At 35.0% G+C, this 121,824-nt stretch overlaps 11 protein-coding genes, 1 long non-coding RNA gene, 1 other non-coding gene and 2 pseudogenes across 13 annotated transcripts; 7 read left to right on the top strand and 8 right to left on the bottom strand.

Moving 5' to 3' along the window:
• The first annotated feature begins 17,380 nt into the window (after positions 1–17,380).
• Positions 17,381–18,503, top strand: LOC120188944. Its single transcript, XM_039192314.1, has 3 exons — positions 17,381–18,068; positions 18,157–18,242; positions 18,354–18,503. Exons 1-3 carry the CDS (start codon positions 17,381–17,383, stop codon positions 18,501–18,503), a joined length of 924 nt encoding a protein of 307 aa, XP_039048245.1.
• Positions 18,504–19,045: 542 nt separating this feature from the next.
• On the top strand, positions 19,046–22,968 carry LOC120188943 (annotated as a pseudogene).
• Positions 22,969–32,288: 9,320 nt separating this feature from the next.
• Positions 32,289–33,035, top strand: LOC120189159 (casein kinase 1-like protein 9). Its single transcript, XM_039192492.1, has 2 exons — positions 32,289–32,510; positions 32,670–33,035. The coding sequence occupies exons 1-2, from the start codon at positions 32,308–32,310 to the stop codon at positions 32,926–32,928; spliced, it is 462 nt and encodes a 153-aa protein (XP_039048423.1). The 5' UTR covers positions 32,289–32,307; the 3' UTR covers positions 32,929–33,035.
• A 72-nt stretch (positions 33,036–33,107) lies between these two features.
• On the bottom strand, positions 33,108–35,827 carry LOC120189158 (vacuolar protein sorting-associated protein 2 homolog 3-like). Its single transcript, XM_039192491.1, has 11 exons — positions 35,685–35,827; positions 35,366–35,410; positions 35,136–35,170; positions 34,998–35,048; positions 34,807–34,911; positions 34,660–34,731; positions 34,300–34,371; positions 34,111–34,191; positions 33,878–33,913; positions 33,725–33,780; positions 33,108–33,406 (listed from the first exon to the last, which is right to left on the bottom strand). The coding sequence occupies exons 1-11, from the start codon at positions 35,716–35,718 to the stop codon at positions 33,355–33,357; spliced, it is 639 nt and encodes a 212-aa protein (XP_039048422.1). The 5' UTR covers positions 35,719–35,827; the 3' UTR covers positions 33,108–33,354.
• A 3,105-nt stretch (positions 35,828–38,932) lies between these two features.
• On the bottom strand, positions 38,933–40,471 carry LOC120188826 (piriformospora indica-insensitive protein 2-like). The gene has a single exon (XM_039192217.1). It carries the CDS (start codon positions 40,398–40,400, stop codon positions 39,030–39,032), a length of 1,371 nt encoding a protein of 456 aa, XP_039048148.1. The 5' UTR covers positions 40,401–40,471; the 3' UTR covers positions 38,933–39,029.
• Positions 40,472–63,264: 22,793 nt separating this feature from the next.
• Positions 63,265–63,692, top strand: LOC120188828. Its single transcript, XR_005522444.1, has 3 exons — positions 63,265–63,327; positions 63,440–63,542; positions 63,636–63,692. It is a non-coding gene; the product is annotated as an uncharacterized LOC120188828 (long non-coding RNA).
• A 3,539-nt stretch (positions 63,693–67,231) lies between these two features.
• LOC120189061 (long-chain-alcohol oxidase FAO2-like) lies at positions 67,232–72,556 on the top strand. Its single transcript, XM_039192396.1, has 3 exons — positions 67,232–67,589; positions 67,663–67,938; positions 70,691–72,556. Exons 1-3 carry the CDS (start codon positions 67,368–67,370, stop codon positions 72,437–72,439), a joined length of 2,247 nt encoding a protein of 748 aa, XP_039048327.1. The 5' UTR covers positions 67,232–67,367; the 3' UTR covers positions 72,440–72,556.
• A 1,326-nt stretch (positions 72,557–73,882) lies between these two features.
• On the bottom strand, positions 73,883–76,055 carry LOC120189062 (protein NRT1/ PTR FAMILY 5.2-like). The gene is made up of 4 exons (XM_039192397.1): positions 75,886–76,055; positions 75,578–75,795; positions 74,886–75,454; positions 73,883–74,796 (listed from the first exon to the last, which is right to left on the bottom strand). Exons 1-4 carry the CDS (start codon positions 76,010–76,012, stop codon positions 73,908–73,910), a joined length of 1,803 nt encoding a protein of 600 aa, XP_039048328.1. The 5' UTR covers positions 76,013–76,055; the 3' UTR covers positions 73,883–73,907.
• A 3,316-nt stretch (positions 76,056–79,371) lies between these two features.
• Positions 79,372–80,720, bottom strand: LOC120189064 (acid phosphatase 1-like). Its single transcript, XM_039192399.1, has 3 exons — positions 80,111–80,720; positions 79,801–80,010; positions 79,372–79,707 (listed from the first exon to the last, which is right to left on the bottom strand). The coding sequence occupies exons 1-3, from the start codon at positions 80,491–80,493 to the stop codon at positions 79,635–79,637; spliced, it is 666 nt and encodes a 221-aa protein (XP_039048330.1). The 5' UTR covers positions 80,494–80,720; the 3' UTR covers positions 79,372–79,634.
• Positions 80,721–81,467: 747 nt separating this feature from the next.
• On the bottom strand, positions 81,468–87,789 carry LOC120189063. The gene is made up of 10 exons (XM_039192398.1): positions 87,331–87,789; positions 87,052–87,150; positions 86,519–86,958; positions 86,007–86,208; positions 85,099–85,257; positions 84,140–84,240; positions 83,728–83,796; positions 83,583–83,623; positions 82,982–83,099; positions 81,468–81,590 (listed from the first exon to the last, which is right to left on the bottom strand). Exons 1-9 carry the CDS (start codon positions 87,496–87,498, stop codon positions 83,008–83,010), a joined length of 1,371 nt encoding a protein of 456 aa, XP_039048329.1. The 5' UTR covers positions 87,499–87,789; the 3' UTR covers positions 81,468–81,590; positions 82,982–83,007.
• A 968-nt stretch (positions 87,790–88,757) lies between these two features.
• On the bottom strand, positions 88,758–90,191 carry LOC120189065 (annotated as a pseudogene).
• Positions 89,619–89,722, bottom strand: LOC120189186. Its single transcript, XR_005522485.1, has one exon. It is a non-coding gene; the product is annotated as a small nucleolar RNA snoR137 (small nucleolar RNA).
• A 170-nt stretch (positions 90,192–90,361) lies between the features above and the next one.
• Positions 90,362–92,413, top strand: LOC120189178 (glutathionyl-hydroquinone reductase YqjG-like). The gene is made up of 3 exons (XM_039192518.1): positions 90,362–91,202; positions 91,352–91,601; positions 92,149–92,413. The coding sequence occupies exons 1-3, from the start codon at positions 90,385–90,387 to the stop codon at positions 92,335–92,337; spliced, it is 1,257 nt and encodes a 418-aa protein (XP_039048449.1). The 5' UTR covers positions 90,362–90,384; the 3' UTR covers positions 92,338–92,413.
• A 1,232-nt stretch (positions 92,414–93,645) lies between these two features.
• Positions 93,646–95,257, top strand: LOC120188797 (plasmodesmata-located protein 1-like). Its single transcript, XM_039192192.1, has 3 exons — positions 93,646–94,611; positions 94,928–95,062; positions 95,162–95,257. The coding sequence occupies exons 1-3, from the start codon at positions 93,867–93,869 to the stop codon at positions 95,167–95,169; spliced, it is 888 nt and encodes a 295-aa protein (XP_039048123.1). The 5' UTR covers positions 93,646–93,866; the 3' UTR covers positions 95,170–95,257.
• A 3,695-nt stretch (positions 95,258–98,952) lies between these two features.
• On the bottom strand, positions 98,953–99,474 carry LOC120189163 (mitochondrial import receptor subunit TOM9-1-like). Its single transcript, XM_039192499.1, has one exon. It carries the CDS (start codon positions 99,386–99,388, stop codon positions 99,095–99,097), a length of 294 nt encoding a protein of 97 aa, XP_039048430.1. The 5' UTR covers positions 99,389–99,474; the 3' UTR covers positions 98,953–99,094.
• Between the last annotated feature and the right edge of the window lie 22,350 nt (positions 99,475–121,824).

The following is a 121,824-nucleotide window of genomic DNA, read 5'->3' as shown; positions in this document are numbered from 1 at the left end:
TTGAAAACCATAAACAGAAATACAGAAATCAAAAATCAAATCAGTAATGTATGGTAATTTAGATGTTGGGTAATCAGTATTCAAAAAACGGTATAAAATACCGTAACCAGAAATCATATCAGAAATATGCAGTAAATCAGAAATCAGATACACAGTATTCATATATTTATATACTTTAAAACAATAATATAGCACTATCAGGAAACACACCTGTAACAGTCTGAGAAATCAGATAGGGAAGCATACTATTGGGTTTGTCGATTAAGCTCTGCTGTAGCGCTAGAACCTACGAATTGAAAAAATCCATATTGGAATCCTAATATAAATAATCTTAATATTTATTTAAATAATATACGGAAACATACGGGTAATTCTCGTAGTACGCGGTTCGGGCTGATCTGACGAACGAACAATTTCGGACCTAACTGATCCTCTCTCAGTTGAAACACTAGTACATTCATAAAATATTTTATTGAATCAATTCTTTAACCAAAACTCAATTAAATAATCAAAATATTAAAATACTAAGCCTTTTTGGGTTCACATGCTCGATTCAGGAATTTCGGGTCAGAATTTGGCAAAACGGACTTCGGAATCAGATTCAGGATGTCGAAAAACATAAAGTATGACCTTCCGGATATTTAAATTCTTGGTCAAAATCAAAGTCAAAGGGTTTGACTGGCAATTTGGAGACTTTCGGGTTCAAATTTGGTGAAACGGACTTCGGATTCGGATTTGGAACGTCGAAAAATGTCAGGATAGGTATACTCGGTCAAAATCAAAGGTCGTTTAATGCCCGGTCAAAGCCGGTCAAAATTCTGGTCAAAAGAGGTCAACAGTCAACGGGTCGGGTCGGACCGGTTCGGATCGGATCGGTCAAACCGGTTTCAAGCTGCTGCCGAAGCTTCCCCACGCGCATTGGCGGCGCGTGGGGCGCGTGTGACGTCCTACGGTATCCTATAATTCACAGAAAAATTTCTAAAAATTATTTTGAGCGATTTCGAGATACTTACAAAGCTCGGTTCAAATTTTGGAACGGCGGAGAGCTTGATTTCAACAAATCGGAAACTTTGACCGCTTCACCTCCCCACGCGCCGCCGTCTACGGAGACCAAGGATGACACTGGCAGACTCGGAACGGCACAAGGAACACGATGGTGCGGGAGGCGTCGTAAACGGAGCAATGATCGGCGATGAATTTAAGATTTTCTCGGCGATTGTGCTAAAAACATCGAGACTTTGACTGGAAATTCTCGGCGTTTGGCAGCGTTCTGCTTCAATTAATTTAAGGGGTTTGTTCCTCGCTCGATGATGAAAACGATGGTGGTTTCAAAACGACGATCAGAGGTCGAATGGCGTCGAAATCGGGTTTGGAAGTTGTGTGAAAAAAAAATTTGCCAATTGCACGTCTAAATAACCAGAGCCTGCCGACATTTCAGGGGTAAATTTAGGGCTTGGTTCCTGAATTTTCTTTAACTCTAAAATAGACTACAAGTTTTAAAAACTTTCAACTTAGTCCCCAAAATTTACTAATTTATAAAATTAAAACCTCAAATTTCATTTAAATAATATTTTCAAATTTTCGGGTGGTTACAAAAATAGTATATAAATTGTAGATAATATATGTGTTGCCTTATCTAAATAAACATCTCATTTTGATTTTATTCTTTTTGCATATTCTTGAAATGTTAGTTTTTGCATGCTTTTATGACACGATTTTTTTATCGTTATGACAGTTTATCGTTTCACTTTGCATTCATCATAGTAAATATATTGATCAGGAAAGGTTGGCTATCTTTTATAGTTAAATTTCCTTTTGTGATGGTTTATCAATGCTTTCAAAACTATTCTCTCAATCTGTTATATTGATTCTCTCAATCTACAAACCTATATCAATATTGTGTTTAGGTTTAACTACAGACATGAAGATTATTGATAGTTGTTATTTTTTCTTTTAGAATATGAGATTAATTTAAAGAAAAAGTTATTTTATTTTTCTTCACATCCTTTGAGTTTCAATGTTAGGATTGTGGTGTCCTTGTTGTACTTACTTTTTTTTACTTATGGAAGCCTAGTTTTATTTGAAAAGAACAATATTTATATTAGTTTGTTAATTGAGAGAGAGAGAGAGATTATACAAGCCTATTACAATATTTTTTTAATATAATTTATTTCTTTTAAATTATGATGTTGCCTGAGGAATAACGTCAAATCTTGCAACACCAACCGATAATTAATAATTAATAATAAAATTTATCTTTTTCTTTAACAATTATTGTTTAATTATTATAAATATTTAATTTTTTATAATTAAATATAAAAATTAAATTTATAAATTTTTGGATTAATCACTGATATTCGATCTATTGATCAACTAACTCAGATCAGGTATTGCAGAGGCAAGAGCGACCCTCTCAATCAATTTGCTCAATTCGCAAATGCCAAGGTTTGAACTCTTGAACTTGCTTACGGAATCTAGTGTCTGATCTCACTAGACAACAACCCTATATATTTTTTGTATAACCAGTGATCTTCGATCTATTGATCAATTAATCTGGATCGGGTATTGCAGAGGCGATGATGACTCTCCCAACTCAGTTTACTCCATTTGTAAACATCATGATTTGAACCTTTAATATTACTTAAGGGATATTGTGGCTCATCTCACTTAACCAACTGAAAATTTATAATTTTTATATAACATAAAATAATTTGAAATAAAAAATCATTAAAAAGTAAATACAACATCCACCGACCAAATAGAATATTATCATCATAGTAACTAACAATAATTGAACATAGTCACTTATTAGATTCTTGGAGTTGTCTCATGAAAGGCGGGCTAATATACGGCGTTATCAGATACATTAAAAGATATTTAACAAATTCGATTTAGCACTACCGGAAATATTGAGTAATAATAATGTAGTAGGTGTAAATCATGAAGAAATATTAAAAAATTTGACAACCGACAAACTTAGCTTGTCGGTTTGTATCGATTCAAATAAAAAATGTATCGATCCATAACAATATAACTGGTAAAAATATGACAAAACCGGTAAAACGCTACCGGATCTGTTGAAAGTGTCGATAATTTAATATAAGTATCGACACTTTAGGAATTTAAATATGACAAAACCAGTCTCGAAATGACAAAACCGGTAAAGCGATACCGGATATATTGAAAGTTTCGATACTTTAATATAAGTATCGACACTTTAGGAATTTAAAAGAGAAACAGTTTTAGCGCCTATAAAGTGTAGATAATTTATAAAAAATGTATCGATCCATAACGATATAACAGGTAAAAATATGACAAAACCGGTCTCGAAATGACAAAACCAGTAAAGCGCTACTGGATATATTGAAAGTGTCGATACTTTAATAAGTACGCGTAATAAATTATCGATACTTTCAAAGAAATAGGTAATTATCCTATCGAAAGTATTGAAACCTGACATAAAAGTATCGATACTTTGGTAGTTGTATCGATTAAATATAAATAACATATCAGGTGAAAATATAAAGGGCATAGCTAAATATCCTCTGAAAAAATAGATAAAACACGGATGAGTTTTTGAAATCGAAGCGTAATTGTTGCTGCATTTCAGAAGGCGTTTCTAAAGCGAAGTTTGTTTGTTTGTTGCTGCAGTCGAATCGAAAAGTACGTTGTCGAAACCCTAGTTTTTTATTATTACAGTAATCAGAAATAGGGTTTTTATGTGTTATTTAGGGTTTTCTAAGTAAAGAAGCATTTAGGACCGATTACAGGTAGAAAGTGATACTCTAGGTAAAATATAAATATCGATACTTTTATTAAATATTATAGGTAGAAAATGATATTATATGTTGTATAAATGTGCCAATACTTGGAGTATTGAGTATTCTCATTCGTTTGAAGGAAATAGGGATTAGGGTTTTTGGGTTTAGTTTAGGGATTTCAAATCGAAGCCAATGAGGATCTGGGACCGATTATATAATATTATAGGTAGAAAATAAATATGGATATTTGTTTATAATATTATAGGTAGAAAATGATATTGTAGGATGTATAAATGTGTCGACACTTGTTGTAGTGGCCATTCAATTTTTTTTGAAGGAAACTGTTTTACTACAAGAGTAGTTATCGATATTTGTATATTGAATAAAGTGTATGTAACATGTATTTGATTTGATTTGATTTGCGTAAACTGATATATGAAGGAAAAATGAAGTCAAAGGATCTTGGAATTGTTGGTGGCGAAGATGACTTTGAAATTGAGGCCGAGATTCGAAAGCAACCAAAGTGTGGATATATGTACTTCTAGTAAGTATCAATGTCTTTTTGTTATTATTGTTGAAATGCTAATTGTATTAAAATATTTAAGAACTTTAAATTGATTACAAATTTTAAATGTTGACAGTATGACCAAATGCTAAAGGATGAAGGAAGCTGGCAAACACATCGGTTCGATATGTAAATTGAAATTGACATTGAGTATTATTTAGCGTTAATGTATTGATTAAGAAATATTTATGCTTAATATTAGGTGAGAAATGATGTGTTGGAGAAATGAAATTCGATGAGTGATGCTGAGAATGAACCTTACATCGCACAATCAAAGATGGATAGTGAATAATACAAAGAATAGAGGAAATCACATGAAAAGAATGTATTCATTAAACTTGTAAATACGTTGATACAAAATATATAAGAACAATAACATTATGTATTGTTAAAAAATGTAGGAAGTGTCGACAATGTGCAACATTAAAAGGGTGAATTTATTAATTGAACACATTAAGGAGAATGATCAGTTGAATGTGCTGGAAGAAATGGGGTTTAGATCGTTGGTAGAAGTAAGGGATCGACCTATTTGGAGGGAATTGTGTCAATCCTTGATGGAGCAATTTGATGTCATTGCTAAATATGGTGATTATTCATTTCCTCTTGGGGTCTCATGTGCTGCAGTCGTCTTGGGGGTAGGAAATGAAGGCAAAAGTATTGTAGAAGTCTCTAAGAGTAAGAACTAGAAAGCACTTACCTCCAAATATGGTTTGAAGTAGAATGTGACATATGCTAAACTTGAAGAGGAAATCAAAAGTGGATCTTACAGGGGGGATGACCTGAAGGCCCGAGTTCTATTGTACCTTATCGGGATCTTTCTTTGTCCAACGGGTGATACGTCAACGAACAAGGACTATATGAAGCTCATTTGCGATGAATTCTTGAAGGGTGAATTCAATTGTTCTGCATATATCCATTCGAGATTGATTGAATCAATAATCACCTTTAAAAAGGGAAGCCAGAGATACCTCAAAGGTTGCATAGTAATCTTAGAGGTAAATGAGTTGAAGAACGTTTTTGTTTTTTTATATAAAATGATAGTATAGTTATTATATAAAATGATAAATTTATTATAAATGCAAGTTGCACTGCTCGATTTTTGGTCGGACTGTGATTGTGTGTCGGCTTATGAAAGAACCAGAGTGGCACACATCCGTGTATGGGGGAAGGAATAGGTGGTTAGAGTGATGGAAAAGTTAAAGTTGGATAGACCGAGGAAGCAAGAAATGGTAATAAATGTAATTAAATAATATTAAGAATATAATCAATGTCTTAATATTGTAATTTAATTTTGAAGGTTATTGGAAATGAGGTATAGGAGGCAGTGGAGGTAGAGGAGAAGGAAGAAGAGATGGTTGTAGAGGGGAATGACAGTCGGGGGGATGACGGTGAGGGAAAACAGAGTAAATTCGACATTTTGATGTCTGAATTGGCTGATATAAAAAATTCCTTTTTGATATTTTGCAAAGACAATCAAGAGTCAAAGAGACACTTGAGAGGCATAAGGGGGAAGTGGAAGGAAAAATAGATGGAGTGGTGAAAGAAGTTGAGGTCTTGAAGGGTGAACTTAAGAGGGTGACGGGTGAAAAAATTGATGGAGTGGTCAAGGAGGTTGTGGAATTGACGAGTGAACTTACGGGGGTAAAAGGGGTGGTTGAGAAAAAGTTGGATGAAGGGGAAAAACGAATGGTGAAATAAAAGAGATGAAGAGCTATGTAGAGCAAAAATACGATGAACTGAAAAAATATGAAGAAGAAAATATGGAGGAAGAAGAAAATATGGAGGAAATGAGGAGGAAGGATATCAATGTGATCTATACACATGAGAGTATTGTAGATGCAGATTTGGATTCAGAATGTCCTACACCCCAGAAGAAAAAACAAAAGGTAAGTTGAATAAAAGAAAACTTAATTTTATTTTTATCATGTTGTTGTGACAAAAATTTGTATGCAAATTGTAGGTTGAAAAAGTGGATATTCCAAGCGGAATTGATGAGCTCGAAGCTGGAATGTGTGATTATTTATGGAATAGAGGGTTAGAATAGGAGTAAGTGAAATATATTGTTTTTTGAGTGATATTTAAATATTTCGTGACAAGATATTAATCCTAATGATTCATACTGATATTCTGTAATCTAAATGGGAAATCAATATGCTAGTGTATCTAACGTTACAACGTTGAAGCTTACGGAATGGGTTGGCGGTGTGGTAAGTAGAAAGTACAAAATGTTAAAACCTATTGAATATGCTCTGATTGTGTAATTAATTTTGTTAGGTTATTGATTTGCTCACCTGGATAGTATGCTACGATTCGAAAAAGTCACTCCGGAGGATTGGCTACCTTCCATAAGCGGTGAGTTAAATTAATAAATTTTGAAAAGTAGTGTTAAATACGGTAAATTAATAATGATTGTCGCGTAATTGCAACAACAGTCATTGGACACCAACAACAAAGTAACTATTAATGGTATTGCGAGCTTTTGGGGTCCCATATTGGATAACTATGTGAAATTCGCCGACTGTGAGAATGTAAGACTCCATACGAATTGTAAATGATGTTTTCATATATATAATGTTAAATTTTGTCAAATTGGGTGTGAAATTTGTTGCAGATCATGATCACAATAAACTACCATAATTCACATTGGTATCTATTGGTGTTGGAAATGGTAGATCATGTTGCAACGGTAGATGATAATCTGTTTACATCTGAAGCAGCTAAAGAGAAAGTGAATGATACTAAGACATTGGTATGTATGAAAGGAAATTATGTAAATTATAATGCATAATTTGTTTGGATCATAACTTCATATTTTTAATGCAGATGAAAATATTATATAGTTATAATAAGAAACGCAATTGGGTATAAGTATGTGACTCTCTAGGAAAGGTCCCCTTGAAAAATTTTAAATTTGTAGATCATAAAATGAATGAGAAATTGAATGGGTATGAGATGTTATCATAAATAGAAAAGTGTAAGATTTTTAAATTCAATGACCAAATTAAATAAATTAAAAAGTGAAGGAATTAATTGAAAGATGTTGGTATAAGATTAATTAGCAAATGAAGGAAGAGTAAAAGGATAAAATGGTCATTGAACAAGTGAATAAATAAAATATTGTTTTGGTTATCTTATAACCCACGTGGAGCACAATTATGGGAAACAGAAGTTTTCAGACAATTCATTCATCTCCATCTTCTTCTTTTCTCCCAAACGTGAAGTCTCAAGCTCAATGTGAATTTGATTTCTTTTGGTTAATCCTTCAAATTAAAATAGGAGTTTGATTCATGAAGCTTTAAAAAAGATGATGGAGATGAAAAAGATCATAAAAACTCAAATATTTGTAAGTTATGAAGGATTAAAGATAGGAAGTGGATAAGTGAAATTTTGAATAAAGATGTATAAATGGATTTAGAAGTTGAATTTGACTTGTCACGGGTATGAATAATAAGTTATAAGTGTTAGAAATAAGTTTGGATTACATGGAAATTTTGGTATGATTCTTAGTTTTAAGAATTTGAGGGAGATATGGGAAATTCTAAAGTGTTGGAATGATAAAAGTTAGTTAAAATGGTTGTAGTTGAGTTTAGTAGTACGAAAGGAGTTTTATATGAGGAAATGTAATGAAAAGTTATGGAATTTTCGAATACCAGTTTATTATTGACATGTGCATCGATGCACTATAAATGAGCACCGATGCACTAAGACCAAATTTGAAGGTACATCGATTCATTAAGGGGTGCATCGATGCATGAAAATTTCGAATCTAATGTGGGTATCGATGCAGTGCATCGATACACCCCTAAAGGAAAATTAAATTTTTGGTTCATTAAATTAGTTCAAGTTATTAGTATCAAATTATAAGGTTTAGGCTTCTTATAATGGTCTTGAAAATTATAATTCTGTAGATATCGAGCCTAAACAAGTTCCAGAACAAGTGACAAGTAAGATCGATCGAAGAAAATGAAAGAGATATAGGTGAGTGCATATGCATAGCATGAATATAGTATTATATTCAGTTCTAGACTTATGATAAGTCTAGATTTAATATTTTGATACATGATTACATTTCATATTATGATACATGACATGAATTCATATTATATGCATTATGTAACATGAATATGCAGGAAAAGTGATATGAACTATGTGATAAAAGTATGGAAATGATATGTCTACGCGATATAAACTATGTGAATAGTGAAAGCCCATGTTATGTAGATGAAAACTATAGGTATAGTTGGCATGCCAAGAGTAGAGGGTCTACGCGGTCCTTCGGGACAAATTCTACGCGGTCCTTCGGGACAAATTCTATGTGGTCATTCGGGACATATATGTATTCTTTGGAACATGTATGAGGTCTTTTGAGACACTTACTTGATCCTTGGTATATGTATATGATTCTTAAGGAATTTATATGTGGTCCTTAGGGGCAAATCTTATATGGCACTACGGTGCATTTTTACGTGGCACTTCGGTGCAATTCTATGCGGTCTTTCGGGATAAATTCTACGTGGCACTTCGGTGCAAATTTATACGAGCTGTGGTGACAGCATAGTGCACAACCTCACAGTACTCATATACATCGGGTTCTCAGTATTGTATCATGGGCTATTGAATTTATTGAACTTATTGAACCTATTATATGAATTCATGATGGTTAATTTGATCAGATTATGGGTAAGATACATGATTCTGCAATTTGAATGAATGTAATATATGATTTCATGATATTTCATTTTATTATGACATTTTTATCATATTTTATTGTCATTATTATTATGCCTCACTAAGTTTATGACTTAGTGTGTAAGTGTTTTACACGTAGGTACCGAAAAGCAGAAAGATCCATTATAAGCTCAACATAACAACATATCTCCACTTGAAGGTCAGATCAGAAGTAGATTAGATAATATGTTTTATCATGTGATAAATATATTGACATGTAAACAAAGTAGGTAAATTAAGTATTTATGCTCTAATCGAGTTTTGTGATGTTTTAAACGTATTTATGTAAATTAAATACATAGTAATGAATGGTTAAATTTTTACGAGTTTTATGTACATTTTACGAAAGTCACTACTGTTCATAAATACGTTTTTATCTCAAAATTTTATACCAAACACAATTAAACAATATATGATCGTATTTTCTTAATATAAGTTCAAATGTTTTGAAATTTTATAAGAATATGGTTTTAAAAAGTTAATGTAACATCTCAGATTCGTATCCGGGTTGGGTACGGGTTGGGGTGTTACAAGAAACGCAATTGGGTAGAAGCATGTGACTCTCTAGGAAAGGTCCCCTTGAAAAATTTCAAATTTGTAGATCATAAGATGAATGAGCAATTGAATGGGTATGAGATGTTATCATAAATAGAAAGCTTAATTTATGCAGGTTTCATAATTGAAATTTTTCGTATTCAAATTTTGTAACAGATATGATTGCGGCATTTTTGTGATGATGCGGATGGAATTGATCGGTTCTACAGGGGCAACTGGTGATTTTGTAAGTGGAATTAAAAATTAGTTTGCGGTTAAATTGTTAAAAGTCATAGATTGAATGTTGTGGTTTACAATACTTAACGTACTGATAATTTGAATATAAGTTGATGGACATTGGGATCGTATGCGAATATTAAACGATCTCGTAAGCCACAATCAAAATAAACTAAGAGATGAGATGACAAAAGCTGCCATGAGACACAAGAATAACAAAAGGAAGCGATGATGTAAATGTAGGGTTAATTTTTTATGAGATTTATAATTTTGTATACGATTTATAATTATGTATGAGATGAGAAAAGTTAGCAATAGGTTGTTGTATATGTTTCTTATACACAATAGGAGTCATGTTATTACTTACGATATATGAAGATCGTTGTTTGCATTATTCCAAATGTCACTAACATAATTGTCATCATGTGCGAGACTGAATGGTCATTCCATATTTAGGTATGTACAATAACTACAAAATTTAAAAACTTTAAAGTAATAGGTAAATTTACAATGTAGGTGGTAAAAATAGACTTTTTTAATGACAAAATTAATAAACACAAAGATTTGTTTTCAATATTTTGTCCAGTATGGTTTCCAAACGCAAAATTTCCAAAAAAAAGTGTGTCGATACATTTATTGTAAGTATCGATCCTGAAAACATCGAAGCAAATTATTATAAGTAATAGGTAAAATATATCGTTTTAATAAGATAATAGTAATAGCCATTACTATTCATGGTACTGTTCATACCGTATTTTATTGTTCATAAATATGTTTTTATCTCAAAATTTTATACCAAACAAAATTGAATAATATATGATTGTATTTTCTTAATATAAGTTCAAATGTTTTGAAATTTTATAAGAATGTGGTTTTAAAAAGTTAATGTAACATCTCGGATTCATATTTGGGTCGGGTACGGGTTGGGGTGTTACATTTAATGGTATTAGAGCTACGGTTTAGTCGATTCTCGGTATAAACCGAAGTCTAGAGTGTCTTATAATATATACATGCCAACAAAATAGTGAAAACTTCTGATCTGGTATAGTAATGAATATGTTGTTTTGCTAATAGAATGATATGGTTATGTCTTAATAGATGTCTTGACATAATAGTTCTTGAAGTGAAGCGGAAGATGATCGGCCCACTGAAAGTAGTAATTCACCTGCCCTGGTCAGGCAAGGTGAAGAACAGACACCTTCTGGAGTGCCTGTAGCTGATCAAGATGTGTTCTTTAGAACGTTAGATGCAATATTGACGCGTTTCCAACCTCCTGCTCCATCAACTCCCAGAGTAAATGTAACAAAGGAGTTGAGAGGATTAGGAGCTCCCGAATTTAAGGGAGAAGTCGAGGAAGGTCCGGTTGCAGCAAATCTTTGGTTAAATGATTTGAAAATCATGTTAGATGGTCTCCACTATTCTGACGTGGAGAAGTTGGATGGAACTGTGTCTTTACTTAGAGGGTAAACTAGAATATGATGGACGAATGTCACCATGAGGATGTCAAGTGATCAAGTAACTTGGTCTCTGTTCTTGGAAGAGTTTAAGTTCAAATACATTGGAGATAAATTCATCAGGAAAATGAAGCAGGAGTTTATGAATTTGAAGCAGATGAATCGCTCCCTATACGAATATGAATGTGAATTTAATAAGTTGGGTCGGTTTGCTTCGGAGCTTGTGACGACAGAAAAATATGTTTGTGAATGGTTTGTTGAGGGCTTGCGCCCTAGATTGAAAGATATGATGATAGTGTTGAACTTGTCCTCATTTCAAGAGGCAGTTAATCGTGCTAAAGCTCTTGAAAGATCTCAGAATGAGAGATTTGGGGACTCAAGAATTCAGACATCTAAGAGGACTGGTGCTTCTTCAAGCACAACACCACCAGAAAGAGGAAGAGATTCAAGATTTCGACCTCAAGCTAGATCAGAATCAATTGCATCATTGGCTAGAGGAGCAAGGCATATGATAGCTTAACAGACGCAATCTGTGGGATCTGGTACTGGGAGAGCCACTCAAGGTCAAGTAAGACAATGTCAGCACTGTGGGAAGAATTATTTTGGAACTTGTCGAATGGCTTCTGGAGTCTGTTTTCGATGCGGAGATGCCAGACACTTTATTCGGGATTGCCCATTAATGATGGGTGAGTCTGCACCGTCTGAAAGAAATATTTATATCTCATAAAGAGGACAAGGAAGAGGTAAAGGGAGGAATCAATCTGAATCCTCTGTACAACTTGAAATTTGCTCTACTGCACGGGTATACAATTTAAATACAAGTGACGACCGTGATGATTCCGATATTATAGCAGGTACTTTTCAGCTGTATGATAAATTAGTATTGGTGTTGATTGATCCGGGTATCAATTATTCCTATATTACCAGTAAATTAATAAAAGAATTGAGAATTCTGTTAGAAGCTATGAGTAATGAGGTAATAGTAATTAACCCTTTAGGGCACAGTACTCGGGTGAATAAGGTTTATAAGAGATGTCCCATAAGGATTCAAGGAATTGAATTTCCTGTTAATTTAATGAAACTACCTTTTGATGAATTCGAAGTAATTCTGGGAAAGGATTGGTTGTTTCGTTATTATGAAAATGTTAATTGTAGATTGAAAATGGTAACTTTGAGAAGCCCAAAAGGAACATAAGTGAACTTGAGTAGTGAAAGAATTAATCCTTTAGCAAATGTGATATCGGCAATGGCAGCTAAGAAGTTGTTGCTACAAGGATGTCAAAGTTTTCTTGCGAATGTGATAGATACAAGAGCTAAAGAGAAAGAGTTAGATGAGATTCCAATATTTCGAGAGTTCCCTGATGTTTTCCCTGCGGAATTGATATGATTACCTCCAGATAGAGAAGTAGAATTTCAAATTGAAGTAATGTCGGGAACAACTCCTATTGTAATGGCACCTTATCGTATGGCTCCAAAAGAGTTGCAGGAATTAAAGAAGCAATTACAAGAGTTGCTAGAAAAGGGATTTATTCGACCAAGTGTGTCGCCTTGGGGAGCTCCAGTGTTATTTGTTAAGAAGAATGATGGTTCAATGCGTCTCTGCATTGACTATCGACAACTCAATAAAGTAACCATCAAGAGTAAGTATCTCATTCCCCGAATTGACGATCTGTTTGATCAGTTAAAGGGAGCTTCAATGTTCTCGAAAATTGATTTACGTTCTGGTTATCTTCAATTAAAGATTCAAGACAAAAATATTTCCAAGACGACATTTAGAACGAGATATGATCACTATGAGTTTATCGTGATGTCATTTGGAGTTACGAATGCACCGGCTGCTTTCATGGATCTCATGAACAGAATATTCCAACCTTATTTAGATCAGCTCGTGGTGGTGTTCATTGATGATATTTTAGTGTATTCAAAGTCCAAAGAAGAACATAGTTCACACTTAACGAATGTGTTACAGATTTTACGAGAAAAGAAACTTTATGCTAAACTCTCTAAATGTGAATTCTGGTTGAATGAAGTGACATTCCTTGGACATGTGATTTCTACATAAGGAGTTCAAGTGGATCCTCAAAAAATTAAAGCCATTTTGGAGTGGTAAGTTCAAAATAATGTGTCTGAAGTTTGGAGTTTCCTTGGACTTACCGGTTATTATCGGAGATTCGTTAAGAATTTTTCGATGATAGTGCTACCTTTAACAAAGTTGATGAGAAAGAACGTACCATTTATCTGGACTTCAAAGTGCCAATAAAGTTTTGAAGCTTTAAAGAAAATTTTGATAGAAGCTCATGTATTGGTTCAACCTGAATCAGGTAAGAATTTTGTGGTGTATAGTGATGCGTCCCATAATGGCTTGGGATGCGTGCTAATGCAAGAAGGCAAGGTGGTGGCCTATGCTTCGAGGTAATTAAAGCCACATGAAAAGAATTATCCGACACATGATCTGGAAATGACTGATGTAGTGTTTGCTCTCAAGATTTGGCGTCATTACTTATACGGAGAACGTTGTTACTTGTATACGGATCATAAGAGTTTGAAATATTTGATGACTTAAAAAGAGCTTAATTTGAGGCAAAGGAGATGGGTTGAGTTTTTAAAAGATTATGATGTAATAATTGACAACCATCCTGGAAAGGCTAACGTAGTAGCAGATGCTTTGAGCAGGAAAATGTTTGCAGCTTTACGAGCTATAGATGCAAGATTATCTTTAACTGGAGATGGTGGTCTATATGCAGAATTAAGGCTTAAACCAACGTGTTTATATCGAATTGGAGAATTACAAAGTAAAGATGAAATGTGTTTGAGAATAATAGAGCAAGTAAAGAATGGAGAAATTCAAGATTTTGAGGTTAAGTCGGATGGGAATTTGTATTATAAAGGAAGAATTGTGATACCCGACAATGAGGATTTAAAGAAAGATTTATTGACAGAGGCTCATTGCAGTCCATTGACGATGCATCCGGGTGGAACCAAGATGTATATGGATTTGAAAGATCGGTATTGGTGGCCAGGGATAAAACAAAGCATCACCGAATTTGTGTCTAAGTTCTTAGTATGTCAACAAGTCAAAGCTGAGCATCAAGTTCCATCAGGATTTTTACAACCGCTTTCTATTCCACAATGGAAGTGGGAAAATGTGATGATGGATTTTGTTTCGGGGTTACCCTTGACTCCGAACAAAAGAGATTCAATATGGGTGATTGTTGATTGATTGACTAAGTCAGCTCATTTCCTTCCGGTTAGAACATATTTCTCTATGGAAAAGTATTCAGAGTTGTACATTAAAGAAATTATTAGATTACATGGAGTGCCTGATTCTATAGTTTCTGATCGTGACCCTCGATTTAATTCGAGATTTTGGAAGTCCCTACATGAAGCATTGGGAACTCGCCTAAACTTTAGTACGACTTTTCATCCTCAAACTGACGGGCAATCAGAAATGACTATTCAAATCTTGGAGGATATGTTGAGAGCATGTGTAATTGAGTTCAAAGGGTCATGGGAGAAATATTTACCATTGGCAGAATTTGCTTATAACAATAGTTAACAGTCCAGTATCAAGATGGCACCCTATGAGGCATTATATGGAAGAAAATGTCATACGCCATTAAACTGGTATGAACTCAAAGATCGAAGTGTTCTTGGTTCGGATTTGATTCAAGATGTGGAAGAGAAAGTTTGAGAAATTCAGAATAATCTCAAAATGGCATTCGATCGACAAAAGTCCTATTATGATCTTAAAAGAAAAGAAATTGAATTTGAAGTTGTGAAAAAATTTTCTTGAAAGTATCTCCTTGGAAGAAAGTATTGCGGTTTGGACGTAGAGGAAAGTTGAGTCCTAGATTTATTGGACCTTATGATCTTAAACAAATAAGCTTTGTAATCGTTTTTGGTCCTTTCTTCACCTAAGTTTATTTATTTATCAATATTTGATATTTTCTTTTCCGCTCATCAAAATTTGTGACAGTCTAAAAATTAAGCAAACCTATAATAGGAATGCATTGCGATTAACTGATGAAACTCGGAAAGAAAGGGTACTTCTATGTATTAGCATAGATTAAAAAGAATGTTTAATTAACTTACTGATTAATAACTAAGTGAAGGATATAAATCTATGATTTAAAAGTTTTGTGAGTATGTATACTTAAATTATTCGAATTTTACTAAAATAATTAAATTTATTTATTTTGAAATCTAATTTAATTATTCTGAAATTTACATTATACTAATTTAAATAATAATATTTCACAGAACACAAATTTTAATATTAAATTTCAAAATAAACTTATCCTATCTCATCTTCATTTTAATTTTTTTAAAGAAAATATTTTATTATTATTTGAATTTGATTTGTCTTTTAAGGCTCTAACTACACGTAAAAGTCTCATTTTCTTATTTTTCATTCTCATTTCTTATTTAAAACCCTCAATCTACTGTCAATCGGCCTTCTAATACATACATACTAATCTATCGATCGTTCGCTTCCTCCTTTTCTTCGACTGGAGACTGCGACGTTGAACAAGAAAGTAGCAACAATTCGATTAATCGATTCACACATTCAATTCTTCCCGTAAGTGATTCTGTTCTTCGATTGATCTTTTGATTTATACTGTTAACCATCTGTGTTGAAAGAATTTTATTTTTCTGAATCAAATTCTCTTGATAATCACCACAATTCGTGTGTATGTGTTTGTTCTTGTTTTTTTTCTTTTCTTTTCTAAGTATACAGTTATTCGTAATTTCGTATGTGTCTGTTTTTGTTTTTTTTTCCTTTTTTAAGTATGCAGTTATTCGTTTGCGTATGTGTATGTTCTTAATAATCACAGTTTCTCTTATTTAATTTTATGTTTTCATTTTTCTGGCTTCTGGGACAATATTGCAGCTGTTAATCATCAATATTTTGCTTTTGAAAAATCTTATTTGACATTATGACTTCTGAAAATCAGTCATCAACTTCTTCAAAGCAAGATATAGCTTGGAAGTATTGCATTGACATGGGCAAAGGTAAAGTAAAATGTATGTTTTGTGACAAAATCACTTCCGGAGGTATTTATAGGGCTAAAAAACATATAGTGGGTGGATACCGGAATAGTACAAGATGTCTAAAATGTCCAGCTCATGTACGCAAGGAGATTAGAGAATACATGGAGAAAAAGTGTCAAAATAAAAAAGAAGCGGAAGTTTTATATGATTTTGATGATGTAGATAACTTTGGGGATGACGAGGATGATGAAGTTGGTACATGTGTTCGCAAAAGTGGTAATAGTACTAGTAAAGCATCAAAGAAGCAAAAGGGCATTAAAGGACCAATTGATATGTTTTTCACCCCACCACCCGAACAAGTTGTGAAAAACAGAAAAGATGGGAAAATGAAGCAACCAAGCATCAATGAAGCATGTAAAAAACAACTACGGGAGAAAGCATGTATGGAGTTGTCAAACTGGTTCTTTGATGCTGGATTGGCATTTAATGCAGCAAATTATGATAGTTTTAAAGTAGCAATGGAAGCGGTGGCGCAATGTGGGACGGGTTTCAAACCTCCTACGTACCATGAAATTCGATTTCCTTTTTTAACTAAAGCGGTTAAGGCAACCAATGAGATGGTGAAACAAGTACATCACGAGCATTGGGCTAAATATGGTTGCTCAATCATGTCAGATGGATGGAGAGACTCGGTTGCACACAAAGACATTATCAACTTTTTAGTCAATTCTCCAAAAGGGTCGGTTTTTATCAAATCAATTGATGCTTCGGACATTGTGAAGAATACCGAACAATTGTTTATTATGCTTGATGATATGGTTGAGGAGGTTGGTGAGAAGAATGTCGTTCAGGTGGTAACCGACAATGCTTCTGTATATGTAGCAGCAGATGATGAAACGTCCATATTAAATTATTATATTTGTATATATTTATATAATTATATAAGACTTGAAGTTTTATACTATTTTAATTTTTATATCTTTATAGGACGTTTATTGATGGCGAAACATCCACATTTATACTGGACTCCATGTGCTGCTCATTGTCTTGATTTGATGCTTGAAGACATATGAAAGATTTCGAAAGTTCGTGTCACGTTAAAGAGAGCAATGGCCTTAAACGGGTTTATATATAGCTGTACAAGTGTTGTAAACATGATGAGGAAGTTTACCGGGAAAACAGAGTTGGTGAGACCCGCGATAACCAGATTTGCCACCGCTTACATCACTCTTTGTTCAATACAAGTTCAGAAGGCAAACCTTAGAAAGATGTTTACTTCTGATGAATGGAGGAAGTGTAAATACTCAAAAGAGCATGGCGGTAAAAGAGTCGCATCCATTGTTTTGATGCCTACCTTTTGGAGTACAATTGTGTATATCCTTAAGATGAAGGGTCCTCTCGTAAAAGTGCTTAGGTTAGTTGATGGTGAAAAAAGGCCGGCCATGGGCTATGTATATGAGGCCATGGATAGGGCAAAAGAAGCAATTGCAAACTCCTTTAATAATGTGGAGGACAAGTACAAAGATGTGTTTGCAATTATTGACAAAATGTGGGAATGCCAACTCCATCAACCATTACACGCGGTCGGGTGTTATTTGAATCCTCAGTTATTCTACTCAAATCCCCAAATTCAAGAAGATAAGGAGGTGATGATCGGGTTGCTTAAATGCATTGAGAGATTAGTGCCGAGTGTTGTTGATCAAGGTAAAATAGAGGACCAATTGTCACTTTATAGGAACGCCGAAGGTATATTTGGGATGGCAACATGCATACGTCAAAGAGAAGCAAAGTCACCAGGTTACTTTCTTTATACATATATAAAATAATATAAATCAAATTTAATTTTTGCTTGTTCTAAAACTTATTCTAAAATATATATTTACAGCCGAGTGGTGGGCTTCTTTTGGCAATGATGCACCGGAATTAAAAAAGTTTGCCATCAAAGTCCTCAGCCTTACGTGTAGTGCAAGTGTTTGTGAGCGAAATTGGAGTATTTTTAGCCTCGTAAGTAACTCAGATATCATTTAAGAAACATCATAAGTAATGTTTTTGACTCTTGATTATTCTGTTATAATTTGGTAGCTTCATAACAAAAGAAGAAACCGACTTGCGCAAACTCAGCTCAATAATTTAGTCTATGTGAAATATAATCGAGCGTTAAAGCGACGTTATAATCATCGTGATGTCATTGATCCAATCTCTTTGGATGACATTGATGAAAGTAACGAATGATTGCTTGGTAGAATGGATGAGGATGAAGAAGAAAATGAAGATTATGTGTTTGATGATGACGATTTGACATGGAAGGATGTTGGTATAGCTTCCGGAGCTTATGAGCGTGACCATAATACTAGAAGAAAGAACGTTGCTAGTTCAAGCTCGAAAGGAAAGGAAAAAGCTAGACCACACCTTGTAGATGAAGATTATGAAGATGATGAAGTTGTTATGCTAGAGGAGAGTGACACTGAAGAAGAAGACATTGGGGATTGTGAGACGGATGAGGAGGAAGATGATGACATACCACTTGACGATGATGATGAGGATTAGTTTGATGTTTGATGATGATTATTAGTGACTTTATTTGATGTTTTGTTTTTGCATGTTGAATGTTTTTGTTAAACTTAGTACTTGATTATGCTTGTTGATAACTTTTATGACGTTAGGTTGGTATTTTGAATTTGAGAATAAACTCTATTGAAGCCTAATATTGGGTATCTATGATATTTGAGTTTGATTGCATTAATATATACATGTGTTACAATTTTTTGGATATCATGCGCCTGGCCTTCGTGAATCCCGTGCCTTTCATGCGCGTCGTGCCTCAAGGCTCCAGGACACTTTGCTCCTCGATGCGCCTTGAGCCTTTGATAACTTTGGGTGGTGCACTTTCACATAGATATGTATCATTTAGGTGCTATGTGAAGGGTGTGAAAAGTTCCTACATACAACATTTTTTTATCTAATGACAATTTATTCTTTCTAACCTCCAAAGTGATGAACATTACCCATTTTTTTATTCTTCTGTTCCTAATGTCAGGAATCTGCAAAGACTAAGCATCCGCAGCTTTATTATGAGTCAAAATTATATATGCTTCTTCAAGGAGGAAGTAAGTTCTGTGTCTCTGCAGTGCTTATAGCTTATCCCTATATGTTTGTATATAAAATGATTTGATAATTTGTATTACATCATAATTTGGCATTATATGAGAAAAAACAATACCAAAAAAAATGCAAGCTTTGATCTGATGGAAGCCAGCTTTTCTTTATAAAATATATAAAACAGTCTTCATTTTTGCTACTGTTATCGGTACTTGCTGATATAGAAAGGTAATAGCGGGTTTTCTTTCCTTTCCAAAATTTTTTGCAATATTAACTTAGTCCTAAATTGATTTGTTCGCTTCTTAATTATAAACAATTCTGTGGACATGCTGGAAGGTTGATGTTTTATCTTGAATGTTCCTTTTTTTTAATAGAATTATTTGGAAGCACATTGTTCTTATGTATAAAAGATGGTTCTCCTTGATATAGAGGGTATTCCCCACCTTAAGTAGTTTGGAGTTGAGACGGATTACAATGTCATGGTAATTGACCTTCTTGGACCTAGTTTGGAGGATTTATTCAATTACTGCAATAGGAAACTTTCCTTGAAAACAGTGTTGATGCTTGCTGATCAAATGGTAATTATACGACGCTTTTGTGATAAACAGTTAGTTTTCAGGTTTTTATATTTAATTCTCTTTTCAACCTCTGTTTTCTCCCCTAGATTAATAGAGTAGAATATATGCATTCAAGAGGCTTTCTTCATCGTGAAATAAAACCTGACAACTTCTTGATGTGCTTAGGACGCGCGGCACATCAGGTATTAGTTATTGTGTTTTCTTGTATATTATGTTGGCATAACATGCACGTACTCATTAAACTGCTGGCATAACCACCTTCAATTTTGTGTTTCTGGTTAGGATAACAATATTTTGTCGCTGCTGGGAATAAATTTGTCCGGTATCATTATTTTTCTTTTTGCTTCTGTTATTATAGGTATATTTCATTGACTATGGTCTTGCAAAGATGTATAGGGATCTTCAGGCTCATAAGCACATCCTATACAGGTCAACAACAACAACAATAAAACCCTATTTTCATATGCAATGGGGTAAGGGGGAGGTATGGTAGTAGGCTGCCCTCAACTCTAGGTTGAGAGCATCTTCCGTGGAAGACCTCCGACAGTCAGAAAATTAAAAATAAAAATAAAGTGCAATGCATGTATAAATAAATAAATACATAGTTGAACAGTCTTCATATGCAGTCTTCATATGTGCGTATATAATGGGAAGTAATCCCAGCAAATATATCACTGCGTAAAAATCTCTGTATATAGACAGAAACATAAGACCCGACTAAATTAAAAAGAGTAAACCTGGAGAGAATGATACACAGAAGTCAACGATAGCAAGCTACGAGAAGGAATAAAGTCAAATGGGTTAAAACCTAAATTAAGGCAACACTACTTCGCTACCCTAGTTTTAAGCCTTCATAAATTCCAATGACAGAAACATATAAAAATTAGAAGTCATGGAAATTACTATAAAGGCATTAAAAAAAGATAGAGATGTTACATCCTATGGCTGTGACCCGCACTACTCGGGTACCCTGGTCTTAAGTCTCCATACTTTCCTATCAGAGGTCATGTCCTTTGTAAGTGCTAAATCCTTCAAATCAGAACTCAAGCAGTATTCCCACTTCCGCCTTGGTCGTCTTCTACTTCTGGTACTGTCAACTGTAATCGACTCTACCCTCCTAACCGCATCAGACGATTGTCGCCTAAGTACATGCCCAAACCACCGTAGTCTTCCCTCTTTCAATTTTTTAGATACATGTACCATCCCCAAGGACATCCTAATAGCACAGTTTGGTGTCATGTTCCACATAGTCTTACCACATGCCCATCGAAGCATTCTCATTTCTGCGGCCTCCATACTCCTTACGTGATCCTTCTTGATTGTCCAACATTCTGATCCATACAGCAGCGTTGATCTTATTGTCATTCTATAAAATTTTCCCTTAAGTTTTAGAGACACCTTCTTGTCACACAAAACTCCAGTAGCAACCCTCCACTTTAGTCATCCCGCCTTTATACGGTGTGTAACGTCATCATCTACATCCCATCTTTATGTATCATAGACCCTAAGTACTGAAAACAATCCTTTGAGGGGAGAACGTGTCCTTCTATACATACTTCTACATCTTAATCATTTTGGTTCTCACTGAAGTTTGAACACCCTATACAGGTGATATCTTTATACTGAAATTCAAACTTGAAGATCTCAATATTATATAGTTCTCAATCTAAATCAGTACATGACTATCGGGTTTTAGCATACTTGATAAGAAAGTTACTTCATGGCCTATAATCAGCTGGGTGTTTGTTTTACTCATGGCCAAAGCATGCTGCCGTAGCATTTCCCTCTCTCTCTTGCTCAAGTTTCTTTCTTTCTTTATTTTCTCCTGTCTTTGTATCTATTTCTGTAGTTTTATCTAAGCGGTAAACATGTACCTAGTCTTTGGTTCTATCCAACCAAGGCCAAAGTGCATTTGTTTGTGAAACAACTCAGCAATTTCTTTGCTGCAGAGAAAATAAGAACCTAACTGGCACAGCTCGTTATGCAAGTGTGAACACTCACCTTGGAATTGGTAAGTAATGTTACTCTGTGACAACTAGCAACAGTAAATATCTCATAGGTGCAATCTTACTTGTTTCTTTTATTAACATAAATTCTTCTCTTTATTGACAGAGCAAAGTCGAAGAGATGATTTGGAATCCCTTGGTTATGTGCTTATGTATTTCCTGAGAGGAAGGTTGTGCATATCGTGGCCACATGCTCAGTTCATTTAGTGTTTTATGCATTCCAGATAATGTTTGATTGTTGTTATTGAATCTTCTTTCTTAGTTTTTCACGTTGTTTTGATTCAATTTGCACAATTTCATTGCATCAGCCTTCCCTGGCAGGGGCTAAAAGCTGGTACCAAAAAGCAAAAATATGATAAGATAAGCAAAAAGAAGGTATCCACCCCTGTAGAGGTATGATCGCTTATGCCTTCCTTGGACAGTTTGTTCCCTCTAAGAAATTTGGTTTGTCTTTGATCTGAAATATTCATGAATGTTTAACAGGTGCTTTGTAAGTCGTATCCATTTGAGTTTGTGTCTTATTTTCACTACTGCCGATCTTTGCGGTTTGAAGATAAACCAGATTATTCATATTTGAAGAGGATTTTCCGGGACTTATGAATAAGAGAAGGTTAGTTATCATCATTGTGGATGCCTTAATAATGATCTTTGTATAATATTCTGATGTCCATCACTCTCTCACACATACATGTTTTTGCACATACAAACACAGGATTTTCTCAAATTAATTTCTCCTTTGAATGCCAACTTAAATGTTGTTTTAATATTTTTTTTTGTATGGTTCTCAAATTTGCATTGCTGCAGGTTACCAGTTTGACCATGTCTTTGACTGGACCATGTTCGCGTACCCAAAGATCGGTGGCAGCTCCAGAGTACGAGTAAGTACTGCTTGTAACCTTCTAGCTCCCGGTTATCGTTATCTTGGGAATATTTTACTCAGCTTTTCAATCTGTATCTCAGCATTCCAGTGGAAGGGCAGGTTTAACTGCAGGCCCAACCATTGAAAAACCATAAAGAATCTCAGGTTTGCTTTCAAAATTAGATTTCTCATTAGAGACAGTTGTCAACCTGAATGTTGGAACTCAAGTATTTTCTTGGTTTAGAAGATGGTCATTTGAAATTAGAGAAAATAACCTCAGTGACCAAAAATGCATTATAATATACGATTTTAACCAACTTTTTTTAGATTTGTCAAAATGACCAACTAAATCGCAATGCGATCGATAATTCGCAACGCGATCTCCGGTATCGCAAATCAATTTCCAGATTCGCAATGCGATTCTGACTATCGCATTGCGATTTCCAAATTCGCGTTGCGATTTTCCGACTATCGCAATGCGAATATGTAAATCGCAATGCGAGTATGACTATCGCAACGCGAGTATGACTATCGCAACGCGAATATGTAAATCGCAATGCGATTATGACTATCGCAATGCGATTCTGACTGTCGCAATGCTGAATTTCAAATTCGCAACAGATTTTAGTTTCGCAACACAAATGTTTTGGGTATATAACTACGCAACAGAAGCAACTCATAACCTAAATCCCTAAATCGCAACTCATTCCATCTCCATCTATCACTCTCTCCAGCGACATTCGTTCTTATATCCAACGACATCCTTCCCCATCCGGCAATAGGTTTTAGTTTCGCAGCTCGTTTGTTTAGTAAATTAATTTACAATAATGAAACCATCTAATGTTGATCATGTTTGGATAGATTTGTGTTTTGGAGGGTCATGGGAGAATGTTCATGGTGTTTTACAATATATGCCTTTACCCATGAATCTTCAACTAAAACTGTCATTAAAAAAGTTAACTTATGAAACTCTAATGTTACGTGTTGCAAATAAATTGAATTTAGAGCCCTTAAGTAGATTTAGGCTATCTTATCAGAGAAAATGTAAAGTTTATTTGTTAACCGACAATGAAGATGTTGAACGATTCATTGCTTATATTAGTGTTTCGCAATATGATGTTACATTGTATGTTGTTGAACCAAGAAGTAGTGAAGTTGGGTCAGTAGCGGGTAGTAATCAACTAAGTTTTTCAACTCCAATTTATGGTGCTCAAAATTTAATGGTTCCACCACAATTTCATCACCAAGCAAATTTTGTTTCACCACATTTCCAATACCAAACACAATCTCAAAACCCACAACCTTTCCCTAATGCAAATCCCAATCAACTTTCAGCACCAAATTCCAGATTTCGTATTAACCAGTTAGACGATGATGAGCCAACAGAAAAAATTGTGAGTACTAGTCGGTATTCGAAATTTGATCTTGGTCAATACCCGGACTTTGATCTTGGTCAATACTCGGATTTTGATGATGTTTTAGAAGAAGAAACAGACCTTGCGTGTAATGATTTTGATATTGATCAATACCCGAATTTTGATGATGAAACAGCCACTGCCGAGGAAGATGTTTTTGATGATAATGAGGAGGAAGTTACGACTGTGAATGAACATGTTGAACATCAATTCTGTAATTCATATAACCCTGAAGAAGAAGAAAAAAGAAGAAATCCCCGAAGAAAATGCCACGGGAGTATAACTGGAATATGCCAGAATTACTTTAGATACCGGAAGAAGAGTTGGTAAATATAGCAGTTGATTGTTACACAAAAATTATTCGTATCAAGAAAGATGATTGTTTTGATACAAAGGAAAACTTGAAGATAGCTTTGTATACGAAATGTGTGGAAGATGGCTATCAACTAAAAGTTAACAAATCAAGCAAAGATCGTTTCGAAACAAGGTGTATGATTGACAAAAACTGTACGTGGCGTATGATTGCAAAGAGGATAAAAGATTGCGAAATGTTTCAAGTTAGGACTTTTATTGATAAACATACATGTTCAAGAACCCAAGTTTTTCCTCACCATAGACAGACAAACAAAAAGGTGTTGGGTGGTTTTCTGGCTGAGTTAATGTTTTTGAATGGCAGGGTATATCGGGGACATGAAATTATGACTGACATGAATGCTCGGTTCAAGATTAGTATCTCATATTCTCAAGCTTGGAGAGCCAAATGTTATGCCTTGGAATTGTTGAGGGGGTCGCCAGAAGCATCGTTTGCCCAACTGTCGGCTTATTGTCACAATTTAAAGCTGAAAAATCCTGGGTCGGTAACTCATATCAAAACAGATAGAGATGGACGCTTTGAGTTGCTGTTTATCGCCATTGGTGCTGCGGTTAGTAAATCAATATAATTTTGTTGACTCATTTTTATTAGTTACATGCATTTCACATTTAAATGATTATATTTCTTGTGTATATGATTTTGTAGATTCGTTCGTTTATTACTTGCATGCGCCCAGTTATTATAGTTGACGGAGCACATTTAAAAGGTCGATACATTAGAGTAAACTTATTAGCAGTAGCCATGGATGCTAACAATGGGATACTGCCAATAGCTTACGGGGTTGGCAAATTTGAAACCTCTGATTCATTGACATGGTTTATGGGGCATCTTAGGGATTGCATAGGTCCTATTAGCAATCTGACAATCATATCTGATAGGGCAAACTCAATTAACAACGCTGTTAGAAGGTGTTTCCCATATGCCTTTCATGGACTTTGTGGTGTTCATTTATATAGAAATCTAAAATCAAGGTCTGCTGGTATAAAAAATCACAAATGGACATACTGGAAGGCTGTAAAAGCTTATCGGGAAGTGGATTTTAATAAGCATATAAATTGTTTAAGACGTGTTTTGCCTCAGTGTGCTCAAACACTAGAAGATGTCGGGTTTGAAAGATGGTCAAGAGTACATCAACTTGGAGCAAGATATGGTTTCATGACGTCTAATAGTGCAAAATCAATCAACGCTCTAAGTCGTCATTCCCGGAAATTACCCATTACTATGTTAATGGAGTTTTTTCGAGCCTTTATTCAACAGTAGTACTACAAGAAAAGAAACCATGCAGGTATTATTTCTTTAAATTCGTAACTTATCATATATTTTACTAAGTATTATTTATTTAAATTTACAGGAACATTGGAACATCGTGTTACACCATGGACTGAAAAAAAGATAACGAAACGTGTTGTGAAGTCAACGTCATGGAGAGTTGAACCATTTTCAAACACTTTGTTTGAAGTACTGGATAATAACTTAAATGGGCTTGTCGATCTAAATGCAAAGACGTGTAGTTGTATGAAATGGCAAACATCTGGTTATCCGTGTGGCCATATTATAAAAGTGCCTCTTCATCTAAACCAAGATGATTCAAGCGCATATGATATGGATTGCTACACTACAGAAGTATATCGACAGACTTATGTCGAGATTATCTACCCTATTCCACATCCTTCTGAGTGGGACATACCAGATGACTTACAAATAGTTTTGCCACCAGCCATGGACAGAAGGCTACCTGACCGACCAAAAAGTCATGATCGTATACCGTCTAAGGGTGAAGAGAAGAAGAGATCGACATGTAGTCGGTGCAAGGAAAGTGGTCATACAAGGTTGACATGTGGATCACCAGTGCCATCACAATCATCTTTTCCTCTACCAAAATATGGATCATCATCAAAATCCAAAGCTCATATGGTGTCAAGCAAAAGGCAATCAAAATCGCAATCAAAATCAAAATCCCAATCACAACCGGCTTCACCTTTTGGGACTATTAACTTAGGTGATTTTTAAATGCAAACGTTGTATTATGTGTATTTTATGTGTAAACTTTTAACATTTTCAGTTAGGCCCATGTATATTAGTAACTTGAGTTTGAACATTGCTATGATTTGTTCAGTTGTTATCACTTATTGCACATTCATTTAACTATCGCAACGCGAATATGACTATCGCAACGCGAATATGACTATCGCAACGTGAATTTGAATATCGCAACGGGATAATCGCAATGCGAAAATGACTATCGCAACGCGAATTTGACTATTGCAACGGGATAATCGCAATGCGAAAATGACTATCGCAACGCGAATTTAACTATCGCAACGCGAATTTGACTATCGCAACGAGATAATCGCAACGCGAAATGACTATCGCAACGCGAATTTGATTATCGCAACGGGAATTTGACTATAGCAACGAGAAAATCGCAAAGTGTATTAGATTATTGCAACGCGAATATGATGCAGATTGAAATAAACAAATCAACTTTTACATTTCAATCAATTAAACAAGCACAAATAAGAATTATTTACACATCAATAATCAACTTTTAATCAATTAAACAAGCACAAATAAGAATTATTTACACATCAATTAAACAAATAAGAATTATTTACACATCAATTAAATAAATCAACTCTTATTATATTATTTTTCTCATCAATTAAACAAATTAGACTTTTAAGAATCAATTACAATAAAAAAAAGTGTACCCCAGACAGTTGTTTATGCACATCAATTTCACGCAGCTCACTTCAGGATTAACCTGCAGAAGCCAAACATTTGCTCAAATAACACTTTCTACACATCTAAAACCAACAAACAGCAAATTATTATTGAATTCTAGGTACTTAACAACACTTGCATTTGACTTACAAATTGTTTATGGACACTTTCATAACACTGATGCAGGTAGGCAGCATCTCGAATATATCGCTCTAGCCATAAAATGCCGAAACCACAAGCCTACTGCACCTCTATCTCTATCGATGGGAGGTAGAAATTGTGTACTTCCTGTCGTCAAACGCTCCAAGCACATGCATACGAGAGGACCACAATCCCCTCTGGTTTCCGGCGTTTGTTGTGCCGCGGTCTCATCTCTGATAATTGTAACATTGAACTTCTTTGGCTTCTTGTTTCCAGAATAAGTCCAATAATTAATCGCATCCAATAATTTATCCAAATGAGAGCTCTATCCCTTAATAATATCTCTCAAATCAGACAATGATATGTAATTTATCATGCTGTCATATACTATTGTCTTCAGGGATGGGAGCTGAAGCTCGACGAGAAGCCAATGAGTACGTTCCAAAACAGGGATAAACACCTGCAATCATAAGTAATAATTCAAATTGCGCACTTATTTATGAACACTTTTAAAATATTTAAAAAAAAATAAATACTAACCTTATCGACCTCCCACCATGCAGGATAAAGTTTAGCTTGTCCATTAGCCAACACATATGATTCTTGTCGTTGATTCTTTAAGTGAACTACGTGAAAAGACGTCGGCATAATTGTATATCAAGTATTTTTTTTCTTCAAAGCCTTTACTATTAGAAGACGTGACACCCATGCATCAATATGTTGTTTTACAAAAAAAGACATATATTAGTGAATTACATAAATTTAAAAAAAATTAATCAAATTGAAATATAAGAAGAAATATAAGACTTACCCCCCATCGAAATAGCCATTGTCTTCAACCCCTAACAACACACCCCACCAAGACCGTTCAATCAACAAATGCATATCATCGTTGAGTTTGTATATGTCAGCGTAATACCCTTGGCTCCGCTCATGTAGATAAAAATCAACTGCGGTCTTAGCCCAAAGGGTATTATCCAGAATTTTTTTTGGTAGTTGTTTCCTCTCCACTTCATCTGCCGGAATGGTACTGGTCTGAAACTTATACGAAAGCCAACAGTCATCCATCATGTCCGGCACGTGAGGGGGTTTCTCAATAATTCGATATATTATGCCGTGTGAATCGAGCTCTAGAATATTGGGAGGGACCTCTTCAACGATGACAGTGGCCTCTTGAATGGTGGAGGGGACTCTTGAGGGATGATAGGGGCCTCTTGAACGATAGGGGAGGCCTCTTGAACGATGACAGGTGAGTCGGGCTTTTTCTTACGGATTCTTCGCACTATTGGGGTGAACGGAGACTTAATGGCACGTGCACGCCATCTGATGCGTGAACTCCGTCTTGCAAGAAAAACCCGACGTAGAGCATCCACCTTAGTGGGCCGCTAAAAATAAATTAATACATAAATCAGTAAATAAACAGACATGATATTAAACAGTGAAAACAAAGACAAATATATTTCAAACTTGCACGGTATTCACCCAAGTCATTATTCTATCATTGTTCACAAAATGCATCAGATAACATTCCAGAAGTAATCACTTATATAAACATTTAAAAGGACAACATATAGGTTTAGTGCAGGTTCAATGACAACATAAAGAGTAGTAGTTTATTCTTGAAACTTAAATTTTCAACACTGTGAAGTTAGTATTTGTCTTTGTCTTTTGGTTGAAGTAATGCAATTCATTCAAGTTTCAATTTGCAGAAGAATAATAGAATCTAAAACTTAAAATAGCAACACGAATGACTATCGCAACGCGAAAATGACTATCGCAACGAGAGAATCGCAATGCGATTTTCATTTCGCATTGCGATTCTTTCGTTGCGATAGTCAAATTCGCATTGCGATAGTTATTTCCGCGTTGCGATAGTCATTTCTGCGTTGCGAAAGTAAACTATTCTTCTTCTGCGAATTGAAACTTGAATGGATTGCATTACTTCAACCAAAAGATAACCAAAAACAAATACTAACATCACAGGGTTAAAGAATAAACAGTTTAGCAGTATTGGCAGCAACCGAATGAATTTACTAAGCAATCTAAGTGAAATGGTTAATCTAAGTGAAATTACGAGTAAATTTATCATCAAGTTAAATATGAAAAATATTAAACTTACCTCGTTGCGTAGAGTATGAACCTCATTCTGCAACGATGCTACCATCTCACGTAGAGCGGCTACCTCACCACGTAAAGTAGACACCTCAACACGCCATGCACCATTGTCATCACGTAAAGTACCGACCTCCTCACGCAAGGCATTGACCTCATCACGTAACTCCCCTAACTCATCCCGTGGAGGTGGAGGTGGAGAACAGGGAGATAAACGTCGTGGCATCTTTGTCGGTCGCCTATCATGAGATGATGGTGGAGAAGAGGCTCGATGATGTGACAGAATAGGAGATGGCTCTCGTTGTGGAGGTGTATAGTCGGGTCGATCAGGTGATGGCTCTGGGTGAGGTGATGGCTCTCGAAGTGGAGGATGCTCATCATCCGTGCCATCAAAAAAACGCTTACTAGCTTTCCATCAATCAGTGGCAAGCTCAGCTTCCGTGGGTGTCAGCCTCTGTAATGGAGTGTTGGACTCCTAACAATATAAAAGCTCAAACAAAGTTAAACGTGTACTAGTAATAACTTGTTTATAAACATATGGTAGTATTTGTGTTAACTTACATTATTTATTGTCGTATACGATAGTAAATCTTCCCATTGCTGTAAGGTCTGTTTCCTCTTCCAGGAAATAGCCCTAGGAATATCATTAGCAGTTTTTAATGCATATGTTTGCATGGTGGGAAAGGCCTCAAATATCCAAATCTACAAACAATATAATAACAAACATTAGTAATTGTTAAATAATAATTAATTATAATTTTGGAAACATTATATAAAAATTCTTACCTTAAAGGCCTAAATAAAGCCTGACAAAGTGTATTTGGAACCATCGCCACGCAAACTTTTTCGATCATCAAAGGCAGACGACAACTTATTCCATGTAGCTTTCCATAGATACGAACCCCACGGAAACAGGTTCCATGCATTTAGGTCCTCTACCAATTTAATTAGATCATTAGGAATAGGTTGTCTGGCCTCTCTGCCTAAAAAGCCGGCATGCAAAAGTATTAGAAGGCATAATCGGACAACATCGACGTCATCCATCAGAGTAAAACCATCTTTCTTATTCAATAATCTCGTCAAGTCTTCCACGTGTAAATTCAGCTTCTCCATTGACAGCTCAGGAAAAACCCGGGATAACCATGATAGGCGGGTAATATGTCTAGTGTACCGACCTACATCATCGTGTCCGAAGCGTATACCGGTGATTAAGCAAAACTCCTCCCGCCCAAAACACGTATACGCCGGTAGAAAATAAACCATATCTCTTCATCACGACGTTGTATAGTCTCTGGTAGATCGCTAGTCATGGTTTGAAGAAACAGATGGGTCAACATAGCATCTCCACCCGGATGTTGTACTTTCAGCCATGGCCCGAAGCAAGTATCCTCAAATATTTTTCTTTGTGCAGGTGAAAGCTTCGACGCAATTGTTTTGGCCAGGCTTAATTTATTTCTTAAGGTCAATAGAGCCGAATAAAAGTTCTACAAAAACAATAAATATACCAAGTTAGATATACCAAAAACTACACTGTGAAGATATACCAAGAACAATAAACATAAAGAGTAATAGTTTATTCTTCAAACTTAAATTTGCAACACTGTGAATTTAGTATTTGTCTTTGTTTTTTTGTTGAAGTAATGCAATTCATTCAAGTTTCAATTTGCAGAAGAAGAATAGTTTCTGAAACTTAAAATCGCAACACGAAAATGAAAATCGCAATACGAAAATGACTATCGCAACGCGAAACTAAAATCGCATTGCGATTCTGTCGTTACGATTTTCATTTCGCGTTGCAATTCTCGGTTTCAAATACTAAAATTGAAACTTGAATGGATTGCATTACTTCAACCAAAATACAAAACAAAGACAAATACTAAATTCACAGGGTTTAAAGACTAAACAGTTTAGTAGTATTGGCAGCAATCGAATGAATTTAATAAGCAATCTAAATGAAATGGTTAATCTATTATTGAAATTACCAGTAAACTTATCATCAATTTCAATATGAAAAACCTAATAATAATGCAAAATTTTCAAAATAAAAATAATTAAAAAAACTAACCATCGGTGGTTGATTTGGTTGATTTTCCATTTCTGACCGTGAATGATTGCGAGGGTGGCTCTGAGAGATGGAGATAGATGGATTTCGCCGGAGATGGGGACTAATTTCGTCGGAGATGGGGACGGATGTCGCCTTAGAGAGTGAGAGATGGAGATGTGACTGAGTTGTGATTTAGGGTTTTAGGTTATGAGTTGCGATTACATGATATACTGTGGACGGTTCAGTGTTCCGATATATTAATATTCGTGTTTGGAATTTGAAAAATAATACGCGTTGCGATAGTCATAATCGCATTGCGATTTACATATTCGCGTTGCGATAGTCATACTCGCATTGCGATTTACATATTCGCATTGCGATAGTCTGAAAATCGCAACGCGAATTTGGAAAATCGCAATGCGATAGTCAGAATCGCGTTGCGAATCTGAAAACTGATTTGCGATACCGAAAATCGCGTTGCGAATTATCGATCGCATTGCGATTTAGTTGGTCATTTTGGCATATCCAAAAAAAGTTGGTTAAAATCGTATATTATAAGGCATTTTTGGTCACTGAGATTATTTTCTCTTGAAATTATTCCCCAAAAAAAAGAAGCCATTTATGCAATGGCAAAATTAATACGTGGATGAGGACTATATAATTTTTTTTTTCTAATTCTGATGGCATGCTTGCCTCTTTGCATTCGATCACTGGAATGCCTTACGGGTTTATTGTCCTTGATAACAACATACAGTGGGCCGAGAGATTCGAGATAGATTCTCCGATGCCGTTGAAGCATTTTCCAGAAGAAATATTTCAAGTACTAGTCCTCATCTTGATCATTCTAGACGCAAGACTGTTGATGATGTGGCTTTGTCGAAGCATGCGGTGAGCTTGAATTTACATCAAATAATTTTCTTTTATATACACTTTTCTGTATGAGAATCTCTCCAAAAGCGAAATCATACTAATCAAAAAGGTTTATTAGCTAGCTACCAATGCCATTTTTAGATTTTGAACAATCTTACCGTTGGTTTGCACTTTCAGCTCCCTGTGTTGGATAAAAGACAGTTCTTCTCGATATGGTAGCACTTCAAGAAGAGCTGTAGTAGCAAGCAGGCCCAGTTCGTCCGTTGAAGCCAATGACGTACTACAAAACCGGCTAGCATCGAGTAGCGGCCGCATGTCTACCACACAAAGAATCCAACATGCATTTGAATCCAAAACATATAGTCGTGCCACCCCTGTTCGAGGAAGCCGTGATCATCCTCTTCTAAGTTTTGAGCTCCATTCCATTAGAAAATAATGGGGTCGTATGTCAAATCTTCAGCCAATGTTTTCTAAAGAACTCTGTCACTGTAAACGGGATATTTCACCAGATTCACTGCCTCTACAGCTCATTTACTTCCCTTACCCCCTTTGCCAATCTTCTTTTACCCCATTCTCAATACAAAAGTCATTCAGGTTTGGGATTGGTTAATTACATTGAAACAATTGTAAGTGATATGATTTCCTAAAACACCTAATTTTCAATCTCAATTCGACCAAACATTTGCAGAATTTATTTGCACATGGCACCAAATGGATAGAATAGTATCCATAGCATTACACTGCATTAACCCAGAAAGCATGAATGATCAGTCATATCTACAAAAATAGTGCATAGGTATTAATACTAGAGATAACTTGGTATTCGTGAAGGAAAAGTTGAGGTTCTGTTTGTGTCTTTAGCTCATGGATTTCTAAGAGCTGCCAGCCGCTTCTCGAGCTCATCAACACCCGAACTGCAAGGAGGAATAAAATATTTAGCAAACAAAGAAATAATTCAATCTCATTCAGTTTTAGGTAACGAATTGAAACATTTCTCCTTAGTGTCTATTACTTGAGTGAAAAAAAGTTGGGTAATAACAAGTCAAGTATTGTTGTTATAAGGATGAAAACGATAGCCAGGGACATCTAATAGAGCCCATAATGAAGTACAGTACAGACTACAGTGCATTAAGTTCAAATCTAAGTTGAGGAGCTGCATAATATACACGGGTCTCTTACAACTGCAAAATTCAAACGAACTGAGAAGAACTTGGGAGACAATAGAAAAATACCTGCCAACGCCCTCAGAATTCTTTCCCGCAATCCTTCCTTTAGGAGCTGATGACAACTGCAAGAAATTTGTGTGGGAATCAGACGGTTGCACAAAATATGTATTGGCTCACTTGAAACCTTTACAAGAAGGGGGGAAACCAAAAAATACCAACCTGTGAGGCAACATCAATACCAATTTCGTCTAAAACCTGAAATTAAGAAAATTTTGAGGTTATTGTCATATCTTTGTTTAGGGAGGTAAACGAGTCAAACAATTTGACTTCACTCATTTTCACGCCCAAGAAAGCTTGTGCAAGCACACAGGATATCCCTTTCCTGACCGTCATGTTCCAATCCCTAAACCCAAGCAGCTTTGATTTTTGAAAAAAATGGGAAAGAACCACACCTGATTTGTTAGGTCCTCACTCTCATCTTCTGCCTCGTCATCGTCCAGAGCATCATCTATGGCATCTGACATCATTTCAGTCTGCAAGCACAAAACTAAACTGTTAAATCCATGAACATGAACTAAAGGAATGAATAATGAACTTTTCCCACATAGTATATTCTCAAAAAAAAAAAGGCATGATCTTACAGTCATATCCATCTGAGCAGACTGCTTCTGAAATTCCCGCATAACCTTTGCTTGCCTTTCCGGAGCCATTTGCTGCAAGGAAACTCAGTCATCAGTGGTTTAAAAATCAATGATTACTTTAAAAGGGGAGAATGATTGTAATATGTGAATTCATAAAGATGATTATAATATGCAAACATGTATGTATACACAAACAGGTAGCTGTGCATGAATAGATATCAACCAACAGTTTATGCTATAGGAAGCAAGTTCCCCTCTGAAGGAAAAGAACAATTTGGTAAACTAGTTACTGAGGATAAAGATGTATAAAATCCATCTCATCATACATGTAATACAACACATATATATGTTGTAACCGACCTTATTCATAGCCGACATTGCCTTGGTGGCACCTTTCATGCCAACAGCAACTGAAGATTGAGCATGCATTGCCTGAAAAAACAAACAAGCGTTGTTAGCGGCACCATGCAACAGAAGAAGGAAACAAAAGGCATGAGCGACATGAACCTGCGTATGAGTTGCAATGCCTCTCATTTGAGCTCGACTACTTTGTAACTTAGCTATCTGTTGCCTAAGTCTTACTAGCTGCCGGGCTAGAGTTTTAGTTGCTGCCTGCACATTATATATGGGGAGAAGAAGGGTATAAATCAAAAATGGGAAGACCCGTGAATGTGACCAAATTACGATACTAAAATTACCTCATTTCCGGTTTTAGCAGTCTTTTTTATTTCAGCAACAAGTTTCTTTTCCTGCCATTAGGATAAATCATATTAGAGCTAACCATAAAAATCCTCAAAGAAGATGATTAGTATTCACTAGTTGGTAATTCGACAAACCTCCAACTGTAGAGTTCCTATTTCCTTCTCTATACCTGAACCAAGGCAAGATATATATCGAGTTTTCAGATCAAAGTAATGCTCCAACTCCAAAATAAACTCTAAAACTAATGCAAGCATAATACCAACGAACTGCAACAGTCCACACTTGAACAAAAAAAATAAAATCTCTAAATCAACTGATACAGAATTATAATCATAATTGTTTTTTTTAAATAATAATAAATTACCTCTAGTAGCATGCGCCATTTCTCTCTTACTCTCGCGAAGAGCCTCTGCAAACACAGGAAAAAAAATATAATTAAAACAAATTAATTGTGAAAACATGATCATGAGGCTTTGACAAGTCAACGCGAATTATAACCGAAGAGGGAAGAATTTGCTTCAAAAATCGATTGCTGTGAAGTGAAAAAAAATTCAATTAAAGCAGATTTCCAGAAATAAAGAAAAAAAAAGTTCCATAAAAAAGTGGGAGATTAAAGGATCAGACAAAAGGGAATTGGTTGATTGAATGATTAGGGCTCCAAAAAAAAACAGAATTAAAATTACCTTTGGGATTGGGCTTTTTGCTGAAGATGTTCATTATCCTTTTGCTGTGTTGATGCTTTCAGATATCTTAACAGCAATGGGTTCCAAAGTTTGAAAGAAGAAGAAAAAACAGAGACTTTTGGGTGAAGAAGTCACCTCTAATCTTGCAGGGTAAATGAATTGTGAATTAAATATAGGGTACGTGTTTAGTTATAAATCATCAGTTTTATTCCGTTTAAATACTTTAACTTTCATTTTTTTCAAAATCATATTTAATATTTATTTTTATTTCATTTTAATACATTTCGATAAAAACTTAGCGGTACAACTGACACGAGAAATTTTAACTATATTTTAATTTTTAAATAATTATTTATATTATTATTTAATTAATTTTATTCAACTAATCAAACTAAACTAACCAAACTAAAATCATAACTAAACCAGACACAACCAACAACCGAAAGCAAAATAGAGAAGAGAGAAAGAAGACTTATCTTCATGACATTTGTGACAGTTAATAATAACTCGAAAACGAAAATGGTGAAGAGTTAAAGAACAAAAGGAAAAGAAAATAAAACAAAAGGGTGAAGAGTTTTACCTTTGGGTTCCCAACAGTGATAGCTCTGGTGGTCATATGGCCAATTCAAATGGTGAACCATGAGAAAATGACGAAATGACAAACATAGTCTAATGCCAGGCCCATCGGACGGTGGACAGCGGAAATCAGAGAATGAAGAAATCAAAGAGCCAATCATCAATTTGGGGGTCGAAAAAGGTGCGGGTTGAAAAGTTTAAGCTTCATCAGCCAATAGATGCAACAGTTGGCAATGGACGACACGACAACCAATAAAAAGTGGCGACTATAAACTCGACAATCGATGGAGCTTCTCATCGATTTATGGGTAAGATTAAGTAGAGAGAGGCGAAATTTTTTTTTTAATAATAGAGATGGGAGTTTCTAATAAGATGATGACACATGTCACCACCATATTAATTGAATAAAATTAATTAAATAATAATGTAAATAATGATTTAAAAAAATGTAAAAAATTAAAAAATAATTGAAAATTGCTACATTAGTTGTGTCGTTAAGTTTTTATTGACAGGGTAAACAAAAAGTAAACATTATGTATGATTTTTAAGAAAATAAAAGTTCTGATACTAAAACGAAACAAAATTGATAATTTAGGTACTAAACATGGGGTAAACTACACGTTTAGTACCCAAACTATTACTTTTATTCTGTTTTGATACCCAAATTTTATTTTTTTTCAAAATCATACTTAATGTTTAGTTTATGTTTCATTTTGGTACCCCATCGTTAAAAACTTAACGATAATGTTGTCGAGCCACCCTAAGATAATGTCGTATCATCATTGAAAAATTAAGAAAAATATCACGTCAGCATTTATGTTAATTTTTTAACGGCAATGTATCAAATTGAAACCTAAACTAAATGTTAGGTATGATTTAAAAAAAATAAAGTTTAGATACCAAAATGAAATAAAATTAATCATTTAAGCACTAAAAATGTAGTTTATCCTATATTTAATTAGTGGACCTATTTGCAGACAGGGGCTTCATTTCCATGAAAATACAATGAAATCTCTTGGAATTTTAAAGTTTTAGGACAAGTAGCTTTTAAAGTAATCAAATCTATCCAATTAATACTATAAGAATTTAAATTATTGATTTTATCTATAAAACTTAACGTTTACTCTTGTTAGATAAAATATATCGAGAATATAGTTCAATTTTAAAGTTTACAAGCGTATTACTCACATTATTTTTTAAAAAATAAATTAAAGCGCCTCTATATGCTTTATGAAATACAATTAATGTTTTAAATATTATATTTATATTAATATATATTAAACATCATACTCTTTTCTTTTACCCATTAAAGTTTAAGGTTTGAACAACTGCATGTACGTAGAGTATGTGTACATTATAAAAATTCTAAAAATTATTAATATACATTAAATATTATACTCTTTTCTTTTATCTATTAAAGTCTAATATTCGAGCAGCGACATGTACGTAAAGTATGTATAGATTATCGAAAGTATAAAAAAATTATAAATATATATTATATTATAATCATCTTATACAGATTCGGAAGCATCAGTTTTTGCTTACAAGCTGCGACAGTGAAAGAGTCAACCCAATCAGGAGTCCTCGTCATGAAATTAGGAGCAGAGACAGCGCTTAATTCTTGTGTAGAACCTTACCAATACGCAATTCTACCCTTTGAAATGATATCTTCCCATGACCACAAACTATGATGTAATAATTGAAACTTCAAAGATTATATTGTTGAGAACGTAATTATAAATTATGAAAAGATTAACTTTATATATATACCATCAAACAAACATAGAAAATACATTTGCCAAAAATGAGTCTTGCAAAAGTTGGTGATGAAGAAAGTTGAAAAAACAGAAAGCACGAAACGAAGCATTCAAAACTACCAATATTTTTGTATGGATTGGTGATTGTGTTTTGGAACTAATAATGACGGAATGTCCTTTTAACGTAGACGATGATGAAAAAAAGAGGGCAAAATGCAGATGGGTTTCCCAACAGATATAATTGCATGTGGATGTATCATCTGTAAATTCTTCACCCTCCTGGGTAAACTCAGCTACCCATACAATCACAAAAATAAAGCACCAAGTGGAAGAAAACATTTTGAAGTTTATTCTGGGTTTTATTTGTTTGCATATGAATGAGTTTAAAGCACCACCAGGATTTCCATTGTTATAGACTTGACTTAGGCCTGAATCTACATCAAACAATCATGGTAAAGAAAGAAAGACCATTGTTGGATAAGTGAATTGATTGTTTTGTCTCTGTTTTTGTTCTTGGTTTTATACGTAGATGATAATGAATGAATTGTTCACGTCCACATCAACTGCAATGCAACTCCAGCTGTTTTGGCCGTGTGCAACCGTAACGTTTTTATCCATTTTATTGTAACCTTCATGGAACCCTGATTCATGATTAATGCTCTAAAACTGCAGCTTTTTGCTCGAGAGTTGCATCAACTCATGAATCAAATGGCTCCTCTGCCTTATGTCTTTAATAGCATCAGCTAGAATCTAGTTAGCTTAACTAGCCAATCCTAGCCCAAAACATTGCAGGAAAAACGAGAAAATAGTTTTCTTTTCTTCTGCAAAAATTCAATAAGATGTCTACTTGTCATTGATTCATTCGTTAAAGCAGAAAAGGAAACAAAGGTAATTACATGATTGTACCCACTGAAATTCTAGTGAACTGCCAAAAATTTCCATTCATTCAAGCAACCTGTTTCTGTAATATCTATTAGTATTCTTTTTTCCCATGCATTTTGATGACAATCAATCAAACAAAAACTATGAAAAGAGCCCAAAATAGAAATAAAACAAGAAAAGAAGATGATAACATCCTAGAATGAGAAGTCCCAATGAAGATGACAGGCTTGGAAATGTCTGGATTGCAGCATTTCTTCAATTCCCCAAAGTTTTTCCCATGGCTCCATTTCTCATCAACACACAGTTCTGGATTGCCATTTAACCTTAACTTTTCACCAACTTTAGCAGTGAAATTAGCAGAAAAAGGAACTCTTCCGCTAAGATTGTTGTTTTCCAGATTGATTTCATTCACAAACTCCAGAAACCCGAACTCCTTGGGCACTTTCCCTTGAAGCTTGTTGTTGTCAAGGCTCAGATAACACATGTTTCTCAAGTGCACCCCCATGGAAGCTGGAATTTCACCTACCAATCCCACGTTGGAAAATCCTATTCCTACAATACCCCCTAGGTTCACCCATATTTCCGGTATCTCCCCTCCTAATAAATTCCCACTCAAATGCACCTCCTTCAATCCGGGCATTTCGGCAAGAAACGGAGGAACCCCAAAGTTACCAAAACGGTTATAACTCAAATCCAAAAACTCAAGAGCTTTTAAGTTACTCAAGCTCTCTGGGATTTTACCAGAAAACCCATTAGAACTCAAGTCCAGCTTCAAAAGCTCAGGGAGATTACCAACCGTACAAGGTACATTTCCATTGAATCCATTGCCGCTCAAGTCGAGAACTTTCAGCTTCTTTAACTTCGATAGACTAACAGAAACGTTGCCACTGAGCTTGTTTCTCGACAGTTTAATCTCTTCAGCGTTAACCAAATCACCAATTGCATCTGGGATGCTCCCATAAATTCCATTTCCAGTCAAAACCAACCTCTTCAAGCTTGTGAAATTTCGGATGATGCCACTGATAGGACCAACAAAAGCAGGGTTATTTATAAAGACAAGCTCTTCAAGAGAGGAACCAAAAGTAGTGGGGATCTCGGGGATAAAAACTTGAGTTTTGGTGAAGCACTGGTAGAAGAAAAGCTTGCGCAGATGTTTGAAGGAAGTGACAAGGAGAGGGCTGAAAGTGGAATCGGGATAGCAAGGAGGGTTTGGTGTAAAATCAGAAACGTACCCGAAACTCAGTTCCGTGATATGAACGGTAACGTTTTTCGTTGTGGGGTCGGTGAAATAATCACAAACAACGCCGTGAGGAGGGTAAGAGCAGAGGTCATCGGGAAAAAGAGTATGCCAAGGGATGGCTGAGTTGATGGAGGAGAGAACTCGATAAACCAAGTCCTGCTCAGCCGAGTTGAGGACAGGTTGCTCCTGCTGCAATGAAATGGTAACCAGAGTGGACACAAGACTGAAGAAAAGAAGGCGCTTGAGAAGAACAGCCATCATTCTTGAGGGTGAAAAGATGAAAGAGAGCAAAGCAAAAGAAGAAGAAGATTTCCTATTGATTTGCTGGCGCCTTGCCATTGCATATATTTGTGAAGTTCTTGGACTGTAGTGTGTAGACTGGCTCTGCCAATTACCCAGACAACCTAGCTCTGCCCCCTCTGAGCCTCTGACCAACCTAACTTCAAAAATTTTCTTTTACCTTTTGTAAACTTTATGCTCAAGTAAACAAAAAGCAAAAGAAAACAAATAACAAAGACAGATAAATCATTGATCGAAATGTATAAAAAAAGCTCCCCCCTTTTTTTCTCTTTGGACACAAAGGAGTTCGGTTATACATATGTTTTCAAGGGTACCATCCATGAACTATCAATGTTTTCCAGGCCATCAGCGTTGGTAACAGTGAAAATAAAAAAACGTTAGCCGACAGGATAACCTGCGGAACGAAGGTAAAAGCCAATTGGTGAAGCGCCGCAGCAGCCGACTTAGTGTCTCAGAAAATGCACTATGAAAGCGACATTTAACTGACGAGGCATGCCTGCTACTACGTGTCGAGATGGTAGTGGTTTGAGACATGGAATCGTGTCTTCTGTACGGAAGGGGATTCGTTTTCCGGAAATGATAGTCCATGTCGACTCCCCATTTTCCTTACTTCTCATTGTTACGGTTTAAAATGCGTTTAGTACACGTAATATAATATTATTAGTAAGAATAAAAGATTATTAGAGAATATAATTATTAAGAATATTGTATTTTGTATTTTGTTCACGGAATATAAGATTATCAGTAAGAATAAAAGATTATTAGAGAATAGAATTACTAAGAATATTGTATTTTATATTTTGTTAGTTTAGTAGGAATATAAGATTATTGTGTTTGATTAAAGGAATAAAAGATTATTGGAATATATATTTTACCTAATTATCCTTATTATAGATTTATTTTTTTAACAATTTGAATTCTACTATAATATTACTATAATTAATTTATATATTTTCTTTAAAAAATTTAAATTCATAAAATTTATATATATATATATTTACAAATTGAAAAGATAAACATGTTTAATGAAAGGGTAAAATTTTATTTTAATTCCTAAACTTCATATAAAATTATAATTATAGATTTTTTTTTTGTAAATCTAAAATAGTTTAAGGATAAATTTGTAATTTAACTTTGATAGAATTTTTATTATTCAACGACAGAAGAAGGATAATTTTGTAAAAAAAAATTAAGGGCATTTTAGTCCAAAACGCCGGTAATCTAACAATACCTAAGAAAATGGGTAATCACATTCTCGGTAATAAATCTCAAAAAATCCACTGTTGATAATAAAATATTACTGAGAATAAGTTACCGATCAACCAAACAAGGGAATGAAGATTTTATTCCTCTGATAATGTTGTATACCTTAAACCAAACGACCCTTAGGGTTTTTCTCATAGTTGTGGGAAAAAGTAGACTTTGCTATTTGCTCTTTTATTTTTCTTTTTCACTGGTTGACGAACCAAACCTACAGAGACCGGAAAGTGCAAATTAATTTTTACTGTTTCTCTTTTTCACCTCACTAGGTAAGTAAACTAGGTCCACAGTAATTTTGTAAAAGTTATTTCCCCCATTTTTATACGTGTTTTTCTAATTATAATCACAACACTTTCAAAATAAAACATAGATAATTAAAATTATAACACTTTCAAAATAAAACTACGTAAGTAAACTTAGAAGAATGCTCAAGTTTCATTTTCAGTCCTTAAAGTTTTTTCAATGAGATATTAATCATAGGATTTTTTTTAAATAAAAGCAGCTAGTATTATTAAAGAGTGAATATCCAAGATTACAATAAGAGTTTATAACTATTATCGTAAACTAAATACATAATTTGTATATTTTCCTAACATTAAAACTAGACACTTTAGATCATAGAATAACCTACATAGAAAAGGTTTAAAACCCAACCAAAATACTCGAACAAAAAATAGATACAAGCAAATTTAACTGAATAGGCAAACGAACCACAAGAGGGGATTAAACTATTGAAAGACCAATGAAAATCGCAAATTAGATCTGAGCGTCGTGAGAAACTATCCACGACCGCAAAATCACGTATCCAAATTCAACACGAGGGTCCATAGCAGGGAAGATCAACTAGATTCCAAATAAGCGTCATCTTGATCAGTCGTGACGTCGTCAAATCTAACCTTGAGAAAACATAAAATAAAAGAACGGCCAAACAACTGAAAAATGTGTCACAAAAACATAGATAAACATTCTACGAATGTATAATTATTCTTATAAAAAACTAAAAAAGAAACAAAAAGAGAAGAGAACCAGTAATCAACAACTAGCATCAAAACAAATGTCGTCACCGACTAAACAAAATCAAAGAAGAAAAGTTGATTTGATTTATAGAAAATGGTATAAACTCAAAAAAAAAAGGAAGGGAGAATTGCTAGGGTTTCCTCTTTAACCATATGTGTTAATGTCATTTCAAAATAAAACATAAATAACTTTTTATAAATATTTCTACTCATGCGTAAATAAATAAAACAATTTCATATATTTTGGAAATAATAAACAACTATTGAAAATATTTTGATGTTTCAATATAACAAATAAAATGTTAATGAATTTTAAGATTTTATATACAATTTAAATATAATATTCGATTCAATTAATCGAATATCACAAATATTACTCCAAGCTTTCAAATATCAATTTTTACTCCTTACTAGATGGAAAATTGAGATTTATACTTAAAGTATTTTTGAAATAAGTTTTAAAAGTATTTTGAACCATAATCGAGTCAAAATTGAGTTTTTAATAGGGAAATACTGATACCTCTTTAACGAGTATCGATACCCTTAAACATCGAATGCAAAAGAGGTATCGATACCCTGTAGGGTATCGATACCCCTTTATATAGTAGTACCGATACCTAGCCAAGAGGTACTGATACCCCTCATTTTGATTTTGACTCCGAGAAATAACAGAATGCAAAATGGGTATCAAAACCACGACCGGTATCGATACCTCTTTACATAGAAGTATCGATACACCCTTGAGAGATATCGATACCTCTGAGTTTGCAACGATCGAAATATTTGAATTTTATAAAGGTAGTATCGATACCCCTATGAAGGAGTACCGGTACCCATATGCTCCCAACAACTTTTTGAAGTGGAAAACATACAACAACGACTCTATTGACTTCATGATCATCCCCAACGTTCAGAATTCATTCAAAGGGTATTTAAACAAGTCTTGAAGCCATTGATGAATAACAAGAAACAAGTTTTGAGAAAGAATTCAAAGAGATAAAGCCTTAAACTTAAACTTATTGTTTGAGCAATTCAAGCCAAAATCCTTTCAATATTCATTTTGCTTTCAATAACACCATTTGTGCTCAATTGTATTCATTCTTGAGTGTTCTTTCTTTGTTCTAGAATTGTGCAAACATCTTACCTTGTGAGGTTTTCCTGTAAGTTTGCAAAGTTTGTAATTTTCACTTTGAGAAGAGAGTGTTTCAAGAATTTGGGGTATAATTCTTGAGGGAATTGTAAGGTTACTCTTTGTCCTCAAAAGAAAGACAAATTAGTGAATTTGTGGAAAATCCTTAGTGTGGATAGCTAAGGTAGTGGACGTAGAGTTTGGTTGAGAAAGTCGAACCACTCTAAATCGGTGTGCAAATCTTTTCTATTTTCTGACAAAGCTTCCACCAAAATTTTAATTATCAATTCACCCCCTCTTAGCTATTTCATCATATCGATTAACTCAACAACTATTCAAAGAGGGAAATAATAAACATGTATGTACTAATGTAATCATGTTTTCTTACATAAAAATCTTTATTTGCGATGATGATTCTTACAACCATCATTCTAATCTTATGGTAGGAAAATCCATAGAATAACACGCAAGAGTATGAAATTATCTTCAATTAATATGTGAATCTTTTCTTAGGATTTTGCACACATTAATAATCGCTTCCTTTTGACCATCAATAGAAGCTAGTAAAACGTAGAGAGTCAATGATAAAATTAATCTTAAATGTATAACTATTAAGACAACTATCATAACATTCTCTTAAATACTCGGATCAACCTCATATATGTAATCATTTCCTTTTATTTAAAGAATTCTATGATTGTCAACGATCTCTAGATTAGGTGGTTAAAAGCTTTCAGTCGACATCTTTCATCTCCTTTAAACCGTGAGTTTAATAATCATTAGAAGCATAATTCTCCTTCCGCCTCCCCTAAATAGAAATCGTTCGACAACTAAAAAACGAATTCTATGATTAACAGGCCTTAATAATGGTGTTTGACTTATGGGCCTTATTAGTAGTGTTTGATTAATGGGCCTTAGTAGTATCACTTGATTTATGGGCTTTAGTAGTAATACTTATTGATGGGCCTCAATTATAATGTGTATGTTAATGGAAATGTTTGCTTAACGTGTCTTTAGTGACAATGCTTGTTGATAGGTCTTAGTGACAATATGATAAAGACTACTCTAATAACAGTACTTATTAGGATTACATCGCCTTAGTGTAGCGGGTACTACCCCAAAATTATTCACCTTAATGGCGTTCGGATATTATTCGCCTTAGTGAAACAGCAACAAAGTGTACTACTAACCTTTTAAAACCAACCTAAAATGAATTACAAATTTAAAGCAATTATCTATATCTTTTATAATTAGTGAAAAATATATGGTTTAAACTTTAGATAAGAAAAATATGAATATCATTTAATTATTAGAAAAGCGAGACTGTTAGTGTGTATATATATTTTTAATAGAGAAAATCGCCTCAGTGACCAAAAAAAAGTTATAATATACGATTTTAACCAACTTTTTTTGGATTTGCCAAAATGACCAACAAAATCGCAACGCGAAATAAAAATCGCAACGCGATCCCCAGAATCGCAAATCAGTTTCCAAAATCGCAACGCGATTCTTGAAAATCGCAATGCGATAGTACAAATTCGCATTGCGATTTTCCAAAATCGCAACGCGAATATTAAAATCGCAACGCGAACACATAAATCGCAACGCGTATCCGTAAATCGCAACGTGTATCCGTAAATCGCAACGCGTATGGGTAAATCGCAATGCGTATCCGTATATCGCAACGCGTATCCGTAAATCGCAACGATAATCCGTAAATCGCAACGAGAATCTGTAAATCGCAACGATAATCCGTAAATCGCAACGAGAATCTGTAAATCACAACACTGAAATTTTGGGTATATAACACTGAAATCATAAACTAAATCCCTAAATCGCAACTCATTCCATCTCCATCTATCACTCTCTCCGGCGACATCCGTTCCTATATCCAACGACATCCTTCCCAATCCGGCAACAGGTTTTAGTTTCGCAGCTCGTCTGTTTAGTAAATTAATTTACAACCATGAAATCATCTAATGTTGATCATGTTTGGATAGATTTGTGTTTTGGAGGGTCATGGGATAATGTTCATGGTGTTTTACAATATATGCCTTTACCCATGAATCTTCAACTAAAATTGTCTTTACAAAAGTTAACTTATGAAACTCTAATGCTACGTGTTTCAAATAAATTGAATTTAGAGCCCCTAAGTGGATTTAGGCTATCTTATCAGAGAAATGGTAAAGTTTATTTGTTAACCGACAATGAAGATGTTGAACGATTCATTGCTTACATTAGTGTTTCACAAGATGATGTTACATTGTATGTTGTTGAACCTAGAAGTAGTATTGTTGGGTCAGTAGCGGGTAGTAATCAACTAAGTTTTTCTCAAAACCCACAACCTTTCTCTAATCCAAATCCCAATCAACTTTCAGCACCAAATTCCGGTTTTCGTATTGACCAGTTAGACGATGATGAGCCAACAGAAAAAATTGTGAGTACTAGTCAGTATTCGAAATTTGGTCTTGGTCAATATCCGGACTTTGATATTGGTCAATACACGGATTTTGATGATGTTTCAGAAGAAGAAACAGACCATGCGTGTAATGATATTGATATTGGTCAATACCCGAATTTTGATGATGAAACAGCCGTTGCCGAAGAATGTATTGTTGATGATAATGAGGAGGAAGTTACGACTGTGAATGAACATGTTGAACATCCATTCTGTAATTCATATAATCCTGAAGAAGAAAAATAAGAAGAAAAAGTCCCCGAAGAAAAGAAAATGCCACGGGCGTATAACTGGAATATGCCAGAATTACTTCAGATACCGGAAGAAGAGTTGATAAAGAAAGCAGTTGATTGTTACACAAAAGTTATTCGTATCAAGAAAGATGATTGTTTTGATACAAAGGAAGACTTGAAGATAGCTTTATATACGAAATGTGTGGAAGATGGCTATCAACTAAAAGTTAACAAATCAAGCAAAGATCGTTTCGAAACAAGGTGTATGATTGACAAAAACTGTATGTGGCGTATGATTGCAAAGAGAATAAAAGATTGCAAAATGTTTCAAGTTAGGACTTTTATTGATAAACATACATGTTCAAGAACCCAAGTTTTTCCTCACCATAGACAGGCAAACAAAAAGGTGTTGGGTGGTTTTCTGGCTGAGTTAATGTTTTTGAATGGCAGGGTATATCGGGGACATGAAATTATGACTGACATGAATGCTCGGTTCAAGATTAGTATATCATATTCTCAAGCTTGGAGAGCCAAATGTTATGCCTTGGAATTGTTGAGGGGGTCGCCAGAAGCATCGTTTGCCCAACTGCCGGCTTATTGTCACAATTTAAAGCTGAAAAATCCTGGGTCGGTAACTCATATCAAAACAGATAGAGATGGACGCTTTGAGTTGCTGTTTATCGCCATTGGTGCTACGGTTAGTAAATCAATATAATTTTGTTGACTCATTTTTGTTAGTTACATGCATTTCACATTTAAATGATTATATTTCTTGTGTATATTATTTTGTAGATTCGTTCGTTTATTACTTGCATGCGCCCAGTTATTATAGTTGACGGAGCACATTTGAAAGGTCGATACCTTGGAGTAAACTTATTAGCAGTAGCCATGGATGCTAACAATGGGATATTGCCAATAGCTTACGGGGTTGGCAAATCTAAAACCTCTGATTCATGGACATGGTTTATGGGGCATCTTAGGGATTGCATAGGTCCTATTAGCAATCTGACAATCATATCCGATAGGGCAAACTCAATTGACAACGCTGTTAGAAGGTGTTTCCCAGATGCTTTTCATGGACTTTGTGGTGTTCATTTGTATAGAAATCTAAAATCAAGGTCTGCTGGTATAAAAAAGCACAAATGGACATACTGGAAGGCTGTAAAAGCTTATCGGGAAGTGGATTTCAATAAGCATATAAATTGTTTAAGACGTGTTTTGCCTCAGTGTGCTCAAACACTAGAAGATGTCGGGTTTGAAAGATGGTCAAGAGTACATCAACTTGGAGCAAGATATGGTTTCATGACGTCTAATAGTGCAGAATCAATCAACGCTCTAAGTCGTCATTCCCGGAAATTACCCATTACTATGTTAATGGAGTTTTTTCGAGCCTCTATTCAACAGTGGTACTACAAGAAAAGAAACCATGCAGGTATTATTTCTTTGAATTCGTAACTTATCATATTTATATATTTTACTAAGTATTGTTTATTTAAATTTACAGGAACATTGGAACATCGTGTTACACCATGGACTGAAAAAAAGATAACGAAACGTGTTGTGAAGTCAACGTCATGGAGAGTTGAACCATGTTCAAACACTTTGTTTCAAGTACTGGATAATAACTTAAATGGGCTAGTCGATCTAAATGCAAAGACGTGTAGTTGTATGAAATGGCAAACATCTGGTTATCCGTGTGGCCATGTTATAAAAGTTGCTCTTCATTTAAACCAAGATGATTCAAGCGCATACGCTATGGATTGCTACACTACAGAAGTTTATCGACAGACTTATGCCGAGATTGTCTACCCTATTCCACATCCTTCTGAGTGGGACATACCAGATGACTTACAAACAGTTTTGCCACCAGCCATGGACAGAAGGCTACCTGGCCGACCAAAAAGTCACGATCGTATACCGTCTAAGGGTGAAGAGAAGAAGAGATCGACATGTAGTCGGTGCAAGGAAAGTGGTCATACAAGGTTGACATGTGGATCACCAGTGCCATCAAAATCATCTTTTCCTCTACCAAAATATGGATCCTCATCAAAATCCAAAGCTCATATGGTGTCAAGCAAAAGGCAATCATCTTTAAAATCCCAATCACAATTGGCTTCACCTTTTGGGACTGTTAACTTAGGTGATTTTTAAATGCAAACGTTGTATTATGTGGATTTTATGTGTGAACTTTTAACATTTTCAGTTGAATTAATGACTCAGGCCAACCATTTTGACTTAACCAACTCTTGTTATTCAGTTGTTATCACTATTAGGCATGCATTTGACTATCGCAACGCGGAAATTACAATCGCAACGAGAGAATCGCAATGCGAAATGAAAATCCCAACATGAAAATCGCAATGCGGAAATGAAAATCGCAACGAGAGAATCGCAATGCGAAATGAAAATCGCAATGCGAAATGAAAATCGCAACGAGAGAATCGCAATGCGAAATGAAAATCGCAATGCGAAATGAAAATCGCAACGAGAGAATCGCAATGCGAAATGAAAATCGCAATGCGAAATGAAAATCGCAACGAGAGAATCGCAATGCGAAATTATAAACGCATTGCGATTCTCTCGTTGCGATTTTCATTTCCGCATTGCGATTTTCATTTCGCATTGCGATTCTCGCGTTGCGATTTTCATTTCGCATTGCGATTTTCATTTCGCATTGCGATAGTCATTTTTGCCTTCAACATAATGCAGATTGAAATCAACAAAATCAACCATTACATTTCAATCAATTAAACAAGCACAAATAAGAATTATGTTCGCATCAATTACACAAATCAACTTTTACAAATCAATTAAACAATCAAAAAAATAAGCAATAATTCTTATTTCCGATCATCTACTATTGAATCAACTTTTACAAATCAATTAAACAATCAAAAAACAATCAATTAAACTATTGAATCAACTTTTGCAGCCATACATCATTTTCACGCAGTTCACTTCTGAGATTAACCTGCAGAAACCAAACATTTGCTCAAACAACACTTTCTACACATCTAAAACCTACAAACAGCAAATTATTGAATTCTAGGTACTTAACCAAACATTTTCAAACCAAAAGTATATAAACTTACCAATTGTTTATGGACATTTTTATAACGCGGATGCAGGTAGGCAGCGTCTCGTATATATCGATTTAGCCATATAATGCCGAAACCACAAGCCTACTGCAGCTCTATCTCTATCGGTGGGAGGTAGATACTTGATGCTTCCCGTCGTCAAACGCTCCAACGCCAAGCATACGAGAGGACCACAATCTCCTCTGGCTCCGCTTGTTTGTTGTGGCGCGGTCTCGTCTCTAATAACTGTAATATTGAGCTTCTTTGGCTTCTTGTTTCCAGAACGAGTCCAATAATTGATCGCATCCAAGAATTTAGCCAAATGAGAGCTCCATCCCTTAATAACATCTCTTAAATCAGCCAATGATATGTAATTTATCATGCTGTCATACACTATTGTCTTAAGGGATGGGAGCTGAAGCTCGACGAGAATCCAATGTTTACGTTCCAAAACAGGGATAAACACCTGCAATCATAAGTAATAATTCATTCATTTGCGCACTTATTTCATAAAACCTTTAAACTCAATCTAAAATAAATACTAACCTTATCGACCTCCCACCATGCAGGATAAAGTTTAGCTTGTCCATTGCCCAAATCAAATGATTCATCTCGTGCATTCTTCAAGTGAACGGCGTGAAAAGACGTCGGCATAATTGTATATCGTATATTTTTATTTTTCTTAAGTTTTCTTATTATTAGAAGACGTGTCACCCACGCATCGATATGCTGTTTTACAAAAAAAGACATATATTAGTGACTTACATAAATTTTAAAAAAAAATTAATCAAATTGAAATATAAGAAAAATATAAGACTTACCCCCCATCGAAATAGCCATTGTCTTCGACACCTAATAATACGCCCCACCAAGACCGATCAAGCAACAAATAGATATCATCGGTGAGCTTGCATATGTCAGTGAAACACCCCTGGCTCCGCTCATGTAGATAAAAATCAACAGCGGTCTTAGCCCAAAGGGTGTTATCCAGAATTGTGTCCGGTAGTTGTTCCCTCTCCTCTTCAGATACCGGTATGGTACTGGCCGGTAACTCATACGAGAGCCAACTTGAATCCATCATGTCCGGCACGTCAGAGGGTTTCTCAAGAAGCCTACATATGACGCCATGTGAATCGGGCTCTTGAATGGTGGGAGGGATCTCTTCAATGATGACAGTGGCCTCTTGAACGGTGGGAGGGGACTCTCGAGGAATGATAGGGGGGCCTCTTCAACGATAGGAGTGGACTCTTGAGGGATAACAGGCGAGTCAGGCTTCTTCTTGCGGTGTCTTCGCACTATTGGGGTGTACGGAGACTTAATAGCACGTGCACGCTGTCTGATGCGTGAACTCCGTCGTGCAAGCATAACCCGACGTAAAGCATCCACTCTATCGGGCCGCTAAATAATTAAATACAAAAATCAGTAAATAAACATACATGATATTTAAACAGTGAAAACAAAGACAAATATGTTTCAAACTTGCATTGTATTCACCCAAGTCATTATTCTATCATAGTTCACAAAATGCATCAGATAACAAAGAAAAATATGTTTCAAACTAATACCCTGAAGTTAGTATTTGTCTTTGTTTTGTCTATTGGTTGAAGTAATGCAATCCATTCAAGTTTCAATTTGCAGAAGAAGAAATAGTTTACTTTCGCAACACGAAACTTAAAATCGCAACGCGAAACCAAAATCGCAACGCGAAATGAAAATCGCAACGACAGAATCGCAACGCGAAATGAAAATCGCAACGAAAGAATCGCAACGCGAAATGAAAATCGCAATGCGATTTTGGTTTCGCGTTGCGATCTTGTCGTTGCGATTTTGGTTTCGCGTTGCGATTTTCATTTCGCGTTGCAATTTTGGTTTCGCGTTGCGATTTTAAGTTTCGTGTTGCGAAAGTAAACTATTTCTTCTTCTGCAAATTGAAACTTGAATGGATTGCATTACTTCAACCAAAAGACAAAACAAAGACAAATACTATTTCACAGTGTTAAAGAATACACAGTTTAGCAGAATTGGCAGCAACCGAACAAATTTACTTTCAACCAAAAGACAAAACAAAGACAAATACTATTTCACAGTGTTAAAGAATACACAGTTTAGCAGAATTGGCAGCAACCGAACAAATTTACTTTCAACCAAAAGACAAAACAAAGACAAATACTATTTCACAGTGTTAAAGAATACACAGTTTAGCAGAATTGGCAGCAACCGAACAAATTTACTTTCAACCAAAAGACAAAACAAAGACAAATACTATTTCACAGTGTTAAAGAATACACAGTTTAGCAGAATTGGCAGCAACCGAATAAATTTACTAAGCAATCTAAGTGAAATGGCTAATCTAAGTGAAATTACGAGTAAATTTATCATTAAGTTAAATATGGAAAATCTTAAACTTACCTCGTTGCGTAGAGTATGAACCTCATTCTGCAACGATACTATCATCTCACGTAGAGCGGCAACCTCACCACGTAAAGTTGACACCTCCACACGCCATGCACCATCGTTATCGCGTAGAGTACCGATCTCCTCACGCAAGGCATTGACCTCATCACGTAACTCCCTTGACTCATCCCGTGGAGGTGGAGGTGGAGAACAGGGAGATAGGAGTCGTGGCATCTTTGCCGGTCGCCTATCATGAGGTGATGGTGGAGAAGAGGCTCGATGATGTGACGGGATAGGTGATGGCTCTCGTTCTAGAGGTGTATAGTCGGGTCGATCGGGTGATGGCTCTAGGTGAGGTGATGGCTCTCGAATTGGAGGAAGTGGATGCTGCTCATCATCCGTGCCATCAAAAAAACTCTGACTAGCTTGCCACCAATCAGTGGCAAGCTCTTCCTCCGTGGGTGTCAGTCTTTGTAATGGAATGTTGGCCTCCTAAAATATAAAAACTCAAACAAAGTTAAACGTCTACTATTAATAACTTGTTTATATATTATATGAAAGTATTTGTGTTAACTTACATTATTTATTGTCGCATATGGTATTAAGTCTTCCCAATCCAACAGAGTTTTCCTCTTCCAGGAAATAGCCCTGGGAATATCATTTGACGTTTTTATTGCATATGTACGCATGCTGGGGAAAGCCTCGAATATCCAAATCTACAAACAATATAATAACAAAATTAGTAATTGTTAAATAATTAATTATAATTTTAGAAACATTATATAGAAATTCTTACCTTAAAGGCCCAAACAAAGCCTGACAAAGTGTATTTGGACCCATCGCCCCGCAAACTTTTGCGGTCATCAAAGGCAGACGACAACTTAGTCCAGGTAGTTTTCCATATATACGAACCCCACGGAAACAGATTCCATGCATTCAGGTCCTCTACCAATATTATTAGCTCCCGATGAATAGGTTGTCTGGCCTCTCTGCCTAAAAAGCCGGCATACACAAGTAGTAGAAGGCATACTCGGACAACATCGACGTCATCCATCCGAGTGAAACCAGCTTTCTTATTAAACAATTTCTTCAGGTCGTCGACATGTAGGTTCGGCTTCTCCATTGACTCATCCGGAAAAACCCGGGATAACCATGATGGGCGGGCGATATGACGAGTGTACCGGCCTACATCATCGTGTCCGAATCGTAGACCAGTGATTAAGCAGAACTCCTTCCGCCCAAAACAAGTATACGCTGGTGGAAAATGAAACCATATCTCTTCCTCACCACGTTGTATACTGTCGGGTAGATTTGATGTCATGGTCTGAAGCCACAAATGGGTCAAATTAGCATCTCCACCCGGATGCTGTACTCTCAGCCATGGCCCGAAGCAGGCTTCCTCAAACAATTGTCTTTGAGCAGGTGAAAGCTTCGAAGCAATTGTAGTGGCCAGGCTGACTTTATTTCTCAAGGTCAATTGAGCCGAAAAAAATTTCTACAAAAACAATAAACATACCAAGTTAGATATACCAAAAACTACACTGTGAAGATATACCAAAAACAATAAACATAAAAAGTAGTAGTTTATTCTTGAAACTAAAATTTGCAACATTGTTTTGTCTTTTGGTTGAAATGAAAATCGCAACGAGAGAATCGCAACGCGAAATGACAATCGCAACGAGAGAATCGCAACGCGAAATGAAAATCGCAACGAGAGAATCGCAACGCGAAATGAAAATCGCAATGCGATTTTGGTTTCGCGTTGCGATTCTCTCGTTGCGATTTTCATTTCGCGTTGCGATTCTCTCGTTGCGATTTTCATTTCTCTCGTTGCGACAGTCATTCTCTCGTTGCGATTTTCATTTATCTCGTTGCGACTCTTCTGCAAATTGAAACTTGAATGGATTGCATTACTTCAACCAAAAGACAGAACAAAGACAAAGACAAATACTAACTTGAAAATCGCAACGAGAGAATAGCAACGCGAAATGAAAATCGCAACGACAGAATCGTAACGCGAAATGAAATCTAAGTGAAATGGTTAATCTATTATTGAAATGACCAGTAAACTTATCATCAGTTTCAATATGAAAAACCTACAATAATGCAAACATTTCAAAATAAAAATAATTAAAAAAACTAACCCTCGGAGGTTGATTTTCCATTTCTGAATATTGTGAGGGATTTCTGACCATGAATGGTTGTGAGGGATTTCGCCGGAGATGGGGACAGAAATCTTCGGAGATGGGGACGGATTTCTTCGCCGTAGAGAGTGAGAGATGGAGATGGGACTGAGTTGTGATTTTAGGTTTTAGGTTATGAGTTGCGATTACGGGATTTTGTCTTAATATTCGTTTTTGTAATTTGAAAATAAAATACGCGTAGCGATTATAATGGCGCTTTAAATATCGCGTTGCGATTTACGGATACGCGTTGCGATTTTATGTATTATCGTTGCGATTTACGGATACGCGTTGCGATATACGGATACACATTGCGATTTACCCATACGCGTTGCGATTTACGGATACACGTTGCGATTTACGGATACGCGTTGCGATTTATGTGTTCGCGTTGCGATTTTCATATTCGCGTTGCGATTTTGGAAAATCGCAATGCGAATTTGTACTATCGCATTGCGATTTTCAAGAATCGCATTGCGATTTTGGAAACTGATTTGCGATTCTGGGGATCGCGTTGCGATTTTTATTTCGCGTTGCGATTTTGTTGGTCATTTTGGCAAATCCAAAAAAAGTTGGTTAAAATCGTATATTATAAAGCATTTTTGGTCACTGAGGCGATTTTCTCTTTTTAATATTATGAACTCATTTAATTTTTAAATGTTATATGTATTTTTCTCGTTATCCTAATTCATCGGGATTCAACCATAACCACATAAAGATATTGAAAATCATGGTTCGACGTATCTGTTTTTATAAATGCAATTTAAAATGAAAAACGACAATAACAAAAGGACTTTCCAAAGGGAATTCATATATATAAAATGTAAAACCTTTAAATTCACACACATATATGATAGTTGAATGAGTGGAAATAGAAAATTAAGATTAACAGTAAGAAATAAAAAAATTATTCACAAAGAAAAAAATAAAAAAATTAACCTCATACTTCTATTTCTATTCAATCGACGATCATAAATATATATAAAACTATAATAATTTTACATTATATATGAAATCCATTAACTCATAAAAATTTTGTTGGGATTAATATATTACATATACATCGTCGATGAATTATATGATAACATATTATCATAAAATTTTAGAATTATTATGAAGTTTTAATTTTTTAAAAAATAATTTTAATAATAAATCATCATTGATTATATATATAATTATACATGATCAATAAATTAAATATTTACTTATTTTATTATTGTTGATTTTTGTGGTTTTGACAACTACAAGTCAATATCATTATGTACGTATTTAATTGTAATTATTATAATTATAATAGGCTAAAATTATAGCCTTCTTTAGTTTCTTAATGTCAAAGTCATAAACTTTGTTATTTTCTTAATGTCAATATCCATAGCCTTTGTTAGAAGAAAAGAAAAGAAAAGATATATTATGGATTCTTCTATATTTTTTTAAGAAAAAAGTTATATGTTTGTTTCTTGATGAAATAGTACATAGAGACAATCTCAACCACAAATGTTAATCACGTGTCACTTACCCATATTGTATCTGTTGACGAAAACGGGTAAAGAAAACAAAAGAACACGAGAATTTTACGAGGTTCAGCAATGTGCTTACGACCTCGGTGCCTAGGCGGCGCTAGAAGTTTTATTCAATGATATTTTAGGTCTATGTTACATCTCTATTTATAATAGAAAACACTGGTACATAATTACAAAATCAACCCTGTATCATACCGTGGGGCCTGCGCCCCCGCACCCCCAACCCACATAATTCGTAACCCCACAACGAGACTTTCTTTGTAAGGACAGTTGATGTTCGCTTCACTCACTCACTCCGCTCCATCTCCTGTCCTCTTTACTAGTATATTTATGAGCCATACCTAACAAATCTCCACCTTGGCGAATATCCTGCCCCTTGGAAACTTCAATGTGGGTTGGGTTACCTTGCTTCTTTAACAACTCGAAACATTCAACAAGTCCAAGCAATGCTTGAACTTGTCTGTCGTAACTGGCTTGGTGAACATATCAGCGGCATTCTCATCAGTATGTACCTTCTGAAACAAAACCTCTCCAGATGCAACCAACTCTCTGATCTTATGGAACCTTACATCAATATGTTTAGTTCTAGCACGATACACCTGATTCTTAGCCAAGTGAATAGCACTTTGATTATCACAAAGCAACTGAACTCCACCTTGTTGAACACCCAACTCCTTCACTAAATCAGTAAGCCATAAAGCTTCTTTTGCAGCTTCAGCCGCTGCCATGTACTCAGCTTCAGTTGTAGATAGAGCCACAACAGATTGAACAATAGACTTCCAACAAATAGGCCCTCCACCAAGAGTAAAGACATACCCTGTCGTAGATCTTCTATTATCCAAGTCACCTGCATAGTCTGAATCCACATATCCTACAACCAAATGATTGTCCCGCTGACTCCCAAAAACAATTCCATGTCCCACAGTACCCTTTAAGTACCGAAAGATCCACTTGACTGCTTCCCAATGTTGCTTACCAGGTTTAGACATGTACTTACAAACTTGACTAACAGCATGAGCTAAATCAGGACGAGTAAATACCATCACATACATCAAGCAGCCAACAGTATTAGAATATGGAACCTTTGCCATATCTTCAGCTTCCTTATCTGTCTTAGGGTACTGTTCTGATGAGAGCTTAAAGTGATTCGCCAATGGAGTGCTAACTGGTTTCGCGCTACTCATCGCAAACCTTTCTAGCATTTTCTCAACATAACCCCGTTGAGATAGCCGCAGTTTCCTTGAGTCTCTGTCCCTGCAAATTTCCATTCCAAGAATTTTCTTTGCAGCACCTAAATCTTTCATATCAAATTCCTGACTCAATAAAGTTTTCAAACCGATAACATCATCCATGTTCTTCGCAGCAATCAACATATCATCAACATACAGTAATAGAAAAATAAAAGAACCATCATCAAGGCTCTTAACATAGACACACCAATCATACTCACATCGGTTGTAGCCAATCTTGATCATATAGGAGTCAAACCGTTTATACCACTGTCTCGGAGACTGTTTCAACCCGTACAAAGATTTCTTCAATCTGCAAACTAAATGCTCGTTTCCAGGTTGAGTGAAACCTTCAGGTTGCCGCATGTAGATCTGCTCCTCTAAATCACCATGCAAAAAAGCAGTTTTAACATCCATCTGCTCTAAATGCAAATCTTAACTAGCCACCAATGCAAGTACTGCTCGGATTGAAGTGTGCCTGACCACAGGAGAAAAGATTTCATCATAATCAACTCATTTCTGCTGTGAAAAACCCTTCGCTACCAAACGAGCCTTGAACTTCTCCCCCTCTTTTTCTGTTACTGCTGGTTTCTTCTTATACACCCATTTGCAACCAATCGGCTTCTTACCCTCAGGAAGGAAAACTAACTCCCATGTGCGATTGTGATTCAAAGACTCAATCTCCTCAACCATGGCTGTCATCCACTTGTCATTTTCTTGACTAGTAACGGCATCATGAAAAGTAACCGGATCAACACTGCTAACAATAAGTGCAAAAGATACCAAGTCTTCAAAACCCAATCTGTTCGGAGGCTTTATATTCGTCCGTCTCACCCTGTCTCTGGCGAGACTGTAATCCTGCAAATCATCCGTAGTGGAACCACCAGAAGTCGGTTGAGAAGTTTATGGTTTCTCAACTGGAAACTGCTCGAAATCCACCACTGTCGTGTCTTGCTTCTGCTGCAACATGGACTGTTCATCAAAAAAGACATCTATACTAATCACAACTTTCTTCGCAACTGGATCCATAACTTGAATCCTTTGACACCTTTCTTGTAACCCAGAAAAATAAAATCCTTCGATTTTGCATCAAGTTTGGATCTCTCATCAGCAGGTACATGCACATAAGCAGGACAACCAAAAATCCGTAAGTTATCAAAACTAACATCATGACCAGTCCATACCTCTTCTGTAACTTTCCCAGTCAACGATGCCCTTGGTGATCTGTTGTGGTGTCTTGCGCACTGTAAAATGCCTCTGAATCCCATGCTCCTTACAGAATTATAGGAACTGTGAATCTGTGTACTCCGTACCATTGTCAGACCGCAAACACTTGATTTTTCATCCTGTTTGGTTTTCTACCTCAGCTTTCCACAGCTTGAACTTCTCAAAAACTTCAGATTTATGTTTCAAAAAATACACCCAAACTTTCTGTGAAAAATCATCAATAAAAGTAACATAGTACCTAGATCCACCCAAAGACGATATCGTGGAAGGCCCCCATACATCAGAATGCACATAATCAAGAATCCCTTGAGTTGTGTGCTTCGCAGTCTTAAAACAGACTTTAGTCTGTTTACCAAGAACACAATACTTGTAAAAATCGAGCTTACAGCTTTTGACACCATGCAACAAGTTTCTCTTGTGTAATTCTGTCATACCACGTTCACTAAGATGAGCAAGGCGCATATGCCACAATTTTGTCGTATCATCACAGGACTCAACAGAGTGAACTCCACCTGCAACGGTACTCCCTAACAATATGTAGATATTCCCTGTAGTCATCTTGCCTTTCATCACAGGCAATGCTCCTTTAACAATCCGAATGGTTTCCCTATCCTCGTCAGCCTTAGGGATAAAACCATTCTTGTGCAAAAGTGCCCAAGGAAATCAAATTCTTCTTCAAGTCTGGGATATTTCGAACACCACTCAACGTCCGAACGGAGCCATCGTGCATCTTAATTCTGACATCACCAATACCAACAATATTGCAACATCGATCATCACCCAAATAAACCGAACCAGAATTAACCGGCCTGTATGTCAAAAACCATTCCTTATTTGGCGTGATGTGATAAGAACATCCAGAATCAAGAATCCAAGCATCCGTCAATTGTGTCGTTGAAATAGAAAGCATATCACCCTCACTACAATCAGAATTATCATCCTCGACCACGTTCACAGACTTAGATGAGCCATCACGCTTCTCATCAGTATGCTTTTTCAACTTCGGACAGTCTCGCTTCATATGTCCCGCCTCCTTGCACTTGTAACAGTGAATCGTCTTCTTATCCCTGGATTTGGATCTGGAATTTCGCTTCCCGGACCCTGCATTCTCTGGCTTCCGTCCACGATCTCGATTACCCTTGACATATAAGCTATCGGCTTGAGAGCTTTCCCCTGCATTCTGCTTCCGCTGGTTGTGAGCCAACAAGGCTGCAGTAATCTCCTTAACGTTGATAGTCTCTTTCCCATATGTAAGAGTAGTCACCATGTGTTCGTAAGAGGGAGGCAACGAACACAACAGAATCATCGTTCTGTCTTCATCCTCAATTTTCACATCAAGCCGAGCCAGATCAGAAACGATTTGATTGAAGACATTCACGTGTTGCGCCAAATCGTGATCGTCCTGCATCTTCAGCCCATACAGCTGCTGCTTCAGATACAGTTTTGTTTTTAAGGATTTGGACATAAACTGACTTTCCAACTTCCTCCAAATTTTGTCTGGAGACGATAGATGCATGACGTGATACATGACCTCGTCCGCTAAGCATAATCGTATGGTTCCTGCCGCTCGCTGCTGCAATTCTTCCCAATCTTCCTCATCCATCGACGCCGGCTTTGTAGGTCGCAAAGCCTTCAAGATCCTTTGCTGCGCCAATAGATCCTTCACCCTCGTTTGCCATAATCCGAAGTTACCCTGACCATCGAATTTCGTGACTTCGAATTTTGCTCCTGAGCTCTGATACCAATTGTTGACAAAAACGGGTAAAGAAAACAAAAGAACACGAGAATTTTACGAGGTTCGGTAATATGCTTACGTCCTCGGTGCCTAGGCGGCGCTAGAAGTTTTATTCAATGATATTTTAGGTCTAGGTTACATCTCTATTTATAATAGAAAACACTGGTACATAATTACAATATCAACCCTGTACCGTACCGCGGGGCCTACGCCCCCGCACCCCCAACCCACATATATTTATGAGCCATACCTAACAGTATCTTTCCCGTAATATCATTGGTCATTATCATGTGTTTTTTTCTGCCAAAACGAGAAAATAAACTAAAAATGAATCAAGACACTACATCAAAATTGTTCTACAACAGCGTTTTGAGAGTAAACGCCACTAACTTTAAATATATAACGGCGTTTATACTCCAAATGCCACAATTTGGTAACTTTAGCGGCGTTTTTATACAAAACGCCGCAACAGAGTAGTACTTTAGTGGCGTTTTTTATACAAACGCCGCAATATGTTCATCCATAGTGGCATTTTTTAAACAAACGCCATGACATAGTAGTACTTTAGCGGCGTTTTTATACAAACGCCGCAAAAGAGTAGTACTTTAGCGGCGTTTTTATACAAACGTCGCTATAGACACGTAAGTTAGTGGCGTTTTTATACAAATGCCGCTATAGACACGTAATTTAGTGGCGTTTTTATACAAACGCCGCTATAGACACGTAATTTAGCGGTGTTTTTATACAAACGCCGCTATAGACATGTACTTTAGTGGCGTTTTTATATAAACGCCGCTATAGACTCTTACTTTAGTGGCGTTTGTGTATAAAAACGCTACTATAGACTCGTACTTTAGCGGCGTTTGTAAACATAAATGCCGCTAAAGTTTAAAGTTTCCCTTTAACCTATTTTTTTCATTCTCACTCCCTCCCTTTCTGAAAAATAAACATGTTTCATCTTCTCTCTTCCCTCTCTACTTCACCACCACTTAATTCAAATTTCCTGCTTCACCACCACTGCCACTGCTCTCAACGCTTTGCCTCACATGCCACTGCAGTCTGAGTTGCTCCCAATACATTTAGACCGAAAGCAAAATGAGATATAAGTCCAGAGAGAACTGGACTGAACCCGAACACGACAAGTTCCTCGAGGCTCCCCATCTGTAAATTCTAAAACTGTTTTTTCTATCTAATTAGTTATACGAAATTTTTCTTGTCTTTCGAATTAGGGTTTTTTCCTCTCTCTTTTTCTTTTGGAAATTGATTGCGATAAATTGATTGTTGGTTTCGCTCTTGCTATTTCTGCTCTTGTTGATTGGTTTCGCTCTTGCTTGATTGTCATTTTTTCTTTTGGCAAAATGGTTCTTCGTCAAACCAATTTGAATCCTGAAAGGCCCGATTAGTAAATTTTACTACATTTTAGGGTTTTTATATGCCCATTTCTGGTTATGGAAGTGGTTAAAATTGTTTGCTTGATTTGTTTATTTTGTAGTGATTTTAGCCTGCGTTGGAAATAAAAATGCTTATAGTTGATCTATAATTCATCCTTAATTCTTATTAAGTTTTGCTATAAATTAGAAATGACTATAGCTTATAGTATGTTTAGTAACAAAGAGATCAGTACTGAGATAAGCTTTAAGTGGTTTATAAAATTATAATGTCAGATTTTGTTGTAGGATTGGGGTTTCCGTGTTAAAAAGTCAGGTTCTGAAGCTTGTAGAGAATTGTGTCTTCGCATTTAGACAATTCGAATCTTGAATTATGATTCTCATCATTGTTTAGATTTGAATTTCTCTCTTACCACTATCATCCAAAAGATTTTTTGTTATGTCCAGCTCTATTCTCTTTTCAACGTGAATCAACTCAGACTTTCTCCTTGGTGCCATGAGCATATATTGTGAATAATAGTAAGGCTATTTTGTTTTCTTTGTCTGGCTGCAGGCTGAAATGCAGAAATTGAGGGTTGAAATGGCTTCCATGAAGAGGGATGCTGAGCATTATTCACGCCAAGTAATGTTCAAATTTATTCCTCTGTTTTCCTTACTTCAAACACATTTATGCATGCACCTTGTTCTATATGCATGTTCTAATCAGAAATGAAGTATGGCTTTATCGATGGTTTGGTTTATGTTAAGTGTATATAAACTGAAAGTGTTTATAATGACTACTAAACTTAGTACTAGTAGAGCCTTAACTTTTATTGCTTGTTTTACAGCTAGTTGTATGCCAGTTGCCAAGTTAATGCGAGGTCTGATTTGGTGAGAAATGGTAAAGAAATTTTTGAAAATAGCTTTCACTTTTTTCTGGGATTTATTTAATTTTTCTTCGGGGTTGTTTTTATATATATATTTGAGCTATATAGTGGATTTTATTTTGTGGGTTTTCTTCGTTAAGGTGAAATATTCTGTCTTGGCTAGTTAATACGAGGTCTGATTTGGTGATGCTTTGAACAGTTCGCTTTTATATATATAAAGGTTTGCAAGTGAGATGAATGTTGAATGTTTAAACAATTGGTGTTAGTTGAGCAAGTCACTGGACTAAATACCCAGAGGCCTTGATTGTAGGGGGGGAAAAGTCAAATCTAGAGATGCACACAGTGAAAATAGTTGATAATTTGTTTTCTGATGAACTTGCAAACATCTGTTGCATATGTCAACTTGTAGGACCTGTAAAATGTGAATAAATTATTCATATTGTTGTCTACCAACTAAAAGTTCATACATATCGCAATATTTCCTGTATTTTTAACTTAGCATATGTGTAACACATCACAATTTTACATTTTACTTCTCTCTACACAACCATGCTCCTGCGATTAAGTTGGAATTGCACAATTTAGCAATAATAATGGGTTTTGAATTGTTAAGGACTAACTAAAATGTTTTGTACAAGTAGTTACTGATTGTATAAAGAACATCGATGTTTGTTGGAAATTTAATTATAAAAAAAGAATAATAAATGGAAGAGCTACATATTAGTATTTACATGGATTGCTCTGATAGAAAGAATATGGAAAGTGAACATTGTGGCTTACCCCACTAGAAAAGAATCTGTTATAAAATGTATGCATCTATATAATATCGCCTCATTCATACTAGATAGAAAGGAGTATGGCTGTCAGGGCTTCAAATGTTAGTCTTGCTTCTTCGAATATTATTTGTTCTTAAAAAAATTATGGCTGGATTTTGATGTTTAAGGCTGGTTGGTGTTGGAGAAGCTTATTTCATAAGTCTTGCAGGTCCATTTATTGACGACAATGTTCCCATTTCTCAGGTCTTGTTCCTAACTTTGAAAACCTATCCTCTCGCGTACACTACACTATCAATCATGTTAATTCTCTATCATACTCCATAGAACTTCATGGCTTGCAACATTTTATATGTGCATACCCACTGGAATTGATGTTGGATATGTTTATGGTGGACTGGTGAGTTTGTATATCCCTTTTGTTCTTTCTCACTTTATTTTCCGTCTTGTTCTTACTTTACAGATACGTCTGCTGGATGTTTGAGAATTAATCAAAAAATGTTTTTACTTAGGTTGGGGAACATCTTAACTGGCGCTATGCATTCTGGGGAGAGGCACTGTTAATGTTACCATTTGCTGTTTTTGGCTTTGTAGTGAAACCATTGCAGTTGAAAGGTAAACTTTCTGGCCTGTTTGCACTTCAGCGTTTGTTATTTTATTATCTCACAACATTTTAAATATTAAACATCTTTGAACTTTGAATCGTAGGTTTTTCTTGTGTTGAATCAAAAAAAGAATCAACACCCGTGGAGACAATTTCTGTTGTAACTGATGGTACGCACTATTTATTCTTCTTCTTCTTTGATTTGTTGTTGGTCCATTATTTACTGAGAAGTCACTTTCAGTTATCACATGGGTGGAGCCAGGAAATCTATAGTACGGTGTCATTTATTTTTAGAGTGGTGTCAATATTATTTTAAAGGGGTGTCAATTATATTTTTAATATTTTTATATTAAATTTACAAAATATTTTGCTTAAAAAAATAATTTGGGGTGTAAATTTCATCAAATGACAACGCCCTTGAGTTACCTGGAGCGATGCACCTGTTATGTATATATGCATGTCATAAGTAGAAGGTTTAAATAAGGCTAGACAGAATATAAAGGAAGTGTTAGATCTTTGGTATAGCACCTAATAAAACTAGATTTTAGCATAATCAGACAAAAATAAAATGTCAAGAGAGAGAAAGAGAGAAGTGTTCTGACCTAAGTTAGATGATTTGTTAATCTTCCCTCTATTTTCATTACCCAAATATTTTACCTAAAAAGTGGTTCAATGTGTCTCTAGGCGTGTAGCCAAAAAATGTAAGTAATGAAAAGTTCTTTTATGATGCCAATTCCTGTTCTATGCAGTGAAACAAAGATCACAATCCAAGTTCATCTTTATTCTATATTATTCTCTGAATGTTCTGTACAAGTTTTGTGAAGTTTTAATCCTTCATTTTCTTTTGTTCTGCATACAAAAGGTACTAATCCATTGACATCTAGTTTGTCCATACTGCTATTCCAGCATCTCTGGTTTGTTGTTCCAGTGGAATGACCCCCGTGTCCAAATAGTTTGACAAGATTAGTGAATAAAACATTAAGTGAGTGGGTCTTCAAACCATGCCTTTAATTAAATCTCATGTGACTTTATTTGTGTCATTGATCCTTATGATGAAGCAAACTGCTTCAAAACAATATTACTTATTCTTTGCAAATAGAAATTCTATTAAAGGGAACTGAGAGGAGACATCAGAAAAGAAAGATTTAAAAGGGTCATTGGATTCTATTTAAGAGTGTTGGTCACACTGGAATCACCACCCTTTTACATAATATACTTGTTTACAAAAAAGTTTGAAAACGGAAACAATTTTATCTTATTAAAGTCTAAACTAAGATTTTAATTTTCAGACGCATAATTTTCAGTTTCCATAATTTAGTTTATAAATTTCTTTTAGTACTCTTATTTTTCCTTCTTTTGCAGCCTGTATATGTCAAGGATGATTTTTCAAGGGTAAGCGACGAATATCGAAATGGAGTCGAAACTAAAGCAAGGGAAGCAAAGAGAGAAGCAACATATCAGAAAAAATGTGAAGACTTTCAAAATCAACTTCAAGCTATGATGCAGATGACACGACAAAATCAACCCCCGAGTCCACCATCTTAGGTGTTATTATTGTTTATTCTAGTTAACAATGTTGAACTACATTATATTTTACGTTAATGTAAACTTTGATTTATTATTATAGATTTTAAGTATCTTGTTATAGATTTCAAGTTTGTTGTTATGGATGTTAAGTTTATTGGATAATGGTTTACATGTTAAATTTGGGTAACAAAAGAGTAGAAAACAACATTTGAAAAATTAGTTTTAATTCGCGGAGTTTGTATAGAAAACGCCACTAAATACATAGTCAATAGCGGCATTTTACATTCACAAATGCCACTATATTACATAACATTTAGCGGCATTTTTGGGAACAAACGCCGCTATATGTCAAGTCATTTAGCGGCGTTTTTGGCACAAAACGCCACAAAAGAAAAGATAAATAGCGGCGTTTGGAAAATACGCCACTAAATATCATAACATTTAGCGGCGTTTGTAATAAAAAATGCCGTTAAATATAATTACCTTTAGCGGCGTTTGTAAAAAAAAGCCGCTAAAAAACATCACCTTCAGCGGCGTTTGTGAACGAAAAACGCCGCTACCTTTTGCGACGCTTGTTTCAACGACGCTTTTTGCGGCGTTTGTTTTTGCGCCACAAAGGTTTTTAGCGGCGTTTAAAAATGCCGTTGTATGACCAAAAAAACGCCGCTAAAAACCTGTTTTGTTGTAGTGAGAAAATAATGACTCATATAATATATAATTATTTAACTTTATAACTATGTAGGTATTATTTATCAATCTGAGAAATGTCGTAAGTTTAGATAAGGCGAGTGTAGTTAATATCATGTCCGAATTTATATGTATGTTTATTGTGATATTGACCTAAATTTAATTTTAACTTAGAATCATTCATATACATGTAAATTTCGATTCGATATCAATCACACACACTTAATCTGAACTTACGATATTCCTCATATTAACAAATTGCTCGAATAATTTCTCCCTTACTTTAAAGGTTTCCACTTCTTGCCCTTCAAAAAGTACATAAATACAAAATAATAACAAATCAATACACTATAATCAAAAATCAAAACTCTGAATTAACGTGTATACCATAAATTTAGTTTAGGATTTAGAGTTTAGGGTTTAACCTTACCATACCTTGAACTTAAAATGAATGACACCAAATGATGGGTAATCACTTATGAATCAAATAATTAGGCTTGGTTTAGTGAAAACTTAATGAAATTTAAGATTGACTTTTAGTTTATTAAACATACAAAGGTCCAACATTTACGTGTTTTAAAATTTTAATGTAACACACTCAATCTAGCCTGACCAGAAACCGAATCGATAATGTTATACTAATTGATCAGAAACGATATTGATAACATTTTTAATTTAATTCAATTATCCGATAATTAATTAACCAAGTTATGATTTTAGGGACTACATTGTAAATACAATCTCTATTAAACTCGTTTGTAACCATTTTATACAAATCAACTTGCTTAGGGGTCATACCATAATTATCATCAATATCATATACCAAATTGAATGATTTAAACATTCAAGACAGATGATATTGACATCATTCATGCGGTATTAGTATTATCTTAGAACAATATCGATACTAGACGAAATGATATGTTAAAGGATTTTAAATTTTAATATATACATCTTCAATTTTTTTTTAAAAAATGTCAAATTAGGTTATTCAATTTCATGTATTTCTATTACTATTTTTATCTATTATAATATTATGAATATGGTATAACTAAAAAATTATTATTATTATTATTATTATTATTATTACTAACAATTAGTATTATGAATGATTATAGAAGCTAAATTGATAGAATTTATAAGTAATAATGATTAAATATACAATTAAATTAATTTTATTAATTATCACATCAACAATTCTGTTAAATGTTAAAAATAGTGTCTTGATTGATATAATTTAAATAATTAAATGATTTAATTGATAAAATCAAAAGATCAATAGTCAAAATAAAAAGGACAAGAATTAAATGATCCTATATCAATGGTTAAAATGAAAACGTACAATAATTAAATGATTATAAGTGTAGTTTAGCCTAAAAAGAACACGGATAACACAAATGCCAAAGAAACTAAAAGTTGAGGACAGAAATAAAGATGAGCGAGGAGGCAGAAGATAACGGCATATGAGGCAAACGAGCCTTACATTGATGATGATCCAACAAGAAACTGAACATGGCCAACTTTTGGTCTATTCTATAAATTCCAATAACTTGCTTCCCCCATAACCCAGCAGATAACCAAACCCGAAAACAGTATTAGCTTAACCCAAAAAAAATCATACCATGGAAACTGGAAACGCTGAGATCGGTGGTCATCCTTTGCTGAGGGGAGGTAGGAGAAAAACTGGGTACACCCATGGTTTCTCTTCAGCTCAGATCCAATCACTTGCTGCCATCTGTGAAGCTTTGATCCCTCCCCTCCCACTCGATTCACCCGCTGATCAGGCTTCTTCCCTCCATGATTTCTACAAAGCTTCTGGGGCTGAGCCCCCAATTCCGGACGAGGTAATTTTAAAAAGCCCCCAATATATCTGTTCATCTCTGGTTGTAGTTTATAGAGTGTTTTTGAAATGAACAGGTGGCGGAGGTGTTGGTGAAGAGGGTGGAGCCGAGGGTGATCTCTTTTGTGAAAGTGGTGCTGACGGTTGTGTCGTTCAGATTGGGGACACTGTTGCTTTGTGGGCGGGATTGCTGTGACCGGAAATGGCCATTCATTCACAAGCTTTCTGAGCTGCCGGTGGAGAGGAGAGAAAAAATACTAATGAAATGGTCAGGGAATGGCCGTCATCCCTTGCCTTTAAGAGCTGTTTTCGCTTTGATCAAAACGTACTGCTTGTTCGTCTTCTTCTCCATGGTAAAATCTCTTTTGCCTCTCCTTTATCCATCTTTCCTTCTTTCTATCTTCTTGTACTTCATAATAATAAAGTTTTACACGTTTAATTAATTAATATTTTAATAATACGACCCTTAATTTATTATTATAATTCTAATATGAAAATAATTCATATACAAATTATTTGAGTGTGTAAATTGAGTTTAATTATATGTGTAGTAGTATAAGTGATTAGTAGAGTAAAAAAACGAGAGTACTTTAGCGTTGCCGTGTAAGGAATGGACGTTTGACAAGTAACATGAATAATTTCCTGATTACTATTGAAGTCAGTTTTTGAATCAAGATGATTTAGTCGTTTTTTTCGAAAAATCACGTGTGATCGATATATTTATCATTTTAATATCGGTCAAATTATATTTTTTGATCTAACATCCGTAGTAGTAAAACGTGTTCTTTATCCCGCGTTATATGTTGATTTGACGCTACGTGAGGTATAATACATCCCATGTATCGTGCTATACGCTGACATGTTTACACGTGGATATATCACGGCTCCTAACCCACGCTATAACTGTTTATCTGACACGTGGAGTATAGCACGGTACAGGAGGCGCTATACCTTTAATTACCCACAATCCTCCCCATAAATATCATCATTCTCCATTACTTTCATTACACCATATTCTCTCAAATTCTCTCTCTAATTATCTCAAATTTATAACAAAATTTATAACGAAAAATCGCACGAATTTTTAAATCAAATATGAGAAAATTACTATAATTATTTCTCGTTGATGGAATTATTGTATTAATTTATAGGTTGAGAGGAGAGATGTGAAGAGATATGAGAAACTTAACCGGGAATGAAGGGTATTTATAACCATATAAGGTGCGATATTTGCATCGCGCTATATATAATTATTCAGATAAAAGGTATAGCGCGGATTAATTTTGTCAGATACACAGGTATAGCGCTGAGCAGAGACGGCGCTATACTCCTATGTGGCATATAGCGCGGATCAGGGGACGCGCTATATCCACGTGTAAGCCATGTTAGCATATAGCGCGATATAGGGTGCGCGTTATACCCCACGTGGCGTCAAATCAGCATATAGTGCGGGGCAGGAAGCACGCTTTACTGCTACGAGTGTTAGATCAGAAAATATAATCTGACCTGTGTTAGATAGAAAAATATAATCTAATCGGTGTTAGATCGATAAATATACTAATCACCGATAATTTTTTTAAGAAAAACACCGATGATTTACACCTTGGCCCGAAACTGAAAAATACGCTTCCAAAAATATCCCTCTTTAAAAAAAGTCAGCTGTAAATGTTCCCATGCTTTGTATTTGACACGGTACCCAACCAACTTGGATATAATATCAAGTACGTATTTAATAGGGGTGTTCTTAACTGGATACCCGATGTCGGGTATCCGATTTTTCGAATAGTACATTTGTCGATCTGTGTCCCGGTTCGTGACTCGAATACCCACTAATTGAGGATCCGTAAAGTTTGGGTACCCATAAAATCAAATATCGGGTATTCAATTAATATTTTTTAAAATTTAATATTCTTTTTCTTTTTTAAAAAATTCACATAAGAAACACTTAAAATTTAAAAATTCATAATCCATAATCAAAAATTAAATATATATATATATATATAATAAATTTGAAAAAACATTAAAAATATTAAATCGATAGTATTTTTTTTACTGCGAATCTCATTTTGACAAATTAATAAAAATATTTTTGAAAATTTTAAATTTTAAAAGTACACAATACAAATCTAAAAAGAATTTAGGGATTTAAATCTAGTTTCAAGGTACAAATATTAAAGAATCTAAAATAAAAATATAACTTAAAATTAAAAAAATATTAAAACTACAGTGTTAGGTCTGGTAGCCGGTTATGAAAAAAAATTGACCTAGACCCGACGCAACTACCCTGGGAGAAATCACAAGTCGGGTACCCGGCCTATTCGGGTAATTATTTTTAGAAAATTTCCCGATTTTTAAAGGTCCAGGTCAACTGGTCCGGTAATTTTGAACACCCTTAATATTTAGTCATCTAATTATCACTTTGGTTCCGTTTTAATCATTAAACTATTCTTTTTAAATCATCATTGACATTAGTTATGGTTTCATTTTGATCACCCATCGTTTAATCATTCAACCATAAGATAGTGCCTTGTCATCATTAAAAACACCACGTTAGTATTTCTATTAATTTTTTAATGGCGGGTGACCAATATGAAACCAAAACGTAACATTAGTGATGATTTTGAAAAAAAGAAATAATTGGATGACCAAAACGAAATCAATGTAATAGTTGAATAACTAATTACGTATTTTATGCTAAAATATATAACTCGGCTTTGGGACATTCTGGGCATGCCAACATTTAACTTAGTTTTACAAATTATATAATGCTCACTATTTATTTGAATATATTGATGTGTTATCATCTTATTCGTTATTAACATATAAAATTATGTATCATTAAATATAAATAAAAATTATATTTGTTTCTTCTATATACTCAATTCAATTCAAAAATTATATATTGCTTTATAAATTTATAATTAATTAAAATTTTAAACTTTAAAACATTCTAATTGAATTCTTAAAATATAGTACTGTATCAATTTAATCTTTCTATCAATCGAACCCTGATTACAAGGAATCGTGAAGATAATGATTGATATTTGATGTGTGATCAATATGCATGAACAATGTTTGTTTTTTAAATGATCATCTGTGTCGCAGACTGATGAAAAATCAGAAAACCCAGCATGGAAAGCAATAGGATACAACGTCGACAAGCGGCAGAGAAGGGTATCATCTCCTGAACCCCAAGGGCGACCACTTCAAAAGAGTGTTATAGAAACAATGCACGAAGATGATTCCACCTTCGTTCAATCTCTCACTGATAAAGGCCTTCAAGTCACTGAAGATCCAGATAACGACGTCTACAAGATCAAATGTGATGTCGTGATAGTCGGTTCCGGTTGCGGTGGAGGCGTTGCTGCTGCAGTTCTTGCAAGCTCAGGCCAGAAAGTGGTGGTTATTGAGAAAGGGAACTATTTTGCATCTACAGACTATACTTCTCTAGAAGGTCCCTCTATGTTTGAGCTTTACGAATTCGGGGGATTTCTGACTTCCACGAACGGGAAGTTTATGATCATGGCTGGCTCAACAGTCGGAGGAGGCTCTGCTATTAATTGGTCCGCATCGATCAAAACACCGAAGAATGTTCTCAAGGAGTGGTCTGCGGATCATAAAATTCCGTTATTCAGCAGCTCTGATTATGAATTTGCGATGGACGCTGTGTGCCGAAGGCTCGGCGTCACAGAAAATTGTACCGAGGAAGGGTTCCAAAATCAAGTTCTTAGAAAAGGGTGTGAGAAACTTGGGTTGAAAGCGGAGGCAGTTCCGAGAAATTCACCGGAGGATCATTACTGTGGTTCTTGCAATCTTGGATGTAGAACAGGAGACAAAAGAGGAACTGATACTACATGGTTGGTTGATGCACAGAGCTGTGGTGCTGTGATCCTCACAGCGTGCAAAGCAGACAAGTTTATAGTGGTGAACAACAACAACAACGATGCAAGGAGAAGAAAGAAATGCTTGGGTGTGATCGCCACATCTTTGAACAAAAACTTGACCAAGAAGCTACACATTGAGGCTAAAGCAACAATTTCATCTTGTGGATCTCTATTTACACCTCCTTTGATGATCTCTAGTGGGTTAAAAAACCCACATATTGGCAGGAATCTTCATTTGCATCCAGTACTAGTAGCTTGGGGATACTTTCCAGAAGACGAATCAGGGATTCAAGGCAAAAGCTACGAGGGTGGAATCATAACTTCTTTCCATAGAATTGTTTCAGAAGAATCCAAATCAAATGTCCATGCAATCATCCAAGCTCCGGCACTGGGACCAGCCTCATTCGCAGCCTTATTTCCGTGGGTGTCGGGACGGGAGCTGAAGGAAAGAATGGTAAGGTATCCAAGATTGGCACATCTTTTCGCGCTGATCAGGGACCAGGGTTCGGGACAAGTAATGGAAGAAGGCAAGATAAAGTACCGGTTGAGTGAATTGGATAAAGAAAATCTAAAGTTAGGGTTGAGACAGGTTTTAAGGATTCTGATCGCAGCCGGGGCAGTGGAAGTGGGAACACATCGAAGCGATGGGCAGAGAGTTAAATGCAAAGGCCTGACGGAGGAAAGTTTGCAGGAGTTTCTGGATGACGTTACCGTGGTAGGTGGGCTTAGTTCGAAGGATGAATATTGGACCATGTACGTTACGGCTCATCAGATAGGAAGTTGTAGAATTGGTGCAACCGAGGAAGAAGGTGCAGTCGATGAGAATGGTCAGAGTTGGGAAGCTGAAGGTTTGTTCGTTTGCGATGCTAGTGTCCTGCCAACTGCAATAGGAGTCAACCCCATGATCACAATACAATCCACCTCCTACTGCATTTCCAAGAAGATTGCAGAATTGTTGAAGGCAGCATAAATAAAAACCTTTGATCACCACTCATAAACATGAAGATGTAATTCAAACGCGTGTAATAAAACTATATGTATGGATTGAACCTCAAGGAATCTCAATAAAACTTTTCTTTTTGCAATATTTAACATCAGTCACACAAGAATTTCCAAATTATAATTCTCAGATAAAAGAAAAAGGTTATAACAACTTTGAAAGATTCAGCAAGGGGCTTACTCTCAAAATATGTATGTTATGGTCGAAAGATTCATGAAATTGATGGATCAACTTCAAATTTCACCTTAGTTCTCGAGCTCTTATCGATAAGCTTATATGTTTACCGGGTTGGAGAATACTTTGAATATTTTGAATAATCAACTTCAGTGCTCCGACAAGTATAAACTGAAATGTGTTGTGGCCTTGATTTTTGACGAGACTCAAAACTGGTGGGAGACTACCATCCTGATGGTCTCTGTAGGGAAAATGACACGGGACTTCTTTGTGAAAGAATTCAAGAAGTATATCAATGATAATTACTTCTTTGGAAAGAAGGTAAAAGTTCTTGTACCTAAAGCAAGGGAACAAGATTGTGGATTAATATGTTGAAGAATTTTTTCGATTTTGTTGTTATGGTTCTGAATACATTAAGACTGATGAAGATAAGTATCAGATATTCGTTAACGTTTTTAGTGATAATCTTCATTCCTTGTTCATGGTTCTAGGGTTTCCTGATTTTCAAGAGGTGGTGAATAGGGTGATTGTTACTGAAATTGCTCAGGGAGCCAAAGATAAAAGGAATGGTGACTCTAGGAGATCCAATAAGAAAGCTCAAGAATTCTCCCGTCCGTCTTTACCACATAAAAAGATACGATAATTTCAAGGGCCATCACAATCATCTTTCAACCAAACAAGACAAAGCATACTAATAAATTTGACTCTATGTCTCTTTCAGTATCTAGAGCATTGGAGGTTCTAGAAAAGAATCACACATCATATAACAGTTGGCGGCTTGTTATGGCCAATTATTTTTGCAAATATCGTGTGGAAGCATTGGAGATGGAGAAGTGGGACTATCTTCAACCAAATGAATGTTATTTCAGATTGAAAGCTTCAAGTCTTTTAGTAAAATTATAAAAGAAGGTGAAGCAGCTGTATTGAATTAGCAGCAGCCTGGAGAAAGAAGAATTGAAGTTTTGTGTAGGTGGAAAAAGTCAGGAAACTTGAAACTCAACGCAGATGGTAGTTGGAACCAAAATAAAAAGATTGATTAGAGATTCAAATGGCAACTGGGTGACTGGTTTTGGTTGCAAACTACGTAATTACAGTATTGAATTGGCTGAAATCCAGTCATAGTAATAAGAAATTGCAGAAAAGTTAAAAGAAAACGAATATAGGTAACATATAGAAACAAGAGATACAAAGAGAGTTGACGGGACTTCACTGAAATTTTGCATTTTACATTATTGAATGTGAGAGAAAATTACAAGGGATTTCATCAGATTGGACCGGCTTCCAAGGCTGGATCTTTAGGTGAAGCTTTGTCGGGTGAAACTTCAATGGCTTCCTGCAAATCCTTTTGAGTCTCGTCTGTATTATAAACAAAAGAATTGGCCACAAACAGGAAGAAGATGAAGTTGAGGATACCCAGGGAAGCCAACAAGGCATAATAATAGTCTATGCGAGAAATGTTGAGGTTGTTCAAGATCCATCCTCTATGGCCGTATCTCTTTGTCAGATCAGAAACCGTGGTCAAAATGAAACTGCCAAGGAAATGTCCAACTCCTAAGCTGGTAGTGAAATAGGAGGTCCCAAGGCTTTTCATCCCATCTGGTGCTTGGTCATAGAAAAACTCAATCTTCGCAACTTCGGCGAATGAATCGGCAACCCCCATCAAAGCGAACTGTGGTAGGAGTATGAAAATACTGAGAGGAACTATGTCGTCTTTATTGAGTTTATGATTCTCTCGCGCGACACTGATCCTCTTCCTTTCAACGAAGCAAGCAGTTATCATAACGGTGATCTGCAGAACAAGGCCAATTCCCATTCTTTGAAGTAATGTGATCCCTCTGGGGTTCTTGGTGTAACGCCTCACTGTTGGGACGAACAAGCGGTCGTATATGGCAATGCTGATCAACATGAAGATGGTAACGAATGCAGTGAGACAAGCCGGAGGGATTTTGAAATGGGGTCCCATTGTAAGGTCAAGAGTGGTTCCTTGTTTGACAAACAATGTTGCCACCTGAGCTAACATGGTGCTTGGAATGAATGTTGCTGTCAAAATTGGGATCATTTTCGCCATCCGCTTGGTTTCTTCAACTTGGGTCACTGGACACAGCATCCATGGTGAGTTTGGCCCTCTCTTTACCGCAGCTTTGTCAAGGAATCTGTCATTCGAGCAGCGGTAGCTAGTCAGTCCAAGTAATTTATTCTGGTAAAACATGGGAAGTTAAGAAGTTGAAATAGAGAAATCAACCTTAATGAGGGGGTGTGATCAATTCTGAATTTCATAGATTTTGAGTAATTTTCCAAGCTAAGCTCATGAAGCTCTTTAGGGTCACTTGGAACAGGCACATTCCACTTGCTGACTGCAGCCACAAGCACTTGGAAAATCCTGGTAAAAGAACCCAAAGGCAATTTGTGTCTGTAATATGGAGTTCCCACTAAGAACACCAAGATAGAGACCATTAGACCAACTGTTGGTAGGCCATAACCAATGTTCCACCCCACATTGTCTTGTATGTAGATCAAGAAAGTGTTGGAGAAGAGGGTGCCGAAGAAAATGCTGAACATCCACCAGTTGAAAAAGGATAGCTTTTGAACCCTTTCCTTGGGCTCGAAGTCATCGAACTGGTCTGCACCCATGGTGGAAATGTTGGGCTTGGTTCCGCCGGTTCCTATTGCAATTATGTACAGTGCACAATAGAATAAGCCTTTCTGCAAAAGTGAGGCTCTTACGTTGCAGTCTTCTTCTTTGATCCCATTACCACATGATGGAGGCCTCAAGGCAGGCACGGAAACTGCCAAGGTTAGCAGCGACATTCCCTGTTTATTTTCATCGGTATCGAATACAATTATTATCATCCATCTAAAGTTCTTCAAGGGAATATATACATAAGTAGGAAAACGAAGAAACTGAGCATTTTATTCAAGGAAAGGTAGTATTACTGTGAGATAAATGGCTGATGCAATAACAAAAGTCCAGTAGCGACCCAGATGAGCATCCGCAATGTAAGCGCCTAAAATCGGGGTCATCCACACTGTTCCGACCCAGTTGTTGACGTTGTTTGCCGATGTTACAGTTCCTTCGTGGAGCTTATTCGTCAAATACAGCACCAGGTTCGATGCTATACCGTAATATGCCATCCTCTCAAACACTTCATATCCTGCAATATTCCGTTAAACCACCAATAACTGACGAGATTAATTTATTCCCAACAACAAACATGATTTCATAGTAGTATATAAACACCTACCAACAATGAAAGAACAAGCTTTCCATCTACCAGTGTTTGATCTCAACACGGGCCTGCCCTTGAGATCCACACTTCCATCTTCAGTATACTCTTCTGCTGACCCTCTTTCTTCTTCTACCTTTGACATTGTGAAAGCAAGGATAGGATTAAAGCCCTATCGAAGATCATGTGGCCATATATATATACAACTTTATATAGTAAATGGGTAAATTATATAATATTTACTTAATAAAAGGAATAATTTTCTATTGCCCAAAGAAAATGAACAATTCTCTCAAACTTATCGACCAGCATAGCAATTGGAATAGTTATAGATTGTCAGTGTGCACGATTTCACTGATGTAAGAATAACAACAAACTTGGACGAATATGAATGTCAACGGATATCACCATAAATACATATAAAATATTTTTTTTATTTATATCACCTGTTCTTGTTTTTTACATAAAAAAATATTTTGTTTTTTCTATAGAGATGAATGCAGAATTTTATGTTTAGGGATAAACTTATAAAATTTTAAGGAACAAACATAAATTATCAATATATTTTTTAAAAACTTATTTAAATTATATGAGAATTTAAGATTTTTAGAAAATAATATGTCACCTTCAATCTATCCCTCTGTATACATTTAGGGGGTGTTTGGTTCAAGGATTGAGAGATTCTCATGGGAATCTCACATTCCCATGTTTGGTTGGTCGAGAATCTCATTCCCGGTAATATTTTATTACCAATAGTAGATTTTTTGGGATATATTACCGGGAATGTCATCACCTCCCTTCCTTTAGGTATTGTAACATTACCGGCGTTTTGGACTAAAATGCCCTTAAATTTTTATTTTTTTTTTCAAAAATATCATTCTTCTGTCATTGAATAATAAAAATTCTATGAAGGGTAAATTACAAATTTATCCTTAAATTATTTTAGATTTACAAAAAAAGTCTATAATTAAAATTTTATATGAAGTTCAGGGATTAAAAAAAAATTACCCTTTCATTAAACCTTTTTTATATTTTTAATTTTGTAAAAAAATTATATAAATATTATGAATTTAATTTTTTAAAGAAAATATATAAATATTTTACAATTTGTAATATTATACAAATATATAATAAGGACAATTTGGTCAAATATACATTCCAATAATCTTTTATTCCTTTAACCAAGCACGGTAATCTTACATTCCTGCTAAACCAACCAAACACAAAATACAACATTCCCAGTAATCCTATTCCCTGGTAATCTTTTATTCCCACTGGTAATCTTACATTCCGGGAACCAATCGCACCTGTTGAACTTCTACTCCCAATAGTTGACATCTGCTATTTTCCTAGGGTTAATTCTTGATTTGGTCTTTAAAATATTTTTTTTCTAATTTAGTCCTTAAAGATTTTTTTAGTTCATATCTGAATTTTAGGTAGCACCCGTCAAGTGGTTTAGTCCTCTCCTGTTTAAGAAAACCAACTCTTAAAATTCGTCACTGGCTTCTTTTATAGTATTAGGTTAATGCTTGATTTGTTCCAATTAAGTATATTGTTTTTTCCAATTTAGTCTTTAAAATTTGTTATTATTAAAATTTAAAATAATTGTATTTTTTTAATTAAATAGAAAGATATTACATTTTAAGCTAAATATCAGAATTTGAACTCACACAAGATTTGACAATATGAACATCAAACTCTCAAAATAATTATATTTTAATATCTATTATATGACATTACTGAAGTATTTTGAGTATTGAGTTATGTTTTTGTATCGATCTATGTTATTTACTAAATAAAATTAATGAAACCAAGTTGTGTTTTGATACTATTATACTATCATGTTAGAATGGTAAGTAACATAAATAATGGTCACTAATTATGCGGAGTTGGTTATCTATATTTAGTGAGTAGTTAGAGTGAGTAATTGTTATTTTACGATTTTATTCCTCTACCACTTTTGTAAAGAGATAATTCATCTCCATAATGAGACACAAAATTTATAATTTCGGTATTTCTTTCTTGAAAAAAAAATTATATCAAAGAGAGCAATACAAGCGGGTTTCATTTTCTTATTTCAGGTGTACGAGGTTTGAAATATTGTGTTAATCTTGGAGAGGTAACAATCCATTTCGGGATTACACCAATCCATGTGAAATTACTACCATAACACGGTGATTATATCATTCTAAATTAATCTCCAAACTTTTTGAACATTTTGATTTCATCCCAAATTATATGTGTATACTAACCACATCCCTTGTTAATAAAATAGTTAGGCCAAGTTGTATTCTTATATACTTGGAAAAAAATTAGGTTAAATATAGTTGAAACTAATTACATATTTGGATGAATTTGAAGAAGAATTTGAAATGTTTAAAAGTTTGAGGATCAATTTAGAATAAGGGTCATAGTTTGGGATGAAATTGGAATGTTTAAAAGTTTAAGGACTAATTTATAATTAGAGTCATAGTCTGAGGATGAAATTAGAATATTCAAAAGTGTAATGACAATTTAAAATGAGAATATAGTTTGGGGATATATGATGCAATTAACTCTTCTTCTTCTTCTTTTTCTTATTATTATTATGTGAATACTAATATTTTTATTTTACAGTATTACTATTTTCTAACAAGAATAAGTTTTCATTAATTGGTAAAGTAGTCAGTGATGTTTATGTTATCCTGTTTTGTATAGATTTAAATCCCTACATATACCTTGAAAATTTAATATATTTCTATTTAATAAAAGAAATAAGCTTTCATTTTTGCTAGACAAAGGTTAAAGAACTGTCGACTCTCCAATTCCATTATAAACAATTCATTAAAACTATATCTTGGAGTTAATTGTAGAGATGGATCGAATTCTGCGTCCTCGGGTATTTGATTTTTTTTTTCTGGGTTTTTACATCATATTCTATACGGTTCCTTTCTAATCATATTCTGCATCTTGGTGTATTTGGTGTTTAGATTGTCAATGCTGAACTCATTGAGTAGCTTTAGTGATTAAAGTTAGTATCATTCTCCCTTAAGATTCCGTGTTTGAGTAGTTGCGTACGCGTTATAAATGGTTAAAAAGATTATGAATAAATCCTCGTACATTATTAAAAAATCATTGATAATTTTAATCAATGTCCTATACAGCCAATTCATTTTATGTGCCCTGAAATATGCTATATTAATGAATACTCTCTGAAATTGAGAGGAAGGTGTTTATCAATGGAGACAGAGGAATGATGAAGATGGTGGAAGAATGATGGAGGATAGAAATAGAAAAAAAGAGATACTAGATTAGAAGAATATTAAAATGTTGAGGGTTATTTTTTAGAATTAAATTAAACTAATACAATAGCTTGAGGACAAGTAATTTCTGCAAAAGTATCCAAGAATGAACAACATTGGATAGTACATAAAACACTGATTTCTGCCAGGCAGTGTCTGCTCCATAGATTTTAAAGGCAGAGTTATAGAGCTCTAATTTTCTGCCCTGCCATTGCTGTTTTTAGTTTCATTTCTATCATCCTGAGTTCCAGTGTTTGTTCAACTTTTATATATTTATTACATATATATTTTTTATTTTATTATGGATTTCTGGAAACAGCCACAAGTACAAAAGCCCATTTTCTGGGAAAATGGGCATAAAAATCGATTTCAGCTGAAGCTTTAAGACAGGTAGTAAATGGAATTTGGGAGCTTGAATGTTCTCTTTGCCTCTGGCAGCCCCTTTATACTGCTCCATTGATCTCCAACAATTCCTCATATGCGGTATCATTGGTCCACTAACTTTTTCCTTGCCAGGGACTTGTATTGCTCCACATGCATGTATTCATCATCAAGACCCCTTCAATTCATTCAAAAACATTGGATCAATAACTAGGAAACTGCAGTTTTCGAAATCGAAACTTGAGAATTTTGGTAAGTTGCATTTGCATACCTTAAGATGAGACTAGCCCATCCATGGTATCCGACCTTGATGAGGTTGTCGACTGTGGGAGATCGAAGGGTTTCTTTTCTTGAGGAGACTAGAAAGATTTTGATCCCTTTGTCTTTGATCTCATGGAAGAGCTTGAATGTGTGGTCTAGAGCTGGTGCCTTGCTCTCTTTCATCCATGACTCCAAAGAAGATGAGTTCAACTTCTCTCCCCTGGTTTAGTTCATCAGATTCATCATTATGTAATCAAGCATTGAACAATGACCATGTCATTAAGGACATAGTGGACTAGGGTGGAAATTTTAATTCTTACCCAAAACCATGTTTCTTGAAGTAAGGGATGGTGGAGATCAGTGTGTCGTCGACGTCGAGAATCCATGCATCTTTGCCATCACCTTTCAATGAGCAACAGCGGCTCAAGTATAGTTTCACTTCCTCGATTGCTCGGTCGGAGTCGGCCGTGTACTGAGACGAAGTCATGTACTTCTTGATGTGATCGACGCATTCTTGGGGTGCTGCTTCGAACTCCCTTATGTTGTTCAGCTCCACATTGATCCTCCAACTTTCACAATAGTTTTTCCAGGGATCTTGTGTTGCGTCAAATCTCCATTTCGGGTTCAAAATGTTCCAGTCGGCAGCTGCTAGGCCAGTGAAGAGGCATGTCAATGCCAGAAGGAGCACAGTTTCCCTTGCCATTTTGCTGAGAAAAGGTGAGGAATGAAGATTGAGATGAACTCGGATCGTTGAATGAGGAGCATAAAAAAAGGAAGTATCACGTGGGGTGAAGGCCTGGACCCTGGAATGGAGCCATAATCCAGCCTTGGATAATCACATTCAATGATTATTTATTAAACGGAAGATGGTATATTAGTTGAGGGATAATGGATATATGGACAAGCTAAATGTCGGTCAAAATTATGGTACCCAACTCATGTTTCCACGCCGTGCCATTTGGGTTCTCAGCTGGCATTTACCAGTTTAGAAATCACATAATCGATAAAAGACTGACGTAAAATTTTATATTAGAGATGAACTTATAAAGTTTTAAAAAGAACATACTTATAAAATTTTAGAGACAAAAACAGATTATCAATAAAAATATATATAAAGAAGTCGCCCCACCAGCCCCGTTCGATCCATACAATTTCATTTTAAGCCTTGAATGCCCTATATGATTGCTGGTTTCTCAACTATTTCAGAGCCAACAGGAATAAATATGTCCCGCAATTCTTGCCATAAACACGGAAAGAAAAAAATGTGATTGGATGCAATTAAATATTCTTTCATACCCGGAAACTAAAGTGATTGGTTCAGACAACATAATGAAAACAGCATTGCTGATCACATGTTGGGGGAAAATGTAATCATCTCAAACATTTAAACCCAGAAACTGCCTTTTGTTTTTGTTGCTGAAGTTTCATGTTACAACGGTTATATCATAGGAAATTCAATGGGGATGACAACAGAAAACAAAAGGGTTTATGTACTTTATTAGGAAAGATGAGAGCCAAAAGTTCATTGTGTTGAACTCAGTGTATCATATGTTCACGCGAAAACCCGTCGTCGAAGTTGAGAGAATAGCTGTGGAAGTCATAACTGAACTGCGTGCTGCTTCTTTGCAGTCTCAGAGCTTTCCTCCATTGTGACTTGAGCTTCAAAACAAACTGCTTCAACACATGTAACTTTGAGCAGCAACACAAAGTCGGCCGTCTTTCTACACCGATAAGCTTGACGGCATACTCATCACTTGCTACTTTCTTTTCCCACTTCAAGAACTGAATCCTCTTCATGATCTGCGTTTTCGTAATTTTCAGTTATAAAAACTCTCCCTTTATATCCACTCAAAGTGGAGAGCTTGCAAGTCTAAAAGCAACAAGAATAAGATATATAGTTTCAAGGACAGCATGAATTGAGCCTTTGGTGCATCTAACTCCCCTACCAAAAGACATCACTGTCTTAGATGTTAGATGGCAGTTAGCCATTTGTCTGAAATCAGAACCACCACCACTCAATGTTCTTTCCACTTTGCTTTTACCATCATTCCTAGGTCATCAATCGTCTCAACTTGGAGAGAGTAGTGATATGATGTATGAGATGAGCACCTTTTGGGTTGGCTTAACATTCCAAAAAGTTGCTTATGTTTATCATGTGTGCTTTCTCTTCTAGTTTACGCAATAAAAATTTTCTGGGAAAAATCTAAAAAATGATGAAAAGAGAGACTACGAGTAGGTTTGCTATGATTAAAAATTTATACCGTCCATGCCTAAGTCTGGCCCTTCTAGTGCCGAAAGGAGAGGCAAAGAGAAAGATGCAATAAATCAATGGCCCTTCTAGTGCCCAAGTCTAATCCTGTTTTCCCCCCACAAAAATACTCGCTTTATAGGAGGATTAGGAAGGCCCACAAATTGGGCCGTAAATGAACCGAGTTGAGCTCGAGTATTATTAAGCTCGACTCGGTTCAAAAAGTTTAAAATTGAACTCGACTCGAAAGCTTACGAATTTAAAATTGTCAAGCTCGACTCGAAATCAAAAATTGAAACTCGACTCGAGCTCAAAAAAACTTGAATTGAAGATTGAACTAGAGTTCGGTTCAAACTCAAAACTTGAACCTAGATACATGAAAACTTTATATTGCATTTGTAAAGAAAATAACATATAAATATTAATATTATTAATAATTTAATTTAAAAATTAAAATTTTAATATATTTTTTTCAAATTGCTCGCGAGCTTTTCGAATCGGATATCAAGTAGTTATCTTCGACTCGTTAAGAATTTGAGTCGAGTTCGAGTTGAATCCATTCGATTTGAGTGTTGGTCGAACTTTAACCAAGTCAAACTCGAGTAGCTTGTGAACTTAGCTCATCTTATTTATAGTTCTACCCACAAAGATGTGAGAATACCTTGTGAGGCAGATAATGCATGGTATGATCAATACTTGGTAATAATAAACAGTAACAAAAACTGGCACCGCCATCAACACTGTATGCAACAATAAGTTTGTTTATTTGAAGAAAGCAAAAAACAATAACTTCGTCATCATATGTATACGCTTGGTGTTTTATATCATTTTTTAATTCTGAACACGATGTTGAACAACAAAAATTTAGACCAAAACTAGCTCTCACTACAAGTATATTAAAATGAAATGACATTTTCAGCAATAGATACAAGAAAAAGGGAGCCTTATTGAAGATCAACACGATAAATTTCAGCAATCAAACACCACAGCGCCGCCACGTATTATTTGAGAGCCACAAACATGAAAGATGTAGAGACACCAGATTCTCTCAGCAAGTTCACCTGGAAATACAGCATACTATCTACTTAGATATTTTTATACAAATCTTCCTCCATTCTAAAAGTTGAAGTTTCTTCCAATATCCAAAAATGAAAAAGTCCATCGCTGTCCAATAAACAAAAAAGTAATTCTCTTTTGTCTTAATTTTCACATGCAGGGTACAACCAAAGAATTATAATCGGATGATCATATTTGACAGTGAGGGTTGACTGACAGCATTGAAAATTGTATGCAAACTATGTATAAGCAGGAATTAAATTCGAGTCTAAGTTTTAGGTTGGTTATTTAAAAAAGCTTTCTCAATCTACTTGAAATAATACCATAAGGCCACCAGCTAACAGCTAAGTTAATCTTGTGACATTTTTGGTATATAGCCATTTTAGGTTCCAGACTCAGCAAGGAATGTAAAATTTACATTGCAAGAAGTGGAGTCTATATAAAAGCATCCATGAGGAGTATATGTATCAAATTTTTGGTATACTCACAGTCCTTATGCTCATTGCTATCTTGAATACAATTGCAGCATCTGCAAGACAATATATATAGGAGATGTAAAGGCTTTCCCTTAACTTACAAATTTGAGGCATATTATAATGAACAATTAAAAAAATTGAGTTACAAATGCCAAACCTTATCATCGAAGGTTTTCCTTGAAATTGAATCTCAATATCACTCAAGTAAAATCTATATAGGGTTGGCCTGCAATTCCAGTTACAACCATCTTGAATCATGGAGCAGGCAAACTACAAGCATTCTCAGAAATGTCCAATGATCCAATGGAAATTGACTCTTTCCACCATCAATTTACTCAATACGGACAAGATTTCTACTTCCAATATGATTTCTGCCATTAAGTTCGTTGAGTAGATGTATACAGTAGGCATTATATTTAAACTAATGTAACTTTGTGCAATCTCTAAAAATTTAAACAAGCATAAACGAAGTGTTATTGTTCACAATGCGACATGTATAAGATGTCCTAATTATCTGTTACAACAAAGATGGTTCATATTATCCAAAGCCACACACAGATAAATAGTACCAGAATGGAAGTGAAACTGCTGCCAGAGCTGGAGATGATTTCCACAATAGATGAATTTGACCACCCAACAGTTCCATCAGATAATCGAGAATATCACCTTCCTAACTTGGACATCCAAAATAAACAATAAACAGTGATGCAAACTACAAGATTAGAAGCAATAAAAAGATGGATTTTTGGAGCTATAGTCCAGCAATAACAACATTCAAATAATACTTCTCATTTAGGCAAAATATACAATAACTTCAGAGCAAATTTACACTGCAACTGAATATATAAAATATAGTTTTTCTATTTCAGGGGCAAAACAAATTCATTTGACTCTTTTATGTTACAAATGCACTAATTGCATAGCACATCATATTCAATATGCTTACTAAAGATGTCCGATAGGTGAGAGAAAAAGAACTACAAAGATTTGATCCTTCCTAGAGAAATGGTTTTTTTTGCTATAGCTAACTACAACAATGAGGCTAATAGTAGCTTTCTGCTTTCAGTATGAAAATGAAAACTTTTCTAAATGTTAAGGAGGAAAGAAGGTCGTAAAACTGGTATGAAGAAATGCAGTTAAACTATACATAAAGCTTAGGAACCATTCTACCAAACAATTAAGGGTCAGGATCATTTTAATGATAATCAAGGGTTTGAAGAACTCAAAGGAAAGCAGCAGGCACAGAATTATTGACTTCTGCTTCTGCAGCACAAGGGATTAACATGGAACTGTGGCCTGTAAATCGTACATCTCCTAATTATGCAACGATAGAAGCATAAAAACCATCTTTAATATTTAACTAAAATCCCACAAAAAATAAAGAATGTTAAAGTAAGAACACCCAAATTAAGATCCTCCAGAATATGCATGCATAAATAATACATGACACAGCTCATAAACACAAGTAAATATGGTTGTGCTACTAGAAAAGAGGCATATGAAACAATCACTGATCTTAAAAAAATACCTTCGATTTTTTTATTTCCTCTGTTTGAGATATTTCGAAGACCGAGCTAGCAAGTACATGATATTGCTTTGAGATGGGAACAGAATCATAAGATACTGACATCAAGTGTTCAATTATGCAATTCCATCTGCTTGCAATACTTCCTAATAACAAGAGCTCCTGGTTTTCAAGAGATAAGGAGGGGGAAACGAGGATTTATAAGTAAAATTAGAGCTTAAGGAAACAAATACCTCCAAATAGAGACTCAATAAGATAACATTTATAATTTGAAACGACACAACATCTACTACCACCGCACCAATATATGTTCTAAACCAATCTTGCCCAGGAAAAGATAAAATGGTCATGCTAAGATGTGAAATTAATTAATCATGACCAGTCGACAAAATGAAAACTGAAACTATGCACTTGTAAGTAAGAAGGAATTTTCTGCTGCAATCAAGTTGCAGTTTATTTCAAACTAACTGAACTTTATAACAAGACCGTCTTTTTCCCAATAATTAAACAAACTTTCAAGTCCCATTACTTTCAATATAACTTCAACCATACAACAGTATCATGAACATCAAACAGTAAACGGAAGAAACAAAATATGCTTTTCTAATCCTGATAAATCATAAACAAATATACCTTGAAATGCATCATTCAAACTCCAAATAAACAGAAGGCAAATAATTCAAAGCATGGCATACCAAAACTTCATGCTTTCCCAACTTTAAAATCTACCAAAGCTATCATTTAGATGGACATGTGACATGACGGCCAAAAAAACATAGCACCATAAAAAAGCAAGAACTAGACAAGGAAAAGCCATGAAAAAACATGTGTCACTCGGTGCTAGGCTGCACATCAACTACAGTAAAGCAAGCTTACATCATTATCATTCATATCAAGTTGAGCGAACTTACAATTGTCTCATGCAAATCATCTTCACTACTTTTTTCGGAAATGTTCAGCTGCCCAAATACTTTTCGCCATTGTTTGTTGGCACCTGAAAATATTAAACTTGCACCAGACACCAACCTAATAGTTCGCTTATCAAGAAAGTATGACAAAGCCCTTGATTTCCATTGGTTCCAAGTGACAAAATCAACTAATTCTTCTGCAATTCTATTTGCAAAAAATCAAAGTACATCGGGTCAGACCTTTATGAAAAGTGATACAATAAGCACTTGATTATTGACGAATCTTGCAGACCTCAAGTACCACAAAGAAAATTGTTAGTTGAAATAGTAACAAGGGAGATCCAAGAGTTACAAAGAGAACAAAAGGATAGCCTGTTAGACTCTAAAAGGGTGATGGGAAGAACTTAAACAGTTTCCATCGCCCCTTATGCACTAAGCATTTGCTAATATATCCGTATTTCTGTTCTTACATGATTTTCAACATGGAATTCATAACAATAAATATCTGTACTTACGGCAACAAAGCTGGAACAGTTTCATGACTCATTTGCTCCCTAAATAGGCTGCAGTCAGAGTCTTTCCAGCTGCTATTTTTTACAACATTAGCAAGAACATCGACTCCTTCCTCAATAATCGATATGCATGACACAGAAGATTGTCTCCTGAAGAGTTCGTGAACAGTAAGTTCAGTAAAATTTTCTGTTTCCATAGACGGAGTTACATCTGAAAATGTACTGGTATCCATCATACAAATCCTGTTTTGCAATGTCAAATCATTCAAATATGCATTGAGACAGTCATGTTCTGTCATTGAAAGGTCACTAAGATCTATCTCAATGATTGCTGTAAGAACAGCTTGTAGATGTGAATCCCTCAATGGTAAATTATGGAGCAAGTGTTCCAACAAAAAACTTCTTGCCCTTCTAAGAGTAGCAGACGACAAATGTACAAGACCCTGACACCATAAGAAGAAAATGATATTAATAACGACAAATCTCATTGAATTTCAATTAGTATAGAAGAAAGTAGGATTTATGAAGACCAGAACCTGAGGAAACGCTGGATGAGAGGTCATTTCAATAAGAGCTGCATCAAGTTCCACTATAGACTCTTGATATACATCAAAGCATCTTAAACGCCGAAAAGCCTAAACAATATAGTGAAAGAAACTTCAGTTGACATAGTTAGCGTTGCCTATTTCAGATATGGGGGGAAATTCTAATGGAAAAATCATAAATTTCTTGAACAACCAATATCTTGCACAAAGTAGAATCAGTCAATGAATGAACTTGTAGAGAAAGAGAAAAAGAGGGTACAAAGCACAGACATTTTCAAAGAAGTGGGCCCATTGGAAGGCTCGCTTGATGTTATAGGAGTCCCAGTGGGCAAGAAGACCAGACGATTGGTACCCAGATGCTAAAATCAGGATATCAACAAACCCTTTTATCAGTTTTATCATTTCTTCCAACGATATGTCTGGGTGATTCCATCCCATTCTTCTTTTCTTCCGTGGACTCTGTTATCAATGACACCAGATCTAGCAATGAGACAGCAGGTTGCGAAGAGGTTAGAAGCCAAGCAGGGTTTGAGTTGCAATAGAACTGATGATGAGACTTCTCAGTTTTCCAGCCACAGCGTGAAGTCTCAAAAGGCTTAAGAAAGCCTAAAAAATGAGAAAGTGAAGGTAGTTTGACTTTGTGGAGCCAAATGATTGACAGTCTTCAAGTTTCTGCCTTGGTTCGTTGTTATGTTTAGGTCAGGGTCGCAACATAAATGGACTTGGCAATTGGCATACCCCAACAAGGAATAAGGAGGGAGAGTTATGTCGGTTATGGACAGTTCACCTTTCTAATGATATCGGTCAATAATTTAGAGATTATCGTTCATTGATATAAAGTTTATAGTCGAAGTCTCTTTCCTTGTACGTTAATGGGTTTATATATTGACTTTATTTTTGACTTTCTTTATATTCGTGTATCAAATCTAAAGTTATGATTGTTATATATAAATTAAGTGTATAAAAACAGTCATTAGTTAATAGATTCGATACGAAAAAATCAAACGACTTTAATGATAAAAGAATTATTGTTATTACTTCATATCTCAAATTCGAATACAATAAATGCATGTTGCCCCACGTTGGAGTATCTTAACAATCCATAAGGTATCTATTTCGAGTGCAGCTTTGTCTCTTCCGAGCCGCTTGACCTTAAGCAGGCCACAACTAACCCTAAATCACTTGTGGAACGTCGTTTTCCTCCTACAATGTTATGAATATCATGCCTAGCATCATTTTGATAGAGGACATTTGCTCGACAACATGCAATCAAGATGCGATTATTGTTTCTGTTTCAGAATTGGCAACATTAGAACAAATATCAGAAGAATCATTCTGACGTGATAAAAATGGTGCAAGTTCGAACATATGAACATGTGAAGTTCCAAACCCAAAGGATGTGCGGGAACTGCCAACACCAGGGATGGACTGATGGGGGTGCAACTAGAATTTTCAAATTCCTTAAATTTTTTGTTTTTTCTTTTATATTTTCTATTGATTATCTTATTTCTCACCCCTAAAATTTTATAACTTCACACCTCCTAAATTTTTAAATTAACTTCTTAAGTTCGCACCCTCTCACATAAATTTCTACATCCGACACACTACTTAAGCTGAAAATGATGAATCAAAGCATGCTAAAACATTTTTAATTCATGAAAAGAACTATAAAAAGGAATTCGGGTTTACTATTGTTCAATCAAAATATCTCTTGTCATAAGAAACGGAAAGATAACATTAAAACTACAATCTCAAGCAAAACCATCGAAATGTTTCAGACAATAGCATTGGAAGCACTTGCAATTCTAGGCCACAGATCAGCACACTCCTTTCCTATAGGACCAGTGATAGCAGATCCTGAGGGGGGGGAAACCAAATCAATGATCCAATAAATAATAATTTTCGACACTGAACTGAAGATTAATAGTAAAGACATTGATAGCCCGTGTTGCTATGGCTATTCGATTTTCAGTTCCTAACATGGAATGAGAATACAGTCTTCGAAGATCCTCCATATCAATGAAACAATTAAAGAAAAACAAGAACAAAACCATACAGGAAACTTAAACTGAAAAAAAAGAACAATATTCTGTATACTGATTCAACACCAAAACAGAGACAATGCAACATAAATGTCAACTTGGAAAGATAGAAAATAGAATCTTAAAAACATCAGTGAATGGTCACTGACGCATGTTTTCCTTTTCAAAATTGAGGTGCAACAGCAGCTAATTTTCAGGAATATTCACTTTATTTCACCTGACATTGCAAAAGCAAGTAACCAGAGAAAAACCATCCAAAATAGTTCATTTGAACAGGAACACATATCAACACAAACAGCTGAATTTAGCATCTAACCCCCACAATTCAACAAGAAGCATTGTTAATAACAGGTAATTGGATATACCAGATGGAATGAAGACAATGAATGGTTTACCTTTCATTTCTCCCTTGGGGTTGACAATGACACCAGCATTATCTGTAGATGGATAAATAAGTGAAAATTAAGTTTTGAAGCAGTGTCAAATGAATTGAAGTAACACGCAATAACTTAGTTCAAATATACCAGCAGACAGGCAACACAAAGCTAAAGAAAGATAACATCATGCCGTTCAAAACTGGCAAAATTCCCCTTAATCTATGCTTCTCATTAAGAAACCAACAATCAAAGTCAGCAACCCCATTAAAAAGGAGAATAGAAAAAGAAAATGTTTGGACTTAGGACCTTCGAAGTACATGTAGACGCCATCCTTTCTACGCCAAGGCTTCCGCTGTCTGACGATGACAGCTGGCAAAACCTTCTTCCTCAAATCGGGCTTTCCTTTCTTGACGGTAGCCATGACCATGTCGCCGACACAAGCCGATGGAAGCCTGTTGAGACGCCCTTTGATTCCTTTCACAGAAATGATGTACAAGTTCTTGGCTCCCGTGTTGTCCGCTCAGTTCACCGTCGCCGCAACCGGTAAACCCAGCGACATCCTGAATTTGTTCCCCGCACTGCCTCCCCTTCCTATTACAATTAAAAAAAAACAATTGACTAAGATCAGAAAGAGTCTTGTTCGGATAATCCGAAAGTACGAGAAAATAACGGACAGAAAAATACCTCGCTTCGACATTTTGGATCGACTCCGCTCCGCTCCGCCGTTTGTCTCGACCCCTCTGGAGATAGAGGACTGCTTGATTATATACGCTGCCCTAGGGTTGAACTGCTTTCTTACACTTTTCTTAACGCAAAACGCTTCGTTTTATTTAAACTAGGGGTATCCTCTCTTTCTTCCTCTAAAAGGATAATTAAAAATGAAATGAAAAAAACAGTTGAAGAAGATGATAAAGACCAAAGCAATGCACAGCATTTCACTGCCCAGCTCTCGCCTCCTGTTACACTCTACGTCCAAAACTACCTCAAAATTGGCATGCCACGTTAGCCCTAGAATGTTCTTCAACAACAGTAATAATAACAGCGGTAACAGAAATGGTAATTTGAATCCAATCAACAGCATCTCCAAGCTCCTCTGGGGCGCATCCCTCCCTCCTGGCCTCCTAATCTCCTCCGTCCGTGCAACATGGACCTCGACGTGGCAGATCATGATGTCCCAACTGGCTCCCTCCGATCCCTCCGGCGGTTACACCAGGCCTCCCTCGAAATTCCGCCTCAAATGCCAAAACCCAACCTCCGCAATCACCAAGCTGCATCTCTACGTGAGCCTCCCCTGCCCATGGGCCCACCGAACCCTGATCGTCCGTGCCCTCAAGGGCCTCGAAGAAGCCGTCCCCGTGTCCATCACAACTCATGGCTTTGACGGCTCTTGGGAATTCAAAGATATCCCCGACAAGGATAAGAGTATGGACAATGATATCCCTGTTCCAACCATGGATAAGGTCAACGGGTGCCGGAATTTGAAGGAAGTTTATAAGCTGAGAAAAGGCGGGTATGATGGGCGAGCCACGGTGCCAATGCTGTGGGATGTAGACAACAAAGAAGTAGTTTGCAATGAGAGCTATGATATTATTGAGTTATTCAATTCGGGTCTGAACAGGTTGGCCCTGAACCCTGGTTTGGATCTCTCGCCGGTGGAGTTGAAAGAGGAGATTGAAGAATGGAATCGGGAGATTTACCCCAATGTTAATAATGGAGTTTACAGGTAAAAAAAATGACGACTTTGCTTGAGAAAATTACTCTTTAATGTTTAAAACTTTAATGGTTACATTGTAAGAAAAAGAAAGCCTTGGAATTTTTTAAAACTACTTTAGTTTGTAGTAGTATAATGGGGGTGATCTTATTACATTGTAGATGTGGATTTGCTCAAAGTCAAGAGGCATATGATGTTGCAGTGACTGGTTTGTTTAGCACATTGGATAGGATTGATGATCACTTGGGCAGTTCCCGATACTTGTGTGGAGACAGATTGACTCTCGCGGATATTTGCTTGTTTACTACATTGATTAGATTTGATCTTGTCTACAATGTTTTGTTCAAATGCACTAAGAAGAAGCTGCTCGAGTACTCCAATCTTCATGGTTACATGTGCGATATTTATCAGGTAAATATCGAGTACTTGTGATGAAATGTTCAGATAATAGTTGTAAATTAACATAAGTTTATGTCCGAATTCCCAATTCAACAACGTTCACATTAAACAAATCATGTACCATTTGCATTTTGGCTGGTTAGATTTTGGAGAGACAATTAGAAGGAAACGGGATTTGGGTGCTAGACTGAGCATTAAGGCTCAATTCGAAGATGTCTACCCGAACTGGCTGCAGTTTAAGTCTGTAACCACTCGAACTAAGCCCGAGTGACGAGTTGATGTGAAAGAATAAGGTGACATGGATCACTTCATTTCTAGTGCTCCATTAGCTTAACTTCGCCCTGAGACCTTGTTCCCCATATTTGGGGAGTGAATTAGTTGATAATGCTTGTGAAGAGCATCTTGTATCACTTTTTGTATGAATTAGTTACATACTCCCCTAACTCAAGCTACTCTGTTTAGGCGCTAAAAATAGCATGGATTAGGATTCTGTTTACGTTGAAATTTTGTGAGTCCTAATGTGCAGTATGTAAAATTGTAACGTTTTATTTCTTATCAGATTCCGAAGGTTGCTGCCACTTGCAATTTTCCAGAAATCATGGATGGCTATTACCAGTTGCTTTTTCCGTTAAATCCTGGCGGCATTCGGCCGGTTATGCCCTCAGGGTGTGAGCATAATTTCCTCTCCAGGCCACCAGAGAGGGAATCGATGTCTTCAGTGGGTAAAAGTGTGCAGCATGTTTTGTAAGTTGGTTCCCAAGTCTAAACACGTGTACGGCTTTTGACATTGGTATATAATGTTGATTGTTAAAATATGGTATTCATCAGATAAATTATGTGGAATTCTGCTACTTTTCATTCCTTCTTCCGTCACCAACTTGCATTCCGAAAAGCAAATAAGAAGACAAACTAATTTTGGAAAACAGATGCTAATTGTATAAAAAATGAACTCATTCCTTGTATGCAAAACTTGTTTCCTGGAAGCAAATATATATTTATAAATTTTAAGCTTAAAATTAAAAAAAAAAATAGATGCCAAGTTAAATGAAGTATAATTTAAGAACAGACAATTAAGTGTTTTTTTCAACAAAAACAAGTCTTGCAAAAGTTGAGTTTCTTAGGGGGTGTTTGGTTCAAGGACATGTTTGGTTGGCCGGGAATCTCATTCCCGGTAATGTTTTATTACCAATAGTAGATTTTTTTTGGTATATTACCGTGAATGTCATTACCTCCCTTCCCTTAGGTATTGTAACACTACCGACGTTTTGGATTAAAATGTCCTTAAATTTTTATTTTTTTTCAAAAATATCCTTCTTATGTCATTGAATAATAAAAATTCTACGAAGGTTAAATTATAAATTTATCCTTAAATTATTTTAGATTTACAAAAAAAGTCTATAATTAAAATTTTATATGAAGTTCATGGGTTTAAAAAATTTTATCCTTTCCTTAAACCCTTTTTATATTTTTAATTTTGTAAAAAAATTATAAATATTATGAATTTAATTTTTTTTAAAAATATATAAATATTTTACAATTTGTAATATTATACAAATATATAATAAGGACAATTTGGTCAAATATACATTCCAATAATCTTTATTCCTTTAACTAAGCACTGTAATTTTATATTCATGCTAAATCAACCAAACACAAAATACAACATTCCCAGTAATCCTATTTTCTGGTAATATTTTATTCCCACTGGTAATCTTACATTCCGTGAACCAAATACACCCTTAGGAGCTGTTTCCAGTCCGACTACAAGAATTTTCTTTTCAATTTTAGCAATTTCTTTGTTAGCTAATCACGCATTTGACTTGGATGAAGAAAAACAAAGTATAGCTGTACATGAAACCAATTAAATATTAACTCGTGATAATATTGATCAGTACAGCAGGTTCAGGGCATCCAAGACAAGAACCTGAGGGATGTTGTATATAATAACAATACTGTGTTTATGAAAGTTCAGAGCAAAAAATCAATTTCAAATGTCCCTGTCAAAAAATTATTAATCAACATCTTTAAAGCTAAGCACTTGGATTTGAAGAAAGCAGAGGGAAAAAAAGAAAAAACCAACTTCCCAAAGAAATAAAGGTAAGCCTTAAAGACAGTTGGGATTAAAGCCATATATAGCCATTAGCAAGCAATACCACTCTTGTGAGTTTCTAGCTAAACCCCATATCTCAGCATCCTTAGGTTTAGAAACCCTCCTTTTTAAAATCATCTCTTCCATGTTGTGACAGAGAAGAAGGGCTAAAATTTTCCAGCTCTCAAATGGGTTTCCCCAGAAAATACCATATCTGTTTGGTTTCCATCACAATCCTTTTGGGGTACTTTTCTCATGTTTCAACAGCTGCAGATTACACCAACTTGGTGTTCAAGGGCTGTGCTGACCAAAAATTTCAAGACCCATCCGGGATTTACTCACAGAACCTTAAAACTCTCATGCAAACTCTGGTTTCGCAATCATCACATACAACTTTCTCCACTGCTACTTCTGGTGGGGGCGCGAATGAAATCAGTGGCCTTTACCAATGCAGAGGAGACGTAACGACGAGCCAGTGTTACGGCTGTGTCAGCAAGATCCCGGAACTGAGCGATAAACTTTGTGGCGGAGCAGTAGCTGCCAGGGTTCAGCTGAGCGGGTGTTATCTGAGGTACGAGGTTGCCGGGTTCAAACAGGTTCCTGAAACTCAGTTTTTGTACAAGGTTTGTGGGTCGTCATCTCAGGCGAGTAGGAGAACCGAGTTCGAGAGCAAAAGAGACACGGCTTTCAACATGACGGAAGATGGGGTAAAAAGTGGTAGCAGCTTGTTTTACACTGGGGATTATCAATCTGTGTATGTTTTGGGTCAGTGCGAGGGCGATTTGGCAACAAATGACTGTGGGGACTGCGTGAAGACAGCTTTTGAGACGGCGAAACAGGATTGTGGCGACTCGTTTTCAGCGCAGGTTTATCTGCACAAATGCTACATTAGTTACAGCTACTATCCCAATGGAATTCCAACCATATCGTCAGGTAAAGCTGCAGAGAACAAAAGCAGAAGAAATCAATGGCCAAATTTTGTTTTCTTTTTACCTTGCTTGAAAAATAATGAAATAAGTCGGGTGTGTGTGTGAAGAAGACAGGTGGATTTCCATGAGTGTTACGTAGTCAAAAGCATTGGGGCCCTCTGGGGTGTGGGTGTAGTCTTGTAAAGCTCACTCTTTTATTTATATCTTTCAATTATGTTAGTATAGGACTATAGGTCCCAATAGAGTCTCCATTGTTGCTGTTGCTCTTTTTTTCCCATGAAGAAACCGATTTGGGGTTTGGGGTTCATTGTTGTTTGTAGGGAGTGGAGAGACAAGGCAACGAACACAAAAGACGGTGGCGATCGCGGTCGGAGGAGTCGCGGCTTTGGGGTTCATAGTTGTTTGTTTGATGTGTCTGAAATCAGTGTTGAAGAGACGAAGTAAGAAACATGAAGGTCAGCTTTCTAAAACTCCTAAAAAAAATATGTTTTGAGCAGGTTTTTTCATTTTGATTTTACAAGATTATGTTATGTTTTACATGGTTCTTTGTGCAGGCTATTGAGCTCCTTTGGGGTGGCTCCAATATTCTAGAAAGAGAGGAGCTTTCTACAAAGATGATACCACTGACCTTTAACTTGGGGTACATCCAATTATAGAGGCTAATAGTGTGATTACACAGATTTGTCCCTTTGCTTTTATTATTGTATATATGCAAACATTTTGGCAAATGTTACTGTACAAGAATATTTACCTAACCATTCCAAAGTTTGTTCTATTTGTTATTAAAAATATTAATATAAACAAAATAAGACAGGGAAATCACTCATAAGCCACTAAACAAGAATATAAAACTAATACACTGAACCTCAGTAAACATTATATCTGAAATTTAAAAAATCTTAAAAATACAATTTTGTACCATTTTACTTGTTTGCACCCAATAATAAAAACTTATAACCAATAGATTGATCCATTATAAAAATTTGCTAACGTCACAGGAGTTATTTTTAAAAAATGTAAACTATAAATTTAGTACCTCAATTATCACTTTTGTTTCGGTTTAGTCACCTAATTATTTTTTAAGGTAAAATACACGTTAGAACCTAAACTATCTATTTTATTTTAGTACATAAACTTTCATTTGCTTCAAAATCATACTTAATGTTTACTCTTTGTTTCATTTTAGTACACCCTTTGTTAAAAAATTTACGGTAACAATTTTTATGGGTAAATTACATCATTCATCACTTAACTATCTTTTCACTCTTATTTTGGTCACTAAAGCTTAAAAAAAATCAATTTAACTACTCAACTTTCAAATTGTTCATGTTTTAATCAATGTAATTTATTTTATTAATAATTTTTTTGAGTTGAAATTTTTTATTATTATTTAATTAATATGTAATTCAAATAAAAACCTTAAAATTGAAAGTTAGAGTGATTAAATTAGGAGTAATTTGAAAGTTGAGTAATTAAATTAAAAAAATTAAACGTTAGTGACCAAAATCTAAGTTAGAAGATAGTTGAGTGATGAATGATGTAATTTACCCCTAAAAGTGCCATTTTAAATAGTTCAGCTAAGCTTTTAACGGCGATGTACCAAAACGAAAAAAGTAAATGTTAGGTATGATTTTAAAACAAATGAAAGTTTAGGTACTAAAAAACAAAATTGATAGTTTAGGTACTAAATGTGTAGTTTATCCTTTTTTAAAAAATTATATTTAATGTTACATTTTTATTTAAAAAATTAAAAGAACGATTGACACTGTATTTTTCAATAATAACGTGACATTATCTTATGATGACATATAAGTATCACAATTAAGTTTCTTAACGAATGACCAAAATAAAACTAAAATTAAATGTTAGACATAATTAAGAAAAAAAGTTAAGTGACCAAAACAAAAAATGGTAGTTGAGGTACTACGCATATAGTTTACCCTTTCGAAATTTGGGTTTAGTACCTTTCCAAGTCCTACACACCAAAGGAGTACAAGTTGGAAACGAATTCGTATGTTCTACTCAAAAGTCAATATACATGTCAATGTCTAAGAAAAATATCTGTTTAAAATAATAATAATAAATTAAAGCAAATGCTCAAACTTTTATTACTACTTTACAATCCCATCGTGGAAATGATTGCAAAAAGTAGACATTGCAATATATAGCAGCCTTATTAGGTACCCACCATTATTTAGTAAAACACTAACATCTATAAAATTTAAATTTGTCTATTTTATTGTCCATAAACATTATTAAAAATTTTGACATTCACTGTCTAACATAAACAGTCCAGCTCTGAGTTGGATTTACAATTTAAACACTTTTATACATTAAAGATTGTAACTTAAGCATAGAAGAAAAGGTTATATATAATCATTAAAATTCAAACTAAAATTGCCTGATATCTTTTATGACTACATGATCCGACTAACTTAAACCCCAATTTTGTTCATCTTTTTTGCCTTTTCTTTGGTGGGTAGTAGAAATAAAGAAAGCAGGCACATCACTGACAATTGCGTATCACAAACAATTTTCTTTTTACTTTATCTTTGTCGCTAAGGAAACTCTTTAGCTGATTGCCATGTATACGTCCAACTAGCTCTAGTGTTGCATCCTTAACAATGTTCATCAAACAAATGCGTTAAATCGAAGTCTCAGAAAAATATCAGGGCCAAAACCATTATTTTCTGGTTTTCTGGTCTCAAAGGGTCACACCAATTTCATCAATCATATAAAGTATTGCCTAGTGCACCACAGTGGAGCTTGTTTCAAATTCGACAATCTCCGATACTTTCTCCCCCCACCTATCTTAAAAGGCAAATAAATCATCTTCAATAGTTTTCATTAGGGCCCAACCTCTCTTAGCTCTCCACCAAACAGGATGTTTAACATAAGTCGGCAAGCCGCTGTGAGATCAGATTACCTCACTTTTTGGCTTTTTGCGCCACGACCATGTATAGAAAGAAGATAGTTGTAACTATAAACTGTAGCAAACCAAAACCCCTTTTATTTTGTAAGATTGGACCATCCATTCCGATCTCATCATGCAGTTCATCAGCTCTTCCTACTGCTGCATGTCATCTAAAATCACTTTGTGCATCTCATTTCCAGTTACAAGGAAGCTAACGAAGTGGAAGGTGCCCTGGCAAGAAAAGTAGCAGAGTATCAAGAGCTTACGACTTTCTTCCCTAATGTCCTGCTTCTGTTTTGCCCTACATAGGATGATGGTTAATATAGTAGAGCTTAAACTAGGAGGGTTTTGGCCAATATGTTTATAGGAGGGTCAGTGAATTGGCCAAAAAGAAAACTACCAGTAATTTCTTCTATGGTATTTGCATCCCCACCAAGGCAAATGACTCGCATTATAATTTCATCCCCAAAACTGCATTTTCACAAGGCTAAAAGTGAAGTCACCAAATGGTGTCTATTACATGCCAAAGGTGGGAAACATAAAGACATGAATCAGTGGTGAAAAACTAGTAATCCTTGGTGGATGGATTATAGCTTGTTGAACAGAAAATTATTATAGGTACTTCTGGACAACATATAATCTTGTTCTGATCTGAAGCTGAATAGAGCAAAAGATTGAACAGAGTGGTTCTAGTGTAAGAGTATTCTCAGAAAATTTAACCCTTAAACAATTTTTATTTTTATTTTTTGAAAAAAAAGGCATCAAAGACCTTAAGTTCGATGCCTAACTCCCATATTCCAGGAGCCGGCAGGAGGTCATGATCAACATTCTGGGTCTTGTTGAAGAAAATCAGAACCATAAAGGGAACTATCAAACCAAGCAAGTGCTTACTTGAACTGATGTTTAACCTACTCCACCTCCCAACTCCCAACTATTCATGACCAATGTTAATGGTAAACACCATAATGGACTATATATGGACTATAAGATTCCAAGACAGAAATAGGAACTCGAAAACTGCAACTTAGTCCACAAATACTGATTCAAGGCAAGGCGATCAAGTAAATGCGTTTCAGTACAACTTTCGAAAATGCAAACCATAAAAAATGGCCATTTGAACTATGATTTATTCATTTTATACATTTCCAAACTCTACTCTGATGATAAGAGAGTAGTTTTCATATAACATACAAACTAGTGCACTTTGCAGCTAGCTCAAATTCCCAATCACTCCTCATATCATCATCATCTGCAATGGAACATATATATTCCAAATCATCTAATATCGTTCAAAAGTGCCTCAAATGAACACACCCAGTTTTCAGTTACTTTATCACATCAAAACCAAACTTCCAATTTCAAGTTTATACGCATAAACTTGATAAAACAAGCCCAATATCAACATTTCCACAAGTAATTAAAACTTAAAACACCGAAAAAAAGTATAATCTTATTTAAAATTAAAAGCAAACAAATCAGAAGGGTTTTACTGTAATAATCTCCGGAATAATAACCTTAAACAGGCACAAAATTGATAAACACCAATGCTCTGACCTGATACAACTCGACCAATTTACTTATGGGCGGGTCCAGTGGGCGGGGCACCGAGGAGACTAGCTTGCTGGAGCTCGAGCTCATTGAACTGCTGCTCGCGGTCCATTTCGATGATCAAAGGGACAAATAAGATCAAGAAGGTTGTCCCAGCGATCCAGGCGGCTTTGCCGGTGCTGCAAAGGAGTTTCTTCGAGACGAAAGCGACGTCGTTCGCGGCCAGCTTACCTCGGGAAACGATGGCGTAGGAAGTGAACTTGGAGAGGATGCCGGAGTCGGATCGCCTCTCGCTGCTTCGCTTGGGTTGGGCGGCCATGGTCTAGTAGGAGTTGGAGGGTTTTCGATTCACGTTAAAGCCTGAAAGAGCGAAGCACTAAACGGCGTAAAAGTTGATCGTTTGCGATTTTTAAGTGTTTTTATTTATTTATATTTTTAGATTTTATTTCAATTTACCTTTTAAATTTATTTAATTTCGCACTTATTCTGAATAATTTTATGATAATAGTAATCAAATCGTTTTTATCTAAATAGCACTTAAACAATTTTAATTTTAAAAAATATTTTTTATCACATAGACCAAAATGTGTTCAGCTGATCTTATTTTATCGAATGCGCTCCATGTTGCCAGTGCCTTTGTCCTTGCTACATGTCTCAACACTACTTCTTGATTGGTTCTTCAGCTGATCTTATATTATCACATAGAGCAAAATGTGTTCAGCTGATCTTATTTTATCACATAGACACAGATCCTGCATAACCCATTTTAGTTACCAAGCTCGTATTCACCGGCGTCATCGATCCATTGGTTTCCCATAAACTTCATCAGTGATGTGATTATTGATCAAATGTCTCTGCAATTATTATTCTTCAAAAGTCATCCTATATTATCGTACGACTCCGACGTATAATGAATCAATCTGCCCCATTAGTATACATTAATGTCAGATAAATTATCGATAACGATAATAATGACGATGATGATTATCATATTGAAGATTGTTTAATACGAAGAAATTCAATGAGCAATAGATGACGATCATACTAAGTAAGAGAAATTATTTTTTCGTTTCTTTGCGAATATTGATCTCAATATTTTTAATGTGAAAAATCATAATTTTATTTTATATAACATAGTCATTTTAAATATTTATAAAATAAAGTGTAGATTTTATTTAAAAATTAAATATTATTTATTCAAAAATAAAACTTATAAAATATTTTGATAAATTAAAATTATAAAATAAATGGATTCATTCAAATCGATTAAATAATATAAAAAACTCCCTAAATATTTGTTTGACAAATTGTAAATTTAATCTTAATCGTACTTAGAGGGAAGGAAAAATGAGAATATAGGAAAAGAAGGAAAGTGTTCATAGTGAATCTAGAACCAATGACCTAAGGAGGTATAAAGGAACAAAGATGGGCAACTTAATCAACCGATCATATGCTCTTGCTCTTAGAAAAAATTTTAAATGGGAGGCACATATAGGCACGGGTGGATGTACTAAGCCCCCTAGGGGTCAACTGTATCACATTATTTAAAAAATTATTAAATTTAGTTTAATACGTTGAGGAAAAAATTTGCATACTCTTTACTTTTTAAAAATTTAAAATTGTGTACTCTAATTTTTATATTTCTGGATCCATCAATTATATTTAAATAATTATCTTTTTAAAGAGTAAATCAAGAAACAATGCATTGATACGTGCATTCGTACCCAAAAAATTACCACTTTTAAAACTAATAGTATTTAAATAATATTTGAATAATAAAACTATTTAAATATTATATTCATAAAATTGGGCAAAACTCTCGAGATAATGCATTCCAACAATTAATTGCTGAGATAGGGTGAAATCTACAGTTCGAACGTAGGTCACCAGGCGCTCCGGGCGACCAATGAGGTCGCCATGCTGTCCCCGCGAGCTGTGGTGAGCTGCTACACTTTGCATGCGTGCAGGTCGTCATGCACGCCCAGCGTCCTGCTGAAATGAAGGTCGCCATGTATGTCGGGCGACCTATAAGGTCGCCATGTGATCCCGACGACCAAACTGGCGAGATTCCTGCCGCCTGCTCCCCTCATGCTTGCCTGCTCCCCACTGCTCCCATGTAGCTTTAATAGCTGCATTATTGCAGCATCATTTCGCTGCTTCATGCAGCATCATTTCGCTGCTTTATGCATCATCATTTTCGCTGCTTCATGCAGCAATTATTGTTGTATTGGAGGCCCGTGATTTCTTCAATTATTGTTGCATGAATTGAAGCAGCCGAGGCTTAAATATATAGGGTGAAATCTGGGGTTAACGAAGCATAAAAGAAAGAAAGAGAGAAGAGTGTCGAGATAAAGGAAAAGAAGAAGAAGAAAGGGAGGCAAACATCGTGAGATAATTTTTTATTTTATTTAAATTAGTTTATTATTTTAAATTATTAGTTTGTTAGTTTAGGGTTTAGGGTAAAACACAAATTTAGTTAATTAGTTTGTTAGTTTAAGTTATATTATTGTTAGTTTAAGTTATATCATACATAAATAAAAAATTATTTAATTAGTTTGTTTGATAGTTATATATTAAAAAAATAATTAATTAGTTTGTTTGTTAGTCGTTAGTTATATATAAAAAATATTTAATTAGTTTGTAGTTAGTTAAATATTTAAGTTATATTTGTTTGTTGAATTTATATTATATAAATAATTTAGTTAATTAGTTTATTAGTAGTTTAAGTTATATTATAATTAAAAAATAATTTATTAGTTTAAGTTATATAAAAGAATAGTTTATTAGTTAATTAAGGGCACATTTAAGTTATATTTTAAAAAGTTTAGTTTGTTAGTTTATTATATTATAAGTTATTATTTTAATTTTTTTTAGTTGATTTATATTAGATTATATTAAATGATTTTATAAATATTGTTGTTTATTTTTTTTACATATTCATTCGAATGGCTGACCAAATTCCACTACTGAGTCTTGACAATGAACATATTTCAACTCATTTGGGAATAATAGTGTTATTCTTATTTAGTAAAATAAAATATTTGTTTAATGAATTATTTTAAATATTTGAATATTAATTTATGATTGTGATAAATTTTTTGAATTATTTAATTGCAGGAGGATGAGCAGCGAGTCCTTCGTCATCGAATACATAATCTGCCCAAGCCACATCGATTGATAGAAGAAAGCTTGCAACAGGCTAGATTTTGGTATGTAACATTTGTGCGAGAATACAAGTTGGTCCCAGGTTTGATCAATGTGTTGATTGAACGTTGGAGACCAGAAACGCACATGTTTCATTTGTCGTGTGGAGAATGTACGATAACTTTGGAGGACGTGGTAATGCAACTCGGGGTCCAAACAAATGGGATGTAGGTGGTAATGACAAATGAGTAAAATAATGTGGCACAACTTTGCAGTGTGTTTCTTGGGAAAACATCGGTATCACCAGAGTGTAAAGGATGACGTGTGAAGTTGTCATGGTTGAAGAGTCAATTTCAGCTCCAACCAAATAGTATGGAGCAAGAAATTATATATGCAACACGAGCATATATATTGTAGTTGATTGGAGGAATTTTGATGTCGGATAAATCCGGTAATTATGTTCACACTCAGTATCTTCTTTTTTAAAGAAATTTGTGAATAGTAGCCAATATAGTTGAAGATCAGCGATATTGGTGTTCTTGTATCGTGAGATATGCAAGGCGTCATTAATCGTGAATGATAATAATACAGCAAAAATCGGTGGATGTCTGATGCTGCTACAATCATGGGCTTGGCATAGACTTCCATTTTGACACCGATTAGTCGAACTGCAGTTGACTTTCTACTTACCGGAAGGTAATATGAATTCTCTATTTTAATATAAATTATTAATTATAAATTATTTATTTTGATTAAAAATATTGAACAAAATAACCATATTTTTGTTTTGATTGATATACATATAGAGACATAAAATTGAAGGCACGGGGTTGGTGCACAACAATATTAAAGAGTTCAGGCTGAAGATCGACATTAAGTTCATACGTTTGCAAAATGGAAATCCTTCAATACATGACTTGAATGCCCAAAATAGTCTATGGAATATTTTATTCCTGGCACAAGTTGACCTTTTTCGTCATATGCGGGCATGGTTTGAGACTTCACTATGGTTCCTGGGATAAATCGCTTCATTGCTTGTAGCAAATGTGGTAGCTCATTGTACGATGTATCCCAATCTCCATACGTCAGCTTCATTGCCTTCATCTTCGCATTCCACACCTTGCCATATTTTACTTGATATCCAAATTGGCTTCGAATAGATGCAGCTAACACTGAACAAGATATCCTTGGATCCTTTTCAACTATCACCTTCATGTATTCACATATTACATCGGAGTCCAATAGTCGGTGGTCTTGTTCAATGGAGTTTCGCAAACATGTGTAAGGACCATTATACCTTGTGATGACCCAAGCATCGTGCCTTTGAATTTTCGATACTCTGATCTTCCACTTGCACTCTGGGCTATATTTTACACACTTCGCGTATGGGGTTTTCTAGTTGGACTCTACAACATGGACATCAACATGGCATTTGATGCAGTACTCTTTAATCGCCAGCGTAGCTTCATTTTTTCCTCTGAATTGCACCCTAATTGAAAATTCACCAGAATTATCGAATGATTCAACCATTTGGTACGGAGATAAATGTGGCATTTCAGATGGATTTTGAGTCACACCTCTTTATAACCCAGGAACATCACATATGTTACGCACATCAACAAATAACTCAATGACTGTTATATTGGTTGACTCGTGTAAACCAATCATGGTTCCAATATCATCATCTTCTTCAAGTGGAACTGCATCATATCTGACTGGGTTGAGGCATATCATAAACCTGTACCTCAAACCATCAACTGCAGCTCAAAATTTTCTTTCTATCTTCTGTTTCATTTCTATAAATGTGATGTCTTTTTTGAACATCATATTTATTGATTTTTCAGATTGAAAAACAACTCTGCCATAATTTGTCCATTATAATGGACAATCGTGAAAAAGTTGTTGCTCATTTTCTCTACAAATAAAAAATATATAAATTTAGATTAAAAAAATTAGATAAGATAATTTCATAAATCATTAAATAAATAAATATAATATAATATACTATTATATTATATTAATGATAAAATAAAATTTATTATTTAACTTGATTGATTACTAATATTACTAATAATGATTTAATAATTATTATTAATCTAATGATTTGATATTTAATGATTTAATAATAATATGATTTAATAATGATTACTAATAATTATTTATTATAAATATTTAATGATTTAGATTTTATACTAATCATTTAGTAATGATTACTAATAATAATGATTAGTTTGATAATATTTTTTATTTTTTAAAATATCAAACAAATTTTTTAATTAATTGTTATAAATTTTAAGATTATATTTCATTCAATTTTTACTCCTTACTAATTTACACATAATCTAATACAAATTAAACAAAATATGTTTTTAAAACAACACTAAATATTTTTAAACACAATATTTTTTTTAAAAGAGAATGAATTAAACAAATTAATTTTATATAATCTAATATAAACTAACTAACTAATTTACACATACACAAAAACAAAAAATAATAAATTATCCGTGTATTTATGCCTTCTTCCTTTCCTTTCTTTTCATTTCTTGTTTCTTTCTTCGAATCAATTTGTACGTGGGCAAATATTGTGGAATAATACCTTGTACGTGTAAACAAAATATTTCTTTAAACAACAATAAATTAAACAAATTAATTTTATATAATCTAATATGTTATAATATAACTTACACTAATAAACTATTTCTTTATTATAATATAACTTAGTTAAAATAACAAACTAACAAACTAATTAAACTCTAATTAATTAATTTACACATTTACTTTATTATATAACTTAGTTAAAATAAAAAACTAACAAACTCTAATTTTACATAACTAGTTAAAATAACAAACTAACAAACTAAATAAACTATTTCTTTATTATATTTCATTCAATTTTTACTCCTTACTAATTTACACATAATCTAATTCAAATTAAACAAAATATTTTTTTAAAACAACAATAAATATTTTTAAACACAATATTTTTTTAAACGAGAATAAATTAAACAAATTAATTTTATATAATCTAATATAAACTAACTAACTAATTAACTAATTTACACATACACAACAACAAAAAATAATAAATTACTCGCGTATTTATGCCTTCTTCCTTTCTTTTCTTTTCCTTTCTTATTTCTTTCTTCGAATCAATCTGTATGTGGGCAAATGTTGTGGAATAATGCCCTGTACGTGTAAACAAAATATTTCTTTAAACAACAATAAATTTAACAAATTAATTTTATATAATCTAATATATTATAATATAACTTAAACTAATAAACTATTTCTTTATTATAATATAACTTTAACTTCAACAAACAATCTAATATACGTTTAAACACACTAACAAATTAATTAATTTTTTTTACTTATAATAACTTAAACTAAAAAACTAATTAACTAATTTTTATATAATATAATATATAACTTAAACTAACAAACTTGTTGAAAACATTTTGATATTTCGATATAACAAATTAAGTTAAATGAATTTTAAGATTTTACAAATGATTTTCTAAGGTATATTCGAATTAATTAATTGGGTATCAAATTATTACTCCAAGTCTTTCAAGATCAATTTTAATCCTTACTAAATGTGTAAAATTGTGATTTGTACTTCAACTATTTTTGAAACAATTTTCACAAAGTATTTTGAACCAAAATCAAGCCTTAAATCAATTTTTCAAAGGCATGCACCGATGCGTCAATCCATGCATCGATGCACCATTGAATAAATTGGACATCAAATGCATTTCATGCATCGATGCACAAGCAATGCACCGATGCACTCAGGCTATTTTCAAACATAGAATGCATTTTATGCATCGATGCACATTTGGTGCACCGATGCACTAAGTGTTCCAACGGTCAAAATATTTGAATTTTACACTGATGCACTATAGTCATGCATCGATGCACTATAGTCATGCATCGATGCACCGACGCTCCCAACCAGTTTTATTAATTTTTTTCACACAATAACGGCTCTATTGACTTCGCTAATCATCCCTAACGTTTAGAATCATTTGAAGGTGTATTTAAACAAGCTTAGAAGCCATTGATCAATAACAAGAAACATCAAGCAACTAGAATCAAGAGAGAATCAAAGAGAAAGCATCAAACCTCAAGTTTGAGCATTTCAAGCCTATTTTTCATTCAATATTCATTTTGCTTTCAAGAACACTTATTGTGCTCAATTGAATTTATTCTTGAGTGTTCTTTCTTTGTTCTAGAATTGTGCAAACATATTTGCCTTGTGAGGTTTTTTCTTGTAAGTTTACAAATTTGTAATCTTCTCTTTGAGAAAAAAGTGTTCTCAAGAATTGGGGTATATTCTTGAGGGAGTTATAAGGTTATCTCTTTGGCTTCAAAAGAAAGAACAAATTAGTGAATTTGTTGGAAAATCCTTAGTGTGGATAGATAAGGTAGTGGACGTAGACTTTGGTTGATAAAGTCGAACCACTGTAAATCGTTGTGCAATTACTTTCAATTTTCTGCAAAAGTTTCCACCAAAATTTTTATTGCCAATTCACCCCCTCTTGGCCGATTTCATCGATCGATTAACTCAACAATTGGTATCAGAGCCTCACTCATTTGAAGGTTTAATCACCTCTTGAGTCGATTCAGGAAGAGTTACATCGATTATCAAGTCATCAATGTCATTCACTTCAAATTACGACTCCGATCTCGATTCAATGTCCGTCAACAAGCCTCCTTTCTTCAATAGAGCTAACTATGCCTATTGGAAAAATATGATGATGTACTTCATTCAAGCAAGTGACATGGGAGCATGGAATGTCGTAGAAGAAGGATACATCAAGCCTCTCACTCATCCAAGGTTGTGGAGTGAATGAGAGACAAGAATGTTCCAGCTCAACTCCAAAGCCATCCATATCATATTTTGTGCTCTTGGACCAGATGAATACAGAAGAGTTTCATCTTGTACAACCGCCAAAGAAATATGAGACAAGCTTCAAGTCACTCATGAAGGTACCGATGAGGTAAATAAATCTAAAATTAGCATTCTAACGCATAACTATGAAAATTTCAGGATGAAATCAAATGAATATATCAAATCTATGACGGATAGACTTTCAACGATTATCAATGGTCTCAAATCATATGGAGAGATCATTTCAAATGAAAAGCTTGTGAGGAAGTTAATCTACTCTCTTCCAAAATCGTGGCAATCAAAGAAGACGACAATCATCGAGTCTAAGGACCTAACGTCCTTAACTCTTGAAGAGCTAATCGGTTCTCTTCTCACTCATGAAATGATACTTGAAGATGAAGTGGACCTCGATAAGATTGACGAGACACCAAAGGAGAAGGAAAAGAAGAAAAATATTGGAGTTGCTATCAAATCCACAAAAGATGAGAGTGATTCGAATGACGATGAAATGGCATTATTTTCCAAACGATTCAGAAAGTTGATGCCCAACCGAGGAAGAAAATTCAAACGCAATGAAGGCTTCAAAACTGAATCGAAAGAGAAAGACCCGATCATTTTCTATGAATGCAAAAAGCCAGTGCATGTCAAATATGATTGCCCATAATTGAAGAAAAAGGGTCAATCCAAAAAGATACACAAGGCTCATGTAGCTACATGGAGCGATGAAGAAGGTTCTGATGGAGAGGAATAAGAAGTTGCAAACTTGTGCTTAATGGTTATCGGGGAATATTCTAAGGTAACCTCTAACTCATTCGATTCGGATGAATTATCTTACGATGAGTTATTAGAGGATTATAATGATTTGGCTTCGGATTATAAGACTCTATTTTCAAAATACAAAAATGATATTTCAAAATTGAAAAAACGAAAATAGTCTTTTATCCAAGACCAACAATGAGCTTGAAAGAAAGATCAAAGAATTACAAATCAAAATTAATGATTTTGAAAAGAAAAATACTGATTTGCAAAACTTACTTTCAAAAGTTCATGATGATCATCAAAAGAAAATTGATGATCTTAAAACTTCTTTTAATAAGGTTGGTACAAAAAGTTTTGAAAAATGTGACAATTCAAAATCCAACTTTGTTAAGAAAAGTTTTAGAAACTACAATCATAGAAGTCCTCAAAGAACTTCAAATGGTAAAATCATTAGAAGTATATGGGTTCCTAAAGAACTCATTACTACTAAAGATAAAAATGTCCTTCATAAATGGATACCTAAGGGGACAAAGATTTTAGAAACTAATGAATATGGACCCAAAAGAATTTGGGTACCAAAAATTAGAAATTAATCTATGTTTGTAGGAAAATGAGCATTGCTACAAGGCACGGGAAACAAATCCAAATTCATGGTACCTTGATAGTGGATGCTCGAGATACATGACCGGAGACAAAAGTCGGTTCATAGAGCTTAACGTCAAAAATAGAGGAGAAATAACTTTTGGTGATAATTCAAAAGGTCACATTGAAGGTATTGGTACTATAGATAATATCTTTTCCATACAAATTAAAAATGTATTATATGTGAATGGATTAAAGCATAATCTATTTAGTATTAGTCAATTATGCGATAAGGGATTCAATGTCATGTTTGAAATTAATGGTTGTAAAATCATTGACATTGCATCTAATCGGATTATGTTTGTTGATCATAGAATATGAAACATATATATGGTGCATTTATTTTCTATTGATATGACTAATTTGTGCCTAGTTGCTAAGGATGAACATGATAGTTGATTATGACATAGGAGACTAGGACATGCTAGTATGAGAGTTTTGCAACGGCTAATTCAAGGAGACTTAGTAAGAGGGTTGCCTAAGGTTAAATTTGATAATGATAAAATCTGTGATGCTTGTGCTAAAGGAAAACAAAAGCGAATTTCTTTTAAATCCATTAATGATGTATCAGCTAGTAGAGTATTATAATTGATCCATATAGATCTTTTTGGGCCAACTAGGACTACTAGCTTGGGTGGAAAACAATATGCATTTGTCTTGGTAGATGACTATTCTAGATATACTTGGGTTCTATTCTTAAGTACTAAAGATGAAGCATTAGAAAATTTCATCACATTTTCAAAAGTAATCCAAAACGAAAAAGGTTACTCTATCACTAGTGTTAGAAGTGATCATGTCACTGAATTTGAAAATCTTGGATTTAATGAGTTTTGTAATTCTAATGGTATTAGCCATAATTTTTCAGCAGCTAGAACCCCTCAACAAAATAGAGTTGTTGAGAGGAAAAATCAAACTTTAGAAGAAATGGCTAAAACCATGCTTTGTGATAACAATTTGCCAAAATATTTTTGGGCGGAAGCCACAAATACCGCTTGTTATATTATTAATCGAGTAATGATTAAGCCATTTTTAAAGAAAACTCCATATGAAATTTTCAAAAATAAAAAGCCTAACATTAGTTATTTTCATCCTTTTGGATGTAAATGTTTTGTTTTAAACAACGGTAAAGAAAATCTTGGCAAATTTGATGCTAAAAGTGATGAAGGAATTTTTCTGGGTTGTTCCTTAAATTCTTAAGCTTATCGTGTATTTAATAAAAGAACTTTAGTTGTAGAAGAGTCTATACATATTGTTTTTGATGATAATCCCCTTTCGAGGAAGGATTATTGTGTTAATCATGATGTAGGTATTGTACAAGCAAATGACGTTAGACATGACGTTGGAGAATCATCATCATCAAAGGAGAAAATGAAAGATGAGGAAACTTATGATCCTTTAGAGAATCCAACCATTGAAAAAAGGAAAGTTTCTTACCCAAGAGAGTACAACTATGTCAAGGATGGTGAAATTATAGGTGATCCATCCAAAGTGGTAACTACTCGATCTTCTCTTAGAAATATTTGTAATTATGTTGCATTTATTTCATGCATAGAGCCTAAGAACATCAAAGAAGCATTAAAAGATGAACATTGGATTATGGCTATGCAAGAAGAATTAAATCAATTTGAGAGAAGTAAAGTATGAAAATTAGTTGAAAGGCCTAGTAATAAATCTACTATAGGTACTAGATGGGTATTTAGGAATAAGCTTGATGAAAGTGGTAATATAGTGAGAAACAAGGCTAGACTTGTTGCTCAAGGGTATACTCAAGAAGAAGGACTAGACTATGATGAAACATACGCTCCCATAGCTAGGATGGAAGCAATTAGAATGTTATTAGCATTTGTATATTTCAATGAATTTAAATTATATCAAATGGATGTTAAAAGTGCATTTTTAAATGGTTTTATAAAGGAAGAAGTGTATGTGGAACAACCTCCTGGTTTTGAAGATTTAAAATTTCCAAATCATGTTCTTAAATTGACAAAAGCGCTTTATGGTTTAAAACAAGCTCCTAGAGCTTGGTATGAAAGATTGTCAAACTTTTTAATTGAAAAAGGTTTTTCAAAAGGGAAGGTTGACACTACATTGTTTTTAAAGCATAAAGGTAAAGATTTATTAGTAGTTCAAATTTATGTTGATGATATAATATTTGGTCCTACTAATGATGTTCTTTGCCAAGAATTTTCTAAGCTAATGCAAAGTGAGTTTGAGATGAGCATGATGGGGGAACTCTCATTTTTCTTGGGACTCCAAATCAAGCAAATAAAAGATTGCATCTTCATCAATCAAGCTAAGTACGTCAAATATATGCTCAAGAAGTTTGGACTGGAAAATGACAAACCTCATGACACTCCAATGAGCTCTTTAACAAAGCTTGCCTTAGATGAAGGAGGTAAATGTGTAGATGTTAAATTATATAGGTTAATGATTAGATCTTTACTTTATTTAACTGCAAGTAGACCGAACATTATGTTTAGTGTTTGCTTATGTGCTAGATTTTAATCATGTCCTAAAGAATCACATTTACTAGCCGTTAAGAGGATATTTAGATACCTTAAGGACACTCCTAGTATAAGACTTTGGTATCCTAGAGACTCTAGCTTTAGCTTGCATGCCTTCTCAGATGCAGATTCTGGAGGATGCAAATTAGATAGGAAAAGCACCTCCGGTACTTGCCAATTCCTTGGAAATATGATGATTTCATGGTTTTCAAAGAAACAAAATTGTGTTGCATTATCTACCACTGAAGCGGAATACATTTCAGCTGGTAGTTGTTGTGCACAAGTTTTATGGATGAAACAACAACTTTTTGATTATGGAATTGAAGTATGTACTATTCCTATCAAGTGTGACAATACTAGTGCTATTTGTCTCACTAAAAATCTCATCCAACACTCTAGAACTAAACATATTGAAATTAGACATCACTTGATTAGAGACCATGTCGCTAAGGAAGATGTAGTTCTAGAATTTGTTGATACTTTGCACCAATTAACGGATATTTTTACAAAACCCTTAGATAAGGAAAGATTTTGGACACTTAGGAGAGAATTAGGTTTAACTGACCTATCTTCACTTAGTGTTTAAAATAATTTTAGCACTTTTAAGAATAAATGAAAAATGCTTATAATAATAATTTTTTATTGCATTCTTTGCTATTAGTTAGGGGGAGTTTATGTTCTTTGGTGAAAATTAATTTTATGTTCAAATAAAGTTTAAAGATTAATTTGATTGATTGAACATAATTAATTTTTTATAAATGAGTTGCCAATACCACTAGAGCCAATTAATTTAGCATTTTGAGTGTTTAAAACGGATTTTTGACATTTTTGTGCTTAATGCATCGATACACTTAACAGTGCACCGATGCATCCCTTTGAATGTGCATCAATACATCAACTGATGCACCGATGCACGCCCTTGAATGTGCATCGATGCACAAGAGCCATGCATCGATGCATCCGTCGGGTTTTGGGTTAAAATGCCTCATTTTCTTCATTTTTCTCAAACCCTAAAACTAAAAACTCTCCCGTCATTCATCCCTCTCTCACTCTAAATCCTACTCTTGCTCAAAATCATCAAAAAATCATCAGTTTCTTCATGCTTTTCATCTTTAAAACCTGCTTATATCATTAAATCGTGAAAAATAACTCCTCATCCCTCTCAATCCCAATTTTCAAGGTAATATTTCAAAAACCTTTATTTTATTGATTTTTTATTTTAGAAGTAGTTTTGATTAGTTCTAGGATGAACATTATATCGGGCATTGATTGTTTGTTGGTTCTAAACTAGATTTTACTACCAATTTCGTCAAAAACAAACAATTTTTCAAGATTTTTCTTTGAATTTCGAATATTATTAAATAGTTTTCAAAACATGTCCATTAGGATATGGTTTAGAGAACCTTGAATTATTGAGGACTCATTTGAGTTTTGGGATTGATTGTGCATACATGTGTTTCAAATTGCAGGTGATATTCCTTATTCCGATTTCCTTTAATCATGTCAAACCCTAAACAACCTAGGTCATCTTCAAGTCGGTCAAACCAAAACTGTCCTCCCGTTCCTCAACCTCCTAATAGCCTATTAGGATCTTGCTTTAATATGCATGAACGTCGGAGAGAAGAATTGTACCATAGGTACATGAATTCTTTCCAATCTTATAGAATTAGGGAAGAATGTATTCCATCTCTACAAGCCATGATAGACTTTAAATTTGAATACCTCCCGATTCTTAACATGGAAGTTTGATAAACTGTTCTCTCTTAAACCTGTCATCTTTCATTAATTAGTTCGCATTTTCTATTCTAATGCGGTCTGTATTCAAAACGAAACTCAATGTGGAACTATAGGAATTAGATCTTACCTTTTAGGACAATATATTCTTATTGATTCCGCAACTATAGCTTCAAAATTTGGGTTAGATGACGATGGTGTCTATGACGAAAAAGAATCTGTGGATTATCCATATCTCCCAAACGGTAGTGTTAGTACCCTTCGATCTCATCACGATCATTTTCTTCATTTCAAGATCTCATGGTGGTTTCGACCATCAGTGGGTAGGTACTCCACACTACGTATTAGGGATTTATGGTGGATGCACTGTATAAAGAATAAGAAGAAAATAAATTTTCCACATATTGTGTTCAGCGAGCTTGTCGATACCATAAACATTATCCCGTCCAAACATGTCGAAACCTTAGTTTATGATTGTCTTCTAAGTAATCTCTTTATCAAACTGGGTCTAGATGTCTTCCTCGACAATCCTATACCACTTCAAAACCCTATCAATATCACATCCTTGAAGAAATCAGATTGGAAATTGGATGAGGTAACTGGTTTATGGGCTTTTAAACCCGGTAAACAAACTCCGGGAGCTAGTTCCTCATGAGCTACTTCTAGCTCCTTTCGTGCTCCTCCTCCTGCTCCGGCTTCTGACGATGATCCTAAATTTCAACAGCATATACAAGACATCGATGATCTGTACCCGATGACGAGCCTGCACCGGAACCAACTCCACAAGAAGATCAATTGCCTCCATATTTTCATTCGTTTTTTAGACATTTGATTTACGGTATGCATCCATAGATTCGCGCTTCGCATTCAATGAGTCCCAGCTCTCTACCTTGGGAGCTCGACAACAAGATATGAATGATTGTTTGGATGCACTCACGCTTGAGATGATAGCTCGTTACCCTCCTCCTCCTCCCGATACTTCGATGGATGAGTAGACTTATATTGCTTTGATTATTTTTGGTTTGAACTTGAATTTAAATTGTTAAAACATTTTGGATTGTTTTTCTTTGATTGTTGGATGTTTGTTTGATGGATATTTGAACTTTTATTTCATATATATTTTGGTTTGTTTCAATATATGCACCATTTACTTTTTAGTTGAAATATGGCCAATTTACCATTTCACATGAATATTTATTTATAAAACTAATGGCTAATCTCTCTATTGATTATGATCTTAGCAGCTTAAGCTTTATATTAATCAATTGCCTTATGTTTTTCAAAATTCTTGTTTAAAAACATTTTATAGAGTCTTTTTTGATTTAACAAAAAGGGGGAGAAGTGTTATAGTAAGGGGGAGTAATAGTAATTTTGATTTCAAAAATAATTTTCTTAAATAAATCTTAAAATTACCCAAGTGTTTTGTTATATCAAAAAGGGGGAGATTGTTGAAAACATTTTGATATTTCGATATAACAAATTAAGTTAAATGAATTTTAAGATTTTACAAATGATTTTCTAAGGTATATTCGAATTAATTAATTGGATATCAAATTATTACTCCAAGTCTTTCAAGATCAATTTTAATCCTTACTAAATGTGTAAAATTGTGATTTGTACTTCAACTATTTTTGAAACAATTTTCACAAAGTATTTTGAACCAAAATCAAGCCTTAAATCAAGTTTTCAAAGGCATGCATCGATGCATCAATCCATGCATCGATGCACCATTGAATACATTGAACATCGAATGCATTTCATGCATCGATGCACAAGCAATGCACCGATACACTCAGGCTATTTTCAAACATCGAATGCATTTTATGCATCGATGCACACTTGGTGCACCGATGCACTAAGTGTTCCAACGGTCAAAATATTTGAATTTTACACTGATGCACTATAGTCATACATCGATGCACCGACACTCCCAACCAGTTTTATTAATTGTTTTCACACAATAACGGCTCTATTGACTCCACTAATCATCCCCAAAGTTTAGAATCATTTGAAGGTGTATTTAAACAATCTTAGAAGCCATTGATCAATAACAAGAAACATCAAGCAACTAGAATCAAGAGAGAATCAAAGAGAAAGCATCAAACCTCAAGTTTGAGCATTTCAAGCCTATTTTTCATTCAATATTCATTTTTGCTTTCAAGAACACTTATTGTGCTCAATTGTATTTATTCTTGAGTGTTCTTTCTTTGTTCTAGAATTGTGCAAACATATTTGCCTTGTGAGATTTTTTCTTGTAAATTTGCAAATTTGTAATATTCTCTTTGAGAAAAGAGTGTTCTCAAGAATTGGGGTATATTCTTGAGGGAGTTGTAAGGTTATCTCTTTGGCCTCAAAAGAAAGAACAAATTAGTGAATTTGTTGAAAAATTCTTAATGTGGATAGCTAAGGTAGTGGACGTAGACTTTGGTTGATAAAGTCGAACCACTGTAAATCGCTGTGCAATTACTTTCAATTTTCTGCAAAAGCTTCCACCAAAAGTTTTATTGCCAATTCACCCCCTCTTGGCCGATTCTATCGATCGATTAACTCAACAAAACTAATATAATATAACTTAAACTAACAAACTAATTAACTAAATTTTAGTTTTACCCTAAACTAACAAACTAATAATTTAGTCTAGTGGAATGATATTTGTATTTTGATACAAAATCATAATCTTGTAGCTTTCTTGAAAACCAACGTCTGACCCTATGCAAGAGGCTAACCTGTCGGTCACAGAGGTGACCCAGGTGGGAGAAACTACGACAGCAGCAAGCAATAGTAATAAGCAGGCTCGTCAGTCAGCAAGAGAAGAAGCTACTAAGGAGAGGTCATGGACTAAATCTTGGAGTGACACAGTGGCAGACTCACCTATCTTTACCGGAATGTTTCATAGTTCGGCAAGAATTGAAGAAGAAAACTTTGAATTGGATGATGAAGAGGAGATCGAGCATGACAGTATACCTACAATAAAGATTCCCCCAGAGGAAAAAGAAAGAATCAGAAAACCATGGCGTAAAGCTCTAATCATGAAAGTCTTGGGAAAGAGCATTGCCTACAAAATCTTAATCAGTAGAAATACATCCATGTGGAAACTTGAGAGCGAATTCGACTGCATTGATTTGGGAAATTTGTTTTATGCGGTTAAATTCCATATCATGAACGATAGAGTAAAAGTCTTGACTGAGGGACCATGGAAAATCATGGATCACTACCTAACAGTTCAAAAATGGAAACCAAATTTTCTTGCAGAAAATGAAACATACATTCGACAGCAGTTTGGTCCATGTCCTTGGACTCCCTATAGAATATTTCGACGAAGGCATTCTTGTCAACATTGGAAAACTCGTGGGTACCCCTCTAAAAGTATACTATCGAACAACATGGATGACAAGAGGAAAATTTACAAGAATTTGTGTGGAAGTAGACTTAAACAAACCATTACTTTCTCAGATAAGAATAGGAAACACGATCTTTAACATTGAGTATGAGGGACTACACTTAATATGTTTCATGTGCAGAATGGTGGGTCTTAAATCGGATGCATGTCCTATCAAACACTTCGAAAACCCCCAAACAAAAAAGGAAAAAAGTTATGCAACAAGCCTCAGAACCAAAAAAAAGCCCAAGAATAAGAATTACACAAGGAACAATAGAGATAAGAAAAAACAGTTATGAAGGGAAATATGGACCATGGATGATGGTCCAAAGGTACCAAAGAGGAACACGCGGAAGTAACAGGAATGAATACAACATTAATCAAACAGACCATAAAGGAAACCGCTTTCTAGTGTTAGGAGAAAGAGACGATAACGAAAATATCAGAGGGGAGGAAAAAATGGAAAATGATAAGGGAACAAAGGAAGAACAATTCCTTAACAATAATCAACCCAGGACAGAAGAAAATTCTCAATATAGCAAAGTAGCAGCGGATAAAGACAAAGGGAAAAAGAAAATCTCAGATAACAAAAAATATGGAAAGCAAGGATTCATCTTAGGGGAGCAAACAAAAGCTGTAACAATACAAAAAGTAAGTCCAAGAGAAAACATAATCGCTACAGGAGGGGACGAACATACCAACGTGAAAGTCGCAGGAACAAATTACAGAAATAAGGTTACAAATAATCTAGAAAGCAGCAGGATAATTAGTCACGAAGATAACCAGTTAATTGAGGGAATAAGCTTTGAAACCTAAAGTCACACGATAAAGGAAAATGAAGGAAAACCGAATCAACAAAATAGGCAGACAACAAGTGCTGAAAAAATGATATGACTAGTCAAATGATAACAGATGGAGAGGAGCCTGATCTACAGGAAATGCCACTTATAAAAAGTTAATCCTATAAAGATGATAAGTTGGAATTGAAGGGGTGTGGGTAACCAAGATTTTATAAGAAACTGCAAAGAAATTATCCGGGAAGAGAAACCAACTATTATTAGTCTAGTGGAAACAAAAGCAACAATAGGGATTGGGAAAACGCTACAAAAAAATTAAGTTTTGACAACAGCTTCGAAGTGTCGGCTAGTGGTTTACGTGGAGGGATCATCATTCTTTGGAACTCGAATCTTGTAGACATTAGAAGATGCTACAATACTGAACAAGCTATTCATTGCGAGTTAAAGGAGGATAGCAAAATTTGGTTAACATCGTTTGTCTATGTGCAACCCCACACAATCAAAAAAGAAGAATTCTGGAATGATTTGGGTAGTTATTCGGATACCATTAATAAAATGTGGATCGTCATGGGAGATTTTAATGACATTGCTTCTTTAGACGAAAAGGAATGTAGCAATTCTGACTGCATTGACCGGATCATTAAATTTCGAGATTGCTGGGATAGATGCAATCTTCTGGACTCGGGATGGGCGGATAATAGATTCACCTAGGTGAGAAGACACAAAGGACGGGTTATTCTTCAAGAACGTTTAGACAAAGCGTTAAATAACACATATATCTTGGATCTTTTCCCAAAAATTCACACGTTTACTCTCCCCAGACATTATTCAGATCACCACACAATTATGGTTAACACAAGCCTGACTCATATTATGGATAAGGAAAAGATACATTGTAGATTCGAGGCTTTGTGGCTAACTCACCCTGATTTTGACATTATTTTCAACACAGCTTGGAACAGGAAAAAACACTCCATTATAGAGGCTATTGAAGAAACAGGAAAGAAGATTAAAAATCTGGAAAGTAACAACTTTTGAAGATATCTTCAAACAGAAGCGATCATTGCGTAACCGTTTAAAAGACATTCAGAGATCCCTGAATTATATTAATTCAAAAAGACTATATAATTTGGAAAAGAGGCTCAACGATGAATATCAAACGATCTTAAACCAAGAAGAGATTTTGTGGCTTCAAAAATCTAGATTAGATTGGGTTTTGAAAGGGGAGTGTAATACAAAATTTTTCCGCATTACTACTAAGATTAGACGGAAACAAAACAAAATTGTTGGATTATTCATAGAAGATAATTGGGTCACTGATAAACAAAGTCTCGTCAGGAATATCGTATACTTTTTCAAAAATCTTTTCTCTAGAAAATAAGTAGGTGATCTCACTGAAAGTTATGACAAATTCAAACCCCAGCTGAATGAGGAGGAAAAAGCTGCCCTGATTAAAGATGTAACGAGTAAAGAAATCAAATCCTCTGTGTTTTCTATGAAGGGTTTGAAATCCCCGGGTCCGGATGGAATCCAACCTATTTTTTACAAAAGAAACTGGGACACGGTTAAGGAAACTCTGATGCAATTTGTGAAAACAACCATGTCTATTGGAGAAATCGACACAAGGATTCTGAAAGTGTACTTAGTGCTTATTCCTAAAACTAAAGTGGCAGACATACTAACATTATTTCGTCATATAAGTCTGTTTAATATTTCCTATAAAATCTTAGCTAAAACTCTTGTACACCGGTTGAGACCTATATTACAAAGAGTGATAGGGTCGTATCAAAATAGTTTTCTTGCTGGTAGAAGCACTACAGATAACATATTGGTGGTACAGGAAGCGGTTCATACCATCATGCAACTCAAAGGAAGGAAAAGTGCATCAATCATGAAAATAGACATTCAGAAAGCTTACGATAAAGTTAATTGGGACTTCCTACATAAAACACTACAAGATTTTAACCTTCCCGAAGAAACAATCTCCATCATCATATTCTGTGTCAGATCCAGCAGTATTGATCCGTTATGGAACGGAGAAACGACTGAAAGCTTCAACCCAGAACAAGGCCTTAAACAGGGAGACCCTTTATCCCCATATCTCTTTATTCTTGATATAGAACGACTGTCACACATGATTTTAGAAAAAATGGACAAAGGAAAATGGAAAGCTTTTAAAATTACGAGAAATGGAACTAACATAAGCCATCTTTTCTTTGCAGATGATCTTCTACTATTTTTTGAGGCCAAGGCAGACCAAGTGATCGAGGTTAGAAAATGCATGACAAAATTTAGCAATGCCTCGGGTTTAGAAATGAAGCTCCAGAAATCGAAAATTTTCATATAGCCAAATATGAACATCGAGGTGGCAGATTACTTGAGTCAACTTAGCGGGGTTCCCCGGACAAATAACTTGGGAACTTATTTGGGAGTCCCTATCATTCACAAAAGAGTACATACGGAAACTTACGCACCAATGCTTGAAAAGGTTATGAATAAGCTCGCAAGTTGGAAGGGGAAAATACTTTCTTTGGCAAGAAGAAAAACACTCATCCAAGCAGTTTCGGACGCAATTCCGGTCCACATTATGCAGACAGTCTTATTACCAAAGGGGACAAACAATAAATTAGATAGCCTCAACCAGAATTTTCTATGGGGAGGCAGGACAGAATACTCGCATAACTATCTGGTAAGCTGGGATATTTTTTGCAAGCCGAAGGATTTTGGGGGACTCAGATTACGTAAAGCACGTGATATGAACCTCGCTCTCATGACAAAAAATGCATGGCAGTTGTTTAGAAAACAAAACGCGATTTGGTGTAAAGTGTTTAAGGAGAAATACTTGAAACAAAAATAACTTCATGAAAGTTGGAAACAAAGCCAAGAGTTCAAATACTTGGAGAGCCATTCTTAAGACACGAGAAATAATGGAGAAAGGATGCAAACATCATATTCGATCAGGATATCAAACTAGACTTTGGCATGATTGGTGGGAAGGAAAATCAACTCTCATTAAAGACTATCCAGAGAGAGAAAATGAGGAAAATGTTACTGTGGCTCAAATCATAATAGAAGATAAAACGTGGGATATACAGGAATTACATAATGTAACTATTGACCAAATCAAGAGTATACCGATTCAAATGACAAGAAATAGGGGTGAGCAAGACAAAATTAGTTGGGGATTCTCAAAGGATGGTAGTTTTACAGTGAAATCTTCTTTCAAAGATATTATAAATAGTATACCTAGGGAACAACAGAACCAAAAACTCGACTGGATCTGAAAGACGAAGACCACGAAACGAAATCAAGTATTCATTTAGCTTTGCTATCTGAACAGACTGAATACAAATGATATAAGAATGAAGAAGAATATGACAGAGAACTCAGACTGCATAAGGTGCCAAGGCGAGATGGAATCGATAGAATATATATTAAGGAGATGTATTACGGCAAAAACAATATGGGATGGAATTGGAGCAAATCAATATGATGATCAATTCGATAACAGAGAGTTTAAAGACTGGCTCTAAAACAATTGTAGATCCAGAAAGATGGGACAACATGACATTCCATGGGGATCCTTATTTTCAACAACACTTTGGGATTATGGAAAGGCAGGAATGATTTAGTCTTCAACAAAAACAACAAGAACCCAGACCGAATTATTCATTACAGCATAAAACCTCGCAAGGAATATCAAAGCAGCAAAAGAGAACTCACGGGAGAAAATCACCAAGGAGCCACGATTGGTCAAATGGAGGAGGCCGCCTCGGGACTGTTGGATTTTAAACTCGGATAGAGCCTGCAAAACAAACTCCGGACAAGCGAAAGTAGGAGGATTGATTAGAGATGAGAACGGGAATTGGATAAAATGGTTTATGATAAATATAGGGAGAACTGCCAGCATAATGGCAGAACTGTGGGGATACGACAGGGACTCATGCTCGCCAAATAATCAGGAGTTAATAAACTCATTGCGGAAACTGACGCAAAATTGGTAATCAAAGCCTTAACAAAGAAAGGGTGGATGATATTCAAAAGGAAATGATTTACAGGGATGTGAAGAGCTAAGAAAAGAAGGCTGGATACAAGATATTAGACATATATATATATAGAGAGGGGAATCGATGTGCAGATCGTCTCGCTAATCTAGCATTTGAGAAAGAGGGGAGTTCACATTCTGGAAAACCACCAGAAGAAATAATAAAGCTATTAGAAATGGATTTAAGAGGAGAATGTGTTCAAAGATGGTAGGCTATTATCCATAGCCACTTCATTTGTACAAAAAAAACAATAAATTAATAATTTCATATAATAAACTAAATTAAACAATAAACAATTACCTCACGAACGATGTTTGAGCCTTTTTCTTCATTTCCTTTCTCTCAACAAAATTTTATTCTTACTTCTGTTTTTACCCTAAACTCCCATATCCTATATATAAAGCAAATGAGCTTTGGTGAGCTTCAATAAGTTTGAGCGTTTGAAGGCTCGATATTAGCGTTGAAAGCTGTAATTATTTGAGCGTTGAACGCAGCAATTCAGCAGTAATAATTGTTGCATTTAGTAGTTGAATTAACGCTGCAATAATGCAACTATGACTGCAGGAATCTCGCAGCTATGATTGCAGGAATCTCGGAGCTATGGCATGCAACGCATGCATGAGGGAGCAGCGGGAGCAGGCGTGAAAGTTTAGTCGTCGGGCGTGCATGGCGACCTAGCATGTCGCTGGGCGTGTATGGCGACATACCCCGAGAGCATGCGACGTGCATGGCTCATGCATAGCTCACACGGATGCCCCGGCGACCTCCTACGTCGCCCTGAGTACATGGCGACCTACTCTTGCACTGTGAAATTCACCCTATCTCAACAATTAAACTCGCTAAAACAATATCT

Source organism: Hibiscus syriacus, unplaced genomic scaffold, assembly GCF_006381635.1.
Source record: "Hibiscus syriacus cultivar Baekdansim isolate YM2019G1 unplaced genomic scaffold, ASM638163v2 tig00116951_pilon, whole genome shotgun sequence".
In the NCBI taxonomy this organism is placed as follows: Eukaryota; Viridiplantae; Streptophyta; class Magnoliopsida; order Malvales; family Malvaceae; genus Hibiscus; species Hibiscus syriacus.
This window is presented reverse-complemented; position numbering and strand designations above follow the sequence as displayed.

Coding starts and splice junctions, on each gene's coding strand:
- LOC120188826 (XM_039192217.1), bottom strand. CDS start 40,400: ATGATGGCTGTTCTTCTCAAGCGCCTTCTTTTCTTCAGTCTTGTGTCC.
- LOC120189163 (XM_039192499.1), bottom strand. CDS start 99,388: ATGGCCGCCCAACCCAAGCGAAGCAGCGAGAGGCGATCCGACTCCGGC.
- LOC120189178 (XM_039192518.1), top strand. CDS start 90,385: ATGATAAAGACCAAAGCAATGCACAGCATTTCACTGCCCAGCTCTCGC. Junction 91,203..91,351: donor GTTAATAATGGAGTTTACAG/GTAAAAAAAATG, acceptor ATTACATTGTAG/ATGTGGATTTGCTCAAAGTC. Junction 91,602..92,148: donor ACATGTGCGATATTTATCAG/GTAAATATCGAG, acceptor ATTTCTTATCAG/ATTCCGAAGGTTGCTGCCAC.
- LOC120189062 (XM_039192397.1), bottom strand. CDS start 76,012: ATGTCAAAGGTAGAAGAAGAAAGAGGGTCAGCAGAAGAGTATACTGAA. Junction 75,796..75,885: donor AGCTTGTTCTTTCATTGTTG/GTAGGTGTTTAT, acceptor GGAATATTGCAG/GATATGAAGTGTTTGAGAGG. Junction 75,455..75,577: donor CATCAGCCATTTATCTCACA/GTAATACTACCT, acceptor GAAAATAAACAG/GGAATGTCGCTGCTAACCTT.
- LOC120189158 (XM_039192491.1), bottom strand. CDS start 35,718: ATGAACATCTTCAGCAAAAAGCCCAATCCCAAAG. Junction 35,171..35,365: donor AATGGCGCATGCTACTAGAG/GTAATTTATTAT, acceptor GCCTTGGTTCAG/GTATAGAGAAGGAAATAGGA. Junction 34,192..34,299: donor CTGCTCAGATGGATATGACT/GTAAGATCATGC, acceptor TTGTGCTTGCAG/ACTGAAATGATGTCAGATGC.
- LOC120189061 (XM_039192396.1), top strand. CDS start 67,368: ATGGAAACTGGAAACGCTGAGATCGGTGGTCATCCTTTGCTGAGGGGA. Junction 67,590..67,662: donor AGCCCCCAATTCCGGACGAG/GTAATTTTAAAA, acceptor TGAAATGAACAG/GTGGCGGAGGTGTTGGTGAA. Junction 67,939..70,690: donor TGTTCGTCTTCTTCTCCATG/GTAAAATCTCTT, acceptor TCTGTGTCGCAG/ACTGATGAAAAATCAGAAAA.
- LOC120189063 (XM_039192398.1), bottom strand. CDS start 87,498: ATGGGATGGAATCACCCAGACATATCGTTGGAAGAAATGATAAAACTG. Junction 86,959..87,051: donor CTCATCCAGCGTTTCCTCAG/GTTCTGGTCTTC, acceptor TTATGGTGTCAG/GGTCTTGTACATTTGTCGTC. Junction 83,797..84,139: donor GCAGTTTCACTTCCATTCTG/GTACTATTTATC, acceptor CTGGAATTGCAG/GCCAACCCTATATAGATTTT.
- LOC120188944 (XM_039192314.1), top strand. CDS start 17,381: ATGGCCTTAAACGGGTTTATATATAGCTGTACAAGTGTTGTAAACATG. Junction 18,069..18,156: donor AAGAGAAGCAAAGTCACCAG/GTTACTTTCTTT, acceptor ATATATTTACAG/CCGAGTGGTGGGCTTCTTTT. Junction 18,243..18,353: donor GCCTTACGTGTAGTGCAAGT/GTTTGTGAGCGA, acceptor ATAATTTGGTAG/CTTCATAACAAAAGAAGAAA.
- LOC120189064 (XM_039192399.1), bottom strand. CDS start 80,493: ATGGCAAGGGAAACTGTGCTCCTTCTGGCATTGACATGCCTCTTCACT. Junction 80,011..80,110: donor TTCAAGAAACATGGTTTTGG/GTAAGAATTAAA, acceptor GAACTAAACCAG/GGGAGAGAAGTTGAACTCAT. Junction 79,708..79,800: donor TGGGCTAGTCTCATCTTAAG/GTATGCAAATGC, acceptor AATGAATTGAAG/GGGTCTTGATGATGAATACA.
- LOC120189159 (XM_039192492.1), top strand. CDS start 32,308: ATGCTTGCCTCTTTGCATTCGATCACTGGAATGCCTTACGGGTTTATT. Junction 32,511..32,669: donor TGGCTTTGTCGAAGCATGCG/GTGAGCTTGAAT, acceptor TTGCACTTTCAG/CTCCCTGTGTTGGATAAAAG.
- LOC120188797 (XM_039192192.1), top strand. CDS start 93,867: ATGGGTTTCCCCAGAAAATACCATATCTGTTTGGTTTCCATCACAATC. Junction 94,612..94,927: donor AATTCCAACCATATCGTCAG/GTAAAGCTGCAG, acceptor TGTTGTTTGTAG/GGAGTGGAGAGACAAGGCAA.